Source organism: Coenobita brevimanus, unplaced genomic scaffold (assembly GCF_032717465.1).
Source record: "Coenobita brevimanus isolate Jiangsu-jjx unplaced genomic scaffold, ASM3271746v2 jjx.HiC_scaffold_2806, whole genome shotgun sequence".
In the NCBI taxonomy this organism is placed as follows: Eukaryota; Metazoa; Arthropoda; class Malacostraca; order Decapoda; family Coenobitidae; genus Coenobita; species Coenobita brevimanus.
The window spans coordinates 88,164-232,342 of NW_027643770.1; the positions used below are offsets into that span (position 1 = coordinate 88,164).

Sequence of the window (144,179 nt, forward strand, 5' to 3'; positions counted from 1 at the left end):
CAGAAAAATGTCAGCTTCAGCCTATAGTCCACTGGCTTCTTGTTTACATAGGCCTGGGGTCACAGTTACTACTACTACTACTACTACCACCTGTGCTACAACAGCAACAACAAAAATTATCAACTGACCTGATGGCACCCTTGGCAGGGTCCCGTGCATACAGTCGCCTCTGGAACAGAACCACAGCTTTGAGCAATTCTGCTGCCACTTCATTAATTTCATCTGTCACAACATGGGTGCAGTACCTGGGGAGAGGCGTCAGATTAGAAGGTTTTCTCATCAATTCACCCCCGAGGTTAATCCATCCTAAGTCATTTCATTCTTACTAACCTAACCTAACTTGACCTAACCTTCACTAACTGAACATTACTACCGGTAAATCTAAGGTAATCTAACTTAACATGCTGGTAATATAATCTTACCTAACCCAAGCTAACCTAACCTAACAACATAACATAACCATATCTAACCTAACCCAACCTAGCCATATCTATGCTAACCTAATCTACTTACATAAAAGCCGTAAAAAATAGACCAAAAAAAAAAAAACTGTAAAAAGTTTACTAACATGCAGTAAAATGTTTACTGTATAACAGTGTCATCAACACCGGCCACAGGCACCCACATCCAGTCATGTATTTTAAAGGCTATACACTCAACCCTCGGCTATCACGGGTTCCGCTATAGCGTATCTCGCTATCATGCCTATATAAAAAACTACCCAAATACCTTTATCACGCACTAAATGCCTGCTATCACGCACCGCAAATGTTCGAAAATTTCAAAATGGCCAGGCTCCAGTGCTCCACCCAGCCAACAAAAGCTTCACTCTGTGATTGGTCGTGTGACATCAGTGCCAGCCAAGCACTGATTGGCTGCCTGACCGAGTCTCCTGCCCGCCAAACCATTCAAGTGCGCACCCTCAGACAGTGAACAGTGATAGCGAGAACAATAACCTTCTTTATGATATGACCATGGCCAACGTACCCCCTCCCCGTCCCCTTACCTTCACCCAACATAATGCTGTGGCACCTGGCAGGGAAAAAAAGAAGAGGAAGAACCTATGTTATGCAGATAAACTAGAAATGTGAAACTTATAGAGAATGGTGAGACCAAGCGAAGTGTGGGGAAGAAACACATCAATGAATCAACTGTGAGGGGTATTTATAAGAATCGTGATCACATCATAAAACATGCTCATTTTTAGACTACTGTATTATATATTAATATATGGTACAAAAAAGGTATCTTAGGGGTAAATATTGAGGTCATGGCACCAATTAGAATTATTACCATAAGTTCTTCAATTCGGCTATCACGGTTTCGGCTATAGCACAGCCATAGCGGGACCAATTGGGAGTGATAGCCGAGGGTTGAGTGTATGTGTTTTTGTCTTAATTTGGGCTTTTCATACTGTACTTTACAAGTAATATAGAGTACAGTATATATCACATACCTGTATATATAGTACAATATACAGTACAGTATTCAGTGCATAAGTTATGGTAGTCGCTTAATGTCCAGATCACTTAACATCCTATTTTTCGGAACGCACTGTGGACACCGAGTGGCAAATACCTGTATAGCATATGACCACCCCAACTAAGCGCACTCCCTTCTACCCTATTACCAGTAACAACATACTACCTAACCAATATTCAATACATCAGTGCACCTAAACCCCACTATACGATCTTCCATTGTGCAATTGTTTGCTTATATGATCTTAATATTTCGGCATCTTTTTCGACAAATAATCACCAATTTCCCATATAAGATTGCTATGATCCCTACATCTGATATACAACTGACTGTTTTTTTTTCCACGAACCTAACTTAATCACAAAGAGGGATTCAAGTGGCTCACAATTTAAAAAAACACCTACTCTCTAAAATTACGGTGATGGATGGGATCTGCCAGCATCTTCAGTTCCTGAAATATTATCCACCGGGCTCTCTCTGCATTCATGCGCGTCTCACCCTTGGAATTCTCATCGTTCTCTTCTTTCTTATCTATTTCACCATTATTTCCACTGTCTAGGTTTTTCTCAGCCTTAGATTTTTCCCCTTTCTCTCATTTCTTATCTACTTCACACTTAGTTCCACTGTCTAATATTTTCTCAACCCTCAATCTTCTTCCTTTCTCTTCTTTTTCATCTATTTCACCCTTGTTATCACTGTCTAATCTTTCCTCATCACTGGATTTTTCTCCTTTCTCTTGCTTTTCTACTTCATCATTAATTAAACTATCCATCTTCTTCCCATCACTATATTTCTCTCCTATCTCCTGTTTCCTCTCCTTTTCACCCTTCATTTCACTGTCCAGTTTATCATCGTGTTCAGTTTCCCCCACATGGCTCGTCTCCTCAGTCAGTGTCGACTCCTTCCTAACGGTCTCTTCATCCCGTTTCACCCCCTCCTTCTTTTCTTTCTCCTCCTCCTAGACAGGTAACAGGTCCGCTGGTGTTGATGAACTTGTAGGAGGTTGTGTCTTCTGTCTCTCTATGGCTCTCTTTGCTTCTGTTGAGTTGAGAAGGAAAAAACAGTAATTACATTATCATCATCGTCAACACATGGAAAATAACCCATTCTGCCCATGGTTGTCATTTCTATTTATTCTCGCTACCACCAGATGATATCCAGGTAATTTAGTTATGGGGTATGTCTATCCCCCTTTCTTAATACTGACTATGACAAAACACAAGAATAAGTTTCAAAGCAAGCCTGAGGACAGTAAATCAACCAGGGGGATGAGGGTGGGTTCATGGAATGTGGGAAGTTTGAGGGGAAGAGCAGGGGAAGTCGTTGAGGCATTCAGTAGGACGTGAGTGGATGTGGCGTGTTTGCAGGAAGTCTGGTACAGGGGTGGATCAGCCAGCAAGATTGTTGGGAAGGACAGGAAAGATGGGAGAAATAGGAAGAGAAGAGGGCAGGCACAGAAAAAGAATGATAAAGGCTAAGGAAGAAGTAGGCAGCACTACACCAAGTGAGTGGATGATGGTCGCCACCACCTACCACTAATTATTATTATTATTATTATTATTATTATTATCATTATTATTAGCGCAATCTATCAAAACACTGAATGTAATAACACAACATGTAAATTTACCTACCATTAGATATAATTCTGAATGCTGCTATTCTATCATCCTGCAGTCTTTTAGCTGCTTTCTTCAGTTTTGATAAATTTTTCTTCTTGTTGGCTCTAATTTTCCCTCGTCTCACCTGAAATTGAGAGAAAAAATAAGTGTGGCATAGTGCTATTCATTTTTTATTGCAGGTAAATACATATTCCAGCACATGAACTCCTTTAATGGTAGTACAGTAGTAGCTTTGCAGCCCTAGGTTCATCTGAATGTGAACCCAGTGAACAGCAGGCTGGAGTTGCCCCTATCCTGCAGCCCACCATCCTTTCTTCAGGGGAAAGAAAGGGAGGTGAGGGACATCTGTATAACCAGGTAGTTCCAATACCCAATCCTATCAGTGTCACCCACCACATAAAGGCATCATTCTCCATCATCCCTTTGATGGTGCTGGTAGTGCCTTCATGTGATGGCACTGATAAAACCATGCAGCTCCACTGCTTGATTATACGAATGTCCCTTACGTCCTTCCTTGTTCCTCTACGTGAGGTTAGTTGACTGCAGAAGAAGAGTAACTTCTGCCTGCTGACCTCTGAGTTCACTTTCCAGATTACCCTGGGGCTACAGAAGCCACTACTACTACTATTACTACTACTACTACAGTACTATAGTCTGTTCCATATAAACTGGCGGAGAGAAACCTGTATTTTCCTTCCCAAGTCTGGGTCAAACGTAGAATGAAGGTGACCTTAGAAGGATTATCCCCCTCTTTCCTCCAGCCCCTCCCTTCTTCTTCCTCTCCTGAGAGAGAGAGAGAGAGAGAGTGTGTGTGTGTGTGTATGTGTGTGTGTGTGAGCGCATGTGCGTGTAGGTGCAGGTGCATGTGTGTGTATTTTCTGTGGAGAGCCTTCTTCTGTGCTATCCTTGTATTATTCTCATAGATTAGTCTTATTCCTGTTGTAGCTGCCTAGCATGGACCAAAAGGTCTATTGCAGTTTTTCTCTCTTCTTACAGTATGTTCTTAAACGTTACTTTTAGCAACTTGATTGTTGTATTAATATTTAAAAACTATTTAAGACCGGTTTCAAAATTTCCCATTCATCACACACACACACACACACACACACACACACATACACACACGCGCATATAAGGTATATTCTCTATCGACAGTTCTTATGAAAATATGTGGAGCATGCTGGAACTCTTGGGTGAGTATTGCTTGAGATGAATGGTAACAAAGAAGAGGAAGGAGGGAATGCATGAGTGAAGCACCTGCTGACCCGTACTGGTTCAGGTGTGCGTTTGGCCTCAGGTCAAGATGGGTGGAGCTTTTGCCTTGAGGTCACATGCAGCATTTCCTGGAATGCCCTTGATGATGCTTCCCAACATCCCGCCAGGTCACTTATAATAATGGACAACGCATCATACCACTGCAAAATCATAAATAAAGCATCAACACAGAGCTTACGAAAACAAGAAATTATAAAGTGGCTTCTTGATAACAACCTCCCTCATAACCCTCTGCACACTAAGGCTGACCTGCTACACCAAGTGAAAAAAAAACAAAGACAAGCAATTGTTTGAAATTGATGAAATCGTCAATAATCCTGGTCACCAGGTGCTGCGGCTTCCTCCCTATCATTGCCAGCTCAACCCCATAGAGCTGATTTGGGCTCAGGTCAACGATGATGTGAGGAAGAGAAACTCAAATTCTTCTCAAAAATTACGAGTGATCGAAGAGCTGACGAGAAATGCGATAGAAAAAGTAACAGCAGAAAACTGGCAGAAATGTGCGGCACACACACACACACACAAAAAAAAAAGAAGAATTTATGAGAAATGACACTGCTGTAAACCACATGACAGAAAATTTTGTTATCAATATATTGAACGAGTCCAGCAGCGATGAAGATGAATAAACAAGTGTTGTGTGAGGTGTCTTGTGTATACTTATTGTAAATAAGAGTTGTAAATATAAATATAAGCCATATACTGAACATAATTTGTTTAATATTATACAAGAGAGAGAGAGAGAGAGAGAGGGTGGGGGGGAGGGAGGGAAGGAGGAAAGAACAAAGAGAGAAGGTGGGGAGGGAGAGGGAGAAACTTTCCCTTTTCCTATTAATCACACACACACACACATTAGAAGGGAGAGAGAGAGAGAGAGGGTAATGCGTATTTCACCTTTTTTTTTAATATAAAACTCTATCTTAATTGAAGTTATTTTCAGCAAATCATATGACTGATATTTTCATAATAATAACGTTTCACCAAACCGCGATGAATTGGTGATTTTCTTAGGTTTGCTAATCAGGATAGAACTCATAATAATGCCTTCAAATTACACAAATTCATGTTTGGATTGGATGTAGGATTAATTAATATTAGGTCAGAAAATATATTATTGCTATATTTGAAGATTAGACAATAAACAGTTCAAATCTCTCTCTCTCTCTCCCAGGAGAGTAGGCTGGAGAAAGAGTCAGGTGAGGTCACTTTTATCCCTCTGTACGGTCACCTGCGTTCGACTAGGACTTGGGCGTAGCTTCTCCGCCACTTTATATGGAACAGAGTATACTACTAAAACCCTCTGATGCAGTGATCATATTTACAAATTTACTGTATTCATTCTTGGTACTTCCAGACTATTTTATTCAACTCTGGGATGATGTCTGGTAAATACAGGATTCACAAAGGCTATATCTAACTCCAGTTTGAAAAGTTTCTCCTTTGTTAAATAAAATGGTCTTAAAATGCAAAAAAACAAAATGCAAATACATCACTGGAATTAACTGATTAACCCCATGAATTTTGTAATGTACTGTTTAACTTATTCAAATTTCTGCCAGACAATGGTAGGCCTAATCATATTAAGAGAGTCCCCAGAGAGTAATGGAGTTAATGAAGGCTATGCTTAAATCATAATCATCATCATCATCATCCAGACCTTACTTCCCACCTAAATCCTCCAAACTGAAAATGTCTTTCATGCTAAACATTAAAATCATCCAAAAACAGCCATGTGGAGAGGATGGGGAATGAAAGATTGACTAGAAGAGTGTATATGAGTAAGGTGAAGGGAGTGGCAAAGGATAAGAATGAGGGATGAAGTGAACAGATATATGAGAGGATGGCGCGGGGTGATGCTCCAAAATGTCCCATGACACATCCACACGGCGGGTCTGTTGGTCCTCGGAGAGCAGTTTGGGCACCAACTTTGCACAAATCTTCCGCATACCCACAACTTTCAATAAGATGGACCTCACTGACTCCCTATTCAATCCCAGTTGCTCATCCATCATTTTGATCATCAGTCTGTGATCACTCCACACCAATTCCTTGACCTTCTGGATGTTGGCATCATTTCTTGTTGTTGAGGGACGTCATCACCCCATTCCATCCTGAACCTCTTGTGCCACTCACAGACACATGTACGGGACATTGTTTTCTGTCCGTACACATCCTTCAGCATGGCAAGGGTTTCTGCTGGAGTTTTTCCCATGTTAGCCAAGAACCTGATGTTAATCCTTTGCTCAAGGCTCATTCTGTGACAGAGGACACTTGACAGGAGCTACAAAACCACCTGTGAAAAGAATGATAATAGGTTAATTGAAGTGCTGCTTTTCTCATACAGTGCTGAGATGTTGGGCAACACTACGATGTACTTCATTACTGTGTGGCTAATGAACTGTGTGATTAGCACACCTCATACAACATCAACACCTATCTGTTTGTATCATTTATAAAGACTCCAACATGCCTGTATAAATTAAACATCAATGTTTCTCTATACGACTACAGCTACAACCATCACAACAGCTACTACTACTATTACTACTACTACAACCATCACAATTATTACTACTACTATTACTACTGCTACTACTATTACCACTACAGTATTCTCAGTAATCAGTTAATTAATCAATAATGAAGAAATTATTTCTTGGTACACTTCAATCCTCCTTTGCCCCAACAGGAGTGTAGGTACCCGAGGCTAGGCTGCTCACTCCCAACATTTAAATCTGTCTGTCTGTCTGTCTGTTGCCAGACGCCTTAATCCCGTAAGGGGTGGCCACAAACAAATCGCCTCCATGTCGCCCTGTCCCCTGCCATTTCACTCCCCTGCTCCCAGCTCACACACCCCTCTCTGTTATACCTCTCCACTCCATCCCTCCATCTCATCCTTGGCGTCCCCCTCCACCTCACTCACATACACTCTCCTCGTCAGTCTCTCACTGTCCATCCTCCCCACATGGCCAAACCACCTTAACGCTTCGTATCACAACCACATCAACACCACAACATTCCTTCACTTCCTCATTTGTCAGCCTGTCTCTCCATGAGATTTCATACGATGCTAGGAGTTCTAAACACCTAGAAATTGGCTGAAAGAATTCCAAAAGCATTTTCTGATGTTCTCCTTGCACGGGAAAGGCAGTAATTAAAAGTCCTATCCTCTGCTGCCTGATTCCTTCCTGGGTAAGGCTTTATTAAATAAGGTTGCGGGATGATGAGATAGTGGTTTTGGGAGGGGACTTAAATGGTCATGTATGTGAAGCAGAACAAGGTTATGAAGGAGTGCATGGGGGATGTGCATATGGTATAAGGAATGCAGAAGGGGAAAGGATGCTCGAGTTTGGGGAGGCAGCGGACATGATTGTGTGCAACACGTATTTTAGGAAAAGAGACAGTAGGTTAATTACGTATGAGTCTGGGGGAAATAGCAGTCAGATAGATTATTTTCTGGTTAGGAGGGCCAATAGGAGGTTGGTGAGGGATGTTAAAGTTGTGGGAAGTGGGGAGTGTGTGCAGCGGCACAAACTATTGATTTGTGATGTGGTGCTTAAGGAACGAGTGATGAAAAAGAGGACTTATGTACCTAGAGGAAATTATGGAAGCTGAAAAACCAAGTAGTAAGGGATGCCTTCTACAGCGAGATGAGGAGAGCGGTGGCTGAACAGGGAGCTGTAGACAGAGGTGTTAATGAACAGTACAGAGCCCTCAAGAACAATCTCTTGAGAGTTACTGATGTAACATGCGGTTGGACAAAAGGACTACCAAGACATAAAGTAACTTAGTGGTGAGATGAGGGTGTAGAAGCTGCAGTTAAGGAGAAAAGGCTTTTCCGGGAATGGAAGATGGGTGGTAGCAAAGAGGAATTTTTGGCTGCCAAGCATAGGGCTAGAAGAGAGGTATACAGGGCAAAGTCTGAGTCACAGAGACTTTTATTTGATAATCTAAATCATGGGGAAAGGAAAAATATGATATTTAGGGTGGCAGGTCAGGTGAAGAGGGTTAATCGGGATATTATAGGTGAGCAGTGTGTGAAGAATGATGAAGGAGGGTTGGTGGTGAACAGTGGGGATGTTGGAGATGCATGGAGGGAGCATTGTAGTTGGTTGTTAAGTGGGGAGTTTGACTGGGATGGGGAGGGTTTGGAGCCAGCAGATCCAGTGTCTGGCCCTTGGCCTTTGATTGGTGCTGTTGCTGTGAGTGGGGCAGTGGGCAGGGTGAGGGTGGGGAGGGCAGCAGGTGTGTTTGGGTTGACTGCCGAAATGTTGGGGGCCTCGGGCAATATGGGGGTGGGGTTGGTCGCTGACCTGATGAATGGGGTTATTTGTGAGTGTGTTGTCCCAGATGATTGGCTGAAGAGTGTAATTGTAAGTGTGTATAGGGGGTGGAGTGGTGCCCTGGAGGGGGGAAATTGTGGAGGTATGGAGCTTTTGGATCGGATAATGAAGGTAATGGAGAGAGTTTTAGAAGGTGTGATTAGAGAAAGAGTGAATATTGATGAGATGCAGGTGGGGGGACCACTGATGCCGTATTCATTGTTCAACAGCTTCAGGAAAAGTGTATTGGTGGGAGGAGGGATCTTTATTTTGTTTTTGTTGATTTAGAAGGGGTCTTTGACAGAGTCTCTAGGGAGGTGGTGAGGTGGGCAATGAGAAAGCTTGGCTTAGAGGAGTGGCTGGTTAGGGTGGTTGTGGCTATGTGTGTGGGTGCTCACACCCAGGTGGGAGTGAATGGAGATTTGAGTGATGAGTTTTCCGTGGATGTTGGTGTGCACTGGGGGTCAGTTTTGAGTCCCATGTTGTTTGTCATGGTACTTGAGGCCCTTTCACGTGACTTTAGAAACGGACTCCCGTGGGAGTTGTTGTGTGCTGGTGATTTGGTGTTGATTGCAGAGAGCGAAAGGGAGGCGAAGGAAAGGTTTAGGAAGTGGAGAGATGGTATGGGGCACAGGGGCTTGAGGGTGAGTGCAGATAGAACAAAAGTGATGATGTCTGAGGTTGGTGGCGGTGCTGTCAAAGACGAGGGAGAGTGGCCATGTGCGGTTTGCTGCAGGGGCATGGGAGGTGGTTCCGTCTTGTGCGGTGTTTGTGATGGGTGGGTGCATGAGAGATTTAGTGGTATCAGAGGTGGACTGCGAGATAGTGCTGATTTTGCGTGTTGGAGAGAGCAGGTGGAGATTGTCAGATGTGAAAGGATTGAACTTGCTGGTGAATCTCTTGAGTGTGTGGAAGATTTTTGTTATTTGGGAGACATGTTGTGTGCTGGAGGTGGGGCTGGAGTTAGCTCTGTGGCTAGGGTGAGAAGTAGTTGGAAGAAGTTCAGGGGGCTCTTGCCTCTCCTGACATTGAGAGGACTCTCCCTACGTGCTAAGGGGTCTTTGTATGCAGCATGTGTTAGGAGTGTAATGCTGTATGCTAGTGAGACCTGGGCAGTGAAGGAGGGGATATTCAATTAAACCATGCCACCTCTTAACCACCATACTAAAACTGGCCATGGTGCAGGAAATATTTAGTGAAGACTGGAGTGAAACTGAGTGCCAAAACCAGCTTATTACATCCTTACTGATGCTGGGTGTGGGGAGTGAGTTGAGGGCAGGGCAATCAAATGGTGGGTTACAGAGCGACTTGGAGGCATTTTGTCTGCGGCCTCCCTTTGTTGGATTATGGGCTATAGATAGATAGGTAGATAGGCTGATGTTGGACACTGCTGGCAAGGGCCAACTGAAGACTAACCTTAAAAAATGAGCACAGGGGAGAAGTGGCAGTGTTCATCATATCTCCCTGAGTGGCATGACTTCCAAGATAGTCACACCAGCAGCCAGTTTGTATCTCCCACTGCCACAAACAGCACCAGCCTGGCCTAGCCAACATTCTGGGGCATGGACTGGACTGGCAGCTGCTTCAAGGCCCTGTTGCTGGTGCCACTGTGGATGGGAAACACAATATCATCAACAGCCAGCCCTTGTAAACTTAGTGGCTTGGTTATTGCTGGCCCTACATTTGAAGGACAGACAGTAGAAAATACAGACAGGAAGACAGTAGGAGATACAGACTGAGGAAGACAGTTAGAAATAAATACAGGGGAAGACAATAGGAAATAAAGACAGAGGATGACAGTTAGAAATAAAGACAGGAGAAGACAGCAGAAAATATAGACAGAGGTAGACAGTAGGAAGTACAGACAGAGGAAGACAGTAGGAAATATATACAGAGGAAGACAGTAGGAAAAACACAGAGAAAGACAACAGGAAATACAGACACAGGAAGACAGTAGGAAATACAGAGAGAGGAATATAGCAGGATATATAGAGGAAGACAGTAGGAAATACAGACAGTGGAGGACAGTAGGAAATACAGACAGAGGAAGACAGTAGGAAATACAGGCAGAGGAAAACAGTAGGAAATACAGGCAGAGGAAGACAGTAGGAAATAATGACATAGGAAGACAGTAGGAAATACATTTGGAGAGGTGGACTCAAGGCCTGCCAACTGCCACTGAACTGGTCAAGTGGATTTGTCTGCAACCATCGAATAACCAAACCAACACCATAGCACTGTCTACCTCATCTGTCTTCTGTTTCACCCTAAGTGTCTTATCTCTGGCCTGCCCTTATAACTTTACCAGCCCATAACAACTCTACAACTCTATATGATGATCCTTCCACACTACATACTAGCTCTGCCATATAATTTTATTCTGCTTTGGGAACACTTTTAAAACCTTCTGATACATGAAAATTCTCTATATTACATTCTTACTGATGCCACTTTTTTTTTTATGTAAGGAAGAAGGAGCCAAAAGCCTGCAAGATTGTTTCCTCCACGAAAAAATAAGATAGACAGCCAAAATTCGAGATCCATTCATTGCAAGACAACTAGGCACAATGTGTTTGAGAGATTAGAGGCCATAGGCTGTAGGAAATACAGATGGAGGAAGACAGTTCCAGAGTTGACCTTTTGCATACATGAAGGACCAGGTGTAATGATTAACTCTTGCATTTTACAGAGTTTAAAAGAGACCTGTAACTTCAACAATTTAAATTCTTTTGATATGATGGTCTAAATGATGGTCCTTTCTATGGTATTCCCTCTATTATCAGAAAATGTTCAGCTTGAGGAGACCTTTTGTGTTGCTAGAGATATGAGAAAAATAATTGCTTTGGGGTCTTGCAGCTGCTGATGTTTTGAGAGGGGAAAACTCAATGTATGTGCTTACAGACTGTACTTGTAATGAAGGGTTCATCATCATCATCATCATATACTCCTCATCAGCTCCTTATCATTATCATCCTCATCCTCATCATCATCATCATTTATAATCCTGACCTCTCTTTCTGACCTAAGGCAAGATGAGGTGAGGGATTGTTCAGAAAGCAAGGAAAGAGAAAGCAGAGTATGGGGAAAACACTGTTGTAGATGAACAGCATGCACAAAATGAACACATAACTGACATACCACAGAATGAAGCTAGGTAGCTGACAAGGACACACAGCTCCAGTTCTTGGTACATCTCCACCAACACCTTGTCAAACCTGCAAGAATGGGATATGGCAGTGGCCACTTAAAAATGACCTATTAAATTCATCATCAGCTAGTCCTTCCCTACAGTTTCCAGCAATTGCAAAAGGTAATGAGCTGGTTTGGGTACCTTGTTTATAGCCATCCCTTATGGGATTTAGGCATCAGAGATTAGACAGACAGGTTGATAGATAGGATACCTGCTATAGCTTCCAATCCACAGAACATATTATCAGCACTACCATGACCAGCCTCGGTATGGGCATACATTTAAGAGGAAGCATGGCATAATGACTAACTGAATCTGATGCTATTTCACCAATGACACATCTTAACACTGCACTAATCTATCTATCTATCTATCTATTGCCAGATGCCATAATCCCATAAGGGGTGGCCATTTGACTCTGAGTTATTTGTTTCACAAGGAGGGGCACTAACCCTCCACCAACCCACTTGCTGACACGTAGGGAGCACGTATGGGTTGGTTATATGGTTACCACCCAGTGTTGTAAATAGTTTCTTGGCTTGATGGGTTTTCGCTTACCAAAAATCACTATGTTCTCGTACCTTCACCTCTTCAATATAATATAATCTATTTCACATTAGCCTTACTCTAACCAGAATTTTATAATCATGTTAGAAAAGATATCTCAGTTAGAGGGGGTCAAATACAGCTTGCTTTAACTTCTTCTCAACTATACCCTTTCTACTCTAACTTGGCCTAACACTGGTATCTCTCCACCTTGCATACTAAGTTGTGGCAATAGATTACCACTAGTATATGGTGCTAATAATGAAGGAATGCTACAGAAAGGATGTAGAGCCATAGCAATTTTCTCTTCTGCTACTGTGCTGTGTGAAATAAAATGAAGAAGGATGAAAATCTGGGCCAGGTTAATGTAAATGAGGTATTGCTGGCTTTCCCAGACCAAGTAACATCATCTGGTTACAGCTAGTACAAATTACAAAATGGACACACACTGTATATGTTATGTGAGGAATGTATGTACGTACTTCTATTACTCTTGGTCTGGTTGGAAAGCGATATGATATACAAACAACAAGAAATTTTCAATAGCAGAAGTTTGATCCAAAATATTACACCTTTCTTCCATACAACTGGTAGAGTTAACTGCCTGACTATGGCAAATCAGTCTTATGGAAAATTTAGCATAGGAGGCTTTATTTTTTTTCAACAGTTTACCGTGCACTTAATTCCATAACTAAAAATAACAGCAGCTTATAATGGAGACTCACTGTATACTGAGAAATGTTGATGTACCATGCAAACTGGTACTTCACACGGAATGTATTGGCTTACAGAGCAAATACTGGTTCTGTGTTTCCTTCCTCGATGTGGGCGTAAAAATATACATACGTGAAACAATAAAAACTCACAACATATTAAGATCACTGACTGACACAATCTACAAAATATAAAAATTTTCCCGATAACATCATCATCATTCTGACCCTTTTTTCCTGCCTAAAGAGGAAGTGAGATAAGGCCCAGACAAGGAAAGAGAAAAAATTGAAGCTGGCAGAATAACTGATAGCACGTCACAAATTAAATAACACCAAAGAAATAAAGGGGTAGGGGGTGCAACATCTGAAAAATTTACATAAGTATAAAATGAAGCTGTACTGTACTAAACGACTAAAAAAAATGGAATACTAAAAAAAAACAATGAAAATAAATGGAAAGCCTAATACTAAGGACACCGAATGGATAACATGCAATATTCCAACTAACAACGGCTCAGGTACCAGAGTTTGTTCACTACCAGAATTTAACCATCGCAACTACAAATAAACTGGGAAGAAGTACTTGACCTTCAAATCTTTATATCTCTTATCTTTTTATATCTCCAATTCTAGACTTATATAAACCGCCCCCTGTATTCAGGTATCTACTGTCTGCTTCGTATTTATCCTGCCTGGGCTGAGAGTAACAAAAGTATCACCATCACATTTGTCTTAACTCTTTATCATTATCATCATCATCCAGACCTCCTTTCCCACCCCAGGGCAGGGTGAGGAGTAGCAATTTCCAGGCAGCTCAAGTCTGCCCAGTCCAGTAGGCCATGCTTCACTCATCACCCAAGCCCCCGGATTCCTGGCTCTATCTGATACGCCAAAAACTTTCACCACATTCTGTAACAACCCCCAATCCTGAGATGCACCACCCTCCCTTATATACTCTTTCTTGTACTTTCCCATCCCCTTTACTTCACCATTTTGTCCTTCTTGGTCAATCTTAAATACAAAATCTTCAACCTTGTTTTTTAATCAACCTTCCTTATACAGTTACCAAAAACTGTTCTGGGTCATACATATATACATATATAAATTTTGTATAGTAGTGTTCCATGCCTGCACAGCTCAGCATTTCTATTATTTATTTATATATTTACTTTTTTTACCTAATGGTTCTTTTTGATGTATTTAATATATGCCCTCCCACCCTAATCCTCCAGCATCTTCTTTTTCCTCCCTTACCCTTATACTCTCCCATACTGACCCCCTACCCTGTTTTTGGTCCTAGTTCCCTATATAATCCACCTAGCTCTTTCTCTCCTCCTCCTTTCAAACACGTCACTATTACATAAAAAACATTCAATATCTTTGTAAGTATATTTAAACTCAAGCTAATTCTGGCTTCCTTACACTCTCATCTCGAGGTATGAATTGGAAGTGCAAGACAACTTTGGCTCTCATGATTACGAATGTATCACTATACTTTGTTTTCGTAGTTATGCATACATCTCTATATTTAGCTTTTGCAGTTACACATGCCATACATCGATACACAGCATTTGGCTTTTGCAATATATTCAGCTTTTACGATTACACACACACTGCTATATTTACTTACTGTAGTTATGCATATATCACACTATCAGCCGTGCTCTATGTACAGTGCAATGTCTTTTCATTCACACAACCCACTGATGCTCCATACAGTCCATTATCAAAGGAATGCTATTTCAAAGTATATTCGGGGACAAAAGTTCAGCCATTTCACCTCTTCTACTTCCAATTTTCTACTGCTGGCTAATATTCCTAAGCTGGGAGAGACTCGGCAAATTTCCCAGCCTATAAACACCAAAGTTCATCCAATCTCTCACCTCTTATGCTTCTCATTTTTTTCTGCTGACTAATATTCCTATGCTGAAAGAGGCTTGGTACACTCCTCTGCCCACAGATACAAAAGTGTACCTTGTATTTCACCCCTTCCACATCCTTTTTTCTGCTGACTAATAATCTTAGGCTTGGTATGTTTCTCTGCCTTAATATTTCACCCCTTCTACTTCTCACTTTCCTTTGCTGGCTAATATTGCTAAGCAGAGAGAGGCTTGGTTTATTTCACTGCCAAGAAATGTCTCTCTGATACAAAGGGATGAAAGTATCAAAAGTACTATAGCAAACATGTTGTAGGTGTGAAGTAGATGCAGTTGAATAGTGAAACAGATGCAGTTGAATAGTAGATGCAACTGAACTCTTGTCCCCTTCTATACAATTAGTATTATGAAATACTAATACTATAAAACATCTGCTGCACACTTTAAGTATTACTGTATATACTGCACTTCTCAGCTGTGAAAGTTATAACAGTGCATATACAAATCAAATCATACACAGAAGCACATTAACTGGAATACATATGGTTCTCATTACTCATCCAGAAGTGTAATAATGGTAAATATACACCAATATAAATACAGAAAAATACAGAAATACATGAAAACATATAGTAAGACCCCTCTATGGCAGACTAATTAAGGGGAAAGTGTCCATCTCAAGAGGTTGTCCATCATGTAACAATTTATCATATGGCACCAAAATTTTGAGGTTTACTTGCAGACTGATTCACTCTTCACTATTTAATAAGCTGACACAATGTTATATTCAATCAGCAACAGTACAGTAGCACTGGTAGCACCAGGTTTATCTGAAATGTGAAACTGGTGAACTGCAGGCTGAAGTTGCTGCCTTGTCTTTCAGGCAATGTCACCCTTATCCATCTCACTTTAACTGGCTGCCTTAACAGAAGTCTGCCTCAGAGGGATATTACTGTACCAATAAAAATAAGAGAGAGAGAAAAAATATATATATATATATATATAAAGATAAACACCAACGTTTATCTTCATATTGAGACTACGCTTCCCCCATGGTGAATCCATTGCATCTGTATATATATATATATATATATATATATATATATATCTATATATCTATCTATCTATCTATCTATCTATATATAATATATATATATATATATATATATATATATATATATGTATATATATGTAATGTTCTTCGGCTCAGCAACCTGGCATATCAAATTGCTATCTGGAACAAAGAAGAAACCAGCTGCCTTCAGTAAGTATTTAACAAACATCATCATCATCATCATCATCATCATTGTAGAAAATGCATAGTCAACTAAACAGCCTCATTAAACAAGGAAATTATACATTCTAAAACACAGGCAACTGGTAAAATGGTAACAGAGAAAACTGTGGGTGTGTATGGTGTAGCAGATGAAATGCTGAAAGCATCTGGTGATGTAGCAGTGATATTGTGAATATTTACGAGGGGAAGGGTGATGCTCTTATTCGAGGTAGCTGTAGGAGAAAATTTTGGCCTGCATGAGCAAGGAGACTTAACATTAATAAGAGACAATTTGGTTTTATCCCTAGCAGAGGAACTGTTCATGCAATATTTAAAGTACTGTTAGGCAACTCAGGAAAGCTTTTAGGGTAAGAAAACATATTTACTCTGTTTTTGTTGACAGTTCTACTTTCATTACTCTATTTTCTTGCATCTGGATCCTTCCCATCCCATTTTCTGTAAGAATTAATGTTAGGGTAATGCTTAGGTTAGATTCATATATGTCAGATGAGGTTATTAGAGTACATTATATTAAAACATACATGATCTGGGTTACAATAGATCAGGAAGCTCTGGGTTAAATTAGGGTAGGATGGACCAGATTAGATTCAACAGGTTAGCATAGAGTGGGATAGGGTTATAAAGGTGAGATTAGGTTAGCTAATGTTTGGACTGGATAGGATATGTTAGGTAAGTCTAGGTTATCTATTTCTAATGCTAACCTGCCAAGTCTTGTACAGGCAATGCCACTGGGGTGTCTGTGTGGAGGGTGGGGGTGAGATGAGGGTTAGGCACCAGGCCACACTCCCTCTCCAGGCTCACCAGGCGACAGTGGACGAACTGCAGCTTCACTCCCATGTCTCTGTGTCTCTGCAAGTCCAATGGTAATATCAAACTTATGACCTGAACAAATTTAAGACTATGGTAAATGACTACACAATCAACACTGAGGCAGATGATGTGTGTTAAGCAGCAACCATTAAACTCTTCCACTCCATCAGGTTTCCCTCAAGCTAAACACAATTGTCTGGTGGTAACAATAAAATAAGGCTTGAGTCATACTTCAGACATTAATGAAGATTATTTTTTTCTTCCACTGTATTCTGTAGTAAAACAAAAATATTCACCACAAAAGCAACAAAGTCAATTAACCCAGCATAACTTCACTCTAAATTTTCTTGTGAAGTGTACAGTTATGGTTAAAGGCTAATGTATATCTGAGTACAGCAGACTCCACCACCACCACTCCCTGACTATGTACATATTCCTCACTATCTCACCTACTAGTATCATTCCAACTTCATTTCCCCCATAAAACAAGGGCTGAGGCAAAGAAGAAAAACAAGAGAGCAAGAAGTTACAACGTAGGTGGTGGTGACCATCATCCACTCACTTGATGCAGTGCTGCCTACTTCTTCCTTCACCTTCATTAATTTTTTTTCTGTGTCTGTCCTCCTCTCTTTCTATTTTTCCCATTTTGTCACTTTTTATTTTTATTCTTTCCTTTTCAGGCGGATTTATATTGAAAAACAAGCCTAATGGTTTCCTGGCTTTTATAATGCTGGGTGGTAACTATATAACCAATTCATACATGTTCCCTACATGCCAACAAGTGGGTTGGTGGAGGGTTAGTGCCCCTCCCTGTAAAACCACTAACCCAAAGACAAACAGCCAACCTGTACGGGATTATGGCATCTGACTATAGACAGACAGATAAAAAATAAAAATACCCACTCACCCACACCCACCCGTACTCCACAAGGACCCTCTGGTGTGGCAGGAGGTTGATGAGTGCAATGCATTACCAGAACGACTCAGGAGTGTTGTTGGTGATCCAGAGGACTTCTGATGCTAGCTGGCTGTAGTCCTCTGCAAAATAACAAAGTCATTGGAGGAGGGACGTGCATAAATCATCACTATCATCTTCATCTGCATCATCATCATCATCCAGATCTACTTTCCAACCCTAGGATGGTGTGAGGTAAAGTACAGAGCCAGAAATAACTATATAGAATGTGAAAATAAAGCCTATCCAGTTGAATGTGCCACACACTCACTCCCTCACCATTCAAGCCCCTGGAATCCTGACTCCACCTCATAAACATCCACACTTAAATGCTTCATATTCTAGCATTAATATCCTGTACATCTCAGTAGTCAAGATGGAGAGATGGTTATTTTATGCTGTGATACATAGACAAACAGACAGGAAAGGAAAAGAATGGTAGATGAAGAGAAGGTTATGTTGGGGTTACGATTGTGTGTGTGTTGTGGGAGTGGTGAGCTTGAAAAAGCATTTTTTATTTTATAGACCTGTGGCAGGGTGTTGGCTGCTTGTAGTGGTGGGAGAATAGGTAGAATGGGTAGTAATAAAGGTAAAAAAGATTAGAAAAGGTGGAAGAGTGCAGTAGGATGAGTATTTGGCTGAAATGGGGTAGAATGGGTACCGTCAATTCATGGGTTCGGGTTATTGGCAGGAAACTAAAGTTGTTGTGGTGGGGGACAGAAGCATTTGTAAATATTGTTGAATGAATGGAGGGGTGGGACAGGTGGTGGTGCACCCAAAAAGGTGATAGTTGAGGGGAAGGATGTGTAACTGTTGTGGAGAATTGGATCTTGTGTTCAGAAATGCCAACTACTGTAAGATAAGAATCATGAATATAAAAACAAATACTGAACCACTGTCTAATAACTATAGAAACCACATAATAATATTGTTTGTGTTTTGATATGAATAATATCCAAACAAAAATAATCTTCACCTTGACCAGCTTTGCAGTCACAGTGTGCTGTTACTACCACACCATCATGTGTAGCAATAATCCATGAATGCATTGCTGTAGCACCAACAGATTGTGAATGTAGAACCTGAAATAATCATCATGTATTAGAAAAGAAGTAATTATGTTGTGGGCATTAACCATTCTCACTATGATGACACTCTCCTATCATATACTGTGTTTATAAAGGACAGGTAGGGCCCTCATGACTGAAGCACTATTCTACTGGTTGCATCATTTAAGTAAATCCAACATATCCTGGCTTCCAAGAATATGAACACCAGATGTTTATGTTACTGCTGGTTTCATCATTTGTTTCGTTTCGTTTCGTTTCGTTTTTAAAGGCTCCAACATGCTTGCATGTGTCGGCCTTGGTCACCTAATGGCGGCTCTCCACGCTGCACGATCCATTGCAGCCTCCCTGTTCAGTCCCCTAACCCTAAGGTCACACTTAATGACCTCGTCCCATGTCTTTCTCGGTCTACCCCTCACAACCCCACCCTCAATATTAACACTTCTCACCTCCCTCACCCAATTATCATCTCCCATCCTCTCCACATGTCCAAACCACCTCAATCTACCTCTCCTCATCACAACACCAATACACTCCAGTCCCATCCTACCTCTCAACTCTTCCACTGTAAACCCAGCCCCTCCAGGCCTTGGACGCAGGGACGCACTGCATATCCACCTAATCATTGTCATTTCTGTACGTCTGAGCCGGCGAATGTCTTCCTCCTTCACTGCCCAGGTCTCACTGCCATACAGCATTACACTCCTAACACATGCTGCATACAAAGACCCCTTAGCACGTAGGGAGAGCCCTCTCAATGTCAGGAGAGGCAAGAGCTCCCTGAACTTCTTCCAACCACTTCTCACCCTAGCCACAGAGCTAGCTTCAGCCCCACCTCCAGCACACATCATGTCTCCCAAATAACAAAACTCTTCCACACACTCAAGAGATTCACCAGCAAGTTCAATCCTTTCACGTCTGACGATCTCCACCTGCTCACCCCGGCATGCCGTACACATAAAATCAGCATTATCTCGCAGTCTACCTCTGATACCACTACATCTCTTATGCACCCATTTATCACACACACCGCACAAGATAGAATTACTTCCCACGCCCTTGTGGCAAACTGCACATGGCCACTCTCCCTCGTCTTTGACAGTACCGCCACCAACCCTAGATATCATCACTTTTGTTTTATCTGCATTTACCCTTAAACCCTTTTGCCCCATACCATCTCTCCACTTCCTAAACCTTTCCTCCGCCTCCCTTTCATTCTCTGCAATCAACACCAAATCATCAGCATACAACAACTCCCACGGGAGTCCGTTTCTAAAGTCACGTGAAAGGGCTTCAAGTACCATGATAAACAACATGGGACTCAAGACTGACCCCTGATGCACACCAACATTCACGGAAAACTCATCACTCAAATCTCCATTCACTCTCACCTGGGTGTGAGCACCCACATACATGGCCATAACCACCCTAACCAGCCACTCCTCCAAGCCAAGCTTTCTCATTGCCCACTTCACCACCTCTCTCGGGACTCTGTCAAAGGCCTTTTCCAAATCAACAAAAACAAAATAAAGATCCCTTCTCCTACCAATATATTTTTCCTGAAGCTGTCGAACAATGAATATGGCATCAGTGGTCCCCCTACCTGGCATAAACCCAAACTGCATCTCATCAATATTCACTCTTTCTCTAATCATACCTTCTAAAACTCTCTCCATTACCTTCATTATCTGATCTAAAAGCTTTATACCTCTATAATTTCCTCTTTCCAGGGCAACACCCTTCCCTTTATACACATTTACAATTACACTCTTCAGCCAATCATCTGGGACAACACACTCATAAATAATCCTATTTATCAGGTCAGTGACTAAACTCACCCCTATATCGCCTGAGGCCTTCAACATTTCGGCAGTCAACCCAGACACACCTGCTGCCTTCCCCACCCTCATCCTGCCTATTGCCTCACTCACAGTAGCAGTATCAATCAAAGGCCAAGGGCCAGACACTGGATCTGCTGGCTCCAAACCTTCCCTGTCCCAGTCAAACTCCTCATTCAACAACCGGTTATAATGCTCTCTCCATGCATCTTTAATATCCTCACTGTTCACTACTACCCTTCCTTCATCATTCTTCACACACTGCTCACCTATGATATCCCGATTATCCCTCTTCACCTGACCTGCCACCCTAAATATATTTTTCCCTTCCCCATGATTTAGGTTATCAAGTAATTGTCTCTGTGACTCAGACTTTGCCCTGTATACCTCTCTCCTAGCCCTATGCTTGGCAGCCAAATATTCCTCTTTGCTACCACCCTTCTTCCATTCCCGGAAAAGCCTTCTTTTCTCCTTAATTGCAGCTTCTACACCCTCATCCCACCACCAAGTTACTTTATGTCTTGGTGGTCCTCTTGTCCAGCCGCATGTTACATCAGTAACTCTCAAGAAATTGTTCTTCAGGGCTCTGTACTGTTCATTAACGCCTCTGTCTACAGCTCCCTGTTCAACCACCACTCTCCTCAACTCGCTATAGAAGGCATCCCTTACTACTTGGTTTTTCAGCTTCCATATTATCCTCCTAGGTACATAAGTCCTGTTTTTCATCACTTGTTCTTTAAGCACCATATCACAAATCAATAGTTTGTGCTGCTGCACACACTCCTCACTTCCTATAACTTTCACATCCCTCACTAACCTCCTATCGGCCCTCCTAACCAGAAAATAATCTATCTGACTGCTATTTCCCCAGACTCATTCGAATTAAACCCTGCCTAACCTCGAATGACCTAATCCACCTTAAATCAACCCAACCTAATCTAGCTTAACCTTACCTAACCCAGTCTAATTGTATTTAACCTCACAATCTCACGTAACCTCCCCATACTTAACATAACCTATTTTGAAGCAGCCTAACCGCACCTAACCCTACCTAATCCTACCCAGTCTCACTTAACCATACCATACCCGACCTAACCCAACCCAGTCAAGCCTAAAATGACCTAATCCAACCGAACCTAACCCAGCCTAACCCAACAAATTAAAACCCAACCCAAAACCTATCAAAACCGACGTATTCTAAAGCAATCTAACCTAATCCGTCTATATCTAGTCGAACTGAAGCCAACCCAACCAAAAATTACCTAATCAGACCAAACCCTGCCCAAAGTGACCTAACCTAACTTTCGATCGGCTATATATTCGCTAATAAATTTTGCTGCCTGAAAAAAAGTCTACGGATGTCACATTCCAAGTTTCGTCTGTTCTGTGTACTCGTATACCTTTGTGTGTGTGTGTGTGTGAACAAAAGGATATTAACCAGCCTTATGCAAAAATATATTGTTAAGAAAATCTTTGCTTGACTGGTGCGATGTCCTGTGTGTTACCACGGCAACCTCCCACACCACCAGTTACATAAACACATTTCCACACCAACAAGATCCATTAGAGAGTATTGTGTGTGTGTGTGTGTGTGTGTCTAACGTGGATATGCATGTGTGTAAGTGCAATACTGTGTGCTACGGTGTGTGCTTGTATCAGTGCCAGTGTGTATCAGTGCCAGTGTGTATCAGTGCCAGTGTGTATCAGTGCCTGTGTGTATCAGTGCCAGTGTGTATCAGTGCCAGTGTGTATCAGTGCCAGTGTGTATCAGTGCCTGTGTGTATCAGTGCCAGTGTGTATCAGTGCCAGTGTGTATCAGTGCCAGTGTGTATCAGTGGCTGTGTGTATCAGTGGCTGTGTGTATCAGTGCCTGTGTGTATCAGTGCCTGTGTGTATCAGTGCCTGTGTGTATCAGTGCCTGTGTGTATCAGTGCCTGTGTGTATCAGTGCCTGTGTGTATCAGTGCCTGAGTGTATCAGTGGCTGTGTGTATCAGTGGCTGTGTGTATCAGTGCCTGTGTGTATCAGTGCCTGTGTGTATCAGTGGCTGTGTGTATCAGTGCCTGTGTGTATCAGTGGCTGTGTGTATCAGTGCCTGTGTGTATCAGTGCCTGAATGAATCAGTGGCTGTGTGTATCAGTGGCTGTGTGTATCAGTGGCTGTGTGTATCAGTGCCAGTGTGTATCAGTGCCAGTGTGTATCAGTGCCAGTGTGTATCAGTGGCTGTGTGTATCAGTTCCTGTGTGTATCAGTGCCTGTGTGTATCAGTGCCAGTGTGTATCAGTGGCTGTGTGTATCAGTGCCAGTGTGTATCAGTGCCAGTGTGTATCAGTGGCTGTGTGAATCAGTGCCTGTGTGTATCAGTGCCTGTGTGTATCAGTGCCAGTGTGTATCAGTGCCAGTGTGTATCAGTGCCAGTGTGTATCAGTGCCTGTGTGTATCAGTGCCAGTGTGTATCAGTGCCTGTGTGTATCAGTGCCAGTGTGTATCAGTGCCAGTGTGTATCAGTGCCAGTGTGTATCAGTGCCTGTGTGTATCAGTGCCTGTGTGTATCAGTGCCAGTGTGTATCAGTGCCAGTGTGTATCAGTGCCTGTGTGTATCAGTGCCTGTGTGTATCAGTGCCTGTGTGTATCAGTGCCTATTAGTGCCTGAGTGTATCAGTGGCTGTGTGTATCAGTGGCTGTGTGTATCAGTGCCTGTGTGTATCAGTGGCTGTGTGTATCAGTGGCTGTGTGTATCAGTGCCTGTGTGTATCAGTGGCTGTGTGTATCAGTGCCTGTGTGTATCAGTGCCTGAATGAATCAGTGCCTGTGTGTATCAGTGGCTGTGTGTATCAGTGCCAGTGTGTATCAGTGCCAGTGTGTATCAGTGCCAGTGTGTATCAGTGGCTGTGTGTATCAGTTCCTGTGTGTATCAGTGCCTGTGTGTATCAGTGCCAGTGTGTATCAGTGGTTGTGTGTATCAGTGCCAGTGTGTATCAGTGCCAGTGTGTATCAGTGGCTGTGTGAATCAGTGCCTGTGTGTATCAGTGCCTGTGTGTATCAGTGCCTGTGTGTATCAGTGCCTGTGTGTATCAGTGCCAGTGTGTATCAGTGCCAGTGTGTATCAGTGCCAGTGTGTATCAGTGCCTGTGTGTATCAGTGCCAGTGTGTATCAGTGCCTGTGTGTATCAGTGCCAGTGTGTATCAGTGCCAGTGTGTATCAGTGCCAGTGTGTATCAGTGGCTGTGTGTATCAGTGCCTGTGTGTATCAGTGCCAGTGTGTATCAGTGCCAGTGTGTATCAGTGCCTGTGTGTATCAGTGCCAGTGTGTATCAGTGCCTGTGTGTATCAGTGCCAGTGTGTATCAGTGCCAGTGTGTATCAGTGCCAGTGTGTATCAGTGCCAGTGTGTATCAGTGCCTATCAGTGCCTGTGTGTATCAGTGCCAGTGTGTATCAGTGCCTGTGTGTATCAGTGCCAGTGTGTATCAGTGCCTGTGTGTATCAGTGCCTGTGTGTATCAGTGCCTGTGTGTATCAGTGCCAGTGTGTATCAGTGCCTGTGTGTATCAGTGCCTGTGTGTATCAATGCCTGTGTGTATCAGTGCCTGTGTGAATCAGTGCCTGTGTGAATCAGTGCCTGTGTGTATCAGTGCCTGTGTGTATCAGTGCCTGTGTGTATCAGTGCCTGTGTGTATCAGTGCCTGTGTGAATCAGTGCCTCTGTGTATCAGTGCCTGTGTGTATCAGTGCCTGTGTGTATCAGTGCCTGTGTGTATCAGTGCCTCTGTGTATCAGTGCCTCTGTGTATCAGTGCCAGTGTGTATCAGTGCCTATTAGTGCCTGTGTGTATCAGTGCCTGTGTGTATCAGTGCCAGTGTGTATCAGTGCCTGTGTGTATCAGTGCCTGTGTGTATCAGTGCCTGTGTGTATCAGTGCCTGTGTGTATCAGTGCCTGTGTGTATCAGTGCCTCTGTGTATCAGTGCCAGTGTGTATCAGTGCCTATTAGTGCCTGTGTGTTTCAGTGCCTGTCTGTAGCAGGCCCTCTTTGTATCAGTGCCTATTAATGCCTGCGTGTATCAGTGCCTGTGTGTATCAGTGCCTGTGTGTATCAGTGCCTGTGTGTATCAGTGCCTGTGTGTATCAGTGCCTGTGTGTATCAGTGCCTGCGTGTATCAGTGCCTGTGTGTATCAGTGCCTGTGTGTATCAGTGCCTGTGTGTATCAGTGCCTGCGTGTATCAGTGCCTGTGTGTATCAGTTCCTGTGTGTATCAGTTCCTGTGTGTATCAGTTCCTGTGTGTATCAGTGCCTGTGTGTATCAGTGCCTGCGTGTATCAGTGCCTGAGTGTATCAGTGCCTGTGTGTATCAGTGCCTGCGTCTATCAGTGCCTGTGTGTATCAGTGCCTGTGTGTATTTGTGCCTGCATGTATCAGTGCATGTGTGTATCAGTGCCTGTGTGTATCATTCCCTGTGTGTATCAGTGCCTGTGTGTATAGTGCCTATTTGTATCAGTGCCTGCGTGTATCAGTGGCTGTGTGTATCAGTGCCTGTGTGTATTTGTGCCTGCGTGTATCAGTGGCTGTGTGTATCAGTGCCTGTGTGTATTTGTGCCTGCGTGTATCAGTGGCTGTGTGTATCAGTGCCCCCCCTTGTGGCGGGGGGGACACAATCTGGCCGCACGATGGGGTGGTACTACTACTCTGCGCCCAGGTTGTGTTAGGAAGAATACTGCCATCGTATTCCCTGCGTGACGTAAAAGGCGACTAAATGGGGCAGGGTGAGGGGACTAGGGACCCCCTCCTCTGTTTTTTAGTTCCTAAAAAGAGACAGGCCAGAGAAAGGGATGGGGGATGGAGTTATCCCCGTACCCTGAAGATTGGGTCTATGAATGTGCTTGGAAGTAGTACGATTGAGGCTAAAAGGGAGGAGATTGGGAGAATGTTTGTGAGAAGAAAGTTGGATGTGTTAGCTTTGAGTGAAACGAAGATGAAAGGGAAGGGTCAGTCTATGTTTGGAAGTGTGAATGGAAGATTGTCAGGTGTTGATAGAGGAAGGGCAAGAGAAGGTGTGACCTTGTTAGTGAGTCCGGAAGTACAGCAGTGTGTGATTGAATGGAAGGAGGTGTCATCGAGACTGATGTGGGTGAAAGCGAAATTTGAACGTGAGTTGTGGGTGTTTGTGAGTGCATATGGGCCTGGTAGTGAAAGGGATGAAGAAGAGAGGGAGTCTTTCTGGAATGATGTTGATCAGTGTCTGCAGAGTTTTGGAGCGAATGTGAATGTGATAATGATGGGTGATCTGAATGCTACAGTGGGAAATGTAGCAGTTGAAGGCGTAGTTGGTATGCATGGTGTGCCTGGAAGAAATGAAAATGGGGAACGAATGATAGCGATGTGTGTTGAGCGAGAGATGGTGATTGGGAATATGCTGTTTGAGAAGAAAGATATTTATAAGTATACATGGGTGAGACAGGAGGGTGGAAGGGTTGTTGACAGAGCACTGATGGACTATGTGGTTGTGTCTAGGAATGTAATAGGAAGATTGTTGGATGTGAGAGTTCTGAGAGGAGAGGGTGGAGGTATGTCTGACCACTACCTGGTGGAGGGAAAGTTAAAAGTAGGTAAGAGATGGGTGAGAGCTAGGAGGGTTAGGTGTGGCAGGGAGGTTTTGAAAGTGAGTGAGCTGGATAAAAGAGAGAAAAAGATAGAGTATCAGGAGAAATTGAAAGATGAGTGGAACGCAGTGAAAGATCGGGAAAATGGCAGCGTGGAGGAGGAATGGCAGTTGTTTAAGAGTGCTGTGGTGGGGCATGCAGAAGAGGTGTGTGGTGTGAGACGTGTGGGTGGTGGTGTAAGAAAAGGAAGTGAATGGTGGTGCGAGGAAGTAATTATGGATGTGGCTGAGAAGAGACGTGCATATGAAGTGTGGCTGCTGAGATGTCATATGAAAGGTATAAGGAAAAGAGGAATAGAGCGAGAAGGGCTGCGCGTGATGCTAAAGTGGCAGCAGATGAGAGGTGGGGTAGGCAGCTGACAGAGAATTTTCAATAGAATAAGAAAATGTTTTGGAAGGTGAAAAGGGTGCGAAAGGGAGAGTCTGGGAAGGAAGAACGAGTAAAAGCAGAGGATGGTAGGATGTTAACTGAGATGGATGCAGTAAGGAAGAGATGGGCAGAGTATTTTGAAAGACTGTTAAATGTAGAGGAGGAAAGGGTGGCTGAGATTGTGGCAGATGGAAGGGTGCAAGGAATAAATGTGTTGGAAGAGTTGAATGATTCTTTGATCACAAAGGAGGAAGTGGAGAAGGCAGTAAAGGAGATGAAAATAGGGAAAGCTGCAGGTATGGATGGGTGTGCTGTGGAATGCCTGAAGGGTGGTGGAGTGACTATTGTTGACTGGTTAGTAAGATTGTTGAATGTGTGCTCTGAGAAAGGTATGGTGCCAACTGACTGGGCAAGTGCTTGTGTGGTCCCGTTGTATAAAGGCAAGGGTGATAAGTATGAATGTACTAGCTTTAGGGGTATAAGTCTGTTGAGTGTTGTAGGTATGGTGTATGGTAGAGTGTTAATTATGAGAGTTACAGAGGGTACAGAGGGAGTGATTGGTGATGAGCAGTGTGGCTTTAGGAGAGGGAGGGGATGTGTTTGATCAGGTGTTTGCTGTGAGACAAGTGTGTGAAAAGTATTTAGCGAAAGGCAAGGATGTGTTTTGGGCATTTATGTATTTAGAGAAAGCGTATGATAGAATTGATAGGGAGGCTTTGTGGACTGTTTTAAGATTGTATGGACTTGATGGTAGGTTACTAAAAGGGGTGAAAAGTTTTTATGTAAATAGTAGAGCGTGCGTAAGAGTGGGAAATGCTGTGAGTGATTGGTTTCCCGTGAGAGTGGGGCTGCGACAGGGATGTGATGTCGCCTTGGTTGTTTAATATTTACATGGATGGTGTTGTAAGGGAGGTGAATGCAAGAGTTTTAGGTGGAGGTCTGAGTCTGGTGAATGTTGATGGTGGAGAGTGGAATCTGAAGCAGCTGCTGTTTGCAGATGATACTGCACTGGTGACTGATTCAGAGGAGAGATTGAGACAGTTAGTAGAGGAGTTTGGAAGGGTATGTGAAAGGAGGAAATTGAAAGTAAATGAGAATAAGAGTAAAGTGATGAAGTGTACGAGGTTGATAGATGGTAGGGGGATGAATATAGTTTTGAATGGTGAGTTGCTTGAGGAGGTAGATTGTTTTAAATATCTAGGGTCACATGTTGCTGTGGATGGAAGAATAGATGCAGAAGTGAAGTTTAGAATAAATGAAGTAGGAAAGGTGCTGGGAGGAATGAAAAAAGTGTTTAAATGTCGTTCGCTTGGAATGGATGTAAAGAGAAGGTTGTATGAGGGTGTTGTGGTACCAACTGTGTTATATGGGGCTGAAACATGGAATATGGGTGTAGCAGAGAGGAAAAGTTTGAATGTAATGGAGATGAGGTGTCTGAGGAGCATGTGTGGAGTGACGCGCATGGATCGAGTGCGAAATGATGAAGTGCGAAGGAGAACTGGAGTTGTTCGGGAGATGGCTGGTAGAGTTGAGCAGAGGGTATTGCGATGGTTTGGGTATATGGAGAGAATGGATAATGAGCGATTGGTGAAACAGATAACTAGATCTGATGTGAGAGGTGTAAGGCTGAGAGGAAGACCACGAATAGGATGGATGGACAGTGTGAAGAGAGCACTGGATGCGAGAGGGATGCCTGTTGAGCAAGGAAGAGTGGCTGTGCGTGACAGAAATAAATGGAGAGAAATTGTGAATGAATAAGTGATGACGCAGCTCTGAGGGGATATTCTCCCGCATTTGGTCTGATCAGCTAGTCAGGTCAGGTGCGGGTAAGGGGATGGGTCTGTTATGATGTGGCAGGGGTAAACCAGTTGTGCTGTCAGGCCCTGCTGCGGATGTCACTGATTCCATTGCGCAGTTGACCCTTGTGCAGTGTGGTGCGGTGAGGATCTGTCCGTTCTTCCTTTGGGGCTAAGATGCGAATGAATGTGTTTGAATGGATGAGTAAATGGGGAGTGTGTCGTCCTGTCTCGGCTACCTCCCTTTCCTTGGGGGAAGCAGCCTAGGTATATAGATAGATAGATAGAATAAAGGGTATATACAAGATAGCACTACAACAAAACGGAGGTCTATCTATCTATCTATTGCCAGACGCCTCAATCCCGTTTGGGGTGGCCACAAACAAATCGCCTCCAAGTCACCCTGTCCCCTGCCATTTCACTCCCCTGCTCCCAGCTCACACCTCCCTCTCTCATATACCTCTCCACCCCATCCCTCCATCTCATCCTTGGCCTCCCCCTCCCTCTTTCCCCCTCCACCTCACTCACATACACTCTCTTCGTCAGTCTTTCACCCTCCATCCTCTCCACATGGCCAAACCACCTCAGTGTGTTCCTCATAACGCTTCCTATCACATCCACATCAACACCACAACGCTCCTTTATATCCTCATTCGTCAGCCTGTCTCTCCATGTGACTCCACAGGCTCCTCTTAAATAACTCATTTCCACGGCTCTCACTCTTGACTTGTGTCCTTCCAACAATGTTCAAGCTTCACTTCCGTACGTTAGAGTTGGTATCACAATACTGTCACGCAGTAACTTTTATATTAATACCAGTAAAAATGGTCATAATAAGAATAACTACAACAACAACAATAATAATAATAACAATGAAAGTCAACTATCTATCTATCTATTGCCAGACGCCTCAATCCCGTTTGGGGTGGCCACAAACAAATCGCCTCCAAGTCGCCCTGTCCCCCGCCATTTCACTACCCTGCTCCCAACTCACACCCCCCTCTCTCATATACCTCTCCACCCCATCCCTCCATCTCATCCTCGGTCTCCCCCTCCCTCTTCCACCCTCCACCTCACTCACATACACTCTCTTCGTCAGTCTTTCACCCTCCATCCTCTCCACATGGCCAAACCACCTCAGTGTGTTCCTCACAACGCTTCCTATCACATCCACATCAACACCACAACGCTCCTTTATATCCTCATTCGTCAGCCTGTCTCTCCACGTGACTCCACAAGCTCCTCTTAAATAACTCATTTCCACTGCTCTCACTCTTGACTTGTGTCCTTCCAACAACGTCCAAGCTTCACTTCCGTACGTTAGAGTTGGTATCACAATACTGTCATGTAGTAACTTTTTTACTTCCATGCTCAACTACTTTGAAGAATTAGTACTTTGATAGCAAGTAAGATTTATAAGAAGATTTGAAAGATACAGCCTCGCTTAGTTCCTGAATGGTCATTGGGATACCATTCCAAACTTTGGGTCCCTGATAAGTGATATGTGACTGGGACTAGGCTGAAGCCATGACTGGTATTTTTCGATTACAGTTATTTCGGAGATTATACCGATCATTCATATTCAAATCGAAGTAACTGTTAAATGATAGGTTGTGCAAAGACTTGTAAACAAACAGAGCAGTGCAGTAGGACTTTATATCAAGCAACCTTAGGATACCCAATTTCTTGAAAGATGGATTAGTGTGGTCATAATTGCGTAAGTTTTCCATTATACGGACCGATTTCTTTTGGGCTATAAATAAGCGGTTTAATTGAGTTACTTGAGAGGAGCATGTGGAGTGACGTGGAGGGACAGGTTGACGAATGAAGAAGTGAAGGAACGTTGTGGGGTGGATGTGGATGTGGTTGAGAAGATTAGGAGAAATACACTGAGGTGGTTTGAACATATGGAGAGAATGGAGAATGAAAGACTGACTAAGAGGGTGTATGTAGGTGAGGTGGAGGGAGGGAGAGGGAGGGGTAGACCGAGGATGAGGTGGAGGGATGGAGTTGAGAGGTATATGAGGGAGGGGGGGGTGAGTTGGGGGGAGGGTAATCAAATGGTGGGTGACAGAGTGACTTGGAGGCGTTTTGTCTGCGGCCACCCTTTGCGGGATTAGGGCGTCGGGCTATAGATAGATAGATAGATAGAATTGTGTCTTATGAGCACCACTCCATACATTGTTACAATAAAACAATAAAGGAAAAATCAGAGCGTAATAAATGAGCTTAAAAGACTGTGTTGTTAGTTGATCACGAATTTGGTACATGATACCACACTGTTTGCTAATCTTTGTATGGAGATACTGGATATGTAAATGCCATGACAAACGTTCATCAATTATAACACCAAGGAATTTTATACTGTCCACTCTTTCAATTGGCTGGGCACCTATGTAGATGTTGGGTTGATTTGCAATGCTTTGTGTCCTTCTAAATATAATGTAATGAGATTTGCCTACATTTAGTGTGAGTTTGTTGCTTGTTATCTATTTTTTAATATCTGTTAGGCTGCTATTTACAACATTTGTTAGTTCATTGAGATTTTGGTGGCTGGCATAAAAGGTACTATCATCTGCAAATAGTACTGGCTTCATATGTGAGGTAGCGTACACGATGTCATTTATGTACAAAATAAACAAGAGTGGTCCTAAGACCGACCCCTGGGGAACTCCAGATTCTACTGGCATACAGATAGACTGGCACTGTTTGTATTGCACAAACTGTTTGCGATTGGCTAAGTAGGAAGCAAACCACTGATTTGAAGTGCCTCGTATACCATAGTGGTCAAGCTTCTTTAGTAATACAGAGTGATTTACAGTATCAAATGCCTTAGCCAGATCTAGAAATACACCCATAGTAAATTTATTTTCATCAAATGAAGTCAGCATGTCCTTGGTGAATGACAACAAAGCACTCTCGGTAGACAATTTTTCCCTAAATCCAAATTGTGAATCAGTGATAATATTGTTGTTGGTGCAAAACTGAATTAACCTACCATAAACCAATTTCTCTATTATCTTACTGATTGCTGGCAGGACTGAGATAGGGCGATTATTGCTTAACAGCTTACGATCACCAGATTTAAAAACTGGAATGGCTTTGGCCAATTTCAACATGTCAGGAAACTTTCCAGTTTCAAAAGATAAATTAAAGAGGAAGACAAGTACAGGAACTAGATTGGCCATTATTTCCTTAACGATGGACATGGGGATATCGTCATATCGGGGACCAACATTCCATAGATTTTTTATAGTCTAACTTCATGTTCAGTAGTAGGTGACAAAACGAATACACTGTCTTGCCTATTGTGTAAATATGAATAGAAATTAACCTCAGACTCTCCAACAGACTCACCAAGTTTCTTAACAACACTGACAAAGTCTATCTATCTATCTATAGCCCGACGCCCTAATCCTGCAAAGGGTGGCCGCAGACAAAACGCCTCCAGGTCACTCTGTCACCCACCATTTGACTCCCCTCCCCCCAACTCACCCCCCCCTCCCTCATATACCTCTCAACTCCATCCCTCCACCTCATCCTCGGTCTACCCCTCCCTCTCCCTCCCTCCACCTCACCTACATACACCCTCTTAGTCAGTCTTTCATTCTCAAAGTAATTATTAAAATGGTCAGCTACTTCCTTAGGTTCATATACCTCATTATTGTTTACTAAATAAAAGCAATTATTTCTTTGTCGTGAAAGAAGGCTTATTAAGGATGGAGTTTATTATACACCAGGTTTTCTTACTGTTACCTATATTTTCACTTATTTTATTCTTATAGTAATCTGACTTTGCCTCTCTGATTTTAGCTGTGATTTCATTGCGCAGTCTGCGATACTCTGCACCGTACGTAATGGGTTTCTTGGCACACTTTCTTTGAAGCTTGTTTCTTTCTCAGATCCCTTGCCTTATGATGGATATTAGATTTCATTCCTCCAAGTCAAAAAGTCTTCCCTAGCCTGAATAAAACAACCTTAAGACAGCAGGAAGAGAATAAAAAAGAAATCACCACACAGGAGAGGTTAGGTAAATTTTCATATACAGGATATTCTGTGGCATTTTTCAGAACTCAGGAGGTCTGAGTAAAAAATGCTGTATCAAGATGGGTCCCATTCTCAGCCATTACAGAGCCACAGTTACAATGGCCTTATGGGCTAATTATGAGGAAGACCACTTTCAACCATCAGGTCATCAGTAACTGTAGCTCTGTAATGGCTCAGAACTGGGCCAGGTGACACAGCATTTTTTACTAAATTTTACCCTTAGAATAATCTCCTTAAGTTTTTGAAAACTCTTGCAGGACACCCTGTATATCTCAACAAAATGCCTGATATACCAGATATTATATTAAACACTAAGAGATGCTTTACAGATAAATGGACTACAATTTGTTCATCTTAACTTGGAAGAGACTTTCATAATTTTTCAGCTTATTTCCTGTAGTTCAATGACAACAAATCTAAAGCTCTACATCCCTTCCACAGCAAATTTTCAGGACTACCACCATATTCCTTTGTTAAACTACTGCTATCACTCAACACTCGAGGCAGAGAGATGGCAATTTTAGGCCAAGTTATACTGAACAGAATATAGCATGATATTCCACTGTTAATCTTGTTACACCACATCAGTCAGTATGGGGAGATGACAATTTTATGTCAAGGTAAAGCAGAATGGTATAGATGCCTGACAGGCACCATATTCACTATACAGTGAATGTTGTGTGTGTGACCCACTTTCATTACATGAAAAAACAAGCTGGCTATAGTGTACTCACCATACAGTGTGCCAAGTGTGTGGTCCTGCGGAGGAACTGTGGTGCCCCAGGTCCAACTTGTTGTGTTCCCAGATGAAGATGCATGGAACCCACACACTTGCTGAGCCTCAAAGTCACCAAACAGTGACCCTCCCACCACACCTGACAGAAAATCATAATACTGTAAAATTATCATCATCATCATCATCATCATCATTACTGTTGTTATTATTATTATTATTAATATCATCATGGCAAGAGTAACAGCAAAGGCAAGAGTAACAACAAAGAAGAAAGGTACAGCATGGAGGGATGATGAGGTTAAGAGAGCAGTGGAGGAAAAGAGGAATAGTGGCTAAAGTGGTTACAGGTCAAGGGTTAAGTTGAAATAAGAACTGAATATACTGAGAGCAAGAAGCACGTAAAGAGACTAGTGAAGAGGAAAAAGAAGGAGGTAAATGATGATCTATGAAGAAAAATGAATGCCAACTACTCTGAAAATAGGAAGTTTTTCTGGAAAAAAGGTGTGGAAATGTAGAAGTGACAGTGGAAAGAAACGTGAAAGTGTGAAGGATGTAAGTGGTAGATTATTAACCCATGGGGATGAAATACAGACCAGATGGAAAGAATATTTTGAGAGCCTGATGAATGGGAATAGAGAGAGCAGAGCGGCTGTAAACATGACTGGTTTTGGGGGTGTGCAGAGAAGGTATGCAGTGCCAGGAAACGTGACACTCACACAGGTGAAGAGTGCTGTGAAGCAAAAGAAAAATGGGAAAGCACTGGGGCTGATAATGTGTATGCCGAGATGATTAAATGTAGTGGAGAGAATGGAATGAAGTGCTTGTTGGAGATATGTGGGAGGGCATCAATGAGTGAAACTGCCAGCAGAGGGGAAAAAGGCTGTGCTTGTACCCCCTGTACAAAAATAAAGATGAGCCAAGTGAGTGCAAGAATTATCATGGCAAAATATATTGAGTGTGGTAGGGAAGGTATTTGGAAGAATTATTACTGTACCTCTCTACTCTATCCCTACACATCATCCTTAGTCTCCCCCGCCCTCTCATCCCCTCCACCTCACTCACTTACACTTTCCTAGTTAGTCTCTCACTCCATCACATGGCCAGACCACCTCAGTGTATATCTCCTAACATTATCACATCCACATCACATCACTCCTTCATTTCTGTTGCATGTCAGTATTAGCCACTCTTTTAACAGCTTAGCCTTTATATTATTTCTTTCTGTAACATTCCAGATTTGGTGCTAGGAAATGCTGTTGATTTTTTTTTAACCTACAAATAACTGGAGTCAAAAAAAGAATATATTGCCTGATTTTAGTGTTAGATTTATCCTACTTTAGACCTGCATTTGAGTATTCAGTGACAAGCATGTTCCTCATATTTTAATTTATCCCTCCAGTGAAGTATTTTATTTATTCTTGTTACATCTAATTGATTTTATGAAGAATCAGGGAGACCTCATTTAGGGAAGGAGTAATTGAATGTTATATACAGTATGACCTCTCCAGTTCTAACTCCATCTTGTGCAGTGCTTGTGATAAGTGGGTGCATAAGAGATGAAGTGGTATTAGAGGTAGACTGCAAGGTAATGTTGATTTCATGTGTGTGGTGTGTTGGGGAGAGCATTTAAGATTGTCAGGTTGAAAGTATTGATCATGCTAGTGAGTCTCTTGAGTATATGGAAGAGTTTTGTCATTTGGGGCACCTGTTATGTGCTGGAGGTGGGGCTGGAGACAGCTCTGTGGCCAGAGTGAGGAGTGGTTGGAAGAAGTTCAGGGAGCTATTACCTCTCCTGACATGGAGAGGGTTCTCCTTTCATTGCTAAAGGACCTTTGTATGCAGCATGCATTAGGAGTGTAATGCTATATGGTAATGAGACCTGGGCAGTAAAGGAAGATGAGATCTGTAGGCTCATATGTACAGAAATGACAGTGATTAAAAGGATGTATAGTGTGTCCTTGAACATGAGGCCTGAGGGGCTGGTTCGTGATTGAAGAGTTGAGAGACAGGCTGGGAGTGGAGTGTATTGGTGTTGTGGTGATGAGGGGTAGATTGGGATGGTTTGGGCATGTGGAGAGGATGGAGGATGACAGTTGGGTGTGGAAAGTGAGAAGTGTGAATGTCGGGAATTGGGCTGTGAGAGGCAGACTGTCACACTTATAATAGCACTTCAATTAACTGAGGAGGGAAGTACCACTCTTAAGGTACAAAATTGTACAAATGCCTGAATTTACAGCAGATTATCATATAATACTGCTTAGAGCTTATGAGAAAGCAGCATACAGAGGTGGTATATGGATGTAAATACATAATTACACCCACCGCAAATTGATTTAGGACCTACACACAGAATTGCTGTGGGAGAGTTGTCTGTCCTTGCTTTGTGTTTCCACCTCTACCAAGTGAGTTTTGGGGGGCAAGAAGTAACTGGCAACTCATCTGGTGTTGGCGGGAGGTGGTGAAACACTCAGCATGTCAGTGCTTGCCCAGAAGCGAGATTGGAAGTACATGTTCCCGTCGCCCCGAGCTTGCACCTCACTCTTTTTTCGTATGCATTACTGTTTGCCTTGTTTTTTTTCCTAGAGTCGAGTTTTCATGCCTGGAAAGTACTGCTCAAGGGATGAGAGGGTCTGTATCATTGCATGGTGACAGGATAATGTCCCTATCAACACGATTTGTGAAGGTACTGGACGTGCAAAGTCGACCGTCATGAAGATTCTTGCTGCAGCTTGCAGCCTGCCACCTGAAGCCGTACCATAGCACGAGCATGGTGGTGGAAAGAAGAGGACAACTTTCAGAGGTACAGATACGCTTCTAAAGAGGGAAGTAATCAAGAATCCTCTTCTGACAGCAGTAGAATTGAAGAGAATGCATCCCCAGCTGTTACAAGACGTCTCAATTTGAACTATCCAACACTGCTTGCAGAAGGAGCTGAGTTTGCCAAGCCACACAGCAGCCAAGAAACCGATTCTCACTGACCGCACGAAGAAGCAGCGCATTCAGTTTGCCAAGAAGTATGCACACTGGACATCAGATGAGTGGAGAAAAGTTATGTTTTCCGATGAAAGGACATTTCAAGTGTTCCAGGTGCATTCTGCCAAGGTTCGTCGCCCTGCCTCCCGTGATTTGGGAAGGGGAGGCCTCTACTTTCTTCCTAAGAACTTGATGATGAATGGTGGCCAGTACATTCAAGGTCTGAAACATCATTTGCTAAACCTTTTTGCTATTCTTGGATGCGACTTTTTCATGCACGATTCAGTTCCATGTCTCAAGTCAAGAAGGGTGACAAAATGGCTTCAGGACTATCGGACTGAGGTCCTCGACTGGCCTGGCAACAGTCTGGATCTAAATCCGATAGAAAACTGCTGGGCAAAGATGAAGAAAATCATGGCAGAGAAGAAGACACCCAATCTGGTCAACCTCAAGACTAAACTGACAAATGTTTGGTGCAAAGAAATGTCCTTAGATTACATTAGAGATCTAAGTAATTCCATACCAAAATGCATCCAACTGATCCTGAAAAACAAGGGAAACATGATTTTTTATCAATAAATGGCATTTCATGAACAAACATTGTGATATACTACGATTTCTGTTTTCTTTGTACGGTCCCTTGTGGGGGGAGGTCCTAATTCAATTTGCGGCAGCTGTATATATATATATAGGGTATATATGTGTATATATATATATATATATATATATATATATATATATATACATACAGTATATATATATATATATATATATATATATATATATACATATATATATATATATATATATATATATATATATATATATATATATATATATATACACATATATATATATATATATATATATATATATATATATATATATATATATATATCTATTGCCAGACGCCTCAATCCCGTTTGGGGTGGCCACAAACAAATCCCCTCCACGTCGCCCTGTCCCCCGCCATTTCACTGCCCTGCTCCCAACTCACACCCCCCTCTCTCATATACCTCTCCACCCCATCCCTCCATCTCATCCTCGGCCTCCCCCTCCCTCTTCCCCCACTCCACCTCACTCACATACACTCTCTTCGTCAGTCTCTCACCCTCCATCCTCTCCACATGGGCAAACCACCTCAGTGTGTTCCTCATAACGCTTCCTATCACATCCACATCACAACGCTCCTTTATATCCTCATTCGTCAGCCTGTCTCTCCATGTGACTCCACAAGCTCCTCTTAAATAACTCATTTCCACTGCTCTCACTCTTGACTTGTGTCCTTCCAACAACGTCCAAGCTTCACTTCCATACGTTAGAGTTGGTATCACAATACTGTCATGTAGTAACTTTTTCACTTCCATGCTCACTTCCCTGTTTCTTATCACTGCTTTCAAAGAACCAGCAACTTTTCTTCCCTGCTGTACCCTTTCAAGCACTTCACCCTTCAAACCTCCATCCTTACTCATCACACTACCCGAGTACTTAAATGTACTCACATTTTCCAATTCCTCACCACCCAACCTCGCTGTACATTCACTGACTTCATCTCTCTCAAAGACCACCACTTTACTCTTCTCTACATTTACCTTTAGATTCCGTTTCTTACACACTCTCTCAAACTCATCCACAAAGCTTTGCAGCTCCCCTTTCTCTTCACTCACCAACACAGTATCATCCGCAAACAGTACAGGGAGTTTCCAAACACTATCCTCTCTCACCAGGGCCACTCCAACATCCACTACCCTACCTTGTACCTCTTTTATATATATATATATATATATATATATATATATATATATATATATCCATCATCCAATCCTTAATTGCCCCATGAGGAGTGTAGGAGCCTGGGGCTAGGCAGTTAGTCCTGACATTTAAGATGAGAGTGACCAGCCTCACTCATCCCTGAGTGGCATTACATGAGCAATCAACCCCAACCACCCCTTGGATATAAACCTTCACTGGCTCAATCCGATTGGAGTGTAATAATTACCCACTAAACTACCAGGCGCCAAAATTTGGTTATATGGTTACCACCCAGCTTAGTACATGGTTTCCTGATGCACAGGAAACCATTTGGTTTGTCACTCTGTGTAGAGTCACCCACAGGCTGAAGGAAGTGGAAAGAATGAAGGAAAGAAAGACAGAAGAGGGAGTATAAAGTCACCTGTAGGCAGAAGGACAAGGAAAGAATGAAGGAAAGAAAGACAGAAGAGAATGGAAGGAAAGAAGGATGGAGAGGAAAGGGCAGACACCCGAGAGCAGCACTACATCGAGTGAGTGGATGGTGAGCGCCCCCACCTACCACATATTTTATATATATATCTATCTATCTATCTATTGCCAGACGCCTCAATCCCGTTTGGGGTGGCCACAAACAAATCGCCTCCAAGTCGCCCTGTCCCCCGCCATTTCACTACCCTGCTCCCAACTCACACCCCCCTCTCATATACCTCTCCACCCCATCCCTCCATCTCATCCTCGGTCTCCCCCTCCCTCTTCCACCCTCCACCTCACTCACATACACTCTCTTCGTCAGTCTTTCACCCTCCATCCTCTCCACATGGCCAAACCACCTCAGTGTGTTCCTCACAACGCTTCCTATCACATCCACATCAACACCACAACGCTCCTTTATATCCTCATTCGTCAGCCTGTCTCTCCACGTGACTCCACAAGCTCCTCTTAAATAACTCATTTCCACTGCTCTCACTCTTGACTTGTGTCCTTCCAACAACGTCCAAGCTTCACTTCCGTACGTTAGAGTTGGTATCACAATACTGTCATGTAGTAACTTTTTTACTTCCATGCTCACTTCCCTGTTTCTTATCACTGCTTTCAAGGAACCAGCAACCTTTCTTCCCTGCTGTACCCTTTCAAGCACTTCACCCTCCAAACCTCCATCCTTACTCATCACACTACCCAAATACTTAAACGTACTCACATTTTCCAATTCCTCACCATCCAACCTCGCTATACATTCACTGACTTCACCTCTCTCAAAGACCATCACTTTACTCTTCCCTACATTCACCTTTAGGTTCCGTTTCTTACACACTCTCTCAAACTCATCCACCAAGCCTTGCAGCTCCCCTTCATCTTCACTCAACAACACAGTATCATCTGCAAACAACAGTACAGGGAGTTTCCAAACACTATCCTCTCTCACCAGGGCCACTCCAACATCCACTACCCTACCTTGTACCTCTTTTATTACCCCATCCATGTACAGATTGAACAACCATGGAGACATGACACATCCCTGTTTCAAACCAACTTTCAAAGAGAAAAATTCACTTAGTTCACCATCCACACGCACTGCAGCCTTAGCACCATCATACATACTCTTCACAGCATTCAACAACTTCCCATCTACTCCATATATTCTTAACACTTTCCACAATCCTTGTCTATCCACCCTGTCATATGCTTTCTCCAAATCCATGAAAGCCGCATACAACTTCTTTCCCTTCTCTAGAAACTTTTCCACTAAAGATCTAAGAATGAATATCTGATCTACACAACCTCTTCCCCTTCCTAAAGCCTCCCTGTTCTTCTCCAACTAATTTCTCTGTTCTTTCTCTAACTCTGTCTATAAGTATCCTACCATACACTTTTCCTATTATACTAAGAAGACAAATGCCCCTATGATTACCACACACTTCTTTTTCCCCTTTTCCTTTGTACAAGGGAATAATTATACCTGACTTCCAATCCTCCGGGACTCTACCTTCCTCCCAGGCCAATCTGCACATCTTCCACATCCATTCTACTACTATCTCTCCCCCATGCTTCAGCATCTCACCACACACTCCATCAATTCCTGGGGCTTTCCCCGATTTAACTTTCTTCATTGCTTCCACAACCTCTATCCTACTGATTTCTACCTGTCTTCTCACCTCCCTCCTTCTCCCAGCCATTCCCCAGCCACTTATACTCGCATTACTTCCATCCTCTACGTTCAACAATTCCTTAAAGTGTTCTCTCCATCTGCTCACTTTTTCTCCCTTCTCCACTAGTAATCTACCATGTTTATCTTTCACTCCCCTGCTAACTTCACTTCCACCCTGTCTTACTCTTTTCACTTCTCTCCAGAACATTTTCTTACAGTCCCTCCACTTTACACTCAAATTCCTTCCAAATTCCTCATCCACTCTCTTCTTACTCTCTCTTACTAATCTTTTCACCTCTCTCTTCCTTTCCACATATAACTCTCTCTTCTGCCTCTCAACTTCTTCCACGCCCCTATTTCTTATCCATTCATTGTATGCTTTCTTCTTTTGTGCCACAGCCTGTTTCACCTCTTCAGTCCACCACGCTGTTCCTTGCACCCCCCTCCGTCTTCTCTTCCTTCCACACACCACATCACATGCTGCACATATTTCTTCTGTAAATATCTTACACACACCTTCCACGTCTCCCATCTGCTCCAATTCATATTTGCCCAATCGTTCCTCCACTTCTCTCTTATACTCTGCCTTTTTCTCATCCTCTTGTAACCTTTCCACTCTCCTTGCAACTACTCCTTCCTCTCGTCTTTCCCTTCTTCTATTCCTCCATCTTACTTGCATCCTAATTCTGGCCACCACCAAGTAGTGGTCAGAAAGGCCACTCCCCCAACCTCTATAAACTCTTGCATCCAATATACATCTTCGCATCCTTTCATCCACACACACATAATCAATCATTGCCTTCCTTTCATTCAGTTCACCACCCACCCTTCTCATCACTCGCCATGTATACCTGTGGATCATTTTATGCCTGAAGAGGGTATTGGCTATTACCAACCCCCTCCCAGCACAGATGTCCACTAACGCACTCCCATTCTCATCTATCTCAGCAGGCACACCCCACTCACCAACTATTCCATCCACCTTCACATTACCAACTTTACCATTCATATCACCGATCAAAAACACTCTCTCATTCCTTCCAAACTTTTCCATGCACACTTCCACATTTGTCCAGAACTCTTCTCTCACTCTTCTAGCACGATCTTGCGTTGGCGCATACACACACACAATCGCCCACATTTGTATTCCAACTTTCAACTTTACCCACACAATCCTTGACCCAACTGATCCATACTGTCTTATGCTCTTCTTCCATCTTTTACTCACAACTATACACACTCCTTCCTTTGCCCTCTCATTCTCATCTACTCCTGCACATATACCCCATCCATACTCCCATTCTCTCACACTTTCTCCTCTCCATTTTGTTTCAGTTATTCCACATACATCCACTTTCGCATCCTCAAGCACCTGGACAATCTCTCTCTCTTTCACCTCATCATTTGCTCCTCTTACATTCCATGTACACATTACCAAGTCCTTTGTCCGGTCCTGGGTCGTCAACGTTTGGTCAGTCCTTGTCCGAGGCTTCTTGTTTGTTTTTTTAGTTAGTTGTTTTCCGGGGAGGGGCACTAACCCTCCGCCAACCCTTTTAGTCGCCTTTTACGACAAGCAGGGATACTGGGGGAGTATTATATATATATATATATATATATATATATATATACTGTATTTGCATATACACATCCATCAATCACCCAATCCTACATCGTCCCATGAGGAGTGTAGCCCAGGGCTAGGCAAGTTGGTCCTGACATTTAAGATGAGAGTGACCAGCCTCACTCATCCTTGAGTGGCATTAAGTGAGCAATAAACCCCAACCACTCCTCAGATATAACCTTCACTGGCTCAATCTGATTAGAGCACCGTAAATACCCACTAAACCACCAGGCGCCAAATTTTGGTTACTGTATATGGTTATCACCGAGGTAGTAAATGGTTTCCTGGTGTACAGTGTACACTCACCCACAGGCAGAAGGAAGAGGAAAGAATGATGGAAAGAAAGACAGAAGAGGGAGTGCAAAGTCATCCGTAGGAAGAAAGACGAGGAAAAAATGAAGGAAAGAAACACAAAAGAGGATGGAAAGAAAGAAGGATGCAGGAGAGGAAAGGACAGACACCCGAGAGTAGCACTACACTGAGTGAGTGGATGGTGAGCGCCCCCACCTATATTATATTTACATGTAGTATATGGCTATTAATCTTATGTGCAGTACAAAACTGCACCTGTGACCAGGATATCTACTGAACTCTGTTGCCTTCTGTCATTTTTACACATCCATTTAATCACTATCATCCCCGTACATTTGAGCCTACATATCTCCTCCTTGCCCTGTCTCACTACCATACAATATTACACTCCTAACACATCCTGCACACTGGAACTCCTTAGAACAGAGAATAAAACTACAGAGTCAACTCTCCTGGTGGCTGCTCAAGTAAAATGAAAAATACATCACTGGAATGATGAGGGTTCAAGTGGACAGATTATTGTATGCCTTTGGACAGCTTACCTGGAAGCTGTAGCTGGCAAGACGCCTCTCATGGCTCGCAGTTGACTGATAAGGTTTGGCGTTAGAGCAGCACCAGCACTCAGAGGCACCAGGTGCTTTGATAACCAGATCTCATCACTTATACTGACATCAAAGGGCAGCACTATGCTTCCACCAGCCACCTGAAAGAACACCATATTTAATGTACATGGAAAGCACAATGTCTACCACTCTCTTAACTCCATCTAAGTATCAATTCCAAAGGCACATGAACCCCTCAAGCCACACTCTAACCAACTGACCACTAAATAGTTTGGACCTACAAGGAAGTTCACAATATCTACACCGGTCAATTTCATAGTATTAAAATATATCACACTTAAAACAGAAAAATATCATGTAAAACCTGCTTTGACATTACATCAAATACATGCTCAACAGTTTTCTGTTTCCATTCTGTCGTAAAAATGAGAGTACACAATCGAAGACCGTCCACCTTTTGAAAATGCTTGAGATATTGCTCAATATTTTTCTTTTTTACTGCAAAATCAAAGCATAACAATGGTCGGCAAACACCTGATACTGTAAAAGCTATTTTCACCAACAATTTTTCTGTTCTAAACACAATTTATGTTCATACTACAAAAATTGGTACATGTCAATAGTTTCAGCCTCACTACAGACTTGCAAGTGGCCAATTACTGTACTCCCATCAAACAAAAACCCCAAAATATTATTGGAAGTGGCCAGATGAAGTGACTGAATTTCTGCAGTACTGTACCTCATATTCAGATCCAGTCAAGTCTGAAGCAACAACAAAAAATGCATTTGACATCAATCATCATCAAATCCCACAGTGCTCCATATAAACGGAGGCCTTGGGCCAGGCTTCACAGCTCCAACAATTAAGGCAAGGGTGACCAGCTTCACTTGCCCCAACAGCATTACGTGAGCAATTAACCCCAAACAACACTCACATGGAAGCCCTTACAGCTTCCATCTGGCTGAAACCCCTTACCCCACTAGACCACCAGCCATCATTTGGTTATGTGGTACCACCGTCTGTAGGAAATGTCTTCCCGGGTCACAGAAATCCATCTGGCTGGTCACTCAGTGTAACAATCAGAAAACACAGATAAATTAGTCTTGTCAACAAGGCAAGAAAAGTGGACGTATTTGGAAAGACTGGACAGATGTCTTTTGGGGCCTTTGGTTCCTTCTTCCTTGCATAATAATAATTTTTGGAATCAGAAGCATCTTGTTATTTGTGTGATATGCTTATAGTAGGGGAAGGGAACTGAAACAGTACAATTTCTTCGATTGTGGGTGGTTGCCAGAAGCTGGCGAAACTGTTGTCCCCTTTACACTAAGGGAAATTGTATACTGCATGAATATTGGGTGTAGGGTTGTGAGAGGCAGACCAAAAAAGACCTGGGATGAAGTCATACATTGTGACCTCAGGGATAAGGGACTGAACAGAGAGGCTGCTGAAGATCGAGCAACATGCAGAGCTGCCATTAGGTGACCAAGGCCAATGAATGCAAGCATGTTGGGGCCTTTATAAATGAAAAGATGTGCGAGAAATATAATGCTTTTGGTAGTGAGACTCGTTTCATTTAGTTTCGTTTTGTTTTTCAAGGCTCCAATATGCTTGCATGCGCCGGCCTTGATCACCTAATGGCAGCTCTCCATGCTGCTTGATCTCTGGCAGCTTCCCTATTTAGTCCCTTATCCCTGAGGTAGCACTCAATAACCTCGTCACAGGTCTTTTTCAGTCTATCTTTTGCTACCCTACCCCTAACATTAACACTTCTCACTTTCTGCGCCCAATTATCATCCCCAATCCTCTCCACATGGTCAAACCATCTCAATCTACCCCTCCTCATCATAACACCATTACACTCCAGTCCCAACCTACCTCAACTCTTCCATCGTAAACCCAGACCCCCCCAGGCCTCACACTCAGGGATGCACTGCACATCCACCTAATCACTGCTGTTTCTGTTCGTTTGAGCCCGCGAATATCCTCTTCCTTTACTGCTCAGATCTCACTACCATACAGCATTACACTCCTAAAACATCCACATACAAAGATCCCTTAGTCCAGAGAGAGAGTCTTCTCAATGTCAGGAGAGGTAACAGCACCCTGAACTTCTTCTAACCACTCCTCACTCTAGCCACAAGGCTAGCTCCTGCCTCACCTCCAGCACACAACATGTCCCCAAATACCAAAACTCTTCCATACACTCAAGAGACTCACCACCAAGATCAATCCTTTCACACCTGACAATCTCCACCTGCTCTCCCCGACACACTGCACACATGAAATTAGCATTATCCAACAGTCTACTTCTAATACCACTATATCTCTTAGGTATCCACTTATCACATATACTGCATTATCTTGCAGTCTACCTTTAACACCGCTACATCTCTTATGCATCTTATTATCACACACACTGCATAAGATGGAATTATTTCCCACACCCTGGTGGGAAATCATACATGGCCACTCTCCCCCTTATCTGACAGTACTGCCACCAGCCCTAGATACCATCACCTTCATTTTATCTGTATTTACTCTTAAGCCCTTGTGGCCCATACCATCTCTCCACTTCCTAAATCTTTCCTCCGCCTCCCTTTTGTTCTCTGCAATCTTAGATGAATAATTGTTCTGTCGACCCCCATTGCTTACCTCAGTGATAAAGGGAAATTAAGTACTGTAGCTAGAAAAAGTGGGATAAGGAGAGAGAGAGAGAAAGAGAGAGAGAGAGATGGGGGGTAGGGGAAGGCATGTGTGGGCAGGAACCAGGTGTCACTCACACCACATCATGTACTCACAGCACGTCGACTCAACCAAGGTCAAAAGAATACAACAGGTCAAACCGTGGCTGGACAAAAACACGTCTATCTTCAAGCATGACATCACGCAGCCAGCAGTGGTGCTCGCTCACTCAGTTCTCTTAAGGTCACCGTGCTGTTCACAACTACTCAGTGCATACTAATTTTGCAGTATCAACTACTTGCTGAACAATGTTATGGTTCAATGCAGCCATAAATAAGAAAATAGACAGAACTGAAGACTGCCGATCTTTTTGATGTTTAAGAAACTGCCCCTTCCCTCTTTTTTTCCAGCTAAACCAAAGCATAACACCATCCAGCAAGCATTTAATTTTAGGTCAAAGTTATTTTCACACAATATTTAACTATTTTAGATGCCATTTATGCTGGTACACTGAAAATTATTAATGTTGGTGTTTTCAACTTCCTTGTAGGCCAAAAAACACAAGCAGCCAATTGGTGGCACTGGTGATGTGATGTGCAGGGGAAAACTAAGGCAATGTGGACATGTCAAGAGAATGGAGGATGAACACAGAGCGAACACACCTATGAATGTGATTGTGGACAGCACAGCACCAAGAGGCAGAACTGTGAAGCCGGGATGACATTCTTTAACTACCTCATGGTTTAGGAATTGATAAAAGATGCTGCCAGAGACAATGCAGCATTGAGAGTCACCATAAGGTAAACCAGGCAACACATACCACCAGTTACAAAGCTTTCCCAGCAGCACCACAATCATCATCAAGATCTTTCCCACACCAAGATGGAGTGAGGTAGGGTCTAGAAAGCCAGGAAAACTTGATAGCATGAGATACTAAACAAAGTCTGTCCAAATGAATAAGCCACATTTCCATTTACTCACCATTCAAGCTTCCAGAATCATGGCTCCACACCGCTGGTAAAAAATAAATAAATAAATAAATAAAAACATTCTGCACATGGCTCCAAACACTTTTCAAAACAAAAACTAAATGAAACTAACCTTGCGTCCTCCCAGTGTAAGTACGTGTGCAAGTGCTGACACAGGAAGAGGGCCGGTGCGGGTACGATACACCGTGCTGGCCGTCTCCAAGAAGGCTCCAAGGACACTGCTGCTCAAGTATGCATTGGACTCCTGAAAAGTTGTTAGTCTTCTTTAGCCAGTGTTTACTACCCATTCACCATCATCATCATCATCATCAATCTCCATCATCATCATCATCAATTTCCATCACCATCATCATCAATCATCATGCAACACCCCACTATTGTCTCTAGCAATGGAGAGGGCAGGATAACAGAGAGTACAATCACCTGAAGTCAGCAGTATGCTGGCTCTACACTGAGTAAGAAGCCAAGTGGTTTTCAGTACTTAGGTAGGGTTTTCTTCCTAACACTTTCATCCACACACTCAACAACAACTCAGTGCTTATAAACCTGCTTATTCATTTTTGCCTCACTATGTTTCTTCACATGTTGCTCTCTGATAAATCACTTCCATTCCTCTCATCCTTGGCTGCAGTCCTACCAACAAATTCCATGCTTTACTTCTATACATTAATATGGGAATAACAATACTGTCATGTAATGTCATCTTACTTCCATGCTCACTTTCCTGTTCCTTGTCACTTCCCTCAATGTATCTGCAGCCCTCCTCTGCTGTTCCTTTTCTCACACTTCAACCACTAAACTATCATCCATCATCACTGCACTACTTAGATACTTGACAGCATTCATGTCCTTACTTTCCACTCCAATTAATTTTATTACCCACTCTGTGACTTCATTCTTCTCAAAAATCATAACTTTACTCTGTGCTATGTTCACTTTCAAATATTTCTTGCACACATTCCCTAACTTGTTTGTCAAGCTTTGTAACTCCCACTAATTCTCACCAGCAGCAGCAAACATCAGTACAGGCAATTGCCATACCCTGCCCTCTCTCACTAGGAACAAACCCACATTCACTGTCTTACCCTGCATTTCATTTCTATAACACCAGCCATATCCAATATATACAGTAGTCCATCCATTTATCCATCATAATTCAGCCAAAGCCATGTCAGATAATGCATTTTTTGGCTAATGCAATACTAAACCCCCACCATCTCCACGAGGGACTTAACCCCTACAAGAACCTTACATTGTACTGCACCGCAAAACTATCCAAACACAGAAAAAACAACCCCAAATAGTTGTCCTCATGAGATGGTAAGTCATGGTACTCTATATTATATACTGTAGTACAGTATTAATGTACTGTGCATACAGTGTACTGTACTTAGTAGTAATTCATGCTGAAAAAACAGACATGCAGTAATGTAATAAATGAAAGACAAGTACAGTAGAATGGTACAGCATTTTACAGTAATACAGTACATACAGCTACTGCATACTGTACTCACTATATTGTAGTACTGTAAAAGATTTTGTTGTTTTTCCCACGTGGTGGCATAGAGGAGACATCATAGTACATTATCATGTAATTCACTGACCAGCCTTTGCTGAATTGCCAGATTATCTCCCGCCTCTTCTCAAGAGACAGGGCAATCCTTGGACACTTGGTAGGAGGAGGAGCCATTCACACACATGCCAGCATAAGGGAATGCAACATAAACCCCTAAAAGAGCCCTGGTGTGGCAACAAATGGCACAAACTCCTTAACAAACTTATTATGGACCTGTACTGGACAGCCTCCTGTGTGTGGCTGAGGCTGAGTGGGTAGGCAGGGCTTTGTTTTGGCAAGCATTGACTGTGGCAGGGAACAGTAGATGACTTGAAAAATTTGGTTTCCTTGTGCTTTGTTGGTTAATGCTGTAAAACAGGGATATTGCTTTAACCAGCCAGATTCTGTCATTTAATGACAATTGTTGGGTAACGTAGCATTGGACAACCAGGGGGTTACTGTAAACTCATCAACCATGGAGACTCATACATCTCTGTTCTGATCCAGCAGTCAAATAAAACAACCTGGTTCACATACTGTCATCCCTGCACACCCATACAAACTCTTAACAGCATTTAACAGTCTCTCACCTAATCTATATACAGTAGAACCCCGGAATTCGTAAACAATTCGGTCCTGGAGGCTGTACGAGTTGCGAATTGTTCAAAAACCGAATCATTTTTTTCCATAAGTAACAATGTAATTTACATTAATCCGTTCTTTAGTATGGATGAAACAGTAGATTTCGCCATACTATAATGAATGGCAAGATCGGAGACACGGGTTCCACTTTCAAACTTTGCAATGAGTTCTTTTTTCAGCCCAATTGTTGTTCTCACTGCTTTACTTTTAGCTCCAGCTGACTCACTGCTCTCTCGGGGTCCATGATTATGTACAATTTTCTAATGAAAATACCTGTACGTAATTCATCACAAAGTTTAATCAAGCCTGTATGACTGATGCCTAGCTGGCGGAAGACAAAGTCAGACTGGCAACCACGTGGCACCTACGACGCCGCATCTCTTAGTGCGAATAACGGGTCACTGTACGAAAACTGGAGCGATTTTTGGGCGAAAAGGCTGTACGAAAACTGAGTTGTACGAGTAAAGAAGTGTACGAATTCCAGGGTTCCACTGTATTATAATTTTTTTCTTTCTTTTTCAACTTTGGGAACAGGCTTTAACAGACTATTCCCTTAGACCCAGCAGTCCTCCTACATATCACACACCTTCACATGACACCTCTTCAGCGCCAACACCCACTGCCCATATTGAATACAGTTTAATTCCAAAAATCTGAGAAAGTCAGGATCAAGAGGCTTTTGGAAAAGTGATTTGTTTTGGAAAACCAAAACTATCTTCCCATCAATTATGTGCACTGACACCCACCTACTTGGCCTTCCCTTAAATCTTCACTGTATCCATCATCACCATCATCATCCAATCCTACACTGCCCCATGAGGAACATAGAAGCCTGGGACTAGGCATGTTGGTGCTGACATTTAAGGTGAGAGTGACCAGCCTCATTCATCCCTGAGTGGCATTACGTGAGCAATAAACCCCAACCTCCCCTTGGATATAAACCTTCTTCAGCTCAATCTGATTGGAGTGGCATTATTACCCACTAAACCACCTGGCACCAAAATTTGGTTATATGGTTACTGCCCAGCGTAGTACAGGAAACCATTTGGCTTGTCACTCAATGTAGAGTCACCCACAGGCAGAGGGAAGAGGAAAGAATGAAGGAAAGAAAGACAGAAGAGGGAGTGTAAAGTCACTCGTAGGCAGAAGGACGAGGAAAGAATAAAGGAAAGAAAGAGAGGAGAGGATGGCAGGAAAGAAGGATGGAGGAGAGGAATGGGCAGACACCCAAGGGCACCACCACATCGAGTGAGTGGATGGTAAGCTACCCCACCTACCAACACAGCATCCATGCTATTACATATTATCACGGAGTCATGGGTTTCATAGTTTGGATTTGAAAACTCAGCAATGAACAATGACAATTAATTTTTGTCACTGAAGACAGAAACACTGAACAAAACTTATGAAATCAATCTTCTGGTTCAAGTTAGTTCACCTGAGCTGGGTTGCGTAACTGTAAGCCGCTGTGGCATTTCTTTTAATAGAGCAGTGACCCTGAAAGCTAAAACAAGACTTTTGGGGGGTTAATATATCCTTTAACAATAATCTTTTAGCAATCTGACTCAAAATTCTTTTGGAAAATTGGCACAGTACTTTGGGAAAATCTGGAATTCGGATTTTGGCGACTGCACCATAGATGTTAGGGCTGTCTCATACAGGACTAGTGGACTGGTATTAGTGGGGTGTTTTTATGACATGCTGGTACCCCTTATGAGAGATCAGTAAGGTTTGTTTTAACAAAATTTAAATCCTTTAGACTGTTCCCTGCCCCTGAAAGGATTTGAACCATTTCCACTGGGACAGCAGGTCACCTCTCTACTGACACAGCCACCTTCCATGTCAGTCTACTCTGTCATACGCACTCTCCACATCATACTGGCTAATACAGATAAACACAGCTTGTAAGGCAGTACAGTAAACACAGCTTGTAAGGCAGTACAGTAAACACAGCTTGTAAGGCAGTACAGTAAACACAGCTTGTAAGGCAGTACAGTAAACACAGCTTGTAAGGCAGTACAGTAAACACAGCTTGTAAGGCAGTACAGTAAACACAGCTTGTAAGGCAGTACAGTAAACACAGCTTGTAAGGCAGTACAGTAAACACAGCTTGTAAGGCAGTACAGTAAACACAGCTTGTAAGGCAGTACAGTAAACACAGCTTGTAAGGCAGTACAGTAAAGTAGTGCTGAAGAGGGAAGCATTACTGTGATGACACTGATATTATCTGGCAGCTATGCATTGTGCTGACACAATCATCCCTCAAATCCCTTCCTGTCTCCTCAAAAGAGGATGATGGACTGCAGCAGTGCAATTTTAGCCTGCAGTTCACCAGGTCAGTGTCCAGATAAGCCAGGGTAACAACAACAACAATGATAGTATACCAGTATACTGTATATATTATCATAAATATAGAATGTAATAATAAAGACACATAATATATAATAATACACTGACCTGGAAAGTGAGGCCTGAGAAGGTAGGACATGGAGCCTCGAAGTCAATGATACTCTGACGAAGACACAACGGCACCAATACACTCGAACACTGACTCAGCTCTGTATATGACTGGAAAGAAAGAAAGAAAGAGAGAGAGAGAGAGAGAGAGAGAGAGAGAGAGGAAAATATAATAAGTAACAAGTTCCACTCAAGGTATTACATTCATCTGCTCGTTTGTTTATAATGACCGCACCATGCTTGCATGCACCAGCCTTTGTCAACCAATGGTGGCTCACCACACCACACAATCTCTGACAGCCTCTCTATTCAACTCCTTATCCCTGAAGACATACTGTATGACCTCATCCCAGGCCTTTTGCAGTGAAATGCCGTGAAGGGAAACACCTACCACTTTAGATGAGCTGGAAACTTGTTTTTAGACTTTGCTGGGTGGGGGACCCTTGGGTAAAAACATCCCAATTGAACCCATGTAACAACTGACTCAATATACCATCAATTACTATGCTATGGATTATTTTTTTCAAAGCATCATCATCATCATCATCAAAGGAGGGTGTGCCGTGCTGTAGCTTAGGAGTTCCTACTTTATGATTCTGCACAAAATTCAGATGGCTGGCATTCATATAAGCTTGATGGCATTAATAAAAACCCTGTGTAATTAGTTACCTGTACTATGGCTGCGTGTGTGAGTGTCCTGGCCTGTGGTGTGGCTGGGTGGAGGTGTGGGGGTGAGGTGGCAAAGGTGAGGGAATCCTTACTGCCATATTCATCTGATATATGCTGCAGGATGCCATAACTCACGCCTCCCATACCATTATGTACATCACTTAGCACCTGGAACCCCTGAAAATATACATCATCAAAATTACTATCATTCATTCATTGCCAGACGCCATGTATCCCAAATGGGGAGGCCAACGTCTTAGAGTTAATTGTTTTACATCATCACAGTCATAATTATATCATCATCATCATCATCATCGTCATCCTATCCTTTATGTACATCACTCAACAACTGGAACCCCTGAAAATATGCATCATCATCATCCACGTTGAGTACACCGCTTCCCGTCCGATCAGTGAAGTTAAGCAACGTTGGGTCTGGTTAGTACTTGGATGGGTGACCGCCTGGGAACACCAGATGCTGTTGGCATCCCTACGTGTCAAGTGGGGTAGGTGGAGGATTAGTGCCCCTCCCTGTAAAAACAATTAACTCTAAGCCCTTGACCACCCCGTTTGGGATACATGGCGTCTGGCAATGGATGGATGGATGGATGGATGGATCATCATCACCACCACCACCACCACCACCACCACCACCACCATCAACATCACCACTACCATCATCACCATCACCGTCACTGTTTTGTCTCTTATTGTCATATGAGCAGGGTGGCTCTGATTCTCATTCAAGGCATAAATCAGATGAGTTGCAAAGTAATTTCAGACATGACTGACCACCAATGCACCCAAACACTATAATACTAACACATACACACATTCAATTGACTATTTCAGTTACAGGAACAAATAGGCACCCAAACACCACACTAAAATGGTCAACTATTCAATTTATGATCCCGACTCCTATTTCAGTTACAGGCACACACACGCAGGGGTAGAGATCACGTCTAAAAGGTCCTGGTCGTGGATTTCTGTTCTGTATCCCAGTTTTGCAAACTGCTCTAGGTGCCAAGTCTGATTTTCCCAGGATGATCACATTCCAGTCTCTCTCTCTCTCTCATCAGCCTTTCCTTCCTTATCACCTATTATATTTCCCTCCTCACCTAACCTAACAGATTACCGAACCGATGAACAAACTAACCTAACCTGCTACTAAGAAAAAAACTGACCTAACCTACTCTTTCTTGGATATGAAAAAGTGCAAAAAAATTATATTGAAACCATCCATCCACCACCCAATCCTACGTTGCCCCATGAGGAGCGTAGGAGCCCAGGGCTAGGCAAGTTGGCCTTGACATTTGAGATGAGAGTGACCAGTCTCACTCATCCCCAAGTGGCATTATGTGAGCAATCAACCCCAACCACCCCTTGGATATAAACTTTCACCAGCTCAATCCGACTGGAACCCCGTAATTACCCACGAAACCACCAGGCACCAAAATTTGATATTATATGGTTACCATCCAGCATAGTTAATGTTTCCTGGTGTACAGGAAACCATTTGGCTTGTTACTCAGTATACAGTCACTTGCAGACAGAAGAGGAGGGATGGAAAGAAGGAAGGAAGAGAGGAAAGGACAGTCACCTGAGGACAGCACTACATCGAGTGAGTGGATGGTGAGTGCCCCCACCTACAACATAATAATAATAAATAATAATAGTTATCATCTTTAAAAAATCTCACTATCCTGATACAGTAACACCCATCTGAAGGCTAATGCATAAAATAAAATAATAATGATTATTAATGATAATAACAACAACAATCATCATTATCACCATCATCATCCGGACCTCCTTTCCCACCCTAGGGTTGGGTGAGGAGTAGCAACGTCCAGACAACACTAATAATCTATCTATCTATCTATTGCCAGACCCCTTAATCCCATAAGTGGTGGCCACAAACAAATCACCCTGCCCCCCGCCATTTCACTCCCCTGCTCCCAGCTCACACCCCCCTCTCTCATATACCTCTCCACTCCATTATTCCATCTCATCCTTGGCCACCCCCTTCCTCTCCAGCCCTCCACCTCACATATACTCTCCTCGTCAGTCTCTCGCTCTCCATCTTCTTCACACGCCCAAACCATCTCAATGTTTCTTATAACGCTTCCGATCACATCCACATCCACACCTCAACGCTCCTTCACTTCCTGATTTGTCAGTCTGTCTCTCCATGTGACTCCACAGGCTCCTCAAAGAACTCATTTCCACTGCTCTCACTTTTGACTTGTGTCCCTCCAACAAGGTCCAAGCTTCTCTTCCATACGTTAGAGTTGGTATCACAATACTGTCATGCAGTGACATTTTCACTTCCATGCTCATTTCCCTGTTTCTTATCACTGCTTTCAACAAACCAGCAACCTTTCTTCCTTGTTGTACCCTTTCAAGCACTTCACCCTATAAACTTCCATCCTTATTCATCATCACACTACCCAAGTTCTTTAATACCTGGGTAGTGCGATGAGTAAGTACGATAATAATAATGATACCATAAAAATAATAATAATTATTTACAATACCGACAGCACTCACCTGAAGGCTATTGCAAGATTCAGCCAGCCGTCTGATGCGATCTGTAATCTCCTCCTCAACCTTCTTACAGCAGTAGACAGCCGAGCCAGACGGAAAACTCCACAGGTCCTCCTCCCCCTCCTCCGCAGCCCCCCTGGCCCCCTGGATCATTATATTGTCTAGGAGATAGATGGAGTCTGGGTGAAAGTGAAGCCGCAGGAAATCAGACCAGACCTTGACGGAATTGGAGAGGTTGTATATTTTCTGTGATGAAGGTACACTGTCATTCTTTGTTTTACTGGTGTTGTTCACATCATCTGAAAGAAAAAAGTACATCATCATCATCATCAGCAGCAGCAGCACCATCATTATTCTATCTATCTATCTATAGCCCGACGCCCTAATCCCGCAAAGGGTGGCCGCAGACAAAACGCCTCCAAGTCACTCTGTCACCCACCATTTGACTCCCCTCCCCCCAACTCACCCCCCCCTCCCTCATATACCTCTCAACTCCATCCCTCCACCTCATCCTCGGTCTACCCCTCCCTCTCCCTCCCTCCACCTCACCTACATACACCCTCTTAGTCAGTCTTTCATTCTCCATTCTCTCCACATGTCCAAACCACCTCAGTGTATTTCTCCTAATCTTTTCAACCACATCCACATCTACCCCACAATGTTCCTTCACTTCTTCATTCGTCAACCTGTCCCTCCACGTCACTCCACATGCTCCTCTCAAGTAACTCATTTCCACTGCTCTCACTCTTGACTTGTTCCCCTCTTGCAAGGTCCACGCCTCGCTTCCATACGTCAGGGTAGGGATCACAATACTATCATGCAGTGACTTCTTAATTTCCATACTCACCTCCCTATTTCTCATCACTGCTTTCAGTGTACCAACAACCTTCCTTCCCTGCTGTACCCTTTCACGTACTTCATCCCCCAAAGTTCCATCCTTACTCATCACACTACCCAAGTACTTGAATGCATCCAGAAAAAAAAAAAAGGACTGAGGTGCCAACTTCCTCATTTGATGTCTAATTAGCCATTAATAAGAGGTATGTCTGATATTCTAACACAGGTAAGATGTACAACCGCACTGGTAAGTAGGGATACACATCTGCTCATATTATCTACTGCAGAGTCTACTGCTGGTGAGATAAGGAACCGTTTCACTTACTGCCTGCTGCACTGACCATCAGTGTGCCAATAAGTGAGAGAATTTGTTCAAAATCTTACCAGCAATGGATACAATAGTACACAAAATGAGTAGATGCGTATCATTTCTCCTGAACGTGACTGTGCATGTGAGTGAAAGCGTTGAAAGTGTTCAGAGAAATACTTCGAAATGGTCTAGCCACATGAAGAGAATGGTGAATGAGAGACTAACTAGAAGAGTGCATCTGAGGGCAGGAGGGAGAAAGGGAGGGAGGGAAAAGTAGGGGGAGACCAAGAATGAGATGTAGGGATGGAGTGATGTATATGATGGGGGGTGAGTATGAGTTGAAGGGAGAACAGTCAATGGCAGAGGACAGACCAACATGGAGGTAGTTTATTTTAGCCACGCCTTATGGGATTAAGGCATCTGGCAATAGATACTTATAAGTAGATAGCAGAGCTGATCAAAAAAGTATTGGTACATATTGTACTTCATGTGAAACAGTCAGACAGAATAGACTGACCACTGCAAAATCACAGATGATTCTATCCTACACTAATCCTTGCCGTGCTGCAGATCTCGTATAAGGCACAATGAAGGTCTGCACAGGCCAAGCTGCAAGCCTCATGTGACGTCCAATTTACTTTAGTTGTAAAACAATGACTCAGGAAAGGTAAACTACCTTACAAAAAGTATACCAGGCAGGGGAAGTGCTATGAAGATCACAGTGATCATATAAGCTAAAAACTTTTCATTAAACAAGCAAGTTTCTAAATTCTTACTCATCATATAAGTGAATAATTCCACATGAAGCAATCATTATAATATGCGTGTGCTGTATGGTACCAGGCCATGATGAAATGCAAGGGACAAGAGTTTTTGTTTTTCCTTACTACATCAAATAAGCTACAAAAGGACAAATAGCTGAGCCAAATTAGTTAAAAGAGTATGACATGTGTGGGTATTTTCACTTGAGGGCAGCATTCCCTGTGTGGTGATATTGAGTCATTCCCAACTCAGTTCTGCTCAGAAATGTCAATGCAGGACCTCACCACATGTTATGCTCAGTCTGCCTCTATTTCTCCACTCCATAGTCATACCTGTGACCCTTCTCAGCCAGTATCTCTCCCTCCTCCTCTCAGCATGTCCAAACCATCTCAACCTACTACTCTGCATCATTTCTTTAATATTCTTTATGCCAAATCTCCTTTCAAGGGATATGGAAGTTCTTGAGGAGATTTGTTTAACCAGGCAATTGAACAGACCAGTTATAAGAGTGACACTGCCACCCACCACATGAAGGAGTCCCTCACCAGAGAGGACAGTAAGACCTCATAATATGCCAGGGATGTGATCCAAATTGTCATAATTTTTCATTACAACTGTTACTGTTAACCAGGACAAATGCCAAATTACCTTTACATGTAGCAAATGAATTTCAATGGGAAGTGTTTCTGCTGTTTACTGTGGACATAACATCCATCCATCATCCAATCCTACGTTGCCCCATAAGAAGCGTAGGAGCCCGGGGCTAGGCAAGTTGGCCCCGACAGTTAAATTTAAAAATAAATAAATTACTTACAATGAGGGCCTATTATACACTGAAACCTTTATAATTCTCTTCTGTGCTGTCCTCCTTTCTTCCCGTTTCACCCATCCCTCCTGTCACTTTTTATCACTCTTCTTTCCACTTCAGGCAGCTCTACAGTGGGAGGCAAGCCTATGGTTTTCTCTAACCCTGGAAACTATTTACAGTGCTGGGTGATAACCAAATACAGTAATGGGGTAATGCCATGCCTGCTATGGTGCCCCTGTTAACTGGGTGAAGAGATGTAAATGCAACATCCATAGGGGATCCAAACCATCACATTCTTTTCCCCACTTCACTGTGGTGAGACACTGTCTACTGCAAGGGAACATCAGTTCACTGCAAGGGACAGCCCTGCAGGGGCAATTGCTTGCCTGTGGTTGATGGGTCTGCTTGGTCAGACAAACTAGGGTTACTCAACAACAAACAACTCTTGCACAAGAAGTGGTCATAACAAAATATGTCCAGGCTACTCTGTTCTTATATATATCTTCAGCTCTCTTAACCATTCTTCTCCCATTATCAAATGTCACCTACAAATAGTCTGGCCAAAAACAGATTCACAGAGGCTACTTGCTCTCAACAAGGGTTACAAAAAGCAAGGTACAAATATCTTTAAAAAACAATTACAAAATTACACAAAACTGCTAAAGCCTGACAAAGATCCATAAAAAACTGCTGCTGAATTGTTTCATTTTATTAATAAAAGCTCCATATGCCTGCATGCATTGTTGGGTCACCTAATGATGACTCCACAATGCTCTATCTCTAGCAGCCTCTATTCAGTCCCTAATCCCTATGGTAAATGTAAATATCTTAATCTCTAGGTATAAAACCAATAATGTGATATGGTACTTACAATGTGCTGCATAGACTCACCTGAGGAGTGAGGCCTTCTCTGAATAGAAAATCATGATTCAGGTCCGTAGGTTTAGTGCTGTCATACACAAAGCTGGCTTCCTGCAAAAGAAAAACAATTATTAAGGCAAAGCACAAACTCTGAAATCTGAAATTCCAAAATCCTGATTCCAAAGAATTTATGGAAATGCAACATTTTAGAAAGTAAAATCATTGCGGTAATCATGTAAAAAGCATGCAAAAAAACAGCCTACAGTACCATGAAGAGTAAATGCAGGGAGGTATGTTGTATCCATAACATATCATCTACCGCTATACTTGTCTACAAATAACGTTTGTCTTCACATGTTCACTGACTGTGAGAGGACGTGTGATATCAAAACACTCCCATGGCATGAAAAAGTATTTTGGTAAAGCTGAAGTTTTTGGAAATCAGATGTTCAAATCTGGGAGGTTGTACTGTATATAAATATAGTGCACACACACACACACACACACACACACACACACACACACACACATACACACACACACTGCTTAGGTGCTGGTGGGAATGCCTTCATGTGGTGGCACTGATGGTGCCAGGTGGCTTTGTTGTCCATTTATATGTATGAACATCCCTTGGCTGCCTCCCAAGCCCCTACATGAGGAAGATCGTAGAATGCTGGACAAGGGCAAATTCAACCTGCAGTTCACTGGGTTCACACTCAGACAAAGCTGGGGCCAAAACCAACAAAGCGACTACAACCAAATCACCTCCACATTGGCCTGTCCGCCATCAAGTTGCCCTCTCTTCAATGCACACCATTCTCATCCATACATGACCAACACACATTATACAGTGAACTGGTATGTAATGAACTGCTTATAGGACAAAAAATTTAGGATCTATTGTCAGTATTACAATAGCATTTTTGGTCATGTATACGATGATTATGATCCTGTACAATGCCTCACTGGTCAATGTAAAATTGCTGTTTCTGCTTATACAAACTCCAACACACAAGTTTACAGCCATCTGTTTGTTCAAAGAAGGCCCTTGAAGTTGGTCACTATTGGGTGTGTTAGTGTCAGTGATGGGACAATAGAGTGGTGTTGGAAGTCATGCAGTATGTGAGGTGCAGTCAAGTGAAATAACTACCTGTACCAGTTTATGTGAGCTGAAAACTAATATTTGAACTTAATTTTGGTGGTAAGCAGCAAGTGAAGAGCAGTGAAATTACTAGTTGTGGTGGTAGGTGGTGGCGACCATCATCCACTCACTTGATGTAGTGCTGCCTACTTCTTCCTTAGCCTTTATCATTCTTTTTCTGTGCCTCCCCTCCTCTCTTCCTATTTCTCGCATCTTTCCTGTCACTTCTTATTGCTTTTCTTTCCTTTACAGGTGGCTTTACATTGAGTGACAAGCCAAATGGTTTACTGTAAGCCAAGAAACCATTTACAACGCTGGGTGGTAACCATATAACCAAACCATACGTGCTCCCTACGTGTGAACAAGTGGGTTGGTGGAGGGTTAGTGCCCCTCCCCTTAAAACAAATAACTCAAAGTCAAATGGCCACCCCTTAAGGGATTATGGTGTCTGGCAATAGACAGATAGATAGACATAGTGAACTGGAAACTACTTTTTAGACACTGTTGGGTGAATGACCCTTGGAGGGGGAAAAAATAAAATATATCCCCACTGAAACCATGTTACATCTTAGTCAATATACAGTACAATATATAGTTATGCATTGGATTTTTTGAAACATTCTCCCTGTAAAATGTAGGCAAACTGTACCTCTCCACTCCTATCTTAAACTTCATCCTCAGTCTCCCTCTCCCCCTCTCTCATTCCATCTCACTCACATATTCTCTCTTCATAAATCTCTTTCTCACCGTGCACTCCACACAGCTAAACCTCCTCTGGCACTCTCCTCTCCAGGTACTCTTATTATTAAGAGACTGCCTTCCTCCACATCTCTTGGGAATTACATAACAGTATTTGTAATCCTACCCACTCTACACCCACCACACACACTGCTCAGTACTTCCAGTTCCACTTCCACTCCACACTCCACACACACTGCTCAATACTTCCAGTTCCACTTCCACTCCACACTCCACACACACACTGCTCAGTACTCACACTTCCACTATTCTTACTCCTAACTTTTTGTTCTCATGCAATACCAAGGTCTGACGCTATCTACTTATCTACTGCCAGTTGCCTTATTCTCATAAGGGGTGGTCACAAATAAATAACCTCCATGTTGCTCTGTCCTCTGCCATTTGACTGCCTTCCCTCCAACTCACCCCCCCCCCTCATATCTCTACTCCAGTCCTCCATCTCATTCTTGGTCTCCCCCTCCTCACTCACACTCTTGTAGTCACTATCACATTCCCTACCCTCTCCACAACCCATATATCAATAAGGGAACTTACACACCTTCATGCAGTCCCTGTACAGTTCACTCACTCATCTCAGTGCTTAGTATCAATGCCTCCACAGTCCCAGCCACCTTCCTTCCCTGTGTCACTCTATTTTCCATTTCTATCTATCTATCTATCTATTGCCAGACGCCATAATCCTGTAAGGGGTGGCCATTTGACTTCGAGTTATTTGTTTTACGGGGCGGAGCACTAACCCTCCACCAACCCACTTCTTGACATGCAGGGATCACGTATGGTTTGGTTATATGGTTACCACCCAGCGTTGTAAATGGCTTCTTGGTTTACAGGCAACCATTTGGCTTGTCACTCAATGTTAAGCCACCTGTAAAGGAAAGAAAAGCAATAAGAAGTGACAGGAAAGATGGGAGAAATAGGAAGAGAGGAGGGCAGGCACAGAAAAAGAAGAAGTAGGCAGCACTACATCAAGTGAGTGGATGATGGTCGCCACCACCTACCACTATTTCCTTTGTACATTATCTGTCTTTTCTACTGCGGCACTGAGATACTCAAACTCCCCTACCAACTCAAGGCTCTCTTTTACCTGGATATTATTACATTATTATTATTATTATTATGGGAAGGAGAGGTATATGAGGGAGGGGGGTGTGAGCTGGGAAGTGAATGAAATGATAGGGGACAGGGCGACATAGAGGCGATTAGTTTGTGGCCACCCCTTATGGGACCGAGGCATCTGGCAATGGAGAGATAGATCGACAGACATATTATTATCATTACTACAGGTATTATCATTATAATCATTATTATTATTAATATTATTATATGCCTATTATAAGCTACCCACCCAGGGCTACTGACACAAAGGTTCTAGCAGGGACAAACCTAACTGAGAAAACAGGGTATAAACAAGAAGAAAATAAAAATTACTTGCTGCTTGTGAAAGATTAATTCTCACTTAATCCTCCCGAACATTCAGTTAACGCCGTTACCTTCTCTATCAATAACATTATCATTTAGTTAACCCTGTTATCTTCTCCATCAATAACCAATAACATTCAGTTGGTCCTATTATCTTCTCTACAAATAACCAGTAACATTTAGTTAGCCCTTTTAGCTTCTCTATCAATAACTGATAATACTGGCCGGCATTCACCTTCTCAATCAATAACCAATATTTTTATCTATTTACTTGGACACCACATGGTACAAAGACAACCTCCCATAGTGACTGACCTGCAAGTTCCACCAGTGTGTTCCCACAAAGCTGGCATAATGGCCAACTTGAAGGGTGATCAGTTCTCGTGTGGTTGTTGACATCTGGCTTATTAGGACGTGACTCACTCCCTCATCTTAAAGGTGGGGACTCACAGACTTACTGCTGCTGAAATAATGTATACAGTATTAATAACACTTGCTGCTGTTAAGCTACTTACTATACTCTGTCCATCTGAAATTGATCTAAAACTGCCATATTTGTATTCCTGGTCGATCAGTCAAGTGTGATAGGAAGTGTTAGGAGAAACACACTGAGGTGGTTTGGCCATGTGGAGAGGATGGAGAATGACACACTGACGAGGAGAGTGTATGTGAGTGAGGTGGAGGGGAGGAGAGGGAGGGGGAGGCCATGGATGAGATGGAGGGATGGAGTGGAGAGGTATATGAGAGAGGGGGATGTGAGTTGGGACCAGGGCAATAAAATGGCAGGGGGCAGGGAGGCGATTTGTTTGTGGCCACCCCTTATGGGATTAAGGCATCTGGCAATAGAAAAATACAGACAGATCAGTCAAGTCTATTTCAATGAAATTCACATCTTTTAAAGTTTAAACTGTTCCTTGTTCCAGCCAGAATGATTTGTTTGTGGCCACCCCTTACTGGATTAAGGCATCTGGCAACAGAGAAGATTAGGAGAAATACACTGAGGTGGTTTGGACATGTGGAGAGAATGGAGAATGAAAGACTGACTAAGAGGGTGTATGTGGGTGAGGTGGAAGGAGGGAGAGGGAGAGGTAGACCAAGGATGAGGTGGAGGGATGGAGTTGAGAGGTATATGAGGGAGGGGGGGTGAGTTGGGGGGAGGGTAGTCAAATGGTGGGTGACAGAGCGACTTGGAGGCGTTTTGTCTGCGGCCACCCTTTGCGGGATTAGGGCGTAGGGCTATAGATAGATAGATAGATAACAACAGACAGATAGATAGATCAGTCAAGTCTACATCAATTAAATTCACATCATTTAAAGTTTAAACTGTTCCTTCTCCCAACCAGAATTCAAATCACATTCACTGAGACAATCACCTCTCTACCAACTCAGCCAGGTTTGTGAAGAAGGTACTGTAATATCACTGGCTGCTGGGTACAGTATTTCCTCTTGGGCCAATAAAGGTCTTTGCTGGCTGCTAGGATACAACATCAAAGCATTGTGGTGGTGATGTGGATGTGATAGAAGGTGTTAGGAGAAAATCTGTACTGAGATGGTTCGTCCATGTAGAGCAAATGAAGATTGAGAGAATGACTGGAAAAGTCTATGTGAATGAGATGGAGGGGAGGAAGGGGAGACCATGGATGAGATGGAAGGATGGAGTGGAGAGACAGATGAGGGGAGGGGGGAGAGTACTGGATAAATGGCAGCCTGATGGTACAGGACACAGTAACATTTGTTTGTGGCCACTCTTTATGGGATTAAGATATTACCGTCCTAGAACTGTTTTTATGCAATGATCTTAAGTTCACTCATTCATTATTTTTATAAAGGCTCCAACATGCTTGCATGCATCAGCCTTAGTAACCTAATGGGGGCTCTCCACACTGCTCGGTTCCTGGCAGCCTCTCACTTCAGTCCCCTATCCCTGAGGTCACGCTGTATGACTTTCTCCCAAGTAATTCATAATAATCCCAAATGGATGTGACAGATCTTGGAAAAATGAAGTGGTTCTGAATATCCACAGCACTGATTTCTTAGTACTAAATACAGTAGACCTTCACTTTATCAAACTAATTGGGGGGAAGCCTGGTTTGACAGAGCCGAAAATTCGATAAATCCGAGGGTTAACTACCAGGGATGAATTCAAAAGCTTGACTGAAAATACATAACAACAATATCATATCCTGGTACTGTAAATGCAAACTATACCCATTTTACACTAATCTGGCCCATAATTGCAGGTTATTTCACATCCTTGTCATAGCATTCCTTCATGACTAGTACATTATCAGGGTTCCCCAGTATCATAACTATGCAATCATATGGGAAGAGAGCAATTTCAAGCCATACTGAAGCACAACTGGTAAAAAGCACACACAGTGTACACTGTACTGCCCCATTTATCAACCTTAGTTCAGTATTGCTGACTAGTTTGGCAGACTCTATGGTGACTTCACTGTAGAAGCAATTTGGAATAAAAAATGGGCTGGTAAGGTCTTCCTGCTGCTGAAAACTAAACTGTCCATTTCCCAGGCTTTTATACATACCGGTACTTGGTAAATAAGGAAGTAGGTAAAGGGAGATTCTCTAGCTTATATCTCAGTCTTTACTGCATCTATATAAAAATAATCTAAGCCAACCTAATATACTGTAGTCTAATCTACCCTAACCTAACAATTTTAGCTTCATGTAGCCTATATTTCTTCTAGAGAAATTGTCACTCACTGTACAGTGACGTTGGATGAGGATGAAATGGAAAATGTGAGTGCACTTAAGTACCGGTACATGGGTAACGTGATACGTAAGGATGGAAGTGTAGAGGATGAAGTGCTTAAACGATACCGTACAACAAGGAAGAAAGGTTGCTGGTTCTTTGAATGCAGAGATAAGAAAAAGGGAAGTGAGAATGGAAGTGAAAAAGTAACTGCATGACAGTATTGTGATACCAACTCTAATGTATGGAAGTGAAGCTTGGACCTTGTTGGAAAGACACAAGTCAAGAGTGAGAGCATTGGAAATGAGTTACCGGTATTTGAGAGGAGTATGTGGAGTCACATGGAGGAGGAGTGTTGTGGTGTGGATGATAGGAAGCGTTAGGAGAAACACACTGAGGTGGTTTGGCCATGTGAAGAGGATGGAGAGTGAAAGACTAACGAGGAGAGTGTACAGTATGTGAGTGAGGTGGATGTGGGGAGGGGGAGGGGGAGGCCGAGGATGACATGGAGGGATGGGGTGGAGAGGTATAGGAGAGAGGGGTGTGTGAGTTGGGAGCAGGGCAGTGAAATGGCGGGAGACAGGGCGTCATAGAGGCGATTTGTTTGTGGCCACCCCAAACGGGATTGAGGCGTCTGGCAATAGATAGATAGATAGACAGACATTCTGTAGAAATATCACTGGTCACTAAAGATTGTATAATTTATTCATGACACCCAAATTCAGCAAAAATAACATTACTCAGGAGCACAGGTTTGCTGACACCGGTAGTGGTGTCCTGCAGAGGGTAATGGGTCAATTTGGAATCTCATTCATTGCCAAATTCTTCAGGTTAGGTTAGGTTAATTTAAGTCTGATTTGAATCTGGCTACATTAGATTAGGTTTGGTACAGTTGTGTTAGGTCAGGTTGGCAGAGACAAACTATTAGTGGCAGTTTGACTATGGAACCATATCAACCTAAAAGTCTGACATTGCAGGTGGCTGCTTGACACGGTTTGCATTTTAAACTGGTGGTTTTATACTGATTATCTTCCTGTAAGCCAAGAAACCATATACAACGCTGGGTGGTAACCATATAACCAAACCATACGTGCTCCCTACGTGTCAACAAGTGGGTTGGTGCCCCTCCCTGTAAAACGGATAACTCAGTGTCAAATGGCCACCCTTTATGGGATTATGGTGTCTGAGCAATAAATAGATAGATAGATAGATAGATAGATCTTCAAAACACTGGCTTTCAACAACTTTCTAATACAATCACAATGATTATTACGTAAACAAACACCGTGTGTTGCTAACGGGTGAGATTTAACAAAAAATAGGGGGGAAAGCTAGAACAAAATCCCGAAAGCAACAGAAAATATGGCAGGGAACGAGAAAAGAGTACCAGGAAGAAAGAAATGCAAAGATTGTGGCTACTTTGCAGAAGTAAATGGAGAACAAAGATGCGAAGACTGCGAAAGCACGAGGGATGACGAAGGCTGTGGCAAGTGTAAAAAGATGGTTAGGAACACAGATAATGGAGTGAAGTGCGAAGTTTGTAAGGTCTGGTACCATGCAGGATGTGGCAAGGTAAGCAGAGACTATTATAAAGTTCTACAACAAGAAGAGGCAACAACATGGATTTGCACAAGATGCAAGCCTCAAGTTCTGAAGAACTTTGAGGAAGTGAAAAAACTCAGGGAAGAAAACAGAAAGATCAAAAGAGAGATGGAAGAGGTGAAAGAAGAAAATGAAAGATTGAGTGACAGGATAGAAGACCTAGAGCAGAAATGGGAGAGAAAAGAAGACACAATGGTAGAGCAGGCAGTAGAAAAGATGAAGGGCATGGGAAGAGAATGGGAGAGAAAAGAAGACAGGCTAGTAGATATGGCAGTGGAAAGAATGATGAATAAAATGGAAGAAAAGAAAGAGGAGGAAAAGAGAAAGAAAAACGTAGTGATGTTCAATATCCCTGAATCAGAAAAAGACACAGGCAAAGAGAGAGAAAAAGATGATGACAAAAGCTGTGCAGATATAATTGTGGAAGAAATGGGATTACAGAATATAGAAGTAGTAAAGACAATCCGACTGGGGAAGAAAACTGAGGGTAAGGTTAGACCAGTTCTAGTAACAACAGGAAGCGAAAAGATGAAGTGGGCAGTTATAGCCAAAGCAAAGACGCTGAAAGATAACACTAAACCAGAAATAAAGAAAATAGGAGTGGCATTAGATATGACCAAAGAGGAAAGGGAAGAAAACATGAAACTTAGAGATGAGCTGGCAGAAAAACGGAAAAACGGAGGAACATGGAAAATAAATCTATCTATCTATCTATAGCCCGACGCCCTAATCCCGCAAAGGGTGGCCGCAGACAAAACGCCTCCCAGTCACTCTGTCACCCACCATTTGACTCCCTCCCCCCAACTCACCCCCTCCCTCATATACCTCTCAACTCCATCCCTCCACCTCATCCTCGGTCTACCCCTCCCTCTCCCTCCCTCCACCTCACCTACATACACCCTCTTAGTCAGTCTTTCATTCTCCATTCTCTCCACATGTCCAAACCACCTCAGTGTATTTCTCCTAATCTTTTCAACCACATCCACATCTACCCCACAACGTTCCTTCACTTCTTCATTCGTCAACCTGTCCCTCCACGTCACTCCACCTGCTCCTCTCAAGTAACTCATTTCCACTGCTCTCACTCTTGGAAAATAAAGAAGGGGAAAATTGTCAGGCTAGAGGGTGAGGAGTGAAAGAAAAAGAGTATAAAAAAGGAGAAGGATGAGAATGAGAACGTACTTATAAAACTTATAAACGTACAAGGTTTAACAAAAGCAAAAATGAGTGAACTAAGAGAAATAATTGATGGAAACACAATAATGTCCATCCATCCATCCATCCATTGCCAGACGCCATGTATCCCAAATGGGGTGGCCAAAGGCTCAGAGTTAATTGTTTTACAGGGAGGGGCACTAATCCTCCACCAACCCCACTTGACACGAAGGGATGCCAACAGCATCTGGTGTTCCCAGGCGGTCACCCATCCAAGTACTAACCAGACCCAACGTTGCTTAACTTCGCTGATCGGATGGGAAGCGGTGTACTCAACGTGGCATAATGTGCTTAACAGAAACACAGTTAAAAGTAAGAAACATTTTCATAGATGATATGAAAGTATATGAAAGCATGAGAGAAAAAGAAGAGAAGAAAGGAGGAGGTATAATGTTACTACATAAAGAAAATAAAAAGATTACACTGGAAAAGGTAGAAGGTATAAATAAAGATTATTTATATGTGAAAGGAGAAGTGTATGGGAAAGAGATACATATAATAACAGTATACATCACAGTAAGTGTTGATAACAAAAATAAAGCATTACAGCAAGAAATTGAAACACATTCATTCATTCATTCATTGCCAGATGCCATGTATCCCAGACAGGGTGGCCAAGGGCTTAGAGTTAATTGTTTTACAGGGAGGGGCACTAATCCTCCACCAACCCCACTTGACGTAGGGATGCCAACAGCATCTGGTGTTCCCAGGCGGTCACCCATCCAAGTACTAACCAGACCCAACGTTGCTTAACACTTAAATAAATTAGAAGACAAAGCAATAATTCTATTAGGAGATTATAATGGACATGTAGGATTCAAAGGCAAACAATGTATAAATAAAAATGGACAAAGGATACTGGAATGGATGGAGAAGTACAACTTGATAATGTTAAATGATGATCTAGACTGTATAGGGGAAGTGACGTGGAGCAAGAACGAACAACAAAGTGTAATTGATTTTGCACTAGTAACAGCTAAATTCTATGATGTATACCAGGAAATGATTATAGATGAGGAAAAAGAAATATTTGATCTATCAGACCATAATTTAATAGAAATAAAACTTAAGATTAAGGGGAGATCGAATAAAAATCATAAGAAAAAAGGGTGGGAAGATAGTACCTACTACAAAACAGAGGCAGGAAAAGTTATGGAGTATATAAAGGAAATAGAACAGAGAATACAAACAGAGGCCATAAGTTATATGGAAAAGTTGAATAAAATAATCCAAGACAGTGCTGACAAAAACCTTACAGCCAAATATAGAAGGAGGATAAATAAGACTGGACCAATAAAAGAAGAACCTTGGATGAATAAAAGTATTAGAGAGGGAATACAAAAGCCAAAGTACTATAATAGACTTACAAGGAATGCTAAAACACAAGAAGAAAAAGAGAGGAATAAAGTTTTATATAATGAACCAAAGAGAAAGGTCCAGCTAGAAATAACAGAGGCCATAACCATTCATGAAGTAAAAATAACAACAGAAATAACCCATGGAGAAAATAGAAGCAAAAGATTATGGGAAAATATAAATAAATTAAGAAAGAAAAAAGGAAAAGAAGAAACAGAATTAAAGATCTATCTATCTATCTATTGCCAGACGCCTCAATCCCGTTTGGGGTGGCCACAAACAAATCGCCTCCAAAGTCGCCCTGTCCCCCGCCATTTCACTGCCCTGCTCCCAACTCACACCCCCCTCTCTCATATACCTCTCCACCCCATCTCTCCATCTCATCCTCGGCCTCCCGCTCCCTCTTTCCCCCTCCACCTCACTCACATACACTCTCTTCGTCAGTCTTTCACCCTCCATCCTCTTCACATGGCCAAACCACCTCAGTGTGTTCCTCATAACGCTTCCTATCACATCCACATCCACACCACAACGCTCCTTTATATCCTCATTCGTCAGCCTGTCTCTCCACGTGACTCATACCTGGACAAACCAGTAGTAACAACAATACAACTGAGAGAAAATATAAAGAAACTAAAAAATAAGAAAGCGCCGGGACCTGACATGCTAAAACCAGAATTATATTTTCATTCATTCATTCATTGCCAGACGCCATGTATCCCAGACAGGGTGGCCAAGGGCTTTGAGTTAATTGTTTTACAGGGAGGGGCACTAATCCTCCACCAACCCCACATGACACGTAGGGATGAGAATTATATAAAATCCTAATAAAAAGTGACAAGATAATGGACACAATGACAGTGTGTTTTAATGAAATAATAGATAAAGGAAAGGTACCAAAAGAATGGAAAGAATCCAGAACTATGATGGTGCCAAAAGTAAACGAATTAAGACCAATAGCGTTAACTAACATCTCGTATAAATTATTCATGTCAACTGTCATAAAAGATAGAATAGAAGAGCATCTAAGGAATAATAATGAAATACAGGAAACACAAAATGGATTTACTGAAGGAGGATGAATTGAAAATAACCTTTTCATTTTAAAATATTGTATAGACAAAATTTATGAGCAGAAAAAGAGTCTAGTAGTAATATCAGTAGACTTTGCAAAAGCTTATGACTCAGTAAAATGGAAGAAAATGATTGAAATACTGAAAGAATACAAGGTACAAGAAGATATAATAGAGGTAATAGCAGACACTTATATGGGGGACAGAACAACAATAGAATATACCAAAGAAAATAAAACAGAAATAAAGATTAATAGTGGCATAAGGCAAGGATGCACAAGCTCAACCACAATATTTAAAATGATAACCTACTATATAATAAACAGGTTGGAAAAAGAAGGCACAGGGTATAAGGATGAAATATTTAAAATAGCAGCACTGTTCTTTGCAGATGACGGGCTGCTACTAGCTCATACAATAGAAGAGGCAGAAAAAATAGCAGACAGTTTGATTACAGTAGGAGAAGAGTGTGGGCTAAATATAAATAAAACAAAAAGTAAAAGCCTGATCTTTAACATGAAAAACAAACCCGAAAAAATAAGAGAGATAGAGGTAACAAATGAAACCAAATGAAACCAAATATTTAGGACATGTGGAGAGGATGGAGAATGAAAGACTGACTAAGAGGGTGTATGTAGGTGAGGTGGAGGGAGGGAGAGGGAGGGGTAGACTGAGGATGGGGTGGAGGGATGGAGTTGAGAGGTATATGAGGGAGGGGGGGGTGAGTTGGGGGGAGGGGAGTCAAATGGTGGGTGACAGAGTGACTTGGAGGCATTTTGTCTGAGGCCACCCTTTGCGGGATTAGGGCGTCGGGCTATAGATAGATAGATAGATAGACAATAAACGACCAGAGAAGATGCTTTAGAGTGCACAAGAGACGGATAATTGAAAAAGCTAAAAAGATGGCAAACATCACATACACAATTATAGGCCAAAGCGTATATAAGGTACTAATAGGCAAAACTTACTGGAAAAGTGTGGTACTCCCAACTATACTATACGGGGCAAATATACTATCTATCTATCTATCTATTGCCAGACGCCATAATCCCGTAAGGGGTGGCCACTTGACTTTGAGTTATTTGTTTTACAGGGAGGGGCACTAACCCTCCACCAACCCACTCGTTGACGTGTAGGGAGCACGTATGGGTTGGTTATATGGTAACCACCCAGCGTTGTAAATGGTTTCTTGGCTTACAGGAAACCATTTGGCTTGTCACTCAATGTAAAGCCACCCGTGAAGGAAAGAAAAGCAATAAGAAGTGACAGGAAAGATGGGAGAAATAGGAAGAGAGGAGGACAGACACAGAAAAAGAATGATAAAGGCTAAGGAAGAGGTAGGTAGCACTACATCAAGTGAGTGGATAATGGTACAAAAAATGAAATAGAGGAACTACAAAGAATTGAAAACAGCGTTTACCGATACATCTTAGGGGCACCAAGATATGCTCAGATACCAACACTAAGAGGAGAAATAGGGGCATCATGTATGCAGAGCAGAATAATGGAAGGATATATTAAGTACTTAAAATATGGATTAGAAGAAGGTAAAAATGACTTAATTAAAAGAATAATGCAAGAAAAGATGGAAAGTAGAAAAGACCAGTGGATATGTACAGTAAAAACATACATGAGAGAAATAGGATTAGAAAATAAATCAGTAAAAAATATTAGTATTAAAGACATCAAAGAAAAAGTAAAGAACTGGGACTCATCTCAATGGAAGAAAGAAATAAAGGAAAAAAAGAATCTGGAAATTTATAAAAATTATAAATCATATATAAAAGAAGAAAAAATATATGATAATACCATAGCATCCATAATATTATATAAAAGTAGAACAAATAATTTACCACTAAATGATAGGAAGAGATTTTCAGGGGGCAATATTAAATGTGATTTGTGCGGGGCAGCAGAAGAGAACATCAAACACTTTGTATTATGGTGGCCATTGTATCAGGAAGACAGGAATAAGGAAGAACACCTACAACAGCCTTATATAGAAAATGAAAGCAATTTAATAGGACAATTACTGTTTAGTGAAGAAAATATAGGAAGAACAAAAGACTATTTACATCATATATGGAGGAAAAGAGAGAAATTAAGGAAAGAAAGAGGAATACCTTAACAAATAGCAAAGAATAAAAAAAACACACACTCACACGAGCAAAACACGAGCTAAATACAAGAAAAATAATAAACTAGACAAATGAATTGACAAGAGGAGTGCCGATGTAAAGGCAATACTCCTCACCTATCAACTGAACTGAACTGGGGAAAAATTACCACAGCATGAACATTCAGTTGGCGATTGAGAGTGAATATAAAATACTGGATGTGGTTGCAAGGTGGCCTGGATCAACACATGATGCCCGAATTTGGCCAGAAAGTGGACCAAAGGAAGCAGCTTTCACGGCATTTCAGGGAGGCTGCAATTGATCATGCAGCGTGAAGAGCCGCCATTAGGTGACCAATGCCGACATATGCAAGCATGTTGGAGCCTTTAAAAACGAAAAACGAAAACGATATGTGATACCAATTATCACAAAACTCACAACACAAGCCATTATGGGTCGATCTCACCAGTCTGACGCATCACATGACACCCACCTGGCTGGGTAGCTTGTGTTTACTGTTTACGTCGGTTACAGCAACACGATGTCACGATGTGTTTACATTTTATCCATTTTATCGACATTCGTAAAGAATCATAATATATGATCAAATAGATGTTGTTTCTATATATATAAAGTAGTTTTCATTTTTAAACTACTTACTGATACTCTAAGGCTTTCTAATGGTAATTTATTAAATATATTAAGCAGAGTGGAATCTTAAGCAGCTGCTGTTTGCATATTGCACTGGTGGCTGATTCAGAGGAGAGATTAAGACAGTAGGTAGAGGAGTTTGGAAGGGTGTGTGAAAGGAGGAAATTGAAAGTAAATGAGAATAAGAGTAAAGTGATGAAGTGTACGAGGTTGGTAGATGGTAGGGGGATGAATATAGTTTTTAATGGTGAGTTGCTTGAGGAGGTAGATTGTCTTAAATAACTAGGGTCACATGTTGCTATGGATCGAAGAATAGATGCAGAAGTGAAGTTTAGAATAAATGAAGTAGGAAAGGTGCTGGGAGGAATGAAAAAAGTGTTTAGATGTCGTTCGCTTAGAATGGATGTAAAGAGAAGGCTGTATGAGGGTGTTGGGGTACCGATTGCGTTATATGGGGCTGAAACATGGAATATGGGTGTAGCAGAGAGGAAAAGTTTGAATGTAATGGAGATGAGGTGTCTGAGGAGTATGTGTGGAGTGACGCGTATGGATCGGGTGCGAAATGATGAAGTGCGAAGGAGAACTGGAGTTGTTCGGGAGATGGCTGGTAGAGTTGATTAGAGGGTGTTGCGATGGTTTGGGCATATGGAGAGAATGGATAATGAGCGATTGGTGAAAAAGATAACTAGATCTGATGTGAGAGGTGTAAGGCTGAGAGGGAGACCACGAATAGGATGGATGGACAGTGTGATGAGAGCGCTGGATGCGAGAGGGATGTTTGTTGAGCAAGGAAGAGTGGCTGTGCGTGACAGAAATAAATGGAGAGAAATTGTGAATGAATATATGATGACGCAGCCCTGAGGGGATATTTTCCCGCATTTGGTCTGATCAGCTAGTCAGGTCAGGTGCGAGTAAAGGGATGGGTCTATTATAATGTGGCAGGGGTAAACCAGCTCTGCCGTCGGGCCCTGCTGCGGATGTCACTGATTGCACTGCGCAGTTGACCCATGTGTGGTGTGGTGCGGTGAGGATCTGTCCCTTCTCCCCTTTGGGGCTAAGATGCGAATGACTGTGTTTGAATGGATGAGTAAATGGGGAGTGTGTCGTCCTGTCTCGGCTACCTCCCTTTCCTTGGGGGAAGCAGCCTAGGTATATAGATAGATAGATAGATTCTTTGTGCTGGTAACACTTCATGGTAGGAGCGAAATTACTACTACGAGTCCTCCTAGGAGGAACTTTTAGAAGCAACTCTCATCTACAACCACATTTAGTAATAATTTTAGAAGTACTCCTAGAAGTTTTTATTAATACCGGCCCTGATCTACACAACCTCTTCCCTTCCTAAAGCCTCCCTGTTCTTCTCCAACTAATTCCTCTGTTCTTTCTCTAACTCACACATCTTATATCTGCATACACATGCAGTAATACACGCATGGGCACACATGTTGTAGTCATATGATGGGTAATCTAATAATAACGGTGATAAGATGATGATGATTATGATGATGATGATGATGAGCCAAGATGATGTGTGGGATACTGAGAGGATCTTATGGGTAGTGTAAACGCACCTAAATACTTACTAAGATTATTTCATTCAGCTGAGATATATTCTGGCAGTCAGATGTTAATATGCATGTCATAATAAAAAATATATATATATATTAATATCTTGAGACTCGGTGGCAGATATAATTAAAAAGGCGCATCTTACGTAGAGGTTAATGGATGATGATGCTATAAGCGATCACATTCGACAGGTTTTACTCTAGATAATTAAAATCGTCTGACAGTAATATGAACAGAGGCAAAGAGACGTTCTCAAAGTGAAGTGGTTAATGTAAAGATAATGATAATGTTTAAGTATATAACACATAAGTGAAAAGAGTATAGTTAAAATGAAATATACAGTAAAGCAAATGTTACCGAGCATGATTGAAATGAGTCTTCTGTCTCTAACTGGAACTCTGTGAACCCTTGAAGCTCTGAATCCCATCAGTCACCCTCTAACCGAGAAAGGCGTAGTACGCAGGTGCTGTGTGTATATTAACTCAGTGATAGGATTATAGTGTGTAAACAGCTTCCCCGTCTTCTTGAGGTACAGAAGGGTAAGCGAGGATACTGTTCATTCGTTCTTTGATAGCTACGAGTTCTCTCCGCTGCGCCAAATCGTCTGTATTAATCTGAAAAAGTAAAGATCCGCTGTGGTGTTGATGTGGATGCGCTGGAGGGTGTTGGGAGAGGTACCTTGAGATGGTTTGGCCATGTGGAATGAAGACTGAGAGATTACCTATAGTTCTTCCACCTTAACTTGGCCCAGGTTTTCGTCCCTTTGTAGCTTATTTCATGTAGCTCAGTGGCAGGAAAATATAATACAGTACCGGTACTACGGTTCTACGTACGTTCTTACCATGATCTATCTATCTATCTATTGCCAGACGCCATAATCCCGTAAGGGGTGGCCATTTGACTTTGAGTTATTTGTTTTACGGGGAGGGGCACTAACCCTCCACCAACCCACTTGTTCACACGTAGGGAGCACGTATGGTTTGGTTACATGGTTACCACCCAGCGTTGTAAATGGTTTCTTGGCTTACAGGAAACCATTTGGCTTGTCACTCAATGTAAAGCCACCTGTAAATGAAAGAAAAGCAATAAGAAGTGACAGGAAAGATGCGAGAAATAGGAAGAGAGGAGGTAGGCACAGAAAAAGAATGATAAAGGCTAAGGAAGAAGTAGGCAGCATTACATCAAGTGAGTGGATGATGGTCGCCACCACCTACCACCACCTACCATGATGCTTGTTATTTATTTATTTATTTTACGCGTCGTATTCTGGTATTCGTATTGCTACAGCTCAGAACTGAAGACAGAGACAGTAATATTAGGACAAGTTAGAGTGAAAGGAGTATAAGAGAGTGTATGTGAGTTAGGTGGAGAGACGAGTAGTGGGAGACCGAGAATAATGAGGTGGAGGGATGCGGTGGAGAGGTATATGAACGATGCTGGTGTGAGTTGAAGGAGAGGCAGCCTGATGATGCATGACAGGGTAACATGGAGGCGGTTTGTTTGTGGTCACCCCTCCAGAGATTAGTTTTAGATATAAGAAAGAGCACCGAGATATAAATACATCCATAGTAGCGAGTCAATTGATTTTTCTTTTCTGTTGCTCTGTAAGGTCTTCTCTCAGCTTAACATAATCCTGGAGTTTTTGCTTGAATATATATCTTTATTAATCTATGCTACGTTCAGTGTAGGGTCGGACCTTACAGTCGGAGGGAGAGTGATAGCCAGAATTAACTCCCATGCTGACGAGGTGCCAGTGGGAGATGGGTGTCCGTAGGAGGGATGATGCATATGAAAGTGGAGAAATATGAGGGAGAGTGAAAGGCAGAATTAACTACCACATGCTGGCAAAGTACATCTGGGAATGGGATGGGTGTGTAGGGAGTGTGATGTTTGTGAAAGTGGAAATATTGTAAAGTATTGGTTATGTTTATGTGTCAGAGTGTGTGTATGTCATTGGTAGAAGTAATATGGTGTGAATATATGTAAGTATATATTATCTTTATTGATAGACAGTGGGTGATTCTGTACTTAGGAAATAAGAGGCTTTACGAAATGTTGATATACATATTTAGACACCACGTTATGGAGATGGTTTGTGTAATATTATCCTACAGAGACACACACACAGCCACACCTCCATACACAGCCACACCTTCATACACAGCCACACCTCCACACACACACACACACACACACACACACACCAACCCTGGAATATGCATCAGTAGTCTGGAGTCCTCATCTCAAAAAGCATATAGACAAGACTGAAAAAGTTCAAAGGGCCGCTACGAGATGGGTACAAAGCTTAAGGGATCTAAGCTACGAAGAAAGACTAAATAAACTGAATCTACCAACACTACAGGAGAGAAGGAAAAGAGGTGACATGATAATGCTATATAAGTGCATATCAGGGAAGGAGAAAATAGACGTAAATGATTACTTAACATATGGAGAAGCATCAGCAAGAGGACACTGCAAAAAACTGTATAAGAAGAGAGGTGATAAAGACGTAAGGAAATTCAGTTTCCCAAACAGAGCAATTGATCAATGGAATGCACTACCGAATGAAATAGTGTGTGCCAAAACAATTCACAAATTTAAGGATATGTACGATAAATATGGTTTAAGACACGGGACAGTACGAGCTTGACTTATTCCTGTAAAGATACAATTAGGTAAGAACAATTAGGTAAGAACACACACACACACACACACACACACACACACACACACACACACACACACACACACACACACAGCCTCTTCCCTTCAGTAGAGCTTCACCCATCTCAGGAGAAATCTCTAGACGCTGGCAGGAGTAGAGGAGACTGTTGACAACCCAGTTACCCTGAGCCAATTATAATCATCAGGTTGTACCAGTTAAATAATAATAATAATAATAATAATAATAATAAGAAGAAGAAGAAGAAGGTGTCATGATGTTGAATAAGTAAAGAATTTTCACATAAAACCATCACTGATATTATGCACCTGTACTGATGGATGAGTAAATGGGGAGTGTGTCGTCCTGTCTCGGCTACCTCCCTTTCCTTGGGGGAAGCAGCCTAGGTATATAGATAGATAGATAGACTGATGTGTTGATTTTACCTGTGTGATATCTTAATTAGGAACTCAAAATGTGGCATGCAGGCTAATAAATCTGATCCCTGCTAGTCTTACATTAGTGACCGTCAAAAACTGAGGTCTTTAATTCTCCTTTGGTCTCATAGTTTTAAGATTAAGGACTAAATTAAGACGAAGTGTTGAAGGAGTCTGTATTATTTCTGTGTATTTTTTTTTATGCAAGGAAGAATGAACCCAAGGCCATTTTTCCTGGATACCTCTATGACAGGTTTCCCTCATTTATTTATACAGTTTTCTTATCTTTTTTATTTTCATTACCATTTTCCTGATGTTCTCTGCGTGTTCCTCTCCGCCAAATTCCTAACAGTAAGTGCTAGCAATACAATATACTAACACTATTTAATTTTTCAGAGAGAAGGAACCAAAGGCTGAACACAAACGCAAGATAGTCAAACAAGCAAGCCAACGTCAAGACCATGCTGTACCTGGACACACAGCGTTAGAAAAATGGAGGTCGAAGGCAGGGGGAGATGCACACCAGAATTTTGGCAATGCAGGTGAGTGATTACAAGACACGTAGTATTTTTCCACATCATTTTATCAACTCCCCCACCTCTCTCTTTCTCTCTCTCCCACACACACACACACACACACACACACACACACACACACACACACACACACATTACATTAACCCTTCCACTACAGTGAGGAGATGAAAGGAGCACTTTGAGGATTTGTTGAATGTAGAGGGTGACAACAGTGCGAGTATAAGTGGTTGGGGAATGGCTGGGAGAAGGAGAGATGAGAGGAGGGAGGAAGAGATCAGTAGGGCGGAAGTAGTGGAAGCAATGAAGAAGATCAAGATGGGAAAGGCCCCAGGGATTGATGAAGTGTGTGGTGAAATGCTGAGGTATGGGGGTGAGATTGTTGTGGAATGGATATGCAAGTTGTGTAGATTGGCTTGGGAAGAGGGAAGGGTTCCAGAGGACTGGAAATCAGGTATAATTGTTCCTTTATACAAAGGAAAAGGGGAGAGAGAAGTATGTGGTAACCATAGGGGTATTTGCCTTCTTAGTGTGACTGGTAAAATATATGGTAGAATACTCATTGATAGGGTTAGGCATATGACTGAAGTTAACTGCAAGTTCGCCTAGATAGCAGCGCGAAAGGCTTGGGAGATGTGATTCCAAGTTTGACTACCAGGGGACTGGGGAAGAGATGTTACTGCTGCAAGTGCTGGGAGAAGACTGTCGATGATGAATCAATGTCCTCGCGCTAGTTGCCCCTTACACCCTTTATTCAGCAGCTGCCTTACGATCTTTCTCCTGCCATCACCGCTCTTCCTCGTCCGCCACTGTCGCCCGTGTTTTGCTCTCATTCGGGAGCTTAGTTTTCCTGCCTATTTCTCTGACGGGCTCTCATGTTTGCCCGTGTCCCCACCTCTGTTGTGGGGCAAATATTTACAATCTCATCCCTGGTCTCCCCCTCCACCACATTCACATACACTCCTAGTTAGTCTCTCACTCTCCATTCTCGCCACTCAATCCCTCCATCTCATTCTTGGTCTCCCCGTCCACCTCGCTCACATACATTCGTATTTGCTGTTGTCAAAGAAAATTAATTTTGATTATAAAGTTTTATAAAACGATGAGTGATGTTTGAATCAAAATATCTACCCACGGCCTACACCCACGTCCGAAGTTGCACTGCATCCAACCACGGTGTACATCTACGTCCGCACGTTGCACTATACTATCCACCCAAGGTGTACATCCACGTCCGCATGTAGCACTATAATATCTACCACAGGGGTACACCTACGTCCGCATGTTACACTATAATATCCACCCAAGGTGTACAACCACGTCCGCATGTTGCACTACAATACATGAATGCATTTACTTCGGTGACATCATCTGCGGCCAATCTGCAGGCGCGAAACAAAAACACCCTACTTGCCCCATACATCTCAAGTGCACAGGTCAATCAAATAGACTATAGTAATCAAGGACAGTCACCCGTCCCTCATAACCACTACTCATCGTATATCCTGCAACCACCACTTAGTATTAAAGGTGTGGTGGTTTACCCAGTCCCGTCAGATGAAAACACACAAGTTATACGTATAATTAGGTTAAATCCATCAATTCCATGAGATATTTCTTATTGTATCGTTCGTACCGTATCGTTTATAAAGGCTCCAGTATGCTTGCATGTGTCGGCCTTGGTCACCCACGCTCTTCACGTTGCTCGATCTCTGGCAGCCTCTATGACCTCGTCCCAGGTCTTTTTCGGTCTGCCTGCCCCCGACCTTTACACTTTTCACTTTCCGCACCCAGCTGTCATCCTCCAGCCTCTCCACATGCCCAAACCATCTCAATCTACCGCTCCTCATCACAACACCAGTACACTCCAGCCCCATCCTTCCTCCCAAACCATTTCAATCTGCCTCTCTTCATCACACCACCAATACACTCCAGCCCCCATCCTTCCTCCCAAACCATCTCAAACTACCTCTCTTCATCACAGCACCAATACACTCCAGCCCCATCCTTCCTCCCAAACCATCTCAATCTACTCCTCATCACAACACCAATACACTCCAGCCCCATCCTTCCTCCCAAACCATCTCAATCTACCTCCTCTCATTACAACAGTACTCTCCACTCCCATCCTTCCTTTCAACTCTTCCTTCATAAACCTAGCCCCCTGAGGCCTCGCATTCAAGAACACACTACACATCCACCAAATCATTGTCATTTCTGTTAGTCTGAGTCTACGAATATACTCTCCCTTTACTGCCAGGCCTCATTACCAAACAGCATTACGCTCCTAACACCGCAAACTAGCACCAAACGTTTGTAACAATGCTTTATATTTATGGGTGCCACCTATCTATCGTCGTGTGTACCAGCAAGGCTATTTATCATATTTTAGCTTCTGGAAGCTGGTCTGAAGCGGGAGAGATGACAGTATTTGTGTATGATATCGTGTGCTGGGTGTTGTTTTTATATTTCTTGATTTGTGTGTGGATGTGCCGCCATATCGTGTAGTGGATGGCGTGGGTTTGTGGAGGCTGCGGCAAGAATTTGTGTGCCTCTCATGTCTAGATGATCCTCGACTTTGAAGACTTTGGTTTCTTGATGTACAGTAGGTGGTCTGTGGGTGTAGTAGCTGTGCAGCCTGTAATTATTTTTAGGGCCTTGTTCTTAAAGACAACACACAGCTGCATGCACGGCCTCCTGATATCCACCCTTCTGAATCCTATTTCCCTCGTGAGGACAGAGTCCACCTGGCCAGGCTGAGATGTGGGCATCATCCAGCCCTCTTGAGTTACCAGAAAAGGCTGGATGACTCCGTCGCTGATGCCTGTCCAGGAGGCAACACAGCACCCCATACTATTAAGCACATTATGCAAGACTGCACTGCACACAATCTGCAACACAGCACCCCATACTATTAAGCACATTATGCAAGACTGCATTGCACACAATCTGCAACACAGTACCCCATACCATTAAGCACATTATGCAAGACTGCACTGCACACAATCTGCAACACCGCTCGCTGGCGCAGTGGTAACGTTCTCGCTGGCCATCTGGTAGACGGGAGTTCGCGCCTCGCTCAGGTTGCGAAAAGTTTCACTGACGAAGTGGGTGGTTACTGTCCCCCTTGAGCAAGGGGACGGGTGTGTGGGTGTGTGAAGGTCACAGCCTTGACCTTAGATCGGACTATATGAGCTCTCAGCTCCCTTCCGGGAGGGTAAAATGCTGACGATCACGACCATCAAGTGATCCTGACCGACCCAGTGAATTACAGCACCCCATACTATTAAGCACATTATGCAAGACTGCACTGCACACAATCTGCAACACAGCACCCCATACTATTAAGCACATTATGCAAGACTGCATTGCAAACAATCACCTACGCCAACAACACAACATACTGTACACTCCTTGAGAGCTCTGTGGGAAAGCCCGGTCTCAGCCGTGGCCTTCCTTAGGGACTCGGGGCTGTTCGACCAGACTGCCTAGGCAACAACTACTACTACTAGTAGTAGTACTACTACTACCACCACATTTTAGCGTGGCACACGAGCGAATGTGATGAATTGTTTAGCTGAATTACGTGATATAGTTCTAGGCTAAACACAAGCTATTACCTTTAGCGTGAGCAGGCTGGCAGGCAGTATGGGGGCGGTATTCTGGTACGGTCATGAAGCTTACCAACACCTCTTTCTTACCGGTTTATTTCTGATTCTGCTCCGTTACTACATTCTTCTGTGATCAGGGAAAAGGGGAAAAAGAAGTGTGTGGTAATCACAGGGGCATTTGTCTTAGCGTAACAAGAAAAGTATGTGGTAAGATATTGACAGAGTTAGGGATATAAGAACAGGGAGGTTTTAGGAAGGAAAGAGGTTGTGTAGATCAGATATTCTTAGGTCTTTAGTGGAAAAATTTCTAGAGAAGGGAAAGAAATTGTATACGGCCTTCGTGGATTTGGAGAAAGCATATGACAGGGTGGACAGACAAGGATTGTGGAAAGTATTAAGAATATATGGAGAAAATGGAAAGTTGCTGAAGGCCGTGAAGGGTATTTATGAGGGTGCTAAGGATGCGGTGCCACTCCTCTCGCATAGCTTGGCCTGGCCAGTCGTCACTATGCCCGAGCTCCGTGAGACTTCCAGCGACTCTGCTCGTGCCTGCGACCCGTTGAGGGGGGCATCCAACAGCAGATCCGTGCCGCCAGGAGCCACTACCATCCAGGGAACCGTGAATTGGTTCAACGTGAGATCGTGTTACGGTTTCATCAAGCGCCGCGACACTGGCGCTGATGTTTTCGTACACGTTTCTGAGATCGTTGCACCAAATCCACGGCATTTCCAGCGCTCACTTGGCGAGGGAGAGACGGTGGAGTTTCGTGTTGTACAGGCTTCCATGGGTCCCGAGGCTAAGGACGTCACTGGGCCGGGTGGTGTTGCTGTGCAGGGCTCTGCCCGTGCACGGCGGCGTCCCCCTGCCCAGAGACGCCAGCCAAGGGATCTTGGAAGTTCTGGCAACACAAACACACTCGTTGCGATGTGTATCGCGACGGCTGAAGCTTTCAGTGGGGGTAGCAAGACGGTTCTGGCTGTTCTCCTTCCTCAAATCTTTGAGGAGAACGGCCTTCCACGCCTTGCCATTCCCCGAAGCTTCACCCGCGATCCTCGTCTCCCCCTCGTCAGGAGCGTCAGGCCCGGCGACAGCAGCCACCACCATCTCGCACGACACCGGGAAAACGGCTGTGTTTGGATGCCCCTCTCAACCGGACGACTGGCGCCACCACCATCGAAACTACGATCACCGACCCGGAACCGTCACAGGCCATGGACATCGAGCATGGGGAGACTGTTGTGGAGGTTCACCTCCCTTCGTCAGGAGCTGAGGGGGAGCGTGTCTCGTCTCCCGTCCCTTCAGTACATCTGGACGTAGTAGAGCCCTCCTCCTTGCCTTCTCCATCTGCTCCTGACGAAGTGGAGGAGCCTCTTCCACCTTCACCACCGCCTGCCGCCATCGCTCGCTCTTCTTCTCCTCCTCCACCTAAGGAGAAGAAGAAGAAACCAAAGAAGAAAGGGGGAAAAACCAAGAGCGACCCTTCCACCGTTGCTCGCCGGATCGAGGCCCTCCTTCCACCACTCTCAGGCACTTGTGATCTTGATACCCGCACGGTTGCGGACCTAGAAGAGCTACTCTTCTGCCTCACGGATCCGATCAACGACGACGATACACTGCCTCTCGTCTACCAGACTCTGTATCAGAAGATCCGTGAGGCATACATCTCCAACTCCCACTCTCCATCTGAGGAAGCCACCATCCGTGAGGGCATCGGGTTCGACCCACCACGTGCTGCCCTGGTCAACTATATAGCCACCAGACTGCTCTCGTAACTGCCGATCCACGCTTGATCTTGTCCTGCCTTTGCTGCCTCGTCTTGCAGTCTTGTCACCGCTATGCTCTCGTTTTGAGAGCAACTTTTTGCTACATCCCTGACGGGCTCTATGTTTGCCCGTGTCCTCACCACGTTGTGAGGCAAATATCACAACAACAACAACAACAACTGGACTGACAAGGATTGTGGAAAGTATTAAGAATATATGGAGAAAATGGGAAGTTGCTGAAGGCCGTGAAGGGTATTTATGAGGGTGCTAAGGATGCGGTGCGTGTGGATAGTGAACCGAGTGAATTTTTCTATTTGAATGTTGGACTGAAATAGGGATGTGTCATGTCCTCATGGTTGTTCAGTCTATATATGGATGGGGTTATAGAAGAGATACAAGGTAGGGCAGTGGATGTTGGAGCAGCCCTAATGAGAGAGAGCAGCGTTTGGAAACTCCCTGAATAATAAGATCTCGCATCTAACGTGTAATAGGTACCAAAAACCACTCGTTACATGCGACTTCATTAGATGCCGATACATAAACATATGGGGAAAATTATAATAGGTAAAAACTGGATCTAACCCCTATTTTGACCCTATTTTCACTCATTATGTAAGTTATTGTCGTTAATTTGTCATATAATCATACATAGTGACATAAAATATAAAATAAAGAAGAAATAATATCGATAACTCACCTGTGAGTGATAAATGAGGTGCTTAAGGTGGTATCCGAGGCGGGAAGGAAGGCTACTGGGCCGCTCCTTCTCACCTACGCCACCAGCACAACCACCCTCCTCCCACCTCTCGCTCTCCATTGCCTCTCGCGATGCCTCCCCGAGTTTTGTTATCTTTTTGTCTGCATTCTTTTCCTTCCCAACAAATCCAGAAAAGTCATCATGAATGTCACCATGAAGATTCCCTGTTTTCATCGACATCACTCACAGTCTTATCCTTCATTTCCATCATCACTCACACTCTTATCCTTCATTTCGATCATCACTCAGTCTTATCCTTCATTTCCATCATCACTCACACTCTTATCCTTCATTTCCATCATCACTCAGTCTTATCCTTCATTTCCATCATCACTCACACTCTTATCCTTCATTTCGATCGAGATTTGCCACAACTTCCCCAAGCTCATGGCGTTTGTTTAAATATTCGGTGATACCGGTAACTGTTTATCTTCTTTCATTCACTTTCTTGGCATAGGTTTCACTGAGCTCCTGGTTTAGTTTCTGTAGCAAAGCTAACATCTTTCCCGTCCACGCACTAGACCAAGGTGGCGACAGATTTGAACCGCTCGCCCGGGATTTTTTTTCGTTAGACGGAAACTTCCACGTTAGATACGAATATGGGTAGAGGTCCAATGGTGTCGTTAGATGTGAACTCCTTAGATGCGAGATCACACTGTAAATTCCTCACTTGTCATAACAAGGCTGATGTGGCACTGGTATGTTGTGGCCATGCAGCCAGGCACCGCGGAGTTGGGTATCACACGTCTGCCTTCCCCGTCTGACATGCGGTAACTGAACCTGGTGCCTGGTGCATGGGACAGTGATGCGTCCAGGTAGACAGTTGGGCGCCACGGATCTAACCGACTTACATGTACACCCCTCTCCTGCAAGAGCGATACTGAGGGGCACCGCCGCATTTATATATATATATATATATATATATATATATATATATATATGTATATATATATATATATTTTATATATATATATATTTTTTTTTATAGGAATAGGAAGGTGGAGGAAAGAAGAGAGAACAGGGGAAGGGATAGTAAGAAAGAGGAAGGAAGGGGGAGTAGACAGTTGGTGGGCTGGCCACCGTGCTTTTGTTTTGTTTATAGTATTAGTTAGGTAACTGCTTTTATTTTGTTTATTGAGTTAGTTAGGTAAGTGCTTTGTTTTGTATATTGTGTTAGTTTGGTAAGTACATATAGTGGTTTTGACTGTGTATGTTTGTGTGTGTGTGTGTGTGTGTGTGTGTGTGTGTGGGTGTGAGTGTGTGTGTGTGGGCATAACTCTAGCTCTTAGCCGGGTCCTTCAAGACTCCCCATTAGGCGTTCCATCTCGCCTTAGGGACTCGGGGGAGCTAGAGTTGTATGAGGATATAGATCGCGACTCCGAGTACACCGACATCTCGGACTCTGATGGGCAGACTTGAGGGGCTTTTCATTGCCCAGCAGCTCTTCTGCTTCCTTCTGCCTGCTGCCCCGTCGTGCTCATCCTTCAGCCTGCTGTCCCCGCTTCCCCTCGTCCTTCAGCCTGCTGTTCCCGCTTTGCTCTGAATCGAGAGCTTGATTCTGCCTTTTCCCTGACGGGCTCTCTGTTTGCCCGTGCCCCTACATATGCGGGGCGAATATCCACACACACACACACACACACACACACACACACACACACACACACACACACGTGGGCGTGCGTGCGTGTGCGTGCATATTTTGTGCATGTTTGAATTAAGCTAGCTAGCTTTTTGAGGGTTTGGTTGGGTTGTTTGGGTTTATGTCGTAATTAGGTGTTTTTTTTTGTATTGTGAGATTGAGTAGTTTGGATACAAATCAGTGCGTCACTTATCGGTTTTGGTTGAGTTTAGTAAATTGGTATAGGGTCATGGTTGTTTATTATGGTTTTTAAACTACTAGGGAACCATTTATGGAAAGAGCGATTCTCCTCATTGATGTTGTTAGTTAATGCGTTGTATGTTTCGGGGTTAATTTCCTCGATTTTACTCCAAACTTTTTTTTGGCTTGGTTATGTAATCTTATGTTTAATGGTTTGGTTTTGGTTATGGCGTGTATTTGTTCCGTGTTAAGTGTGTAAGGGTACTGCTGATTAGTTGCAAATCTGAGGGCTTTGTTTTGTAAGATTTGTAGTTTTTTAAGTTGGGTATAGCTGAAGGTGTGTGTGGGAATGGGGGGATATTCTAGAATGGGGAGGATCAGTGCTTTGACAAGGTGGGATTTGACTTTTATAGGCATGTTCTTGAATCTGAGTAAGCGGGATAATGCTCCAGTGGCTTTTTGTTTTCTATCCTGTACACTGGGAAGATAGCCTCTTGAGTTAAGTTTAAACCCAAGTATTTTACCCTCTTCTTTGAAGTCTGTTATTTCTTCATTAATTATTAAAGGTTCTTTTTTGGTGTTGGCAAGTTGAATGATGGAAAATTTATTTATGTTAGTTTGTATTCTCCATTTAGATTCATATTCATTAATTTTCTCGACTTCGCTTTGAGTTCTTGAATTCATGATCCTTCTAGATGGTCCAGGATAGTTAATAATTTGGGAAATATCGTCAGCGTAGCTTATGTTGATGCCATGAGTTGCTTGTGGGGAGTCACTGGTGAAGATGGAGTAGAGAGTTGGTGAAAGGACGCTCCCTTGAGGAACCCCGCTTTCCAGAGCAAAGCTAGCACCTGTACAATTATTTATTTTGATTTTAGCCTTCCTATCGTCAAGAAAATCACAGAGAATTTTTTCAGTTATAGTTGGGAGGTTGAGATTAAGTAATTTATATTTCAGTCCTAAATGCCACACCTTGTCAAAGGCTTTTGTTACATCTCTAAGGATGGTGTGGCATTGTCCTTTGTTAGATTTACTTATTGCTATATGTTCTGATGCTATTGCAATTGCTTGAGTGGTGCCCCTTAGTAGTCGAAAACCGTATTGATTCTTATTATATAGATTCTCAGATTCAAGGTGTAATCTGAGCCTTTTATTAATTATTCTCTCTAGTACCTTTCCAGGGACTTCTAAAAGAGAGATGGGTCTGTAATTCTCTACGAGATGTGGGTTCTTGTTCTTTTTTGGGATTAATTTTATGATGGCTTCTTTAAATTTGTCGGGGAAATATCCTGCAGAGATGGTTGCATTAAATATGTTTTTTAAATTTTCAATGGCTATATTGGGGAGATTGGATAGTATAGTTTTTATTATATCCACTTTCTCCAGGGCAAGTCTTTTTTAAGTTCTTAATAATAGAGGTAATTTCGTCTGCCGTGATAGGAGTGGTAAATATTGTGTTTGAGTCTAATCTATCGGGGTTAGCTGAGTGGTACGGTGTTAATCTATCTACGTTGTTGGTAAGGAATTCTTTTACCGTATTGTCGTGTCTGTTGTTGTTTTGTTCTTCTTCGATCTCTTGAAAGATGGACTCCCAGTGTCGCCTATGTGTTCTTTCTTTTTCAGAGGCTGAGTGTTGTCTGTTTCCCAGATGATCTAATACGTAATGAGGGTCAGGGGTTGAAGTTCCTGAGAGGATTTTTATTTGACGCCAAAATGTGGAGGGATCATTATAAAGATTGGCGGTTGTTGTTGTGATATTTGCCTCACAACATGGTGAGGACACGGGCAAACATAGAGCCCGTCAGAGAAGTGGCATAAAGTAGCTCTCAAACGAGAGCATAGTGGTGACAAAAACTGCAAGACGAAGCAGCAAGGCAGGACAAGATCAGGCGTGGCTCAGCAGTTACGAGAGCAGTCTGGTGGCGATATAGTTGACGAGGGCAGCTTTTTTTTTTTTTTTTTTTTGTGATATTTGCCTCACAATAAGGTGAGGACACGGGCAAACAGAGAGCCCGTCAGAGGAATGGCAAAAACAAAGCTCTCAAAAGAGAGCATAGCGGTGACAATAACTGCAAGCCGAAGCAGCAAGGCAGGACAGGATCAGGCGTGGCTCAGCAGTTAAGAGAGCAGTCTGGTGGCTATATAGTTGACGAGGGCAGCACGTGGTGGATCAAACCCGATGCCCTCACGGATGGCGGCTTCCTCAGATGGAGAGAAGGAGTTGGAGTTGTATGCCTCACGGATCTTCTGATACAGAGTCTGGTAGACGAGAGGCAGTGTATCGTCGTCGTTGATCGGATCCGTGAGGCAGAAGAGTAGCTCTTCTAGGTCCGCATCCTTGCGGGCATCGAGATCACGAGTCCCTGAGAGTGGTGGAAGGAGGGCCTCGATCCGGCGAGCAACGGAAGAGGGGTCGCTCTTTGTCTTTCCCCCTTTCTTCTTTTGTTTCTTCCTCTTCTCCTTAGGTGGAGGGGGAGAAGAAGAGAGAGCGATGGCGGCAGGCGGTGGTGAAGGTGGAAGAGGCTCCTCCACTTCGATTGGCGGTGTTTGCAATAGTGTTTGCCCAATGTGTGTTGTGTTCTGTTAGAAGGGATGTGTGTAGTTGAGTTTGAAGTAGTTTGTATAGTCTAAATGGATCTCGTGTCCAACCATGTGTTTGGGAGTGAGTTCTTAATGCATTGTATTGATTGATGAGGATCTGTGTGTCTCTGTTGTGTTTAGGAGTAGTGATTGTTCTATGTGTTGTTGTAGGGATGTTGTTGTTGATTGCAATATTTATGTTGGAGTACCATCTTTCAAGAGATTGATCGATTTCCTCTAGAGTTCCATCACCGGGGATATGAAAGTTAGTAAATGTTGTGGTTATATCTTGTTTAAAGTCATTCCAGTTGGCCGTTAGGTCGAGGTGGAATGGGGACGGTTATTAGGGCAGTGGAGATAGTGGCGATTATGGGGATGTGATCACTAGTGGTGAGAGGGCCGGGAGAGAAATGGGTGTTGTGATAAGCTGTTAGGTTGCAAAGAGCTATGTCTGGGGTGGAGGTAGAGTTGTGTGAGAGGAATGTAGGAAAGTTGGGACCAATGTGTCTTACTGTGGTGTCTTGGATGAGTCTTGGAAGTTGTCTTCCTACGACGTTTGAGTTTCTGTTGCCCAGGAGGCGGTGTTTAGCGTTAAGATCACCAATGAGGTATACAGGGATGGTTCTTCTGATTAAGTTAATAAAATCGGGGGTTGGGAGGTAAGGGCGGCTAGGGGGGAGGTATACTGTAGCAATAATGATTTTTCCAGTGTGCGTTTGTAACTCTACGGCAATCAGATCTGAGATAAAACTGTCTATGATTTTGTATTGTAAATTGCTTTTCAGTGCAATGGCTGTGCCGTCCATAGGGCGATTGAGAAAGTTTTTACTATGTGTTTTATACCCAGGGACACGGAGTGAATTTGGTGAGGTAGTGCCGTGGCTATTTATAAGAATGATATCTGGATCTAAATTACGGTAGGTATTGCTAAGACCTAGACTTCGACCATGCCAATTAAGGACGTTATGTTGAATGATTTTCATTGTCTATGTCTTTGGGGTCTGGACTGAGAGGGTTGGGAAGCCTTTGTGTGCTGATCCCCTAGGCGAAGGAGAAGTCTTTCTTCTTCGGTGTTAGCTGGCCGAATAAGATGTTGGAAGGTTTCTAGTTTTTCACAGGTGATTCTTAGTTGGTTGAGTGCTAAATCTGGATTCAGTATGTTGTTATTTTGTATGAATAAGGCTTTGTTATCTTTTATAGCTTTGGCTAGTTCTCTTTGTTTGTATTCTTTGTTTGACTTTCAAATTGAGGGGAGGACTACAATCCTCTACCTTGTCATTTTCGGTTTCGTCTTCGTCAGAGGAGCTTAGGTGTTCGTCTGATTCACTGTCTGTTTGGTATTTTGGGATGTCATTACTTCCATGTGGGATGGGTTCATCTTCATGTGTGTCAAGCGCCATAGCCTCTTCGTTTTTCTCTTCAGAGATAGGGATGGTTTGTGTGTAAAGGGATGATTCAGCAGGTTTTTTATTTGTATTGGCTGGGGGAGAAAGAAGATTTTTAGTTGTAGATGGCAGAATGGCTTGTATAATTTTTTCAGAGGGGGGGTTAGGGGGGAGTTTGACAATTGGTAGTCCATTAAGTGTGCAACTTTCCCCCAGAATTTTATTAAAGCTGCCTGGGTTTGCAAGCTCGTGCATCGTTCGTTCGTTCGTTTAAAGTTTTCTGCACCTTTAGTGCAGGCCGGGCCATCTATTAGCCCGGTTTGTGTGGGAGGGCTTGTATAGTAACTGGGAAGATGGCATGTCACTGCGGTGCCCCTAGGGCTTAGCAGCGCACTGCGTTCTTCTGCTGATTTTTTTTTTTTGGGGGGTTATTTAGGAGGTGGGGCAGCTTGTGCCACTTCTAAGAGGGTGCGAGTTGGTATTGTGGCGATGATATTAGCGGCTGCCTTGCGGAGCGTGCATGGGGGAATAGGATGATTTTCGGATCTTAGTGTGTCGGGATTAGGGTAGGGGGGTTTGACCCGAAGGCGAGATGTGGCAGGGCAGTTTAGCAGGTAGTGAAGGAGTGGTTGAGAGGTGGGGGCCTCGCAGTGTTCGCATTGTGGGAGAGGTGTTGTTGGTGGTGATTTCAGCTTTGCACGCGAATCCCAGCCGGAGGCGATGAATGTGGGTGAGGAGGCGGTTGTCTTTGGGTAGTAGCTGCATGAGTTCAGTATATTTGGTGGCCTGGGCAAACCAGGTAGCAGATGGAGATCCGAGTTTGACTTCTGCCTCATGATCGATGTGGTTGCGTCTGGCTGTTCGTTGCTTAATCTTTTGTTTAATGCGTGATAGGCTTGGGGGTATGTCTGTGTCAATGTGGGGGTGGGCTCATGCATGTTTGGCTGCCTTATCAGCCCTCTCATTCCCCTTTATTCCAACGTGGCTGGGGATCCAGTGGATGGTGATGGATCCCCCTGCCTCTCGGATCTGTTGGGCTGTTGCATGGATGTCAGTGGTTAGTGTGAGGTTGTCAGAGGGTGAGAATTGTTTAAGGACATGGATAGCGGCAGTGGAGTCAGAATGAATGATGATGGTCGAGGAGGGTGCGGTGTGGAGGGCATCTTTTAAAGCTGCTGCAATAGCAGCGAGTTCGGTTTGAAGCGTGGAAGCGCCATTTGTGATTCGGAAGCCATGACTGTAGTCGCCACACACAAAGGCTGCCCCGGCTCGTGTGTCCGTAACAGAGCCGTCCGTGTAATAAGTGACGGCATCAGAGGGGGTGATAGAAGCAATGCGTTGCAACCCCTCTTGGCGCAGCAATTGGGTGGGGGTGTTAGCTTTGTTTGGCGAGTCTGGGAGGAGGAAGTTGTATAAGGGTGGGTTCCAAGGGGCTTGGGGGCGGTAATGAGGGGCAGGAGAGTCGGGGGCTTGCATCATAGCAGAAAGGTTTAGGGCGTGGATGGTGCGGGCAACACTGTGCATCCAGCTCCGGGAAAGGATGTCAGGGTGAAGGCCGGTTGCAGCTTTTATGCGTGAGAGGAGGGGAAGGGGGGAGGCTGTGTGGGCCAGTTTGATGGCTAGGCTTGTCACTCTTGCCTGGATGCGATGGTGGAGAGATTCTAAGTTGCATTCTAGGCGGAGGTTGCATAGCTTGGTCCACTGTGGAGAGTTGGTCATAATCCTCAGGGCTTCATTCTGAATGACCTCAAGTCTGTTCGATTGGGCAGTGTCGATGGTGAGAAGGACAGGGGCGGAGTAGTCAACAATGGACCTTATAGCTTGTATATAAAAGAGACGGAGGACTTTGAAGGACGCACCTCCCCCTTTGCCTGCTAGGGCTCTGAGCGCGGAGGTGCGTGTTCTGGTTTTCTCCCTGAGCCGTGTCACTTCACCTCTGAAGGAAAGGTGGAGTCTATTGTTACTCCAAGGTATTTGTGGGATGTTACATATTCAATGGACGTGTTTCCGAGTCTTAGTTGGTCTGTGGGAGGCCCAATACCCAGGGGGAGAGCTTTGGTTTTGTTGATGTTAATTTTTAGCCCCAGTTCTCTGCATATAGTGGTGAGCTTAGAGAGAGCCCTTTGTGCTCGTGTAAAGAAGGGGCCTTGATGGATAATGAGGGCAAGGTCGTCAGCGTAGCAGAGTAGGCGGGTTCCTGGGCCTAGGTCAGTGCATAAGAGGCACTCCACAAGGGTGTTGAACAGAGTTGGGCTGAGGATACTGCCTTGTGGAGTGCCATTTTGATGTCGGTGTGGAGCAGACGTGTGTCCTTGGAAGCGGACAGCAGCTTCACGATCCCGGAAGAAGTCATCAAGCCAGCAAAGGAGGCGGCCCCTCACACCCTTGTGTGCCAAGGTTGCCAGGATTGCCTCAGGACATGCAAGCTCGAAGGCCTTCTCGAGGTCAATGAAGACAGCAAGTCCTTTGCTTCCTCGGAGTTCACAGAGGAAGGAGCCAAGACATTCTGTGGCCCCTTTGCCTTTGGTGTATGCAAAAGTGTAGTGGTGAGGGGGGGCAAGCACCATTGGAGGCGGTGGAGCACCATGCGCTCAGCCGTTTTGCCGAGGCAGCTGAGAAGAGAGATGGGTCTGGGGTTATTGGGGTCATTTTGTTTGGGGATTGGGTGTATCACAGCATGCTTCCACTGCAAGGGCAATCGGCCTAAGGTCCAAGAGTGGTTGAGGAGGTCCAGAAAGGCCTTCTCAGCCACTGGGCCCGCATGTGAAAGCATGCTGTAAGTGATTCCATCTAAGCCAGGAGCTGTATCTGTACTGCTTTTCTTTGCTTGGGCCAGCTCATGTGTTGTGAAAGGGCGATCAGACTCGGCTGGGGTGTTTTGGCTGATGTGGATCATTTCGGCTCTGTGTTGGTGGAGTTCCTCCTGCCGGCGCCTGATATCATTTGGGAGTTGAGTGGGGGAGGTGCGTCTGGCGAAGGACTCTGCTAGGTTTTCTGCCTCTTTGAGGGAATTTGGATGAGTTGGGGGCCGGGCAGAGGGGGGGCTGGAGACCGCTTTCAGTTTTTTCCATATAGAGCCAAGGTTAGAATGTGCTCCTAGCGACTGACACCACTCCAGCCATTTCTGTTCTTTGATGCTGTTTTTCTCAGCGATGGAGTGCTGGATGACTGACTGGAGATATCTAAGTGCCTCGGGGGTGGGGTTGGCCCTGTAGATCTTTTTGGCCCTGTTTAGATGGTGATTAAGTTCTTTGACTCTGGGGCAGTAGTACCAGTGGTTTTTGTGGTGGCGCTTAATGGGGGTGGTGGTGGGAATTGCCGTTCCTGCTGCTGCTTGAAAGGCACTTATGATCTGGGCAGCATGTTCCTCTAGGTCCTGTGAGGGATCGCTATTGATGAGGTCGTCTAGTGTGTTTGTGAACAGACCCCAGTCTGCGCGCTTGGTGTTCCACCGGGGGGGCAGGAGGTCTGGGGAGTGGGGCGATTGGGATGGTGCAGAGGATGGCATGGTGGTCAGAGGTTAGAGTGGGGTGGATCTCCCAAGTGGAGTGACGTGCTAGCGTTGACGACACGAGGGAGAGGTCTAGCCTGCCCCCTTGTAGGTGTGTTGGAGAGTCAACGTCGTTTAGGAGAGTGATGGTTGGTGTTTCCTCCAAGACTGTAGCTAGGTGGCGTCCTGTGGGGTTTGTGGGGCTTTGGGAGTTAAGGCAGAAGTGGTGGGCATTAAAATCTCTGCCAACAAAGACTTCTTCTGTAGCAGAGAGTGAGAGTAGCTCCCCCAGTCTGTCGGCCGTGGGTGAGCGGTAGACATTGTATATTTTGAGGTGGCCTTGTGCTAGGGTGAGGTCCACTCCCTGAATCTCTGCCTCAGAACAGTCTGGAAGGGGGCTGATGGCGGCTGCAGGAATGTGTTTTCGGACGAGGATGGCGCAGCCTCGGGAACCACCACGCACAGGGTAGTAGAAAGGGGGTGAAACCCCGCATATGCAGTGGGCGGTGCTTGCTTAAGAGTGTCTCCTGCAGGAGGAAGATGTCGATACTGTCTTTGTGTGCGACTTCTTCTAGCAGGGAGCGGCGTGCAGAAGCACCGAGGATGTTCCACTGCAGTATGCGGAGGGAGGTGGGAGGTGAGGTGTTGGCGGTGTTGCTGGTGTCCCCTAGGTTGTTTGGGTGGGAGTAGGAAGGGGGGACCTGGAGCGGGGTCTCCCTCTCTCCACAGAGCACTTGCGAGGTTGGTGGGGTTGGGCTTTCATTGTTTTTTTGTGCTCGGTGGGTCTGTCGGTAGACATGGAACGGTTTCTGGCATCTCGGGGTGTGTGTTTTGTACGGTTGTGTTGTCTGTGGCATGGTTGATGTGTGGGGTCTGAGGTGGCAGGAGGTGGAGGAGGCTGTGATGAGGTTTGTTGTGGGGGAGTGGCTTGGGTTAGGTCTTCGGGGGCAGTGGTGTGGGGGTCGGGATGTTCTATCCAGTTCTGGATCGTTGAGGATATTGCAGAGCGGAGGGGGCTTGGATCTATGGGCCGATTGAGGACCTGTTCTAGCATAGACACCATTGTGTTGCATAGCATTCGGCCTAGATTTTTAGGTGTTCTGCCTTGAAGATGAAGTGGTCTTTGGGAAGAGTGGTGTCTGGTTGTGGGGTTTGTGTGAAGGCTTCCAAGGTGGTCTGTGTGCTTGCGTCCTGCTTTGGGCGTGTGTCGGGAGGTGGTTGGCAGTGCGGCTGTGTGGGTGGGGTGCGTGGTTGGTGAGGTGGTTTTGTTGGGGGGTGGGGAATTGCCTGAGGAGTAACAGTGGGGGTTGGTAAGGGGGGAAAGTCGGTGGTCAGCTGGGGAGGGGGTGGAAGTGGCGAGAAAAAAAAAAAAAACACAAGGGGGATATATATATATATATATATATATATATATATATATATATATATGTATGTATGTATCTAGTCGATAGATATATATATATGTGGGAGGTATTTATTTACTCAGTCGTTCGTCCATTAGTTCTAAGCAGCACACACACATATATACACCCATACACACATGTATACTCAAATGAAATTAAATATACTTGAGTGTATGAATGTAAATCGGTATGTATGCTTAAGCAAGAACAACGAAGGAATCGATCAGGATAAATAAATTATCAGCTACAATCCGGCGGTTCCCTACAGTGCCGGGGGGGCCTAACTCCCCGTCCTCTAGAGGACGTCGTGAGAGTACCCCGACACTGCCCCGTGAGGGACTTACCTAACCCTAGCCCTAACAGAATGCCTACCCTTGCCGCCTCCTATAACCAGGCCTCTAAGGCCCCCCTTCATGGAAATACCCTACGGTATCCCTTCAGGGTTCGGCGTCGTACTACGGCAGGGACTCTAAGTGGCAGCCGGAAAGCAGCTGATATGGTAAAAAAAAAAAAAAAAAAACACAAAGTTTCCTCAAGCTGTGTTGGCGTGAAAATCGATCTCTGAGCTGGAAGAGACACAGCTATGGAAGTCTTGGGTTGCGCTATCCACGTTTCACTGTGGAGCGACGATGTTAAAACATCAGGTGATGGTTGGTTGGTGGAATATTCTCCCCACAGCATGGTGGGGAACGGGCAAACAGAGCCCGTCACAGAGTGGCGAAAATAGCTCCTATTCAGGAGCAAAGCAGGGACGAAGGCGTGCAGACAAGGCAAGGGCGGCAGAGGAAGGGAACGAGGCGGCGATGGAAAACAACCCGATGATCGTGGAGGCAAGGGGGAGAGCGGTAGACAGCACGGCGCCGATGGAGAGGGCGCCGGCTTGCTCAGGTCGAACCCCCAAACGACTCGGTGATGGAATGCGGCTGGCTGCTCGGATGTTAAACAGAGGGCAGAGAGGGACGAAAGAGCGATGTACAAAACGGCGCCGATGGTAAGGGCGCCGAAGCTCAGGTGGAAGTCCCGAACTCTGCCCTCAACCCCCATCTGACTCGCCCCAGCTCTCCACAGCAGCAGGTGGAAGCGTGGAGGGTAGGCCCGGTCCTGGTGGTCAACGAGGCACAACCCCGGTCTTGGTGGTAACGGAGAGAGGGTCGTCGGCCGGGTATAAATGGGCGGAGGAGCCTCGATCTCCTGATGGACCGACCAGGGCACTCCTCATGATGGAAGGACAGGCCCCTCCCTCGGCTGGTGCGGCTGCTGTGGAGAGCTGGTCCCGCCGGGAACAGCGGTGGAGGTGTTGCCTCGGCGAGAGTTTTTTTTTTTTTTTTTTTTTTTTTTTTTTTTTTAAGGAAGGTGGGGAAAGAAGAGAGAATAGGGGAAGGGATAGTAAGAAAGAGGAAGGAAGAGGGAGTAGACAGTCGGTGGGCTGGCCACCATGCTTGGTTTTGTTTATAGTATTTGTTAGATAACTGCTTTAATTTTGTTTGTTGAGTTAGGTAAGTGCTTTGTTTTGTATATTGTGTTAGTTGGGTAAGTATATGTAGTGGTAATGGCTGTGTATGTTTGTGTGCGCGTGCGTGCACGTACGCATGTGCGCGTGGATGTGGGCGTGTGCGTGGGTGCGTGTTCATATGTTTTGTATGTGTGAATTGCGCTAGCGAGCTAGCTTTTGAGGGTTTGGTTGGGTTGTTTGGGTTTGTCGTAATTGGGTTATGTCGAAAATAGGTGGGGTATTTGTATTCGTTGGTGCGATACTTATAGTTTGGGTTGAGTTTAGTAAATTGGTAAAGGGTCTTGGTTGTTTAATATGGTTTTTAGACTACTAGGGAACCATTTGTGGAAGGAGCGATTCTCATCGTTGATATTGTAAGTTAATGCGTTGTATGTTTCAGGGTTTATTTCCTCGATTTTACTCCAGATTTTTTTCGCTTGGTTATTTAATCTTATGTTTAACGGTTTGGTTTTAGTTATGGCGTGAATTTGTTCCGTGTTAAGTGTGTAAGGGTACTGCTGATTAGTTGCAAATCTGAGGGCTTTGTTTTGTAAGACTTGTAGTTTTTTAAGTTGGGTATAGCTGAAGGTGTGTGGGAATGGGTGGGTAATCTAGTATGGGGAGGATCAGTGCTTTGACAAGGTGGGATTTGACTTTTATAGGCATGTCCTTGAATCTGAGTAAGCGGGATAATGCTCCAGTGGCTTTTTGTTTTCTATCCTGTACACTGGGAAGATAGCCTCTAGAGTTAAGTTTAAACCCAAGTATTTTACCCTCTTCTTTGAAGTCTGTTATTTCTTCGTTAATTATTAAAGGTTCTTTTTTGGTGTTGGCAAGTTGGATGACGGAGAATTTATTTATGTTAGTTTGTATTTTCCATTTTGATTCATATTCGTTAATTTTCTCGACTTCGCTTTGAGTTCTTGAGTTCATGATCCTTCTAGATGGTCCAGGATAGTTAATAATTTGGGAAATATCGTCAGCGTAACTTATATTGATGCCATGGGTTGCTTGTGGGGAGTCACTGGTGAAAATAGAGTAAAGAGTTGGTGAGAGTACGCTCCCTTGAGGAACCCCGCTTTCCAGAGCAAAGCTAGCCCCTGTGTAATTATTTATTTTGATTTTAGCCTTTCTGTCGTCAAGAAAATCACAGAGAATTTTTTCAGTTATAGTTGGGAGGTTGAGATTAAGTAATTTATATTTAAGTCCTAAATGCCACACCTTGTCAAAGGCTTTTTGTTACATCTCTAAGGATGGTGTGGCATTGTCCTTTGTTAGATTTACTTATTGCTATATGTTCTGATGCTATTGCAATTGCTTGAGTGGTGCCCCTTAGTAGTCGAAAACCGTATTGATTCTTATTGTATAGATTCTCAGATTCAAGGTGTAGTCTGAGCCTTTTATTAATTATTCTCTCTAGTACCTTTCCAGGGACTTCTAAAAGAGAGATGGGTCTGTAATTCTCTACGAGATGTGGGTTCTTGTTCTTTTTTGGGATTAGTTTTATGATGGCTTCTTTAAATTTGTCGGGAAATATCCTGCAGAGATGGTTGCATTAAATATGTTTTTTAAATTTTCAATGGCTATATTGGGGAGATTGGATAGTATAGTTTTATTATATCCACTTTCTCCCGGGCAAGTCTTTTTTAAGTTCTTAATAATAGCGGTAATTTCCTCTGTCGCAATAGGAGTGGTGAATATTGTGTCTGAGTCTAATCTATCGGGGTTAGCTGAATGGTACGGTGTTAATCTGTCTGCGTTGATGGTAAGGAATTCTTTTACTAAATTGTCGTGTCTGTTGTTGTTCTGTTCTTCTTCGATCTCTTGAAAGATGGACTCCCAGTGTCGCCTGTGTGTTCTTTCTTTTTCAGAGGCTGAGTGTTGTCTGTTTCCCAGATGATCTAATATGTAATGAGGCTCAGGGGTTGAAGTTCCTGAGAGGGTTTTTATTTTACGCCAAAATGTGGAGGGATCGTTGTAAAGATTGGCAGTGTTTGTAATAGTGTTTGCCCAATGAGTGTTGTGTTCTGTTAGGAGGGATGTGTGTAGTTGAGTTTGGAGTAGTTTGTACCGTCTATAGTGATCTCGTGTCCAACCATGTCTTTGGGAGTGAGTTCTTAATGCGTTGTACTGATTGATGAGTATCTGTGTGTCTCTGCTGTGTTTAGGAGTAGTGATTGTTCTATGTGTGGTTGTAGGGATGTTATTGTTGATTGCAATATTTATGTTGGAGTACCATCTTTCAAGAGATCGATCGATTTCCTCTAGTGTACCATCATCGGGGATATGAAAGTTAGTAAATGTTGTGATTAAATCTTGTTTTAAGTTATTCCAATTGGCCATGGCAAAGTTAGGTCGGGGAGGAATGGGGACGGTTATTGGGGCTGTGGAGATAGTGGCAATTATGGGGGTGTGATCACTAGTGGTGAGAGGGCCTGGAGAGAAATGGGTGTTGTGGTAAGCTATTAGGTTGCAAAGGGCTATGTCTGGGGTGGAGATGGAGTTGTGTGAGAGGAATGTAGGAAAGTTGGGGCCAATATGTCTTACTGTAGTGTCTTGGATGAGACTAGCGAGTTGTCTTCCTACGACATTTGAATTTCTGTTGCCCAGGAGGCGGTGTTTAGCATTAAGATCACCAATGAGGTAGACAGGGATGTTTCTTCTGAATAAGTTAATAAAATCAGGGGTTGGGAGGTAAGGGCGGCTGGGTGGAAGATAAACAGTGGCTATTATGACTTTACCGGTGTGTGTTGAAATTTCTACGCCAATCATGTCTGAAATGAAATGGTCTAGTAATTTATAAGTTAAGTTGTTCTTTATGGCTATAGCTGAGCCATCCATTGGTCGGTTATATGAGTTTCTTTGTGGGAGGTATATCCTGGGATTTTTAGTGTAGAATGTGATGATATACCATGGCTGTTTAATAGTATAATGTCAGGATCAATGGTTCTATAGATGTTTATAAGACCTAGGTTTCTGCCTGACCAGTTTAATACATTATGTTGCAGGATTTTCATTTCTGGATCTTTGTGATCTATTGTTATGGAGTAGAGTGGATTTGTTACGGTTTTCTAGGTTGTGCAGTAGGAATTTCTCTTCCTCGTTATCGGCCATTCTGATGGAGTCTTGGATGTTGTTGTATTTTTCAGAGATGGCTCTGATCTCATCTAGTGCTGCATCTTGTTGAAGTGTTTTATGTTGCTTTTTAACCATGGCTTTGTTCTCTTTGCAAGCTCTAGTTATTTCTCTGATGTTGTATATTTTGTTGGGTTTCCATATAGATGGCAGTAGTATCACCTCTGTTTGTCTGTTTCTTTTTTCTTTTTCTAGGAAGTCAAGATCTTCATCCGATGAGTCGTTTTCCTGGATGTCTACAGCGGTAGCACCTTCTGAAGATGTTGGTGTTTGAGGTAAGGAATTCTGTTGTGTGGAGTGATGGAGGTTCTGCTGGGTGTAGAGTGGATGTGGTGACTTTAGTGTGTTCTTTGTTTGCTGTAGAGATGGTTTCTGATTCTATGAGTGGTGCTTGTTGTTGAGGGGAGGTGAAGGTGGGTTACTGCCAGGAGGGTTTGCAGAAGGGAGAGTAAGGTGGTTATTAGTTATTGTTGGTAGGAGTGCTTGCAAGATTTTATCTGAGGGAGGGTTAGAGGGCAAATGTATGATGGGGAGGTTGTTGAGTTTGCAGCTTTCTTCAAAGGTTGAATTAAAGCTGCCTGGATTGGCAAGTTCATTCAGATGAGCATTGATAATGAGCACCATGTATTCAGAAATTTTGGTGTTCTGATGTAGAATAGTAGAGAAACTGCAATTTTGGTTTTGGGGGGGGCTGTTAGGATTAGGTAGTTGCGTAGCTTGAGCATAGGTGACGCCCAGGCGGGTTGTAGAGTTCTGGGGGGTGATCAATTTGTTTTTAACTATATCCTTCCTCTTCTGACATTTCATGGCCAAAGTGCGGTGATGTTCTCCACAATTTATGCATTTTTTGGTTAGAGAAGAGCAGTTTTTCCAAGTATGGTCTGTGGATGAGCACTCTGAGCATATTTTGAAATCTTTAGGTTTGGGGCAGTTCTTGGTGCTGTGGGATTCCAAAGCATAACATTTAAAACAGGTGGAGATGTTAACGAACTTTTCTGCCTCAATTTGTTGATTACTTATGCACAGGTGAAATAGTTTGATGCCCTCCAGAGCCTTCTGAGCCATTTTTATGTCTAGAAATTGTATTTTCAGGAGGTTGGACTTGCTGGAAATTTGGAAACATTTATGACCTCTTTGCCCAGGTGGTTGTTTCTCATAGCATTTCCGGTGGCTATTTCTGTCTTCAGAATGGACAGTAGATGATGTCATCTGATTTTGGAGCAGATGATGCTTCTGTTGGCCTTGACTTCAGGGGGAAGAACTGTTGAAAAACCATGCTGCTCTAGAGGCGTCTTCAGTTTATCTGAAAGCAGTTCATCAGAGTCAAAATCAGAGGATGTAGACACAATAATGGCTTCCTTGGAAGAGTGAAGAGCATTGATCTTTATGTTGAAGGGAGCAACTAACTCGAGAGGTGGACTGCGAGGCTCAGGTGATGGCCGGGGAGTGCCGGATCGCGTGCCCTCCAATCACGAAACAGATCCGACGCCCTCCAATCAGAGCGCTGAAAAGTTCTTGCCACAGGCTAGTGGAAGGTTGGAGGTCTCTGCTGGGAGATGTGCTCGGTGCGGCAGCTAGTGAGAGATTGGTCACTGGTGGAGGAGCGTGAGCTCTCGTGCATGTGAGCACATTCATGATAAGAAGCATGTAGTCTGCCAAACTCTGTCTGAATTGGGAGATCCATTTTGTATTGCAGCTGCTGGGGTGTTAGGGTTTGGTTTTGTTACTTGTGCAAAGCTTAGACCTGGTAGTACTGTGGAAGGGGGGGGGGTGTATTTATTGCTTTCTTTACTCCAATCAGAGCGCTGAAAGGTTCTTGCCACAGGCTAGTGGAAGGTTGGAGGTCTCTGCTGGGAGATGCGCTCGGTGCGGCAGCTAGTGAGAGATTGGTGGAGGAGCGTGAGCTCGTGCATGTGAGCATTCATGATAAGAAGCATGTAGTCTGCAAACTTGTCGTTGGGAGATCCATTTTGTATAGCAGCTGCTGGGGTGTTAGGGTTTGGTTTTGTTACTTGTGCAAAGCTTAGACCTGGTAGTACTGTGGAAGGGGGGGGGGTGTATTTATTGCTTTCTTTACTATTTCTTTTAGGGCATTTCATAGCCATAGTGCGGTGGTCTCCTTCGCAGTTAATACACTTTTTGAAGTTGGAGTTGCATTTCTTCCAAGTGTGATCAAGACTGGAGCATTCAGAGTTCAGATTTTTAAAATCTTTGGATTTAGGACATTCGTTGATGTTATGTGTGTCCATTTCATAGCACTTCATACACATTATATGTAGATATTTCTCAGCCTGGATCTGATTTTTGCTGATGCACAGATGGAACAATTTCAGCCCTTCTATTGCTTTTTCTGCCATCTTGATAGTATCATCAAATTCTATTTTCATAGTGTTTCTGTTGCCAAATTTGGTTATTTTGGTGATTTTTGGCCCAAGAGTTTTCTTTAATGACTTCATGTTCAATCTGACCTTCTTTCACTGTGGCAGTAGATGATGTCATCTACTTTGGTGCATATAATGCTCCTTTGGCTTTTAGGTCGGGAGAGGGGAGGATTGGGGTGAAGCCATTGTCCTGTAAAGATGTTTTCAGAGGATGAGACAGGAGCTTATTAGTGTCATCTTCTGTGGGCTGTAGTTGCGATGATGAATTCTTTTTGAATCATGGAGTCCTGTTATTTTTATGTTGTGAGGAGCCCAACTATTTCAAGCAATTTCAGTTTAACTTGATTTTCTTGGGGATTACTGTGTTTGATTTTAAGTTTACCATTTTTCTCAACATGGGGAAAAAATCCTGAGAGGCCAACATAACAGGCCGCCTTAGTTGGTATTCAATCTACCTGTGATCTGGGGCTTGTAACTCTAAATTCCCCCTCTAAAGGGAGTGACCACTTGCAAAGGTCAAAAGGAGTACCCCTGATCCCTAACCCTATTAAAGAAAATACCCATTCCAGGTGCTTCCTATAACTCACCCCAGAACGGGGTCAATCCCTCGTGCCACTGGCCTCGGGGTTCGGCTTCTATTACCAGGCACCAGAGAGCCTTCTCTACTGGGCGAGCCTAACAGGACCAAAGTAAAATCTAAGAAATAGTGAGGTAGTCTTAAGTAGTAAAAAAGATTTTCAGCCAAAGGTGAGCGGGCTGAGCAGACTTGCAGAATGATGGGAAAAGTCGTAAATCCGGTAAGGTGCTGGAAAAGCAGCATTGAAAGTCTTAGCTTGCGCTATCCACGTTTCACTATGAGCGCCGAGTCTATGCAGTGAGCTGGAGCATGGAGCGGGAGAGATGTTACCGCTTGCGGCTGCCGGGAAGAGAATACTGGGCGAGCCTAAAAGGACCAAAGTCTATCTTGGGAATTCTGAGTCTGTCTCAGCTAGAGAACAGGGGTGAGGAATGATCCACGGGCTTGGATGATCAACATCAAGGCGTGAATTGGTAAGGGAGGAGGGTTGGATTTGACACTGCAGTACTGCTTTTCCTATTTAATTTGGCCTGTGAGTTGGAAAACTGTCGTATTCTGCTGGATCGCGTGCCCACTCCAATCAGGAAGCAGATCCGGCGCCATCCAATCAGAGAGCGCAGTGAGGTGTCTGGAAGCCACTGGCTAGTGGAAGATCGGAGGCCTCTTCTGGGGAGATGTGTGCACTGGTGCGAGAGCTTGGAGGTGCAGAATTTTAGACATGACATGACATTGTTGTTGTTGTTGTTGAAATATTCTCCCCACAACGTGGTGGGGAACGGGCAAACATGAGAGCCCGTCAGGGAAAATGCGGAAAACAGCTCCAATGAAGGGGCAAAGCGCGGACGGCAGACTGGCAGACAGGGCAAGGGCGGCAGAGGAAGGGAAGGAGGCGATGGTGGCGAGGCAACAGCCCGATGATCGACGAGGCGAGGGGGAGAGAGCGGTAGACTGCACGGCGCCGATGGAAGGGGCGCCGGCATGCTCAGGTGGAAATCCCCAAACGACGCGGCGGTGGTTGGCGGCCGGCTGCTCAATGTTTACAGAGGGCAGAGAGGGACGAGAGCATGGTAGACTAAACGGCGCCGATGGTGAGGGCGCCGAAGCTCTGATAGAAGCGTCCCGAACTCTGCCCTCAACCCCTATTCACTCGCTCCAGCTCTCCACAGCAGCAGGTGGAAGCGTAGAGGGAAGGCCCAGTCCAGGTGGACACAAGGGCACAACCCCGGTCAAGGTAGTGGTGGAGGGAGGGTGGTCGGCCATGGAAAGGGCGGACGAGCCTCAACCTCCTGGTGGGCTGACCAGGGCACTCCCGTAGGTGGAGAGGACAGACCCGTCCTTCAGCTGAAACGGCTGCTGTGAAGAGCTGGTCCCGCCGGGAATAGCGGTGGAGGTGTTGCCTCGGCGAGAGGTGGGCTGCGAGTGGCCGCACTTCACTTCACTTCGTCATAGAAAAGTGGGGGGAAAGAAGAGAGAGAGATTGGAAGAGATTAAGTGGGGAAATATGAAAGACAGTCGGAGGTATAAAGATTGGGGGCCGTCCCCATTGCTGTGGCTTAGTTTTTATTTTTTGTGTATGCTGTGTTCCTGTTGGTCCTATACAGCGGTCACTCTGTGTATGTGCAGACAAGGGTAGATATATCGATGAAGGTGAAGAGCCATAGTTTGTACCCCCGGCGCTACTAAGGGTGGTGCCTGTCTCTGTGGCATTGGTGGGTTCTGCTGTCTTGGTGGGTTGCTGCTCTCTATTTCACAGGCTCTATAGTCATGGAAAGGAGGAGTTTTAGTATTAGAGAAAATGGGGGGGGGGGAAGGATAGAAATTATCTTTCCTCCCCATGGCATTCACCAGGGTGCACGAGGCATAGGCTGTGCATGGGCAATGTCTATTCCCAACCCACTCCACGTTCACGACCCCGCCATCAGATGTGACAGCTCCTTACATTTTGGTTTCAGGAGCTAGCACAACGGACGACGGAGTGCATTCACTCAGGAGTGGGCAGGGAATGAGTGTGCAGTGCGACTGTCTCCTGACAGTAGTGGTGGTCTGGTGCGGTCAGTTCAAGGTCGGCAGGTGTATGGGATATAGGGTAACGTGGTCTTTCGCTTGGTTGCTGCCGTTTGTATTATTAGTTATTATATATAATGAGAGGGGTTGTCGTTAGAGGGACGTATAAATTGGGTTTGGTGGCGGTCTATTTCTGTTTAAGAGGGAGCTGGGGAACCAATTATGCATCCTCCCGTATTCTTTGTTGGTGATGTCCTCGTAATTTGGGTCTCTGGTCTCCTCTAGTTTTTGCCAGATTTTTCCTGCCCTCTTGTGCATCCGGATGTTTAGTGCAGCTATTTTGTGCATGCTGTGTAATTGTTCTGTGATATAGTTGAAGGGGTGATGGTCGTTTTCGACAAATCTCAGAGCTTTGTTTAATACTCTTTGTAGTTTTAGTTTTTGGGTGTTTGATATAGTGTCCAGTGGCACAGGAGGGTATTCTAGCAAAGGGAGAATGTAGGCTTTAACGAGGTGGCTTTTTATTTTTCTATTTAGCGTTTTAAAACGGTAGAGGGTGGACAGTGCTGCCTTCCCCTTGCATATTCGTTCCCTTACATGTTTTGTGATCCCGGCCTGAGTTATTGTGAGGCCTAACAGGCTTCCCTCATTGCTTGTGTTTAGTAGCTCACCATCCACAATGATTTCTTCCATGTATTTTTGTGCTAATGGAATTATTTTAAATTTCTGTTGGTTAGTCCTGATCTTCCATCGTTTCTCATAATCACTGATTCTGGTGATTTCTCTGGCTACTTTGCTGGCCATCATGAGTTTGGACCGTCCTTGGTAAGTCACTATTTGAGTCACATCGTCAGCATACATTATGTCTAGGCAGTCTGGAGGTGGGGGGTCTCTAGTGTAAAGAATGTATAGGGTGGGGGAGAGGACGCTCCCTTGTGCCACCCCACTGTCGAGCTGTATAACGTCGCCTAACTGGTCCTTGTGTCTAATTCTCGCGGTGCGGTCAGTCACAAAGTCGCATAAAAACTTCTCGAGGATGGTAGGGAGTTCTAGTTGTAATAGTTTGTATTTGAGTCCTTCATGCCAGACCTTGTCAAAGGCCTTGCGTACGTCTCTGAGGACGAGACAGCACTGTTCCCGTCTCGACAGGGTCTGGGCGATAGTCTCGTAAGTCAGGGCTATGGCTTTGTTTGTGTCTTTTTGTGGTCTGAAGCCGTACTGTCTGGGGTTATGAAGTCTGTTTGTCTCTAGGTAAAGTCGGAGTCTTCTGTTGATGATCCTTTCAAGCAGTTTTCCTGGTACTTCGAGCAGTGAGATTGGTCTATAGTTCTCGGGTGTCGTGTCAGTCTTTCCTGGCTTAGGTATCATTACTATTACGGCTTCTTTAAGTTTGTCAGGGAAGTATCCCGCGGACAGGGAGGCGTTGAAAATGTCGATGAGTCTTTCTATCATGGAGTGTGAGCATTCCATGATAACTTGTTTGTTAATGCCTGTCAGTCCTGGGGCCGTGTTCTTCGTTTTTGTGACTACTGTCTTAAGTTCGTCTACTGTGATTCGTCTAGTGAGAAGGTTGTTCGTTAGTCTGGAGAAGTCTGCTGTGTCATGGGGGAGGATTCTGTCTCTGTTGTCATTGAGGAAGTGAAGGACCATTCGTTCGTTGTCCTCGTCAAAATCGTCATTTTCGTCGTCAGATATTTGAAAAATGTCACGCCATAGGTTGGTAAAAAGAGTCAGTTGTCCTTGGGTATCATGTATTTTACGTCCTTGGCGGTCAATCAGATAAGGGGTGGGTCGTTTGTCTGTTCCTTTGAGAAGACGTACTTCTCGCCAGAACTTGGTTGGGTCAGGATATTTCTCTGTCAGCTGGGTGATTTTAAGGTTCCATTGGTCATTGCAGAGCTGTCTGCACAGTGTCTGTATGTCTCTTTGAAGCTGTCGATATTCTTGATATTGGTCGTATGTCAGTCCCTGTCGTTCAGCAAGGTTGTGCAGTCTTGTATAGTGAGTCTGGAGTACATGCAGTTCTGGGGAAGGTCTTTGTGCTCTAATAATTTTAAATGTTGTTGCAGGGATAGCAGTTTCAATGCCACTATCCACTGCTTTAAGCCACTGCTCAAGTGCAGTGTCTATGTGTTCCAGAGTCTGATTGTCAAGGGAGGGGACGTCAGGGAGGAAGGCGTCAGAGGTCCTTCTGAAAAGGTCCCAGTCAGCTTGTCTGTAGTTGAGTCTGGGTGTGGCAGGGATATGTATAGGTGAGGTGGAGATGGTGAATACGATGGGTATGTGATCTGATGAAGTTAGAGGGCCGGGTTGAGAGAAGGTGTGATGATGGGCACGGTTGTTGGTGATGATGATATCAGGTGATGTGGCACTATTATGGCGGATTAAGGTTGGGAAGTTGGGGCCAGTATGCAGTGCTGTGCCTGCGTTAATGAATGTCATTAGGTTTCGTCCTACTGTATTGTCATAATTGTCTCCCAAGGCTGGATGTTTGGCATTTAGGTCGCCCAGTATGTATACAGGGTCGTTGTCATAGAGTAGTTTGTGAAAGTCGGGGAAGGGTAGGAAAGGACGTCGTGGGGGAATGTACAGTCGCGAGCAGATGAAATGGAGACACCAGCACACACACCTCTGGGTCGCTTCTACCCGACTAGTTACTAGGTGTGGGGGGGAGGGGAGTGAGAGAGGAAGAAGGGAGGGGGGGAGGGAATGGAGGGGCTGGTGGAGGGAGAAAGGGCAGGGGAGGGTACGAGAGGCGTAACCATGGCTGTCCAGGTATTACTTTATCTTAAGGATGTAGGATTGACTTTGGCCGAGCTTAATTAATCATGATGTCATACATATCACTGATAAGGTAATGGGTTTGTAACTTTAAGTTGTTTTCCATTTAAGCGAGAGAGCAATATATTGTATTACACATGAAGATATGGCTAGCTTCGCAGCTCAACTGTGGCTTCATAAGAATCAAGGCAAGAGCTAAATCGTTAACCTAAAGTTTCACAATGGCTACGCCGAGTTGAAGAGGGACAGGGAGTGAGAGAGGAAGAAAGGAGATGGTAGGCTGGGGAGGAAGGGGGGCAGGGGGAGAGCTTTTGGTGAGTGGAAGGGGAGGGAGAAACAGTCTTGGCTGTCTGAGAATGAAGGTGGTTGCCAGGCATCACATTTTGATACTGAAGAGTTTGTTAGTCATTATTCCCATTCTGGCAACATTCCTGGTGTGTGTGTGTGTGTGTGTGTGTGTGTGTGTGTGTGTGTGTGTGTGTGTGTGTGTGTGTGTGTGTGTGTGTGTGTGTGTGTGTGTGTGTGTGTGTGTGTGTGTGTGTGTGTGTGTGTGTGTGTGTGTGTGTGTGTGTGTGTGTGTGTGTGTGTGTGTGTGTGTGTGTGTGTGTGTGTGTGTGTGTGTGTGTGTGTGTGTGTGTGTGTGTGTGTGTGTGTGTGTGTGTGTGTGTGTGTGTGTGTGTGTGTGTGTGTGTGTGTGTGTGTGTGTGTGTGTGTGTGTGTGTGTGTGTGTGTGTGTGTGTGTGTGTGTGTGTGTGTGTGTGTGTGTGTGTGTGTGTGTGTGTGTGTGTGTGTGTGTGTGTGTGTGTGTGTGTGTGTGTGTGTGTGTGTGTGTGTGTGTGTGTGTGTGTGTGTGTGTGTGTGTGTGTGTGTGTGTGTGTGTGTGTGTGTGTGTGTGTGTGTGTGTGTGTGTGTGTGTGTGTGTGTGTGTGTGTGTGTGTGTGTGTGTGTGTGTGTGTGTGTGTGTGTGTGTGTGTGTGTGTGTGTGTGTGTGTGTGTGTGTGTGTGTGTGTGTGTGTGTGTGTGTGTGTGTGTGTGTGTGTGTGAAGGGAACTGCGGTTCACATGAATGGAACCCTCACTTCACCAGAAACGAGCTTATATTCTGCAAGAGGGTTTGTCTCACTCCGTTCCTCACAATTTTCTTTTATCATAAAAAACATGAATACCTGTGGTTCTCGTATTTTATATTATTAATAATTATTGCTAAAACACATTAAGCACTGAAAATAGCCCATTCATTAAAGAAATTGTAATCATTACAGTTGTAATATCGAACAAATACTGACGTATGATGACTTAACTAAAAATCAATACATAGCTTTGTAAATATGAAATCCATCTAATTCGGTTTCATATGCTTTTGATCCCTAGCATTCCCAAGATAAAAAATGTGTATAATCATGGCTAGAGTCTGATGACATATAGCAAGACATATTTATGCTGACATCCTGAATGACGAGCACAATCAACCTATTAAAATGTTCATCCATTAATTGTTGGGCACCAGAACCATCACAGACAAGTGTTAACCCGTCGTGCACATATTTTCCTCACCTTTGGCTTATGACTACATTACTATTCTCCTCATTCCCCAATATTTTCCACCACACCGCTCAAACAGGTGTTACCCCCTCCCTCTTGAACCCCTTCCAGTTTCACCTCTCACCAATGAACCCCTCGAATGGAACTCGCACCTGGGGAGGGATACTTTGGAGACAGAAAAGCCTATTATAATTTGGCACGGGTGGAGGGGAGGAGAGAGAAAGAAAGGAGACTGGGAGACTCTGGGGGTAGGGGCTGGTGGTAAGAGGAATGGGAGGCGAGGGGCCGCCAACATTCTATGCTGTCTGAGTAAGAAGGTGGTTGCCAGGCATAACATCTGTATAAGGAGTGAGTTTTGTTAGACAATAAACCCATTCTGGCAATATACTTGATTTGTGTGTGTGTGTGTGTGCGTCCACTGCTCCCTCCACCTGCTTTGACTGATCATCATCATCATCTAAATTGCCTGGGATTTCCATGCTTAAAACTTTGCTTTAAGTTAATTTCTGTTTATACTAGGGCAGAGGATTATGCAACAAACAGGTCTCTATGGTGTAAACAAGATGTTTGTCATGAGTAGGTCATTCATTATACTAATATACTGTATGATGCCTTATACTTGTAGATACTCATTTATAAAAAATCTTTAACCCATGACAAGAAGTAAATAGATCAGACAATAGGAGAGCTGCCTGTATAACGAAATCGTATCAGGAGGAGACACCACACAATATCTTATAATGGAACTAACATTTTATTTAGATTGTGGAAGGATGTCAGACATTCATACCGGTATGAAAAGTATTTTATATGTTCCAAAATAATGTAACACTATAACTACTACTTATATGGAAAATGAAGGAAAGCATTACACAGCTATGTTAAATACAATATTTTTACAATTGTCGACAAGATTATTAAATTAGTAAATACATTCCATGCTGTAATGAATCCAGCTAGCACTAAACATCATAGACATCATAGCTCAGGTCTCACGCTGCAGCCACGACTCTAACCACTTGCCGCTCTCGACCATGGGAGGTAAAGGACAGAGCCTCGGCACTCTGCCACGAGCCAAGACGGAAACATGCATTGACAGCAGACTGTGGAGAAAAAAATGCATCATGTTACAATAAAGTTATATAGTTACGACTGATGTAGGGAAATAGAATTAATAGACTTGCACCAACCAAAACAATTACCGTTTTGGTGTGCATTAATGCGTATTTGTAAGGGAACATGATCTTATTATAGATGGACGGATAGATACAAACAACAAAATCTGCAAGTAAAATATTCACGTGATAATAATATCCTGTCCATCCACCCTCTCTGTCAATCACAGCTTGAAGTCTCCGCTGCATGTTTCCTGTGTGGCGCTTCACGAGCTCCGGCTGTGCTCTGAATGTCTCCCACACCTCCTTGGCGTGATTTAGGAGTTCAGCAGGCGTCCTTTCCTCACCAGGGATCCATGTTTTCACCATGGAGCCCCAGATGTTTTCAATGGGGTTGCAATCAGCCCCTTTACTGGGCCACGGTAACAGTTGAAATTGTAGATGATTATTGAACCATTCCTGTACGACCCTGGCTTGGTGGATAGGGCAGCGGTCGTGCACGGCCCTCTGGAAATGGGTGATTCCTGTTGGCAAAAGATGGTACGAATTCGTGGGTAAGGATTTCCACATACCTTTGTGCATTAAATCTACCCTGTATATGATGCATATCACCCATTCCATGGTGGCTTATCCAACCCCAAACATTTACAGTTTGGTGACCACTCCTGCGTTCCTCATAGATATTCTGGCGGTCGTATCTGGAAGAAAAGTTTTATGGTAGTTTTTATATATGCAAGTTGCTCAGCTAAACAATCATGACAGAATGCATGTTTGGTTAAATAATCTTCAAGCATTCTTTAATTTGACGAAAACTATACTCACCGAGTATTGTTGCGCCTCTAACAGTGAAGCTGGCCATGATTTGTAGAGCTGAATGTTTTCTCATCAGTCCAGATTACACGCTCCCAAAAATCATTGTCTTTGTTAATGTGCTCTCTGGCAAACTGTAGCCTCCCATCTCGGTGCTGCTGAGTGAGACGATCCTTCGGTGCAGGAACTCTGTGATGCAGGCCTGCTTCGTGAAGTCGCCGTCGCACTGTCCACACACTGGCATCGAGGTGTTGGGTGTCACGGATGGCCACAGCGTTAGTGTGCGGGTGTGCCTCTGCTGAAGCGGCAATATCACGGTCCTGGGCAGGTGTAGTACAGCGTGGTGGTCTTCCCCTTGGCAAATTAGCCAAGTTGCCACTTTCGTGCCACCTGTGTTACCAGCATTTACTATAAATCATACGGGAAATATCGGCATGAATGCATTGAAGGAAGATTAATACATGAGAAATATACATCACAAGAGATATTGATTTGCAGTTATTCCACACATCCTGTTCAAGTTCCGAGAAGATATGGAGCTCTGTACTCTAGCACTTTCGCATCAAGAGCTGTAGAAATATCTTAGCACTGGATTCCCACAGCAATTTAAGAGGAGCCTCTCTTGCTGGTAAATTGCTGGGCTATTGTTTCGTTCAATCTACACCAGGAAACAGACGACCACATTGTTCCTAGTAAGGGATCTGTTTCGTGACATAGTTTGGAGGATTCAGTAGACCTAAATGTATTAACAAGATAGTTTCCCCTTAATTGATCCCATTATTACCCGTGGATTACTATTCGTTTCAGACCCTATGACATATCGTTTTTCGATAATATCTTCCAAACAACCCTTCCCTAATTTATGACACTAGAGTGCATTGCCAGGTGTAAACATTCGGAACGTGATGGTGATGGCTGAGGTTCGGATGAGGAAGGCAAGGAGAGAGGGAGGTCTTCCCCTGTCCGAATGTCTACATGACTCTTGCCAGCTTCGCCTTAATAACCATAAGTAAACTCCTTTATTATACACACTTGAGAATGCACTGTAGTGTCACAAATTAGGGGAGGGTCTCAAAAATGCGGTGCCAAAATGTCATTCATCCAAATGTTTGTGTTGAAGATATTTGCAAAAAACGATATGCCATAGGGACTGAAATGGAGAGTATAACTTTTAGGCTCACCTCCTGATCCACCGTGAAACCTTCCCCGTAGAGCACCCCATGGTCTTGGCTATATCACGGATGGACATTCCACTCTCTCGGAGTCCAATTATGCGACCCCGCTCTGCTATGACCTCAAATCGTCTCTCCATCGTGAGCAGCAGCCTTGTGTGATACCCATAGTGCTGATGAACTCCTCTTCATCTCGGTTTAGCCAATATGAACCATTAGGTTAACACTTTGGCTGTTGTATAGAATCTTATGAAGCCACAGTTCAGCTGCAAAGGTGCCAACTTCATCTATGACACAACAAACTACTCTCTCGCTTCAAGTGAAAACAGTTTTAAATTAAAACCCATTATCAGTGATGTGATTGACATCATGATTAATTAAGCTCTCCCAAAATCAAACATTAATCCATAATCAAGATAAAGTAAGACCTTGACAGCCATGGTTATTGCCGCCCCTCCTCTCCTCCCTTCCCTTCCCTTCCCTCTCTTGATCTTTTTCCCACCACCAGCCCCTCCATACACCCCCCTCCCTCTCTTACTTTCCCGTAACTCGTCGGGTAGAAGCGACCCAGAGGTGTGTGTGCTGGTGTCTCCATTTCATCTGCTCGCGACTGTACGTCGTTGCTAGTTTAAGTGGTCCTGTCGTGGTTTGCAGCGTGATTGAGAGCATGTCTGTAATGTAGTCATCGTCTAGTCTGTATGTCAGTCCGTGTCTGATGGCTATAGCTGAGCCATCGCCGTTCTCACCACTGGTGTTACGTTTGTGGACAGTGTAGCCATAGATTTTTATACTGTCACTGTCTTCAACTCCGTGGCTGTTGATGAGAACGACGTCAGGTGCTATAGTTTGGTAGATCGTCGTTAGAGTTCGTTTGTTTGTCGGCCAGTGGAGGACGTTATGTTGAATTACTCTAATCGTTTCCATTTATTTGTTAACAGTACGAGTAGGGTTTTTTCTAAGTCTGTCAGTGCGGAGGAATACACTATGGCATTTGTTGAAGAAGCCGGGTTTCGCAACCTTGAACTGGCACGAGTTGATATCAACCCTTTTCTGGATGAACAGACTGTACACGTACTTTGTTGAAAGGTTGTCATTGCCGTATTCGATTTTTACATGTGATGCGATTGTTAGCGCTGCTATTTGTTGCCTATCTAGTTTTGTTTTATTTTCCTGGGGGGATTCGAGGCTGTAGATTATTACTCCTCCTAGTTCACTGGCACTGACTTCTTCTTCGTCGGTCTCTTCGTCTTCCTCTGAAGTGGAGGCATCGGTTATATACTCTGTGTTCTGTGACGGTAGAGTAGCGTTAGAAGTGGCGTTTTCTGCCTTAGAGGGCGATGGTGGGGTCGGGTTTTCATCACTGATTGATTCAGCTGTTACCTGGGTGGGGGGGTGCGATTGGGTGGCGATGGGGGGATTCCCCATCAGTTCATTGTCGGTGAGTGCTGATTCTGAGGGCGTGGTGAGGGTTGAAGACTCAGTCTGGAAGGCGGGGAGTAGAGGGGAGGCAGTAGGGGGTGTGGTGGTAACTGCATTGGTTTTGTTTAGGATAGCTTTAGAGGGTGGGTTGCTTGGGGCCTTGACAGGTGGAATTCCATTGTCTTGGAACAGTTTATTTAGGTGAGTAGCATAAGTCCCAGGGTATGTTGCATTAAGCATATGTGCTTCATACATGCAGTACAGAATAGTACTGGGCGGGACTGTGAGGCTTGGTAGGGGTGAGTTAGTGGTAGTGCTGTTGCTGTTGATTGTTGTTGCAGCGGCTGTACTGTAAGTTCTTGATTGTCCAGCTTGCTGTTCAGGCAACTGGGCAATAGACTTTCTCTTCTCCTGCACCGCTTTTTTCCTTATAGGGCAGGACATGGCAGTTGCTCCATGTTCACCATCACAGTTAACAAATTTTTTGTGCTTGAGGTGCACTGTGTGTACTTGTGCTCTGTGCTGGCACAGAGGGAGCATACTTTGTACTCTCGAGGTTTGGGGCAGTCCTTTACCGAGTGTCCATCGACTGCATAGCACTTGTAGCAGGTCAAGATCGGGATAAATTGTTCTTGTTCAATTTGGTAGTGAGGAATGCTGAGGTAGAACAGTTTAAGTCCTGCCTCAGTTGCTTTCTTTGCCTGCGCAATCTGTTTGAATGTTACTTTGATGTTGTGAGAGCGTGGAAACTTGTAGATGTTCTCCACGTCTCCCTCCCGAATGAAGGTGTTGTTGCAGGGTATTTCTTGTATGATGTCATCCTCATTGTTGTCGTAGATGATGTTGTCTACGTTTCTTAGGATGACGGATTTACGTGAGCGCAGTTGTGGGGGAAGGACAGGTTCATAGTCATTGGCCAGGAGATCTCGAGTGCATTCCTCTGAGAAGATCTTGTCAGCATTCGAGTCATCTGCCGTCAGTATGATTAAAGCATCATTGGTGGGAAACACTTTCAAAGTGGCTACTTCAAATTTAGCCAGGACCTGTAGCAGTCCAATCTGGGTGTTCCGGAGTTTAGGGCGGGAGTGTTTAATTTTAACTCTCGCCATCTTCACGCTTGGAAAAAATCTCCCTCTCTCTCTCTCTATATATATATATGTATACTAATATTCAATATATATATACATACTTTGTCTATTTATACATTTATTTATCCCTTCCTTAGCTCATATATACACACACACACACACACAAACATACACATGTACACCAGTAAATGTACACATGTCCGCAAGCCTGTGTGTCCATATATATGTACGGGACGGAATAAGTAAACAATCTAAGTAGACAAACAAATGTCAGCAAGCAGTCCGGCAGTTCCCTACAGTAACGGGGGGCCTAACTCCCCGCCCTCTAGAGGGCGTCGTGGGAGACCCCGTCACTGCCCCGTGAGGGTCTTGCCTAACCTAGCCCTAACAGAATGCCACCCTTGCCGCCTCCTATAACCAGGCCTCTGAGGCCCCCCTTCGTGGAAGTACCCTAACGGTACCCCTTCAGGGTTCGGCTTCGTACTACGGCAAGGGACTCTAAGTGGCAGGCCGGAATGCCAGCTGACAAAGTAGAAAAGGAACGTGGAGACAAAGTCACTGAAGTTAACTGCAAGTTCGCCTAGATAGCAGCGCGAAAGTCTTGTGAGATGTGATTCCAAGTTTGACTACTGGGGGAGAGATGTTACCGCTGCAAGTGCTGGGAGAAGAATGATGTAATGCGTAATCATGGCGTCGATCCGTATCCACTCCAAGCTGCCACAGATATTTATAGCCTAACCTCAGTCTAGTGCATACAGAATCTTTCCACTTATTTCTATATTTTCCATATGTGAAGTGGGTTCTCAGAGCAACGTTAGTATAGTGATACAGTTTCACTACTAGAATGTTGTTGCTCCATTCTCTGATTTTCCTCTTGACCTCGTTTTGTTCTTATTATAGTTTTAATCTGTTTCAAGGTTAGTTGGCATACTACATCTATGTCTTCTTTTTCTGCTGCACTCTTGGCTAGTTCATCAGCTCTTTCGTTCCCTGGTATTCCAACATGGGATGGTATCCATGTGAATGATATGAATCTACCCGATTGCTTGAGCTGATGCAGGACAGCTCTACACTGGAAGACTACGTCTGCCAGTGCAGGTGCTGTGCTCTTAAGGGACTCCAGTGCTCCTCGGCTGTCTACGAAGAAGCACACGTCTCCTTCACCTCCTGTGATCTCCCTGAGCCCGTATAATATTGCATATAGCTCTGCCTGAGTGGAAGACACGTTGTTGCTTATTCTAAAATTTATTTCGCTCTGTACACATGCACTGTCTGCTTTATCTAATATTACGATCCCACACCCTGCTCTGCCATCCTCTCTGACCGAACCATGGCAGTAGACGTGAGCAGTGTTTTCATTGTAGAGTTTATTTATTTGGTTTTGTGCATGTGTCCTTAACACACCTACAGCATAACATTCTTTCTTTTTCTGTAGTGGAGACATGCTCACCTTTACCTCTTCCTCTTCCCAGGGTGGAGGCCTAGGTGCCTGCGGTATCTCCTCACAGAAGTTTTCTACCTCGTATTTGAGTACGTTCCTCGCAAGGTCTTTCACATAGTCATTCTTGCCTTGCCTCCAGAAGGTTCTGGTTCCGTTAACAACATCTTTGATGTTGTTACGGAGTCCCAGTCCGCTTTCTGACCGCAGGTGTCTTATTGCAGCCGCCACATTGTCTTCCTGAATTCTAATTTTTACACTCTGCAAATTTAGCTCAAGTCTCATGACATCTATCATGGTGTTCCTTGGCCAGCTAAGTATGATTCTCATTGCGGCATTCTGGATTTTTTCAAGTTTTTCCAGCCTTCCTTCACCAAGGCAAGAGAGGATTGGGCTTGCGTACTCTAATACCGGTCTGACAGTAGTGAGGTACATCATTTTTAGTACTGGTACACCCACCCCTGCACCACTATAGGCCATTGATCTCAAGGGCTGCAATCGTGCCTTGCATTGCGTTATTATGTGGGTCATCTCGGCATCTTTACAGTCTGCTGTGTAGCCGACATACATACCTAGGTACTTGTAAATTCTCACCCTCTCGATGGTTTTGCCATTAATTACTAAATGTTTTTCCCCTAACGCACGGCACTGGAACTTTGTCTTACTCTCGTTAATTACAAGACCCAGACTTTTGATCAGGTTGCCGAACCTGTTCAGTGCAGTTTGCATAACATCAAAAGTTTTGGACTGTATCATGATGTCGTCGGCATAGATTACTGCACTGACCCCGAAACCCAGGTTTTCACGCGCCACTTTGTTCATTAAAAGATTGAAAAGTAATGGGCTTAGGACTCCTCCCTGTGGTGTACCAAGCTCTAGATGGCTGAAGAGTCACACTATCGTGACCATGAAATAGGATACAAAAACCCACACTGGCAGACGAAAAAAGATGTATTCCAAACAGTTTCGGCGACAGCTGTCGCCCTCTTCAGTGGATCTACAGACCAAGAGTGGTACATACAAATGCTGAGAAGCTGCTTATATGCAGGGTGAGGACACGTTTTCCCAACCACACCTGATGTGACCTCACCTGGACAGAGTAGAGGGAGAGTCAGGTGAGGTCACATCAGGTGTGGTTGGGAAAACGTGTCCTCACCCTGCATATAAGCAGCTTCTCAGCATTTGTATGTACCACTCTTGGTCTGTAGATCCACTGAAGAGGGCGACAGCTGTCGCCGAAACTGTTTGGAATACATCTATTTTCGTCTGCCAGTATGGGTTTTTGTATCCTATTTCATGGTCACGATAGTGTGACTCTTCAGCCGTCATAGATCCCACGATAAGACACACATTCTTCCACTTCTTTTTGGTCACTTTCCCCCATCTTGTGGCCTGCTTTCGTCGTTATGAGAAGCTGCTTATCTCTGTCAAACACAAGAAACTACAGCAACATTTCCTCACCGATTGCCTCCATGAACAAGTGGTGCCTAGATCTTTCCGACCTTCTCTCTTCAGGCAGCAACACGACCCCTTCCCTGATTCTGCACGGATGTTACTGAAGGACGGTATACGCAACGTGAAGAGAGAAATTGACGAAACATACTACCATCTACGACGTACGTTGAGTTTCCTCAAGCAACAACTGCCAAATGATTTATTTGAAGCAATATGTGAAACAGCTGATAATAAATGTAACAGAGAAACTTATTTCACACGCATCCGACTGCAAGAAAAACTTAGTGATTTGTGTAACCACAGTCCGTGGAGTATGTGTACGTTACCGAATTCCATCTTAAATCTTTCTACGTATGTACTGAGTCATGTCGAGGAGCAAGTTTTAAATTTAGGTTTGTCCTTTGCCTTGAAACCAGGAAATGATGTAGCACTTGATTTTGTTTCTTCTACCTTTAACAGCAAGCTGGATATCCCGTGCCTTACTGGTTTAATAATTAGCAGTTTCATAGGAAATTTTGAATCCAATGACTCCATACCACGACGTTTTCGTTTGGCCCTTGAAAGTCTCAAGAAAAATGATTCTATTCTTATTACAAAAGCGGACAAAAGTAATTGTGTGGTCATTCTAGACAAACCTGATTATGTGGAAAAGATGAACCACCTGTTGAGTGATGCCACTACTTACGAAAAAACTTGTATCATCCCCTCTCAAGAGGTTAGCCACAGACTTTAATAAGAAAGTCAAAAGCCTTTTAAAGGATGTGCCAAACATTGATGCAAGTAAGTTCACTCAAATTAATCCAAAATTACCTTACACTTATGGGTTACCAAAGACCCATAAACCACAGATTCCCCTTCGTCCTATCATCTCACAGTGTGGCTCATTCACTTACAAACTTTCAAAATTTCTAGCGAACAAATTAGCACCATTGGTTGGCACATTCTCTAAATCCCATGTCCAAAACTCTACTGATTTTAGTGATAAGATTAAGTCTCTCAGTTTCTCCAGTGGCAGGTTGGTCAGTTTTGATGTAGACTCGCTTTTTACTAAAGTCCCTATTGAAGATGTAATTAGTTTCTTGGAAGAAAAATTACCTAATTGTAACATTGATCTCGGCATGCCACATGATGTCTTTCTCCAACTTATTAGCCTTTGTGTGCAGTGTAATGCATTTCCTTTTGGTGATCAGTTTTTCATGCAAAAGTTTGGTATGGGTATGGGCTCGCCCTGTCTCCAATTCTTAGTAACCTGTACATGGAATATTTTGAATCCAACCTTCTTACCACCATATCTCCTCAAAATTCAATTTGGTATAGGTATGTTGATGATGTGTTTTCATTTTGGCCAGACGTATACGCTAACTTTGACGAGTTTCCTACAAAATTAAATGCACTGGTTCCCTCAATTAAATTTAAAGTTGAATGGGAAAATAATGGTTCCCTTCCATTTTTAGATGTATTTGTGCACAGGGATGAACTTGGGACACTTAGCTTTTCTGTATACAGGAAACCAACCCAGTGCAATTTGTATATACATTATTATTCATATCACCACAGTTCCACTAAAATGTCAGTTATTTCTTCTATGTTCCTTAGAGCACTCAGAATTAGTAGTCCCCAACATCTGGATACGGAAAACGCCAAGATGTGGAAAATATTTTTAGATCTAAAATATCCCAGTTGGTTTATAAGGCAAGCGTATTTTAAGGCCAGAAAAGCCTTTTTTGTACCTAGACCAACATCACAAAGTCAGCAAAATAAGCCATACATCACGGTTCCGTAGGTGTCAAATCTTAGCTTGGTGAAGTCTGTGAGTCATGATTTGGATGTAAACATTGCATTTAGATATACTTCCACCTTAAGATCAATGCTGGTAAAGAATAAACCAATTAGTAACAAAACTGCAGGGGTATACAAAATTCCATGTAGAGACTGTGATATGGTTTATGTTGGTGAAACGGGAAGGGATTTGGACACTCGCATTAAGGAACACAAGTATGCTTGTAAGATAGGCAACATAAATAACGCAGTGTACGTTCACTCTTCGGAAAACGACCATAGAATCGACTGGAATTCTAGCCAAATATTGTACAAATGTAGTAACTATAAGAAACGTAGGATTGTGGAAGCTGTATGTATAGAGAGATATAATAATTTTAACCATGGTGAAGGAATGTATAAACTAGATCCAGTGATGAGATGATTAGTGGCAAGGTCCTTGCCGCCCCTCGTAATCCCTCACTCAGGTCGTGGACAGAGTAGAGTGAGAGTCAGGTGAGGTCACATCAGGTGTGGTTGGGAAAACGTGTCCTCACCCTGCATATAAGCAGCTTCTCAGCATTTGTATGTACCACTCTTGGTCTGTAGATCCACTGAAGAGGGCGACAGCAGTCGCCGAAACTGTTTGGAATACATCTTTTTTCGTCTGCCAGTGTGGGTTTTTGTATCCAAGCTCTAGATGCTTTTCCCGGGAGAGTGTCCCTTGGGTCCACACCTGGGCCCGCCGCCCAAAGAGATAATCCCCCACCCAGTGCAGCAATCTTCCCCTTACCCCCAAGCTAGCTAATTCATATAAAATTACTTCTCCATTGGCCTTATCGAAATCACCCTTGAGGTCAATGAATACCCTGCAGTAGTCAGTATCGCTAGAAAGGCATTTAATGACGGCGTCTTTTGTCCCTTTACCTTTCATTAAGCCATACAGATTCACACGTAGAGACAGTTTAGTATCCTTGGTGAGGGTGGCATAAGCTGGAAGTGTGAGTGTTTCACTATGAGCACTGCAACCGTCACCCAGGACCAAATGTCCTATACCTTTAACAATCTGTATTGTCTTACTTATCTCATTAACAGCACAATTAAGAGTAAATTGCATAGGCTTATTCGTAGAAAAGCACCACTTATCGTTATTCTTAACAAATACAGGAACAAAGTTTTTAATGACTCTTTTCCTACAAAGCTGAGGCGCAAAGTCCTTGTTGAGGAATGTAGCACTCTCACATGTGCTAGTACTTGACCTCAGCACTGGACTCTGCGGCTCGCACACCAGCAACTGCTGATGAGTGCGGCACTGAGTGAAATCGTCCATAAGCATATAATGTAAGCGATTTTCACTCAGTGCAATGAATTTGGCAGAGGGGACAGTCTGTACATAGACATCTGTGTCAGGGACTTTATAAGGCAAGGAAGTGATCCGGAAGACATCAAAAGTATCTGCCGGGTCACCCTGAACCGGAGCTAGTAGGCCTAAGTAGAAGCACACTGAAGAGGGAGTCTTGCGAGGCACTACCTTAACGAGATCCCTATATAACGCAAGGTATTCGGGTCGAGCAGGGAAAAGCAGTCTTGGTCTCATTAAAGAAATATTATTTAAAAGTTCCAGCAATAAGGTATTTGGCACGATGTCCACACTCAGACGAGCTTGCATCATATTCTGTAGGCCTAACTTAATCCTCACATGATCGGCAGTGATATCCGACAAAGCTAACTGGAGATTAAGAAAAGCCTCAAATATGCGAGCTTCGCCTTCTAACGCTAGAGTTTTTATGGAGAAGAGCCGAATTACAGCATGTGAAATATTAGCTGCCCGCTGCAATTTAGTAATTGCAGCATGCATATGTGACATGTCTCTTATGGTCGTATTTAGTATTTGGGAGTGAACATTTAACACTCGACGCTCATTCTCGGACATCTGTTCAATTTGACCCAATCTAGTGTGAATTTCGTCCACCTGATTCTGGGTAGCAGTACCAAATAAAGCATTAGCAATATTGCCAACAAGATCAATTGCGCCTCTAGTTCTACGACCTGACAGTGGTTTATCCGACAACAAATAATTAACAGAGTTCTTTAAGTCATCAAATCTAATTCTAAACTCATGTTGAAATGATTTCAAAGTCTCTCTTAATGACGACACAAGGTTGGATGAGTTGTCCATGTGATCTATATTCCACTGGACAGAGTCAACCAGATCCTGTGCCTCAGTAAGTGGTCGGTATAACTCATCCTGTATTAACAAGACAGGGACAACATAATGATTTCCAGTTGATATAAGTTTGGAGACTGGAGAATAGATGAGGCCTGTTGGAGCAGGTTTCTCAACGTGGGGGTCAATGTGCCTAGTCTTTCCTGATACTACGACTGCAAGCAGCATAATCTGGAACAAAAATAAAATAGCATGACTAGTAACTTATTCTTTACTTGTCTTCCTGTCAGTGTGTTCTATTGGCCTATCCATAACTAGAGGTAAATCGTCTACTGTTGTGCGTGATCTTAGGCTGTATCTAGGGGCCGACGCAGGGCTGAGGCTGCTAGCCGGGGAGAAACGATCTGGCGCCGGGCCGACCACTTTACTCGGGGACTCCCCTTCTCCACTCGCCTCGTGACTGCTCGCTCCGTTTTCTATCTCGCCTCCATCCTCGCTCTCATTTTCGCTTCTACTTTCATTATCACTTTCATTCCCACTCTGCTGAACTGGGTTGGTAGCACCCATAGAACTTTGATTTACTGGCGTGTTGGATGATTGTGTCGTACCGCGGCTAGATACCGGAATGGCTGTAAAATCATCTGAGCCGTCCTCGCCATCACCATCACCATCATCATCATCATCATCATCATCATCATCTGTTTCATGTACTGGGTATGCCCTACGTACAGACGTCGAAATAAGTTCGTTTCCTTTTCCGTGGACTAAGGTGTTTGTAACACTGCTCGATGGAGAGCTATCCCCTCCTCCTCCCTTCCTCATAGTCCCACACTCCCACCAAACTCCCCCACTTTTCTCTCCGACCCCATAACTCCACCCGGTACCCTCCATACTCTCGCTCACAGCCAGCTAGAGGTTTGCGTACCTCTAGCACCTCTCTAATTACGTGTAGAACCAATATAGGAATAGTACAGTATACTGTATATCATAAACCAACTTAGGAAAAGGTTTACTACACTGTGTGTGTGTGTGTGTGTGTGTGTGTGTGTGTGTGAGAGAGAGAGAGAGAGAGAGAGAGATTTTATTTACTGTGATTAAATGTTGCGGTTGTAAACACCATTTACACACACACACACACACACACACACACACACACATACAGAGAGAGAGAGAGAGAGAGAGAGAGAGAGAGAATAAATCTACTGTGATTAAATGTTGCAGTAGTAGACACCTCTTCTACACACACACACACACACACACACACACACACACACACACACACACACACACACACACACAAACACACACACGAGAGAGAGAGAGAGAGAGAGAGAGAGAGAGAGAGAGAGACAGACAGACAGACAGACAGACAGACAGACAGACAGACAGAGAGAGAGAGAGAGAGAGAGAGAGAGAGAGAGAGAGAGAGAGAGAGAGAGAGAGAGAGAATAAATCTGCTGTGATTAAATGTTGTGGGAGGGTAGTAGACGCCTCTTTTGCACACACACACACACACACACACACACACACACACACACATACAGAGAGAGAGAGAGACAGAGACAGACAGACAGACAGAAGAGTTACAGGGAAAAGTTAGGATCTAAATAACTATGCAGCCCATACCGTGGAGATACTTCTTGTTTGCCTGGGAATGCATATCCAGTTCACATTTATTCTAGTGTATCCTGCCGATGAATCCCTTAAACTTCTCTACTGTAGTGTTAACAACGTCCATGTTGAGTCAGTTCCACATGTGGAGCTGATCTTGCACGTGAAAAAGTTTTCACGTAATTCTGTGGGAAATTTTTTCATTTACAGCTTCCAACCATGGTTGTGTGCCGAGTCCGTGTTAAGAGTAAGCAACTTTGTATGTAATGATTGTGAAACCCATTCAGATTTTAAACACTTTAATGAGCTGACCTCTACAACCGCAACATTTAATCACAGTAGATATAATTCTCTCTCTCTCTCTCTCTCTCTCTCACACACACACACACACACACACACACACACACACACACACACACACACACACACACACACACACACACACACTCACACACACACACACACACACAGTGTAGTAAACCTTTTCCTAAGTTGGTTTATGATATGTACTGTACTATTCCTATATTGGTTGTTCGGACTACACGTAATTAGAGAGGTGCTAGAAGTACACAAACCCCCAGCTGGCTGTGAGCGAGAGTATGGAGGGTACCGGGTGGGGTTATGGGGTCGGAGAGGAAAGTGGGGGGGGGGGTTGGGTGGGAGTGTGGAACCATGAGGAAAGGAGGAGGGAGGGATAGCTCTCCATCGAGCAGTGTTACAAACACCTTAGTCCACGGAAAAGGAAACGAACTTATTCCGACGTCTGTACATTCTTATTATCCTTAGTGGTGAGGCAAGATTCGGGGATTACTAGCACACGATCAACATGAAGGGTGGAGACAGCTCCATCCTTCACACGTCGTACTTTAATTACAACATCACTAACACGCTCCGTGACTCTGTATGGTCCTGCATAGAGAGGCTGTAACTTCTTAGCAACTCCCCGTTTAGGAATCGTGCGTACGTACACTCTGTCTCCTGCCTTGATCTGTTTTACTACAGCCTTTTTAGCCCTGTAATTCTCATTCTCGGTACTAGCCCGGTCCAAGTACAATTGACATCTTTGAAATACTTTAGTGGCCATGGCTGCTAGCATATGTTTCGCATCATCTACATTGTAATGAGGTTGAGTCTCATGTATCGTTTCATAGGGTACTTGTGGGTCTCTCAGGTACAACAGGAAATAGGGCGAGTCCCTGATCGACCTATTATACCCTGAATTATAAGCCATGCATGCCAAATGTATCATTCGGTGCCAATGGTTTGCATTACTGTCGATCATCGTACGTAAGATTTGAATGACAGTTCCGTTCACTCTTTCTACTAATCCATTCGCAGAAGGGTGATACGGAGTCGTAATGACGTGCTTCAATTTCAATATTTCCGCAATGCCGCGAAGATACCGCTTCAATGATCCCCAAACCGGATGCGCATCTTGCTGCTTCCGCAGTTCGTCAAGATTCCAGCTAACAGTGTCTGAATCGGTCACGCCCCTCGTAACAGCTATAAGTTCTATATCTTCGTCTTGCTCTCTGCGAAGACGTGACAAGGCGTCAGCCACTCGGTTCTGGTGTCCTGGCAGGTAGGATACCTCTAAGTCGTATTCGGCAACCTGTATCTGCCATCTAGCTATTCTGCCAGATGGCTCCTTCACATTAAAGAGCCACGTGAGGGGTCGGTGATCCGTCTGCACAATCACTTTGTATCCCAAGACAAGAGGCCGATTTATCCGCAATCCGTACACAATACTTAAGGCTTCTTGCTCGATAGTGGCATAATTAAGCTCAGCTTTATTTAATGCTCTACTAAAATATGTCAACGGTCTAAGGTGTCCATCCTCATCTTCCTGTTGTAATACCCCACCTATCGCAGTACCACTCGCGTCAGTTGTCAGATAGAATGGTTTATCAAAGGAGGGAAACTTGAGTACGATGTCGTCAGTAAGCTTACTTTTCAGACTTCTAAAAGCTTGATCAGCCTCATCGTTCCACTCGATTTTTTGTTTACTGTTTTTCACTTCCTTCTTTCCACGAGTCAATTTTGTGAGAGGCAGAGCAATCTTAGCATAGTCACTTATGAATCTACGGTAATAATTAACTAACCCTAAGAAAGATTGGAGTTCCTTCAGTGTCTTAGGAACAGCAATTTCCCTTATGGCTCGGACTTTATCCGGTTGGGGCCGCAAGCCTTCTGCAGAAATTAAGTGTCCGAGGTAAGACACTTCATCCTTGAAAAAACTGCACTTCTCTAACTTAAGAGTAAGTTGAGCTTCCTTAAGTCTGGCAAGGACCTCATCTAGGTTCTGTACATGTGAATCAAAATCCTCACCATAGACAATTATGTCATCCAGGTAAGTATGACTGATACGCCCTGTCAGTCCTATCAGGACTTCGTTAACGATCCTTTGGAACGCAGCAGAGGCATCTTTTAAGCCAAACGGTAGACTATTATATTCCCAATGACCGTCTGGTGAGGAAAATGCGGTCAGCGGTCGTGACGCCTCATCCAGAGGGATCTGATGGTATCCTTGCCTCAAATCCAAGCTACTGAATACAGTATTTTCTCCTAACTGGGAAAGAATTTGTGCAATGTTTGGCAATGGGAAGGGGTCTGATGTAATCTGCTTATTCAAATGGCGAAAATCGAGACAAATTCTTAGTCCACCATCCTTCTTGGCCACCGGGACCAAGGGTGAACAATATGGTGATCTAGAAGGACGTATTATATTTTGCTCCCTTAGTTCATTTAGCTGTTGCCTAAGAGTTTCGTGATACTTAACCGGTACCTTATAAGGACGACGGTTTACAACCGGTCCTGTTGCACAGATGTGATGGAGGAAATAAGGTGTAATATTCAGTGGTTCATCAGGCAAGGCAAACACTTGAGGATGCTTTCGCACTAGACGTTTGAGAGCATCATTCTCCTTAGTCTCCGGTGGACATAACTCATCTACTTTTAGAAAGAGCTTAGTTAATCTCCTTCTCCCTGTGTCACACCAGTTATTTGCCCTTGCTCATCCTCCTGATCCTCGTCCCACATTATCTCCTCAAACGGTTCTATTGTCCCCACCCTGTACCTGCCAGATATACTGACCCGGTCAGGGGTGGCGTTAGTGTAGGCAACATAAACCCTGGACTTTCCTCCCGCCTCGCCCGGGACCATCTGTACAATCCCTGGCCACAGCATAGCAGCGAAAGTACTACCAGGATTAGGTGAGAATAACCCAAAGGACCATCCTGAAATTTCAGTCTCTAACGAGATCATTCCACTTGTGAACGGATCAATCACGACTGTCTCACTCGTCATACAACGCCCAGAGATATACTCCTGGTCATCTGATAAGCCGGTTTCAACTACATGCAAGGAGGAAGCACCATCTATGCGAAGATTCTCCTCTCCCGACTGTAATTCTACCTTCTCCCCATCGATCTCTATGCACAACGGATCTGGTGTAATACATATATTCCGAGCGAAAATAAAATCGGAACCTAGAATCACTGAAATAGTACACGGTAAGTTCCTCACCACTACTAATTCACTCTCGTAGGTGTGACCAGCCAACCCTATAGGCAGGCTAACCACTCCTACCACCCATTCTCGTTCGAGCAGCTGGAAGGAGCAGCATCTCCAGCTCTTTAACTCTACGGAGTTTACATCCCACGTTTCACTTTCGTCAACTCGATTCCTCACTTCCTGCCACCAGCAGCACCACACGACTGTGACTATACACTGTTGGGCAACTGACAGTTGTATATCACAGTCAGGCGGGTTTTCCCGCCTTCCAAACACTCTCCTTTCTGTAACGTTCCCCCCCACCGTCTCCCCCGACACACATACACACACACACATCCAATACACCACACTCTATCTCCCCGTCCTTTGCAATCCTTTGCCCACATCGCCGTAGGATTTCCTGCAACCCCATCACTGGCGAACCGAACCCCGCGGGAAGGCCGTTTAGGGCCGCCACAAGGGCGGCCACGAGGTTGGCTGGGGCGCCCGGGGGTCGCAGCACGGCAACAGGCTGTTAGGGTTAGGTTCCCCTCAGGGGGCAATCAGCGTAGGTGCAAGGGTCCCTCCCCACGACGTCCTTTAGAGGACGGGGGAGGTAAAAACCCGGCACCTAGGATCGCTGATATAGGTAGGACTGGGCACTCCCTTTCTCTCTCCCTATCACTATGAAGAAAACGACCAACCAACCCAGCACCCCTCCCCAAGGACAAGGAGGAGGAGGAGGAACCATCCCCAAAACCAAGACAACGAAGCCATAACCAATACAACTGAAGACAGGCACAACAACCACAGGCAACATGACGAAACTAGCTGGCCTAAACAAAAGACCAAGAGACCCCAGCCCCAAGGAACACAGACCAGGAGCAAAAAAGCAAGTACCTGTGCAACAGGACAACTCGCGGAAGAAAAACCCGCTGACTCCACCCACCGAAAATTCAAGTGAAATGGACACCACTCCACCACCGCCAGAATCTGATCTTACAGAAGCAATCTCCACTTCACCCAGTGACACCAACGACACGGCCCAAGACTGCACAGCACAAATAGATGAGCAAGAGGCAGACAACTCGAATGCAGCACCAGATGAAGACGAAAACTTCACCGTCGTCACAAACAAGAAAAAGAACAACAAAAACCAGAAACGAAGCAATGACAGCAGCAATGACTCACTAACTCTGCCAGCCCCCCTTAAATCGGGAAACGACAACCCCCTGCAGCACGACCTCCAAACATCCAACCCAGAAGAACTCCAGCTGTCTCTGTAAAGACTGCCCCACGCCCCACTACAAACCTACCACCCTTCTTGATACCAAAGCAGGAGGCCTTCGCCACAACAATGGACCTAGTCATGCAACTAGAAGAGGAACACCCCAACCTAAAATTCCACACCACAACGAGACGAGACTACAGTATGATCTTAACACCACACGACCAAGACACGTACGAGACCCTGAAGTATTGCAAAACAGTAGCAGGCTACCCTGCAATCATAAAGGAATTAAACCCCGACCTCGCAACACGCAAAGTCATACTGATGGGCTACAACCAATTCCAGCCACTAGAACCAATCCTAAAACACAGCCAGGTGGAAACAGCCACACGCTGCGAAACACGAGGGGAACCGACAAGACAAGTCGCTTTCTCAGTGCAGACCTCTTTCTCCTCCTTCCACTTGGGACAAACCCTCGAGGAAGTGGAGTGAGCATCCTGGCAGTGAAAGCAGCACTCAGTCTCGGATGTACAGTTGTCAGCAGAGTGACTTACAGCCGCACACTTGCCACACACGATGTTGGAAGCCCGACAAGCCTTTTCATGATGTCCATAGAGCTGACATTTTGAACAACGAAGGGGATTCGGGATGTACAGTCTTACATTTACAATTTCATATCCTACTTTGACATTTGTAGGTAGAAAAACTTTGCCAAAAGTGAGGACAACAGTGGCTGTCTTCATCCTTACGCCTTCCTGATAACGAGTGATGAATCTGGCATCAATTACATCCTGCTGAGCAAGTTCCTGTATGATCTCTTCCTCACTCATCACCATGAGATCCCTGCAAGTGATAACACCCTTGCAGGAATTCATGGATGTTGGGATCTTGGCTTCGATATCATGGCAGTGAAACTTGCGCAGCTTTAGCAAGTCTTTAACCTGAGCTGAGTTGAATGTCTTTACTAGGAGGTCCCCATTTCCAAGTTTTGTTACTTGTTCCACCTCTCCCGCACAGTGGTCAATCACCTTCTTGACAATGAAGGGATTGAGTCTGGACAGGGGAGTGGAAACTAGTGCATGAAGCGTTACGAAGGTCGCGTTATTTACAGGTATGTCAAGCGGGGAACGAGTCTGGCGTCCGTCAGTCTGGGGCCGGTCAGTCACGGTAGGGATGTCGTCAGGACTACCTCCCTCCCTGAAGGGGGGGAAGGCAGTAGGGGCGTCCGTCATAGCTACCACTTCCCCCGTGAAGGGGAAGTGGGAAGAGAGAGAAAAACGACCAAGGGGCAAAGTACCTGGGGAAGACCCACCTAGGCTGAGATTACCCTCTCAACCCACTGTCGGGAGGACGCGCCTGTGTGTGACTCACACCCCAGAGCGATCAGTGGGGGTACACTCCAGAGGTGAGTAAGCAAAGGCAATCTCAGAAATTAGATATAGACACCTACTATATCTACTAAGGCCAGGGAGGAAAATGAGGTCTAGCTAACCTAACTTTATTGAAAAACGCCCTAGTGGCGAGTAAACGGAAAAAGCTAACGCCGGTGAGGCAACCCTGCAGCTAGAGGAGAGCTCAGAAACACGTCTTCCTTCTCCACGACCATTCATCAAAGTCCAGGAAGCAGCAAAGACAGCAACAATATTAATACTCGAAGGAAGGCCAAAAGCAGAGTACAGGAACCAGTTTATGTCAACGTTTCGCCCACAAAGCTTCTTCAGGAACATCATTACTGGACAACACTCCACTCCTTAAACAGACCCAAGCCTGACTGGTAGTGCAGGATTGTGTACTTGTGTTCTGGTCACCATTCAGGCTTAGGTCAATTTAAATAGTGAAGCACTGTCTACTGGTGTTGTTCCTGAAGAAGTCTTGGGGCAGAATGTTGCAAGTGGGATTCTGTACTCTGCTTTTGGTCTTTCTCTATATACAGCAGCGAATACACCATAATTTTACTGTTTATCTTCCTTATGAAAGCTTACCCAGAATCCAGCTAAATGAAACGAGTATTTCCCCATCCAATTTTTATCCCATACTTCACACTCGGGACGATTTGCATCAGTATATGACCGATTCCCGCCTCAGTGTTACGAGTCCTTTGACGGAAGGTAATCGAATATTGTTTTTGCTGGGTTTTATGGGCCGGCTAAATGCCTCACACATAGTAAAGCCTCTAGTCATACAAGCCTCCGCACGCAACATACTGGTGAAGCACAAATGGTGATGGGTTTCTGTAGTGAGAATGACGCCAGATCCAATATTAACCCTCCGCAGTTCGGGACAGCTCTAGTATTACGCAAGTCTAATTGAATGTTGTTTTTGCTCAGTTACAGTATATGGACCAGGTTAATGTCTCTCACATTGGGAAGCCTTAAGTCTTACAAGGTTAGGCACGCAACACAGAAGCACAAATGGTGATGGGTGTCTGTAGTGAGAGTGATACGTAAATGTGTTATAATGATTCATCCCGTCAGTCTGCAATATGAACCGACAGGGTGATCACATATGCAAGTATGTCCGTGAGCAAAAAGCCTCCAACACCTATCTGCCAGTTGAGGCAATGGAAGGGTGCCACATGAACTAGTTTCTTGTGATAGCAATATGAAACACACAAGAGAAAGGTATCAGAAGGAACGATACTCTCATTTGACAAGAGTGAGAAATACGGAAAGTAGGACGCAAGGCTGGCAGAGAATTTTGACTCCACATGACAATACTTAATATCAGGATTCTCTTTAAATGACCGCCTTGGTTTGAGTTACCCCAAAAACAGATCACGAGACAAAAACGCTTTCACTGAGCGACCGTGGATCTCCAGCTGAAAGTATATTGATGGTTAAATAGTAGTGATATGTACGTTGGTCTGCTGTAACATCACATATTAGTTCTGTAGTGTGTTTTTATGAGCAAAGTGCAAACACCAGTAGATTACATGACCTCCCCCCCGTTGGTTGCGCGCGCACACTCCTCCCCTACACACATCTACACGCAAGCTAATCAGTTTCCACATCTTAAAGTTGTACAAACCTACCTACGTGCAAGATATACAAGGAAAGTTATTACGAAAATGGTTATGGTCATCATCTTGCTCGTTCATTGGCGAGTTTCCTTAATTGGCCTCTGTGTGTGGTTTATGGCTTCTCTCTAGACTTGAAGGACTTGTATCTCAGTACTTGAAGCTTATTGATTCCTTGTTTTTTATACTGTGATAATTATAGGTCTTTCACAATAACCTGGCCCATTATTTTCGTCCTTCATACATATATCTCCTGGTCCATTTTCTCGTCCTTCATACATACATCTGCCACCCATTTCTGTATTACCTTCACCTTCACTTGGTAGATTTTTGTCCTGTATACCTACTTCGACCATCCATTTCTACTGTACACTCACTTTAAGCTGGTCCAAATTTACGTCTTCCATACAAACTTCACTTATCAATCATTCAGTCAGTCAGACAATCAATCTAACTGTCTACCTGTCTGTCACCAGATGCCTTAATCCCGTCAGGGGTGACCACAAATGAATCACCTCCATGTCACCCTTTCCTCCTCCATATGGCGACCTTCTCTGCAACTCACGCCCCCTTTTCTCACCTCAACCCTTCCTCTCTAACTTCACTCCCCTCCACAGTTTCTCGTATTGAAATAGATAATTTTCTGACCTGAAGTTTCCTTGTCTTGCTTCACTCCTATCCAAAGGCCTCTCGTATTGAAATAGTAATCCTCTCATCTCAAGCCCTCTCCTACTTCTCTCGTCTCCAAAGTCTCTCATATTAAAGGCGATACACTTTCTTAGTATTCTGGTCCACCTCGGTCTCTTAAATTGGTCTCGGGTCCTCAAGGCACAATCAAAAGCTGTAGGTGTTTCGTCTGGGCAATAAAACGATTTCTTTGAGACTTCCCTTCCAGTTTATTGGCTGTAAAATCTACCGTTCTTGAGTTTTCGGTGATACAATACATTTTGTGTTCTGGCATGACATATAAGTTAATTGTGCATCTTTTTTTTCTTTTGAGAGAGAGAGTGGGTGAGTGAGTGTGTGCGTGCGTGCGTCCTTTACCGCAGCATTTTGTAAGTAGAAAATGGAAAACTTTGACCAGTTCCCTTTCGCTACCTCAGTCCATGTAATAAGGTGCTGGAATTTCCTATCAGCAAAAGGCATGGTATCACTTTTCTCTCATGTCATCTCAGTTTATATTTTTATTTTTATATTTTCCTTTTCCCTACTTTCATTTATTCTTTCCCCCATTTATATCCTCCACACTCCTACCTTCATTAATTCTTTTCCTCATTGTAATTTCCCTTATCATGCAAATCACTTAGGATCCTCGCAAGCCTGTACTTAGAGCCGGTAGCATCAGTGGTTATAATCATTCCAAGCAGGAAAATTGTACACTTGAAATACACAGCCTCTTCGACTTATGGTCCTCCTCATTGTAAAGGGTGAGGCATAAGTCTGTAGGCATATGGAAAGGACACATCTGAGGTTATCCTGTGTGTGTGTGTGTGTGTGTGTGTGTGTGTGTGTGTGTGTGTGTGTGTGTGTGTGTGTGTGTGTTCTTTATCGTGTTCGTGTTCTTGAGGCAGTTCTGCTTCATCACCAAACTAGATAACAAAACTCTTCCACACACTCAAAAGACTCACCAGAAAGTTCAGTCCGTTCACGCCTCACAATTTCCACATAATAATAATGATAATAATAATCATCATCATCATTATCATCATCATCATCATCATCATCATCATCCAGACCTCCTTTACCACCCTACGGCAGGGTGAGAAGTAGCAACGTCCAGACAACCTAAGTTTGCCCAGTTCAATGGACCACGCTTCCATTCACTCATTAGTCAAGCCCCGGAATCCTGGCTCCATCAGATAAACCAAAAAAACTTTCACCACGTTCTGTAGCTTCTCATATACCTATCTGATACAGTCAATTAGAACGCTGTCACGTTAAAATGGGGTGCCAAATTCCTGGTTATGCACTTCTCACAACATTCATCCAGCCAGGCTCACCGACTTCCATACCTCTCATCCCAGCACACTCATCCACCATATCTCTCCACCTTCTCCTTGGCCTACCTCTCCTCCTCCCTCCTTCAAATTAGCTCAGATATACCTTTTTCACCACTCTATTGTTATCCATTCTCTCCACATGACCATACCATCTCAGTACACTCTCTTCGATTCTGGTGTCCACCGACTTCTTCACTCCACATCTTCCGCGAATCGTTATTTCGTATCCTATCCACTCTCTGTACTCCACATACATTCCTCAGCAGTCCCATCTCCACTGCTCTCACTCTTGACTTTTCATTTTCATGCCACACCATGCATCATCAGCATACAACAAATTTGAGATATTCCATCCATCACCATTCATTACCAACGCCATCCTTGTCCCCATTACTCGTGTTTTCACTTCGCGCACACACACACACACACACACACACACACACACACACACACACACACACACACACACACACCGTACAGGGAACCTCTACAAATGGTAAGAAGCAGACAAGAAACATTCAGATATTATGGATCTACAGTAAGAAGTGTGAACGTCGGGGGTAGGGTTGCGAGAGGCAGACCGAAAAAGACCTGAGACGAGGTCATAGAGTGTGACCTCAGGGATAAGGGACTGAATAGGGAGGCTGCCAGAGATCAAGCAGCGTGGAGAGCCATCATGTGACTAAGACCGACGCATGCAAGCTTATTGGAGCTTTTATAAAAGATACGATACGATCACAGTACAAAGCAACTGATTAAGCAGCCAATAACTTAGTGTAGAATCCGAATGCAGTATAGATATCGCTGGGAAATAAGCCAGGAAAGATGTGATAAACTATAGATTAGGTGGAAGGTATGGAAATCACAGTCCACTGAGTGTCCACATATAGAGCCACATGGAAATTTATATTAGACCACCGCCATTAAGAAATAAAGGTACCTTTTAACATGAGGCAACGTAAGAACAAGAGAGAGAGAGAGAGAGAAAATAAAAACGAAACGACAATGGACGGTATAAAGATTCGTCGAAGTTACGTAAGGGTCCCCTACATTATGTGGGAATTTTCTTTATTGCAAGCCCCGCCCCCAATGCGGCGTCTACCTGTCTGCCTCTACCCATTTAAAACCCCTATGCCCAGTCAGCGACCCTCAGTGTCGCTCTTGGTGTGGTGGGGTGTATACCTGCTTCGCTTAGCTCATGGCGCCAAGCCGTCTACCTCTACTTTCACGGCTCGCCGCCATACCAACGGTTACCGCCTTAGTTACCCCAATGGTAGGTGGTAGTGTTGACGTGTGTCGCCCAGCTCCGCGGTGCCGCGCTGTCTGGTTATCCACAGCGTACTAATGCACACCAGTCTCGCACTGACAAATGAGGAAGTGAAGGAGCGTTGTGGTGTGGATATGGATGTGACAGAAAGCGTTAGGAGAAATACACAGTTGGGGTGTGAGCTAGAGGGGAGGGCATTGAAGTGGGAGGGGGGAGGGCACCACTGCTTACCTGATGGAAGCGTCGGTGTAGTGTTAAATGGCCGCCTTGGTTTGAGTTACCCTAAAAACAGATCACGAGACAAAAACGCTTTCACTGAGCGACCGTGGATCTCCAGCTGAAAGTATATTGATGGTTAAATAGTAGTGATATGTACGTTGGTCTGCTGTAACATCACATATTAGTTCTGTAGTGTGTTTTTATGAGCAAAGTGCAAACACCAGTAGATTACATGACCTCCCCCCCTTTCCTTGCGCGCACCCCATCCCCTACACACATCTACACGCAAGCTAATCAGTTTCCACATCTTAAAGTTGTACAAACCTACCTACGTGCAAGATATACAAGGAAAGTTATTACGAAAATGGTTATGGTCATCATCTTGCTCGTTCATTGGCGAGTTTCCTTAATTGGCCTCTGTGTGTGGTTTATGGCTTCTCTCTAGACTTGAAGGACTTGTATCTCAGTACTTGAAGCTTATTGATTCCTTGTTTTTTATACTGTGATAATTATAGGTCTTTCACAATAACCTGGCCCATTATTTTCGTCCTTCATACATATATCTCCTGGTTCATTTTCTCGTCCTTCATACATACATCTGCCACCCATTTCTGTATTACCTTCACCTTCACTTGGTAGATTTTTGTCCTGTATACCTACTTCGACCATCCATTTCTACTGTACACTCACTTTAAGCTGGTCCAAATTTACGTCTTCCATACAAACTTCACTTATCAATCATTCAGTCAGTCAGACAATCAATCTAACTGTCTACCTGTCTGTCACCAGATGCCTTAATCCCGTCAGGGGTGACCACAAATGAATCACCTCCATGTCACCCTTTCCTCCTCCATATGGCGACCTTCTCTGCAACTCACGCCCCCTTTTCTCACCTCAACCCTTCCTCTCTAACTTCACTCCCCTCCACAGTTTCTCGTATTGAAATAGATAATTTTCTGACCTGAAGTTTCCTTGTCTTGCTTCACTCCTATCCAAAGGCCTCTCGTATTGAAATAGTAATCCTCTCATCTCAAGCCCTCTCCTACTTCTCTCGTCTCCAAAGTCTCTCATATTAAAGGCGATACACTTTCTTAGTATTCTGGTCCACCTCGGTCTCTTAAATTGGTCTCGGGTCCTCAAGGCACAATCAAAAGCTGTAGGTGTTTCGTCTGGGCAATAAAACGATTTCTTTGAGACTTCCCTTCCAGTTTATTGGCTGTAAAATCTACCGTTCTTGAGTTTTCGGTGATACAATACATTTTGTGTTCTGGCATGACATATAAGTTAATTGTGCATCTTTTTTTTTTTTCTTTTGAGAGAGAGAGAGTGGGTGAGTGAGTGTGTGCGTGCGTGCGTCCTTTACCGCAGCATTTTGTAAGTAGAAAATGGAAAACTTTGACCAGTTCCCTTTCGCTACCTCAGTCCATGTAATAAGGTGCTGGAATTTCCTATCAGCAAAAGGCATGGTATCACTTTTCTCTCATGTCATCTCAGTTTATATTTTTATTTTTATATTTTCCTTTTCCCTACTTTCATTTATTCTTTCCCCCATTTATATCCTCCACACTCCTACCTTCATTAATTCTTTTCCTCATTGTAATTTCCCTTATCATGCAAATCACTTAGGATCCTCGCAAGCCTGTACTTAGAGCCGGTAGCATCAGTGGTTATAATCATTCCAAGCAGGAAAATTGTACACTTGAAATACACAGCCTCTTCGACTTATGGTCCTCCTCATTGTAAAGGGTGAGGCATAAGTCTGTAGGCATATGGAAAGGACACATCTGAGGTTATCCTGTGTGTGTGTGTGTGTGTGTGTGTGTGTGTGTGTGTGTGTGTGTGTGTTCTTTATCGTGTTCGTGTTCTTGAGGCAGTTCTGCTTCATCACCAAACTAGATAACAAAACTCTTCCACACACTCAAAAGACTCACCAGAAAGTTCAGTCCGTTCACGCCTCACAATTTCCACATAATAATAATGATAATAATAATCATCATCATCATTATCATCATCATCATCATCATCATCATCATCATCCAGACCTCCTTTACCACCCTACGGCAGGGTGAGAAGTAGCAACGTCCAGACAACCTAAGTTTGCCCAGTTCAATGGACCACGCTTCCATTCACTCATTAGTCAAGCCCCCGGAATCCTGGCTCCATCAGATAAACCAAAAAAACTTTCACCACGTTCTGTAGCTTCTCATATACCTATCTGATACAGTCAATTAGAACGCTGTCACGTTAAAATGGGGTGCCAAATTCCTGGTTATGCACTTCTCACAACATTCATCCAGCCAGGCTCACCGACTTCCATACCTCTCATCCCAGCACACTCATCCACCATATCTCTCCACCTTCTCCTTGGCCTACCTCTCCTCCTCCCTCCTTCAAATTAGCTCAGATATACCTTTTCCACCACTCTATTGTTATCCATTCTCTCCACATGACCATACCATCTCAGTACACTCTCTTCGATTCTGGTGTCCACCGACTTCTTCACTCCACATCTTCCGCGAATCGTTATTTCGTATCCTATCCACTCTCTGTACTCCACATACATTCCTCAGCAGTCCCATCTCCACTGCTCTCACTCTTGACTTTTCATTTTCATGCCACACCATGCATCATCAGCATACAACAAATTTGAGATATTCCATCCATCACCATTCATTACCAACGCCATCCTTGTCCCCATTACTCGTGTTTTCACTTCGCACACACACACACACACACACACACACACACACACACACACACACACACACACACCGTACAGGGAACCTCTACAAATGGTAAGAAGCAGACAAGAAACATTCAGATATTATGGATCTACAGTAAGAAGTGTGAACGTCGGGGGTAGGGTTGCGAGAGGCAGACCGAAAAAGACCTGAGACGAGGTCATAGAGTGTGACCTCAGGGATAAGGGACTGAATAGGGAGGCTGCCAGAGATCAAGCAGCGTGGAGAGCCATCATGTGACTAAGACCGACGCATGAAGCTTATTGGAGCTTTTATAAAAGATACGATACGATCACAGTACAAAGCAACTGATTAAGCAGCCAATAACTTAGTGTAGAATCCGAATGCAGTATAGATATCGCTGGGAAATAAGCCAGGAAAGATGTGATAAACTATAGATTAGGTGGAAGGTATGGAAATCACAGTCCACTGAGTGTCCACATATAGAGCCACATGGAAATTTATATTAGACCACCGCCATTAAGAAATAAAGGTACCTTTTAACATGAGGCAACGTAAGAACAAGAGAGAGAGAGAGAGAGAAAATAAAAACGAAACGACAATGGACGGTATAAAGATTCGTCGAAGTTACGTAAGGGTCCCCTACATTATGTGGGAATTTTCTTTATTGCAAGCCCCGCCCCCAATGCGGCGTCTACCTGTCTGCCTCTACCCATTTAAAACCCCTATGCCCAGTCAGCGACCCTCAGTGTCGCTCTTGGTGTGGTGGGGTGTATACCTGCTTCGCTTAGCTCATTGGCGCCAAGCCGTCTACCTCTACTTTCACGGCTCGCCGCCATACCAACGGTTACCGCCTTAGTTACCCCAATGGTAGGTGGTAGTGTTGACGTGTGTCGCCCAGCTCCGCGGTGCCGCGCTGTCTGGTTATCCACAGCGTACTAATGCACACCAGTCTCGCACTGACAAATGAGGAAGTGAAGGAGCGTTGTGGTGTGGATATGGATGTGACAGAAAGCGTTAGGAGAAATACACAGTTGGGGTGTGAGCTAGAGGGGAGGGCATTGAAGTGGGAGGGGGGAGGGCACCACTGCTTACCAGATGGAAGCGTCGGTGTAGTGTTAAATGGCCGCCTTGGTTTGAGTTACCCTAAAAACAGATCACGAGACAAAAACGCTTTCACTGAGCGACCGTGGATCTCCAGCTGAAAGTATATTGATGGTTAAATAGTAGTGATATGTACGTTGGTCTGCTGTAACATCACATATTAGTTCTGTAGTGTGTTTTTATGAGCAAAGTGCAAACACCAGTAGATTACATGACCTCCCCCCCTTTCCTTGCGCGCGCACCCCCCCCCTACACACATCTACACGCAAGCTAATCAGTTTCCACATCTTAAAGTTGTACAAACCTACCTACGTGCAAGATATACAAGGAAAGTTATTACGAAAATGGTTATGGTCATCATCTTGCTCGTTCATTGGCGAGTTTCCTTAATTGGCCTCTGTGTGTGGTTTATGGCTTCTCTCTAGACTTGAAGGACTTGTATCTCAGTACTTGAAGCTTATTGATTCCTTGTTTTTTATACTGTGATAATTATAGGTCTTTCACAATAACCTGGCCCATTATTTTCGTCCTTCATACATATATCTCCTGGTCCATTTTCTCGTCCTTCATACATACATCTGCCACCCATTTCTGTATTACCTTCACCTTCACTTGGTAGATTTTTGTCCTGTATACCTACTTCGACCATCCATTTCTACTGTACACTCACTTTAAGCTGGTCCAAATTTACGTCTTCCATACAAACTTCACTTATCAATCATTCAGTCAGTCAGACAATCAATCTAACTGTCTACCTGTCTGTCACCAGATGCCTTAATCCCGTCAGGGGTGACCACAAATGAATCACCTCCATGTCACCCTTTCCTCCTCCATATGGCGACCTTCTCTGCAACTCACGCCCCCTTTTCTCACCTCAACCCTTCCTCTCTAACTTCACTCCCCTCCACAGTTTCTCGTATTGAAATAGATAATTTTCTGACCTGAAGTTTCCTTGTCTTGCTTCACTCCTATCCAAAGGCCTCTCGTATTGAAATAGTAATCCTCTCATCTCAAGCCCTCTCCTACTTCTCTCGTCTCCAAAGTCTCTCATATTAAAGGCGATACACTTTCTTAGTATTCTGGTCCACCTCGGTCTCTTCAATTGGTCTCGGGTCCTCAAGGCACAATCAAAAGCTGTAGGTGTTTCGTCTGGGCAATAAAACGATTTCTTTGAGACTTCCCTTCCAGTTTATTGGCTGTAAAATCTACCGTTCTTGAGTTTTCGGTGATACAATACATTTTGTGTTCTGGCATGACATATAAGTTAATTGTGCATCTTTTTTTTTTCTTTTGAGAGAGAGAGAGTGGGTGAGTGAGTGTGTGCGTGCGTGCGTCCTTTACCGCAGCATTTTGTAAGTAGAAAATGGAAAACTTTGACCAGTTCCCTTTCGCTACCTCAGTCCATGTAATAAGGTGCTGGAATTTCCTATCAGCAAAAGGCATGGTATCACTTTTCTCTCATGTCATCTCAGTTTATATTTTTATTTTTATATTTTCCTTTTCCCTACTTTCATTTATTCTTTCCCCCATTTATATCCTCCACACTCCTACCTTCATTAATTCTTTTCCTCATTGTAATTTCCCTTATCAGGCAAATCACTTAGGATCCTCGCAAGCCTGTACTTAGAGCCGGTAGCATCAGTGGTTATAATCATTCCAAGCAGGAAAATTGTACACTTGAAATACACAGCCTCTTCGACTTATGGTCCTCCTCATTGTAAAGGGTGAGGCATAAGTCTGTAGGCATATGGAAAGGACACATCTGAGGTTATCCTGTGTGTGTGTGTGTGTGTGTGTGTGTGTGTGTGTGTGTGTGTTCTTTATCGTGTTCGTGTTCTTGAGGCAGTTCTGCTTCATCACCAAACTAGATAACAAAACTCTTCCACACACTCAAAAGACTCACCAGAAAGTTCAGTCCGTTCACGCCTCACAATTTCCACATAATAATAATGATAATAATAATCATCATCATCATTATCATCATCATCATCATCATCATCATCATCATCCAGACCTCCTTTACCACCCTACGGCAGGGTGAGAAGTAGCAACGTCCAGACAACCTAAGTTTGCCCAGTTCAATGGACCACGCTTCCATTCACTCATTAGTCAAGCCCCCGGAATCCTGGCTCCATCAGATAAACCCAAAAAACTTTCACCACGTTCTGTAGCTTCTCATATACCTATCTGATACAGTCAATTAGAACGCTGTCACGTTAAAATGGGGTGCCAAATTCCTGGTTATGCACTTCTCACAACATTCATCCAGCCAGGCTCACCGACTTCCATACCTCTCATCCCAGCACACTCATCCACCATATCTCTCCACCTTCTCCTTGGCCTACCTCTCCTCCTCCCTCCTTCAAATTAGCTCAGATATACCTTTTCCACCACTCTATTGTTATCCATTCTCTCCACATGACCATACCATCTCAGTACACTCTCTTCGATTCTGGTGTCCACCGACTTCCTCACTCCACATCTTCCGCGAATCGTTATTTCGTATCCTATCCACTCTCTGTACTCCACATACATTCCTCAGCAGTCCCATCTCCACTGCTCTCACTCTTGACTTTTCATTTTCATGCCACACCATGCATCATCAGCATACAACAAATTTGAGATATTCCATCCATCACCATTCATTACCAACGCCATCCTTGTCCCCATTACTCGTGTTTTCACTTCGCGCACACACACACACACACACACACACACACACACACACACACACACACACACACACACACACACACCGTACAGGGAACCTCTACAAATGGTAAGAAGCAGACAAGAAACATTCAGATATTATGGATCTACAGTAAGAAGTGTGAACGTCGGGGGTAGGGTTGCGAGAGGCAGACCGAAAAAGACCTGAGACGAGGTCATAGAGTGTGACCTCAGGGATAAGGGACTGAATAGGGAGGCTGCCAGAGATCAAGCAGCGTGGAGAGCCATCATGTGACTAAGACCGACGCATGCAAGCTTATTGGAGCTTTTATAAAAGATACGATACGATCACAGTACAAAGCAACTGATTAAGCAGGAAATAACTTAGTGTAGAATCCGAATGCAGTATAGATATCGCTGGGAAATAAGCCAGGAAAGATGTGATAAACTATAGATTAGGTGGAAGGTATGGAAATCACAGTCCACTGAGTGTCCACATATAGAGCCACATGGAAATTTATATTAGACCACCGCCATTAAGAAATAAAGGTACCTTTTAACATGAGGCAACGTAAGAACAAGAGAGAGAGAGAGAGAGAAAATAAAAACGAAACGACAATGGACGGTATAAAGATTCGTCGAAGTTACATAAGGGTCCCCTACATTATGTGGGAATTTTCTTTATTGCAAGCCCCGCCCCCAATGCGGCGTCTACCTGTCTGCCTCTACCCATTTAAAACCCCTATGCCCAGTCAGCGACCCTCAGTGTCGCTCTTGGTGTGGTGGGGTGTATATCTGCTTCGCTTAGCTCATGGCGCCAAGCCGTCTACCTCTACTTTCACGGCTCGCCGCCATACCAACGGTTACCGCCTTAGTTACCCCAATGGTAGGTGGTAGTGTTGACGTGTGCCGCCCAGCTCCGCGGTGCCGCGCTGTCTGGTTATCCACAGCGTACTAATGCACACCAGTCTCGCACTGACAAATGAGGAAGTGAAGGAGCGTTGTGGTGTGGATATGGATGTGACAGAAAGCGTTAGGAGAAATACACAGTTGGGGTGTGAGCTAGAGGGGAGGGCATTGAAGTGGGAGGGGTTAGGGCACCACTGCTTACCAGATGGAAGCGTCGGTGTAGTGTTAAATGGCCGCCTTGGTTTGAGTTACCCTAAAAACAGATCACGAGACAAAAACGCTTTCACTGAGCGACCGTGGATCTCCAGCTGAAAGTATATTGATGGTTAAATAGTAGTGATATGTACGTTGGTCTGCTGTAACATCACATATTAGTTCTGTAGTGTGTTTTTATGAGCAAAGTGCAAACACCAGTAGATTACATGACCTCCCCACCTTTCCTTGCGCGCACCCCCCTCCCCTACACACATCTACACGCAAGCTAATCAGTTTCCACATCTTAAAGTTGTACAAACCTACCTACGTGCAAGATATACAAGGAAAGTTATTACGAAAATGGTTATGGTCATCATCTTGCTCGTTCATTGGCGAGTTTCCTTAATTGGCCTCTGTGTGTGGTTTATGGCTTCTCTCTAGACTTGAAGGACTTGTATCTCAGTACTTGAAGCTTATTGATTCCTTGTTTTTTATACTGTGATAATTATAGGTCTTTCACAATAACCTGGCCCATTATTTTCGTCCTTCATACATATATCTCCTGGTCCATTTTCTCGTCCTTCATACATACATCTGCCACCCATTTCTGTATTACCTTCACCTTCACTTGGTAGATTTTTGTCCTGTATACCTACTTCGACCATCCATTTCTACTGTACACTCACTTTAAGCTGGTCCAAATTTACGTCTTCCATACAAACTTCACTTATCAATCATTCAGTCAGTCAGACAATCAATCTAACTGTCTACCTGTCTGTCACCAGATGCCTTAATCCCGTCAGGGGTGACCACAAATGAATCACCTCCATGTCACCCTTTCCTCCTCCATATGGCGACCTTCTCTGCAACTCACGCCCCCTTTTCTCACCTCAACCCTTCCTCTCTAACTTCACTCCCCTCCACAGTTTCTCGTATTGAAATAGATAATTTTCTGACCTGAAGTTTCCTTGTCTTGCTTCACTCCTATCCAAAGGCCTCTCGTATTGAAATAGTAATCCTCTCATCTCAAGCCCTCTCCTACTTCTCTCGTCTCCAAAGTCTCTCATATTAAAGGCGATACACTTTCTTAGTATTCTGGTCCACCTCGGTCTCTTAAATTGGTCTCGGGTCCTCAAGGCACAATCAAAAGCTGTAGGTGTTTCGTCTGGGCAATAAAACGATTTCTTTGAGACTTCCCTTCCAGTTTATTGGCTGTAAAATCTACCGTTCTTGAGTTTTCGGTGATACAATACATTTTGTGTTCTGGCATGACATATAAGTTAATTGTGCATCTTTTTTTTTTTCTTTTGAGAGAGAGAGAGAGTGGGTGAGTGAGTGTGTGCGTGCGTGCGTCCTTTACCGCAGCATTTTGTAAGTAGAAAATGGAAAACTTTGACCAGTTCCCTTTCGCTACCTCAGTCCATGTAATAAGGTGCTGGAATTTCCTATCAGCAAAAGGCATGGTATCACTTTTCTCTCATGTCATCTCAGTTTATATTTTTATTTTTATATTTTCCTTTTCCCTACTTTCATTTATTCTTTCCCCCATTTATATCCTCCACACTCCTACCTTCATTAATTCTTTTCCTCATTGTAATTTCCCTTATCAGGCAAATCACTTAGGATCCTCGCAAGCCTGTACTTAGAGCCGGTAGCATCAGTGGTTATAATCATTCCAAGCAGGAAAATTGTACACTTGAAATACACAGCCTCTTCGACTTATGGTCCTCCTCATTGTAAAGGGTGAGGCATAAGTCTGTAGGCATATGGAAAGGACACATCTGAGGTTATCCTGTGTGTGTGTGTGTGTGTGTGTGTGTGTGTGTGTGTGTGTGTTCTTTATCGTGTTCGTGTTCTTGAGGCAGTTCTGCTTCATCACCAAACTAGATAACAAAACTCTTCCACACACTCAAAAGACTCACCAGAAAGTTCAGTCCGTTCACGCCTCACAATTTCCACATAATAATAATGATAATAATAATCATCATCATCATTATCATCATCATCATCATCATCATCATCATCCAGACCTCCTTTACCACCCTACGGCAGGGTGAGAAGTAGCAACGTCCAGACAACCTAAGTTTGCCCAGTTCAATGGACCACGCTTCCATTCACTCATTAGTCAAGCCCCCGGAATCCTGGCTCCATCAGATAAACCAAAAAAACTTTCACCACGTTCTGTAGCTTCTCATATACCTATCTGATACAGTCAATTAGAACGCTGTCACGTTAAAATGGGGTGCCAAATTCCTGGTTATGCACTTCTCACAACATTCATCCAGCCAGGCTCACCGACTTCCATACCTCTCATCCCAGCACACTCATCCACCATATCTCTCCACCTTCTCCTTGGCCTACCTCTCCTCCTCCCTCCTTCAAATTAGCTCAGATATACCTTTTCCACCACTCTATTGTTATCCATTCTCTCCACATGACCATACCATCTCAGTACACTCTCTTCGATTCTGGTGTCCACCGACTTCCTCACTCCACATCTTCCGCGAATCGTTATTTCGTATCCTATCCACTCTCTGTACTCCACATACATTCCTCAGCAGTCCCATCTCCACTGCTCTCACTCTTGACTTTTCATTTTCATGCCACACCATGCATCATCAGCATACAACAAATTTGAGATATTCCATCCATCACCATTCATTACCAACGCCATCCTTGTCCCCATTACTCGTGTTTTCACTTCGCGCGCGCGCGCACACACACACACACACACACACACACACACACACACACACACACACACACACACTGTACAGGGAATCTCTACAAATGGTAAGAAGCAGACAAGAAACATTCAGATATTATGGATCTACAGTAAGAAGTGTGAACGTCGGGGGTAGGGTTGCGAGAGGCAGACCGAAAAAGACCTGAGACGAGGTCATAGAGTGTGACCTCAGGGATAAGGGACTGAATAGGGAGGCTGCCAGAGATCAAGCAGCGTGGAGAGCCATCATGTGACTAAGACCGACGCATGCAAGCTTATTGGAGCTTTTATAAAAGATACGATACGATCACAGTACAAAGCAACTGATTAAGCAGGAAATAACTTAGTGTAGAATCCGAATGCAGTATAGATATCGCTGGGAAATAAGCCAGGAAAGATGTGATAAACTATAGATTAGGTGGAAGGTATGGAAATCACAATCCACTGAGTGTCCACATATAGAGCCACATGGAAATTAATATTAGACCACCGCCATTAAGAAATAAAGGTACCTTTGAACATGAGGCAACGTAAGAACAAGAGAGAGAGAGAGAGAGAGAGAG

At 43.9% G+C, this 144,179-nt stretch overlaps 1 protein-coding gene and 2 pseudogenes across 1 annotated transcript; 1 reads left to right on the forward strand and 2 right to left on the reverse strand.

The window, feature by feature from the left end:
- Positions 1 to 18,104: 18,104 nt before the first annotated feature.
- On the reverse strand, positions 18,105 to 61,804 carry LOC145390084 (protein misato homolog 1-like). The gene is made up of 10 exons (XM_080265152.1): positions 61,721 to 61,804; positions 58,117 to 58,197; positions 54,512 to 54,754; positions 51,959 to 52,135; positions 51,290 to 51,400; positions 46,748 to 46,879; positions 42,943 to 43,103; positions 37,108 to 37,112; positions 33,595 to 33,735; positions 18,105 to 18,172 (listed from the first exon to the last, which is right to left on the reverse strand). The coding sequence occupies exons 1-10, from the start codon at positions 61,802 to 61,804 to the stop codon at positions 18,105 to 18,107; spliced, it is 1,203 nt and encodes a 400-aa protein (XP_080121278.1).
- LOC145390086 (5S ribosomal RNA) lies at positions 52,329 to 52,445 on the forward strand (annotated as a pseudogene).
- A 5,307-nt stretch (positions 61,805 to 67,111) lies between the features above and the next one.
- LOC145390085 (5S ribosomal RNA) lies at positions 67,112 to 67,229 on the reverse strand (annotated as a pseudogene).
- Positions 67,230 to 144,179: the final 76,950 nt, after the last annotated feature.

Excerpts from the sequence above, each read along its gene's own strand:
- LOC145390084 (XM_080265152.1), bottom strand. The coding sequence starts at position 61,804 with ATGTCAACAACCACACGAGAACTGATCACCCTTCAAGTTGGCCATTAT. Across the intron at positions 58,198-61,720 it reads CACACTGGTGGAACTTGCAG|GAAGCCAGCTTTGTGTATGA; the intron begins GTCAGTCACTAT and ends TTTCTTTTGCAG. Across the intron at positions 52,136-54,511 it reads AATCTTGCAATAGCCTTCAG|GGGTTCCAGGTGCTAAGTGA; the intron begins GTGAGTGCTGTC and ends GTATATTTTCAG.